Source organism: Thamnophis sirtalis, unplaced genomic scaffold, assembly GCF_051295495.1.
Source record: "Thamnophis sirtalis isolate CommonGarterSnake01/CBP01778 unplaced genomic scaffold, rThaSir2_p1.2 scaffold_18, whole genome shotgun sequence".
Lineage (NCBI taxonomy): Eukaryota > Metazoa > Chordata > Lepidosauria > Squamata > Natricidae > Thamnophis > Thamnophis sirtalis.
The window spans coordinates 2,646,709-2,773,206 of record NW_028261398.1 but is presented as its reverse complement, the minus strand read 5'-3'; the positions used below and the strand labels follow the sequence as shown (position 1 = coordinate 2,773,206).

The following is a 126,498-nucleotide window of genomic DNA, read 5'->3' as shown; positions in this document are numbered from 1 at the left end:
CCCAAAAATTTTTGCAATTGCTTTCGAGTTTTGGGCGCGTCCCATTCAGTGACCGCCTTCACCTTTTCAGGGTCCATTTCAATGCCATCAGGGGAGATGCGGTAGCCCAGATAGTCAATTTTAGTTTGGTGAAACTCACACTTAGACAATTTGGCATAAAGGTCAGCGGCACGGAGTTTTTTCAAAACAGTGCGCACCAGATTGACGTGGTGGTCGTAACTGCGGGTATAAATGAGGATATCGTCCAGGTATACGATAACGCCCTTGTACAGATGATCGTGTAAGATCTCATTAATAAATTGCATGAACACAGCAGGAGCCCCCTGGAGGCCAAAAGGCATAACCTGGAACTGGAAACAACCAAGAGGGCAGTTGAAAGCAGTCTTCCATTCGTCCCCTTCCTTAATGCGTACCCTATAGTAAGCTTCTCGCAGGTCCAATTTTGTGAAGATGCGGCCCTTCCCTAGTTGTGCCACCAAGTCTTTCATCAATGGGAGTGGGTAGAGGTTCTGAGTAGAGACAGCGTTAAGGTTTCTAAAGTCACAGCATAAGCGGAGAGAACCATCTTTCTTTTCACGAAACAGTACAGGGGCAGCCACTTTGGGTCGGGCCGGTTCAATGAAACCACGTTTCAAATTTTTGTCAATGAAAGAACGCATCTCCTCCATTTCCCTGGGCGACATGGAGTAAATCCGGGGTTTAGGGAGCTTAACCCCGGGTAAAATGTCTAAGGAGCAATCAGTAGGCCTGTGGGGGGGCAGAATGTCCGAAGATTGTTCGCTGAAGACTTCTTGTCAAGCACCACTCCATTACATAATTAGGAAAGAAGACTAAGAGACTCCATGGGTTGGAAATCAAAAGTACTTTTACTCTCTTATACCTGCCCTGGAGGAGTGCTGAAGGGAGAATGTTAAATCTGGCTCTGAAGAAAGCTATTCTTTGTTTTGGGGAGATCAGGTCACTAAGATATCTTGCCGATTCCCACACACCCTGTTTGATTCTGTCCCTACTGTGGACAGGCAACCTATTTATTCTTCTTGGAACTCCATGTCCCCCATTCTATTGATTACTACTTGCTTTGCTTGATCAAAGCCTAGGGACATTAAGAATAATGGTGAGAGCCCATAAGAGCCTAGCTTGTGATCAATTGCCTGTTTCCAGGGGGAGGGGAAATTGTCAGTCAACACTAGTGGGGACAGTCCCTCTGGAAAGAAATGCATTTTAAGCCAATGAATGATCATCATCTTCCAGGCTCTTACCTGAATTTGAGGCATGCCTTAAATGCCTTAAACAAGTTTCTTAAATTAAGAAACATCTGCATTATGTTTGTGTATGACGGTTTTAGAGATTTTCTTTTCTACACTTTGCTAACATCTGACTGTGATTTATTTTTGCCAAAGACTGAAGGAATGTAGTTAAGATGAACTGCTTGACAACAGATTCAAGTTAATGCAAAATTCGTTTTGCATTTCAAATTGTACCGGAGTCCTTCGGGATTGGGTGGCATATAAATGTGGTTAATAAATAAATAAAGAATCTGAGTAGGAAATGGGGGTGCATTTTTTCTTCTGTTCCTTTTCCCCATTTTTTCTCTTCTTCTTATCCCTTTTGCCTGCGAAGGGAGGGACACGGCAACATCCAATCTCTTCTTACGCACATGGACACAAAGTGCTACAAGGCAGAGCAACGTGCTAGTAACTAATCAGGGAGAGACCATATCTAGAACTAAGAAAGATTTCCTGATTGTGAGACTAATTCATCAGTGAGAGGATTGTCTCCAGGAGCATCTGTGGTTGCTTCGTCACCTGGGAGTTTTAAAGAGGAAGCCGAACAACATTTCTTACATAAGGGGATTCGACCCACAGACATTTCTGGTCCCATTCAACCCTGATATTCTGTTTTTGGTTGTGTGTGTGGGTTTGTACACTTCAAGTGATTTTCCTTTGGAAATATATCCTACATGCTGCATTGGAGGGCACTCTTGTCCAAGGAACAAGCCTATGAGATTTTATTTACAGCATTTATTTACTCCCTGCTACTGGAGAGGGTCAATTGCGGTATACTCTGCATGCTTCCTTCCCTTTCCTGGGAGTCAAACGGGGGGGGAGTTTTAGTTTAGTTTAGTTTTAGTTTTATTATTATTTATAATAAATATACGGGGAGTCAAACGGGAGGAACGTTTATACAGAACCAATTTGGTCTCATGTTTTTGGCCACAGGCGACTGAGCTGGAGAACTGTGAATTCCAATCCTGCAGCTTTGGCCATGATGGCCGGCTGGGTGATTTGGGGCTAGTTATTTCCCCCCCTTCTGCCCTAGGAGGGGGCATCGGGAAGCCACGTCTGTATCTGTTGCCAAAGCACAACTGTTGGCCCCGCCTAGGCCATTGTGTGCAGCATCCTTTCCCTAGTTACAGGGTTACAGCAGGGGAGAAACCCCAACTTTCCTTTTTCAGGAGAATGTGATCGAAGTTCCCTTCCTCTTTTCTGCTTTGGAGCAAAAGTCCTGTATGGGGAAGTGGGGTGGGGTGGTGGTGGGGGCAATCTTTTGTCTTCCCAGCTCTCCTCTTGTTTTCTGGCTATGCTGCCCACAAAGGTGATTGCAGATCATCTGCCTGAGACAACTGGCATCCCAGGCAAGGCTCACTGATGGCCAGAGAAGCCTCTCTGCTTTTATCTCTTAAAATTCTGAAAATCCTAATCAGGGTGAAAGGGGTGTGTATGTGTCTGTGTGGAGAAAGTAAAATTTTGGCACTCTATGATAGAGCCTCCATGGACAAGTATAGTCTATCTGACTCTGTGTCAGGCCTGCAGCGGTTCCTTTAAGAATCTTTGGCCTGCACACACTCTCATTAAGGGGGGGGGGGATTTAGCAAGGGGTGGAATGTGTTGTTTTCAAAATAAAAAAAATCCCTTCCTAGAAGCTCAAGGTCATCTTTTGTCTCCCAAACCTTTGCACCTGACCGGAAGCAGCTGGGTGTAGATGCCAGCGTGGAAGAAGAAGATTGGACCAAGTGATGGACTGTGGATGTGGGGACAAGATCATGAACTTTTAACTGGGTGGGATCCTGATGTAACTCCCAGAATTGGAATCCCACAGCACGATGCCAACATGCCTGTCTTATTAAATTGGAACTTTAAGGATCATTTTGCCTTGGACTCTGATTTAATTCTGCATGATACTTGGAACGCTGACACTCTGGACTAATGATCTTTTTTTCTCTCCCTTCAACCGTTAGTTGTGAAAGCAATCCAGAAAATGTTGAATACGTTTGTCATTTGGCTTTCCCACATTGTAGGACCTTATTTTAGGTATTGTCCAGAATATGGAAGGTATTAAATCTTTTTGCTTAAGAGTTATTAATTTAAATATTAAGCAATGGTGGGTCCCAGTCCTGCCTTTGGCTACATGACTGTATGGGCGCATGCTCTGTTGTTATGCTGATCTCTTCTGATTCATTTTTGTAAGAAAAGAGGAATTCTGCATAGCTGCTTCCTTTTGCGTTGCATGGATTATACACTTCCACCTGTCAAGATTCAAGAGCCAACCAAGGCTAGTTACCGTCAACTAAGTTTGGATTTCCCCCCATCCTTAAGATGAGGACTTTGACACTGAGCCACTTAAAGGTATTTTATCAGGGAGATCATCGGATCTTCCGGTGGAATCATGGCAACATGGAGATGGACACTTTGGGCTCTGGCGAGCTCTCCCTTTGGGCCTTTGACTCCCCTGACACCTGTGGCAAACGTCTGACGTCCAGGTGTCTCATCAGATCCCGAGGCTGGAAAGAGCCCGAGACAGTTATGACAATTGATATGAAATCACATATTATCCAATTGAATATATTTGTGTACATTGTTATTATTGTACCTCATTTGTTTGACTATCACTATTATTCCTTCATTTTAAATGAGATATATTAGATATAGGGTTCATTTATATTCGTGACCCGCCAAAACCGCGCTCGACTAAGCCGCGCCCGATTAAACCGCATCGCTGACATCATCAACAGGGCAACAACAGCCAGCGCGGAGAAAGAAGGGCGCTTTAAATAGCGCTTTGAAAGCAAGCCGATTCAACTTAAGGTAAGGGTTACGTTTAGGGTTAGCTTAAGGGTTAGGTTTAGAGTTAGGTTAAGGGTTAGGGTTAGGGTTAGGGTTAGGGGGGTTAGGTTTAGGGGTTAATTTTAGGTTTAGGGTTTACAGCGTGCTTCTGTCTCCGCGCTGTTGTCGCCCTGTTGATGACGTCAGCTACGCGGTTTCGTCGAGCGCGCTTTAGTCGAACGCGGTTTTGTGGTGGAACCATTTATATTATAACAATTCATTACATCATCTTAAATCTAGCCAATAATAATATATTTTATGTTATATTCTGTATCATTTTATTATTCTTGTATTGATAACATTCTCTAATGTCTTTCATTTCCATGTTTTTTTTTAATCTAACCACTGATAAAATAAATCCCATATCCTGTAAAATTGTTTAGCTTCTTGTTCTCTAAATGTCAAATGTCAATTCACTCATTTCAGCACATTCCATTATTTTGTGAATAACTTCCTCCTGTGTTGGTATTTTCTCATTTTTCCAATTTTTAGCAAATACAATTCTAGCTGCTGTTAACACATTTACAATCAAATATTTCAATTCTCTATTGTATGTTTCCGGTATAATTCCCAATAAAAAGATCTCTGGTTTAAAGTCTTTATATTTTATATCATTTTTTCCAACCAAGTGTGGATTTTAGTCCAATATCTTTTAGCTTCTAAACAAGTTCACCACATATGACCCTGGTATCTGATGACATTTCCAACACTTTTCAGATTTATTCTTGAACATTCTCGTCGGGGACAGGTGCCACCTGTAAAACATCTTATACAAATTTTCTTTATATGCTGTTGACATTGTCATTTTATAATTTTGAGACCACAATTTCTGCCAATTCTCTAAGTCAATCCCATGTCCAAAGTTTTCCCCCCAAGCAATCAAAGATTCTTTAACTTGTTCTTCTTCTAGCTTAACCTCTAATAAGTATCCATATAGTTTTTTAATTACCTTTTCACCAGTACGTAGCAAAATTTTATCTAATCAGTCATTTTATCATGGAAACCTTCCCTTTTAAGATCTTTATCGTAGTCTAGAATGTATTTGCGCATATGAAAACCAGTTCATCTTTATACCTTGCTGTTCCAGTTCTTGCATCGATTTAAGTTCACCCTTTGCATTCAATATTTCACCAGATCTAATTGTTTGTTCCTTTTTGCATGTTATTGGATATGAAAATGCTTCAATAGTTGATAACCAGACTGGATTTTTTAAGTAATGTTGCCTTTTAATCTTCTCCCAATTTAACAACAAAGCCTCCCATATATAAGGTCTTCTGAAATACCCCTGCATTTTAGTTCCCTTGTATCATAAGAAAGCTTGCCATCCCAACAACAAATCATGTCCTCCTACAGTCAATAATCTAGAATTTCTTAACGTTATCCACTCCTTAACCCACATCAGGCTGGTTGCCTGGTAGAATAACTCCCAGTTAGGTAAGCCAAATCCTCCTCTTGTTCTAGCATCTTGTAACAACTCTAATTTTATTCTTGCTTTCTTTCCTTGCCAAATATACTTCAACACTATTTTGTTTAAATCGTCAAAATAATCTTTCCCTAGTCTAATTGGAAAAGCAGGCAGGTAATCTTCAACGTAAATCCATTCATTTAGCGACTGTCAGTAGTTATGTCGCTGAAATGCAACTGTTAGTAGTTATGTCACTGAAATGCATGGCTTACAACCAGTCCTCGCACTTATGATGGTTGCTGTATTTCCCCCGTGGTCAGGTGATCAAAATCTGGGCACTTGGGCAACCAGCAAGATTACTTGTTTATTTGATACGGCAAGCGCTTAGGATGGCCGCAGCAGCATCCCAGGGACGGGTCTGTCGTTGGGATGGCCGTTTAGGACCTTCCCACAAGCCACGTCAAAGGGGGGGGGAGCTGGATTTGCTCAACGACCATGTGATTCACTTAACAACGGCAGTCATTTGCATCAACTCACTGTGCAACCACCTTGCTCAGCCACAGAGATTTGGGCCCTGATTGTGGTCCTCATCTGAGGGTTTGCGTTCCTCTCTTCTATGAAGAATCAGGGAGCCGTTTTCGCCACAAACATGGCAGGATATGAGCCCCTGGGAGGGAAGACCACCTTGAGACGGTTTCCTTTGCCTCAGAAGACCTGAGCTGGTTTTTTCCTGCCCTGCTCATCTCCCTCGCACAGCCCGGACTCTCGGATGGAGGGAGGAGGTCTGGAGGGGCCTGGAATTCAAGGAACGTTGGTCTGCTTAGCCAGGAAACTAACATGCTTTTATCTGGGATTGAGAGAAGAAACCTGGCCGGATTGTGGCCTGTTTGGTTCTGCAGTGTAGCTGGATGGCTGGTCGGTCCCTGATTTCAGCTACGCTCCTTTTATCCCTACTTGGACGTTACTGATTTTTAAAAGGCCCACAAAGTGTATTCCCGAGAGGCGAAATGGGTAATTGGAAGGATGGTTGTGCACACAGGATTTGGGGGTCCCAGGATCTCTCTTCCAGATGCAAACGGTCTGTTTTGGGGTGGGGTCCCCTCCTTTCTGCCCTGAGCTGCAAATCTTCTCCTTGATTGGTCTTTGATTTGGGGACCCAAAGTGGGCACATTTCCTCCCATATCAAACACAGAAAATCCGCCCGCCCCCCTCCTCACCTGTTCCCGGGGAGCAGGGAAGGAGGTCCTTCCATCATGCCCATCCCAACAGGGTGGGGGCTGGAGTTTCCTCCGGGAGACGCTGCCTGGAAGAACATCTGGCAGCCAGCCAATGTGGCCTGAGGCGGGTGAAGAATTAGCGAGGCGCCTGCCGTGTCTTCCCGGGGACGAGCCCCTCGTACGGAGGAGGAGGAGGAGGAGGAGGATAGCCCCTCTCTGTCCTTCTGCTGGGCGCCATTATATGCCATTGTTATTATCCCTGCGGTCTATCACTTCATTCTCTGTTCCACATTTTGTTTTTCATCCATTTTGCAACCTTGTTCTTTTCTTTCTCTCCCAAACAGTTTCCAAGTCCCCCACCTTTTCTTCCCAAGGGCCACTTTCCACACGTTCTCTGTTGGGAGAACTGGCTGGGATGCAAACTCCAGTGAGAACTAAAATAATTAATTTATACAATACAATAGCAGAGTTGGAAGGGACCTTGGAGGTCTTCTAGTCCAACCCCCTGCCTAGGCAGGAAACCCTATACCTTTTCAGACAAATGGCTATCCAACATCTTCTTAAAGACTTCCAGTGTTGGGGCATTCACAACTTCTGTTCCACTGATTAATTGTTCCAACTGTCAATGTATTATAATACGTTTTAATTTCAAACTCCTGCTTTTTCTCCCTGCAGTGATTCAGATTTCTCTCCTTTCCTTCCATGCCTGGTTTCCCCCACGATCCCTTTGTGGGTCTATCACGAAATAGTCTTCTCTCCACCTTCTCTTATTACCAGAACCAAGCAGGCCGATCCTCATTCCTTGCCATAAGAACAAGGTGCAGTGGTGATGGCACCAGGTGAGTTCTAGTCCTGCCTTGGCCGTGAAAGCCGGCTGGGTGACATTGGGCTGATCACCAGGAGAGGTGAGTTCTAATCCCACTTATGGCATGAAAGCCAGCTGGGCCCTTTCTCGCAGGCCGGTCCACCTCACAGGGTTGTTTTTCTGAGGAAAATAAAATAGGAAGGAGTGCTTCTGCCTTCAGTTACTTGTAAAATAATAAAGGTGGGATTAAAATAAATGAACCGAATTGTTTGAAAAGGTCAGAGCTGCTTCTGATTCCACCCATCAGGCAGCCTCTCATTCTTAGCTCTCCAGATGTCACCATTACTTTTCCCTTACTCTCTTGTAATCCACTCGTCCTCCATCCCTTTCTCCTGGATTGGATTCATTCAGGGGGGTGGACAATTCCCCCCAAACGCACCCCTGGTTCTTCCTTTACCACATCGGAGGCCTTCACAACACACAACCAGGACCCATGGATGCCCACCTTCACACAGAATAACGGAGGAGGAAGAAGGGACTTTGGAGGTCTTCCAGTCCAACTGCAGGGAATGATAGATTCAAAAATAAAAGCCTCTGACCCTGGGGGATTAGCTGGGGGTTGCATCATCCAGACAGGAGAAAGTTGCAGGAGGAAACTGCCAGGCCCCACATGAAAAGAGGGTGATGGGCTGGCGGCTGAAGCAAAGGCATGGCACACACTTGAAAGGAAAGCAGGAAGACTGGGTGTTTCTGCACTGCCAGCCGCCCTCCGAGCTCTTTTGACAGTGATTGAGTGCTCTGGAAATCAAGGGGCGATGCAGAGATCCGCCAACAGGGAAGCTGCCCAAAGATTTGCCAGTGGGTTGGATTTTGCCTCAATCTGAGATATGAGGAGGATTAGATTTAGGGATCAAAGGCAGCCTTTTTCTCATTACTGAATGTCTGTCTGACCTCAACGTCCCTTGGACAATCCAGGTGATTTTTGGCCATTTCAGGGAGCTCATAATATGGGACTTCTGGAGCAACTAAAAGCAATATTGCAGGAACAAAAGATTTGAGATGATTGGTGAAACTTGTTAATAGTCCATTTCTGTTAGAGGAGTGTGGAGGTGGCGTTTCTGTGTTGTGTCCAAGACTTGGGAGAGGACTAAGACCCTCTAATAACAATAAAGAAAAAGACCTTATTATTATTTCTTATTTTACTTTCAAAAAGGCATTTGGAAAAAATGGAGCTCGTGGGCTTGTGAAAGCTCCCTAAAATAATGATAATGATTGGTTTCCCTGGAGAAAGTATGAAAGGGAATATTTGTAGGTGGATTTTTATGCAAGCAGTTTGAATGGAGGATAAATCTGTAAGTATGCCGATGTGTCAATGCTTGTGTGTGTAGAGTCCCTATCCCCGACTGTGAAAGGGGTTAAATGTTTTGATTCCCTTTCTTACAAAGAAACCCAGTGCTCCTCTGGTTAAACTGGAGGACTCGGAGACTGGTCTGCCATCCCCTACTTACTAATGGAATGGGATACTCCAGACATAGAGACCCCAGGGAAGGGGGGAGGCTGAGGAACAACGTAATCCGCGAGTGACTCTTGTGGAATCCAATCTCATTCAAAACTAAAACCAGAGATGCTGCAGGCTCACTCGGAGAAAATATAGTGGCAGGAGGAGGAAATAGATGCGGTCGAGGGCTCGTTTTCACCCCATTTTCTACTTCCGACCTTTATAATTGGAAGCAACAAAACCCCAGTTATAGGGAAGACCCAGAGAAAATGCACTCTCTGTGCTTATCTACTATAAGGAGGCATAGCCCCACTTGGGCAGACATTCAGACATTGACGGATATCCTTTTAACACCAGAGAAACAGACTGCTGGGGGGGGGGGGGAGAAAGGCAGTGGAGGGGCAGTTAAAAAAACGGAGAAGAATGAGAATGACAGCCGGTGGGAATGCCCCCCCCCCCCTCACGGAGCCAGAATGGGATCTGGGTGATGATGGGGACAACACGAGGCTACTGAATTCTCAATCTTATATGGAATCCAAAAATGGAGTTCCCTAAATTAAGACTCTGGTAAAAGTGTATGAAATAAGGCAAAAGAAAGACGGGAGTCCTGAGGACTTTTCTTGAAAGGATATACCAGGATTTTAGCTAATACCCTGATTTAGATCCTGAAGCTTCAGATAATCAGGAAACAATGAACATGATTTTTATAGGGAAGTCAGCAGAGGACATTAGAAGAAAAGTTACGGAAAGTAGGAGGAGGTCCATGGAAAGGCATTTCAGACTTGGCTGAGATAGCCTCCTGGAGGGTAGGAAGAAATGAGAAAGAAATCCAGAAGGCTGGCAGAAATGCTGTCTTCCTAGCAGATGCCCTTAGGCAGGAAAAGGTGGGAGGAAGGGGGACAAAGGAGAGGAGAGGAGTGGGAGTTTAGGGAACCCGAAAGCAGTCTGGGCATGGAAGAGGAAAGGTGGGACCTTACCAGTGTGCTACATGCGGAAAAGAAGGATATTGGAGGAGTGGATGCCTGGTGGCTATAGCCATGCGAGCAGAAAAAGAAGGGGGAAGAGGCCAGGGGCAGGGAGCTGTGGCTCCCCCAACCCACCTATGCGGAAGTCCCAATTGGGGGATCTAAACATGAGATGTAAACAGATACAGGAGCCAGAAGATCTGTTCTTAACAGATGTATTGTTCCTCGGACTACCGAGGATGAGATACCTTTTGGGGGGGCTTCAGGAAAGGCCTATATAATGTGCCTGAAACAACAAAAGCCCAAATTGCACAGCAGGAGGTGAAAACTTAGGGGTTGGCATCTCTACAGGACAGCAAAGACCCTTAGCCTAAAGAGGGAAGCAATCTATGAAAGCCCTCTGTTAATAGAAAACAATTGGGATTCTTGGGGAAGGCTGGTTTTGGTAGAGTTTGGATTCTTAATTTTTGATTTATTGTCAAGCCCCTTTATGAGGCTGTCAAAGGGGATGGGAAAATATTTGAATGGACTGGAGAACGCCAACACGCATTCACACAAATAAAGTGTGAGCTTGTGAGAGCACTGGGGCTTCCCGACCCCACTAGAGCTTTCACCCTCTTCGCACATGAGTGGGAAGGCATTGCTGCAGGAGTTCTCACCCGGAAACTAGGCTCATGGCAAAGGCCTGGGGCATATTATAGTAAGCAAATAGATGTGGGGGGGGGCATTGGGAGGGCCTGGATGTCTGAGGGCAGCAACTGCCCTGCTGGTTGAGGAAGCCCAAAAGTTAACACCGGGAGAACATCTAATAGTCAAAGTCCCACATGGGGTTCAGGAGATTATGGAAGCGAAGGGGGCCTTTTGGATGACTGGGGGCCGCCAAGCCAAGTATCCGACTATCCTGCTTGACTCCCCAGCCATTCAATTAGAGGTGTGCGATACCCTCAATCCAGCTACACTCTTGCCCCAGGTGGATACTGAATTGCATCAGGATTGCGTACAGGTGGTGGAGTCTGTATATGCCAGTAGACCCAATCTTAGTGCTCAGCCTCTCCCAAATGCTGACAGTGAATGGTTTACAGATGGTGGTAGCTTTATGATGGAAGGTCTGAGAAAGGCGGGATACGCAGTGGTCTCACTGTGGGAAGTTATGGAAGCTGAATCACTACCAGTAAAGACTTCTGCTCAGCTGGCTGAGCTGGTAGCTTTAACTAGAGCCTTACAGCTGGCTGTAGGACTAACAGTAAATATTTACACAGATAGCAAACGTTTCTTTGGAATCTTGCACACCCATGGAGCTTTATGGAAGGAAAGAGGATTGTTAAATGCAAAGGGGTCAACTATTAAGTATGGTCCACAAATTTTAGAATTGTTGGAAGCAGTCTGGCAGCCAAAAGAAGTAGCAGTCATACATGTCAAGGGGCATTCTAAGGAAGACACCCTTTACGCGAAAGGGAACCGGGCTGCAGATAGGGCTGCTAAGGAAGCTGCCCTACGATGCTCAGATGGAACAGCTACCCGAATTCCCATGTCTCCGTCCATACCCCCCTTCCCCGGCCTCTTATACACCCGGGCACAGGGCATGGGCCAGGTTTATCGGAGGCAAGGAGGGGAACGATGGGTGGCGGGTAGAGAGCAAAGTTATTCTACCAGATGCACCTCTAAGGATTCCTTTAAAACAAAATTCGTTATCTGCAGGACTACATCACCCAGGGCATCCGTTTCAGCCTGCAGACTGGACGCTTGTAAAGACGCGGGGACCAACAACCTCCTTGGATCAGCAGTGGAAGGGACCCTTTCAAGGGCTTCAGACCACCCATACAGCCCTAAAAGTGGAAGGCCGGGCATCTTGGATTGATCACTTCCAGAGTGAAGAAATACCCACGATCTGCCCGTCCGGATCCCTGGACTGCGCAGCCTGTGACTTTCTCAGTAGCAGAACTGGGACTGAAGTTATTGTTCTGGAACCAAAAGCCTCCGGAACCATAGTTGTGTGAGAGGAGAACTGCCATCTCCCGTAGGTGTTTTCTCAATTAGAACATTTCCCCAGGTGTTTGTAGCTACCCACACAAGGATTAGGAGTTACCCAATTATTACCACTAGCTGATTGGTGCGTCTGTGTGCATGAAGGCTAAGATATTAAGACAAATAAACTTAACAACCTTTGGGATGAGACCACATGATTTTGTTATGTATCTGTGCTCTTCCCATATAGGTGGGTACCTATGTTATGCCCACTTTACCTGAAAGGAAGACTGGAAACCACAGGAATCTTGAACAACTCAGAAAGTACCTGAAGAATACCAACCCCTTTCTTTGCTCCGTGGGCTCTGGTCCCTCAATAATGCTTTGTATCATATACAAGCGGTGGAGGAAATCCTAGCCAAGGAGACTGGGGAGGTTTTATTGCTGCAGCAAAAGAACAAGAAGCCATTTGGACAATGACAGTTCAGAATAGAATGGCTCTAGATATGATATTGGCATCCTAAGGAGATGGGTGAGCACTACTTGGACAACAATGCTGTGTGCAGATTCTGGAGAAATCCTGGAATTCCACAGCTGAACTACACACATCACAAAGAGAGCTGCAACCCCCCCCCTCCCCCATGGAGGAATGGAAAGAGAAGTGGCATTGACTGACAGGAGGGTTGCCTGATTTCACTGGTTAAGGACCTAATAATGACCCTGGCAGGCAAAGTCATTGTTCTCTGAATCACCTGTTGTGCATTACAATGCCTTCTGCTTTGCCTCCCCACCTGTAAGTAAACCAGGAGGTCTCCCAGTGCAGGGATATTGCTGTTGGGTGAACCTTGGAAAAGGAGATCATTTTCAGATTCAAAGGGGGGGGGATGATGGGCTGGGTGCTAAAGCAAGGTCATAGCACACACTTGAAAGTAAAGCAGGAAGACTGTAATTGGGGTCTGGGGCTCTGTCTGTCTCACAAGAACAAAGGATGCTTATCAACAGGAAATATGCATGTGTAAAGCTTGCAGCAATTATGGGTAGCTAGAAAGTTGATAAAAGTAAGGAGAATTAGACAACTTGCAGAGCTCAGCTAAAAGTTAGGAATCGAGATGGCCGGCAGCCAATGAAAGGCCTGTTAGAGAACTCCTGGGGCCTTCGTTAGCCAAGGCTTAGGAATGGCACAGCTAGAGACCAATAGAACAAATGGTAGAATTATTGCTAAAGTGTTTTTTAGAGGATATTTCTTATTATTTCACCTTGTCCCGCCTTCTCCTTTAGTGAAAATGTATAAAGCTTTCTTAATCCTTTGTTCTTGGCCTTTTGACCAGGAACGTTTTTCCTTGGAGTCCTCCAATAAAAAGCAATCAGAAAACCTGCCCCTCCTGTCTGGGTCCACCATTGGCTTCCACACCAGGCTCAGACCCCAATTGGGGAGAAGACAAGCGTGTCTTTAAACAGCAACTGCGTGGATACATTTTCTTCCTGGATATCTGAATTTGGAATTCATGCCCAAAAGGAGACCGTCTCCAGTTAAAGAGGAGCTAAGGAGGAGAATCTCCTGCTAGTGAATTTCCTCATAGAAATCAATATCTCATTGTTGGGGGGAAAAAGAATCAGGAAATCATTCAGCGTTGATATTCTCCAAGTTGGATTCTTTCTGGGTCTTCAGCTGCTGGAGCCCTCAACATTTGGAAGATGGGCAAAAGAGCGTCATGTCCTTGGGGATTCAGCATCATGAAGCCACGCAGGATTTTCATATCTTACTCTCCAAACTCAGGCACTAAGTTTGGTGTGGAGCCGAAAAGAACTTGATTGCCTGAATTGGGGAGAGTTTGAGAGAAGCAAAGGGGAGCCCAACTGCCAATGACTCTGGGTGGCTTACAAGAGAGGACAATAAAACGGGGAAGAAGATGGGCAAAACACTGTATGAAAATCCAAAGCTCCCAATGGCTCAACGAAGAGCCAACCCAGGGGTGGAGGGCTATGTCGCAGGGCACAGTGGCACAGGCAGCAGCCGCAACAGGAGTCCCTTCCAAAGAGGGAGAGGGTGTAGGAGGAAAAACACACACACACACAAACACACACGGTTTCCAAGGGCTCAAAAAGGTTGAAAACTGCAACCAGGAAGGGGGCAGTATTGGAGGGGATTTCCCCCCACTGCTGCAGTTTTTGGAAAGGAGGAGCAGGTGGATGTGGGGAGGGAGGGGCTGGTAAGGCAGCTAAAGTGGGGAGGGGCTGGCTGACTACCATGCTTAATGTCTCTGGGGTGTATAGGGCACTGCACACCAAGACAACTAGACACAAGAACAGGTTTCCCCCACCTGCCATCACTCTGCTCAACAACAAATTCCCACACCTCCTCCTAAGACTGCATTACTATCTTCTTCTTACTCTTCTCGGTAACTGTCTCTCCCCACTTATGACTATGTTGCTTTTATCTTTACAATTTAGATGGTTCTGTTTCTTTCTTAGTATGATTTGATTGCTTATTAGTAACTTACGACTATCACCGAGTGTTGTATGTTGATAGATGCCTTTTATTTTACTTCAGGTACACTGTGAGAGGCGATGCACCAAAGACAAATTCCTTGCGTGTCCAATCACACTTGGCCAATAAAGAATTCCCTTCTGCTCTGTCCTATTAACGGAGGACATTTCTTGGGTGAGAAGTGAAGGGAAAGAAAATCCAGTTGCCTCCTGAAAAAGCACCTTCGGGATGAGATCTGCTGCTTGAGCAGAGGGTTGGGCTAGAAGACCTCTAAGGTCCCTTGCAGCTTGCTTGTTCTTATTGTGTCAGCTGAGAAGGGAACTTCCTCCATCGGTTTAAGCCTCACTGGGCTCCAGCATCAGATTAGCTGAGGTCTTCAGTGCAAAACGAGGAGAGCATTAAAAGAGTGGAAAACTCTGTGGCCCCTTCAGCTTTCGCTCGCCTGGCTGCACCCCCAGACCTCCCAACCCACCTTGCCTAGGGGAGGACCCCGGAGGGAGGGAACGGCTGCAGTCCCAGGAGGGACCCTCGGCCTCCCCCTGTCTGAATGCGGGGATTGGGCGGAGGATTTTCTCCTGAATGGATCCTTTGATGTTTATAAAGGTCGCCCCTCCGACTGAAGCTCTTTCCACACTCCAGACATTTATGAGGTTTTTCTCCTGTGTGGATCTTTTGATGTCTATAAAGGCTGCTCCCCTCACTGAAGCTCTTTCCACACTCCAGACATTTATGAGGTTCTTCTCCTGTGTGGATCCTTTGATGTGCATAAAGGCTGCTCCTCCGACTGAAGCTCTTTCCACACTCCAGACATTTATGAGGTTTTTCTCCTGTGTGGATCCTTTGATGTGCATAAAGGCTGCTCCTCTGAATGAAGCTCTTTCCACACTGCAGACATTTATGAGGTTTTTCTCCTGTGTGGATCCTTTGATGTCTATAAAGGCTGTTCCTCTCACTGAAGCTCTTTCCACACTCCAGACATTTATGAGGTTTTTTTCCTGTGTGGATCCTTTGATGTGCATAAAGGCTGCTCCTCTCACTGAAGCTCTTTCCACACTCCAGACATTTATGAGGTTTTTCTCCTGTGTGGATCCTTTGATGTGCATAAAGGTGGCTCCTCTGACTGAAGCTCTTTCCACACTCCAGACATTTATGAGGTTTTTCTCCTGTGTGGATCCTTTGATGTGCAGAAAGGCTGCTACTCTGACTGAAGCTCTTTCCACACTCCAGACATTTATGAGGTTTTTCTCCTGTGTGGATCCTTTGATGTCTATAAAGGTTGCTCCTCTCACTGAAGCTCTTTCCACACTCCAGACATTTATGAGGTTTTTCTCCTGTGTGGATCATTTCATGTGTATAAAGGTCGCTCCTCAGACGGAAGCTCTTTCCACACTCCAGACATTTATGAGGTTTTTCTCCTGTGTGGATCCTTTGATGTGCATAAAGGTTGCCCCTCTCACTGAAGCTCTTTCCACACTCCAGACATTTATGAGGTTTTTCTCCTGTGTGGATCCTTTGATGTGCATAAAGGTTGCCCCTCTCAGTGAAGCTCTTTCCACACTCCAGACACTTATGAGGTTTTTCTCCTGTGTGGATCATTTCATGTTTATAAAGGTCGCTCCTCTCACTGAAGCTCTTTCCACACTCCAAACATTTATGAGGTTTTTCTCCTGTGTGGATCCTTTGATGTCTATAAAGGTCGCTCCTCTGACTGAAGCTCTTTCCACACTCCAAACATTTATGAGGTTTTTCTCCTAAATGGACCTTTAGGTGCTTTCGAAGATACTTATTTCCCTTGAAGAATTTTTCACATTCCGGGCACTGATATTTCTCTTCTTCCTCCTGGATCCTTAGGGGATTTGGGGGTCTTCCGAAGGACCCTCCGCCCTCCAGGTCCGTCTCGGCGTCTCCCCCCGTTTCCTCCTCCTCGCATCGCCCTCCAGGCAACCGCCTTTCCTGGGCTCCCGCTGGGCTCATCCCTCCTGCAGCTCCGGAGCCCCCCGGCCTTTCCCCGCCGTCTCCCGGGGCTGCTCCGCGGGGCCCGCTCTCCTCCTCCTCTCTGGCGGCGCTTCCTTCCTTCCCTCCCCCGCCGGGCTCCTCCGTCCTCCTGCAGGGGAGAAAGAGAGGCGGGTCACGGCGGCGTCCCCCTCACCGCAGGAGAGGCCCAGGCCGAGGCCTCCCCTCCCGAGGACCCGAAGGAGACCCTCACAGGCTGCCACTCTGTCCCAGCAGCCTCTACTTACTTCCGGTTTCTCCGCCTCCGAAGGGAACCGCTCCTTCCGTCAGCTCTCTGGTTCCGAAAGCGAAGGCGCTCCATTTCCCAGCCCCTCCTTCCTGCGAAGCCCCGCCTCCTCCTCTCCAGGCACCGACTCCTTGTCGTTCCCCCGAAGGAGAGAAAGGGACCCGCTATAACAGTTCGGTTCTCAGCCTTCCTGATGCCGTTCGACACGGTTCCTCCTGCGGCGGTGACCCCCAAGCGCCAAATTGGGCTCCAGCCTTCCCTTCGCCGCCACGTTCCTTTCCTTTATTTCATTCTCCGCGCCTGGTTCTCCGCCTCAGCAACGGTCCCTCTTGGCCTCCGTAGCTCCGCCCACCGATCGCCGTCGCTGGGAGGGAGCTACTATCCCAGCGTCCTCTGCGCTTGCGCGTCTGTCCCCACTCCGGCCCCTCCTTCCGCCCCGCCCCCCGCCCACAGCCAGCCGCACGGAGAGGCGGAGGGAGGGCGGAGCTTCGGTGGGAGGAGCCGTGGTGGCCCCGCCCCTCCCGCCGCCCCTCCCCTTCGGGCGGCTCCTTTGGGCGCGGGAGGCTCCTGGCGGGGGCGGCGGAGCTTCGCCCGGGGAGCTGAAGGGGAGGCTCCGAAGGGAAGGCCCGCCTCCTCCCTTCCCCGGCTTCTCCTGCCAGGGAGACGCAGCAGCACGCAGGCTCCGAAGACTTCCAGGCTCCCCTCGGGGGTCTCGGGCGACCCCTGGGAAAAGGCCCTTCCACCCCCAGGAGGAGAACCGCCGGGCCAGGAGCCAAGCAGCCGAAGGGATCCCGGGAAGGGACGGAGCTCAGCCCGAGGGGATCCCGGGAGGCCATTGGGAGACGAGGAGGGACGGGGGGATCCACTGGAAAGCCAGGGATCCCAAGGGGGGGGGAAGAAGCGGATCCCAGGAGGGGATCCCCCCCACCCTTTCCTGCAGGGGGGGAAAGGACCCCTCCTCCTCCTCCCTTTGGGGCTGAGCAGGGGGGAGACCAGCCGCGGGGGGAGCTCTGGGCCCCCTGGAGAAGGAGCTGGAGAGGCTCCTGCAGTTGCTCTGCTTCGGTGGCTCCTCTGGACTGGATCCCCTAGACCGGATCCCCTGCGGCTGAGGAGGCCCTCTGGCCACAGGGACCCCCAACCCTGCAGCGGAGGAGACCCCGAAGCCCCCCATGGCACAAGAGCCGCTGGACGTCCCAGCCGAGGAGACCAAAAAGGCCCCCCAGCTCCGGACAAAGCCTGGCTACCACCAAACGGGCCGGAGAATGCGGGGTGGGAACAGGGGGCGCAAATAAACTCTGTACATGCTCAGGGGCTGCAGTGGCCTGTTTTGCCCCAAGGCCGGTTGAGGATCCTGGGAATGGTCATCCCATGCCAAGCGTGTCCCGTGAGTGGCTGCTGCCAGCTGGCCTCTAATTGAAATGGGCCCAATTGGCTATGGAAGGGACAGGAGACCACAAAGAGATCTCCCCTCTGCCTGGAAGAAGCAAAGGCGAACCGCTTCCACATTTGGGCTTCATAAATCAGAAATACACTTTCTAAGGTGGGAAACGTGGCCCCACGTGGCTCTGTCTAAAACTGCCCCCTTGGCTGGGGACCCATCAGCAAAGCCCTTTAAAATATCCCAGTAACGTTCTGGTTGGTCAGGTGACCGACCCTCTTTATGACCGTCCCTAGTTATGACCTTGATGGCAAGCTCCATTACGATATTTCCCCTCCCGAATGATGAATGTATGTTGTTTACTATTTTATTATATGTCTTATCTTAATGTTTGTATTCCCCCTCCCCGATTTTATGTGAGCCGCCCTGAGTCCCCTCAGGGAAAAGGGCGGCCTACAAATATTAATAAAATCCAAATCCAAATATTTATGTATATGTACTTGAATAATTCTTTAACATGCAATGCACAAATAAAGTGCAAATGTATAATGTTCCCTGGCCATAATTTCTTGGAAAGCCTAAAGGAGAAATCTGAAAAAGGGGCAAAGGTAAAAGAGGATAGAAAAAAATATTTTGTTGGTCACTTTGTTGACTATGGAAAACTCAAGAGCAAAACCAAGAAATTCAATCATTAAATGATACCTAAAGGAGAGTTTTCTGAAATAAAGGCCTCGGAGTCATTACATCTGTAAATCAGAGTCTCCCCCCCCCCCTCATTTGCACCCAGAAACAACCTGGAGACGAACACAGTGTGCCTAGAATTGGGCTTACACGACTCAAGTGGCTCCTGTTCACCAACCCACACACAAACAAACACACTAAGAAAGAAGGGAAGGAAGAAAGGAAGGAAAGAAGGAAAGAAATTAAGAAAGAATTCAAAAAAGCATATTGGTTGTAAGGTCTGCTTTTTTTATAAATATTTTCTTTTTTCAATTACAAAAAGAAACATTCCACCTTTCCTTCTGCCGTGGGTCGTCTGGGTACCAACATCTTTTGGCAAATTCTTTCACATTCATATTAACATTATTTCCCTAAGTTTATTATTACAATATATTGAACATTTAAATGTTATAAAACTCTCCAGGTTCGTTTTTTTAGTGCAGTCGTAACTGTGAACAGTTGTTACCAAAGTGGCCATAAGTTGTGGATTGCCTGTGTGGAAGGTTCTGCTTCCTCCTCCGTGTTTCACATCTGGAGCAGAAGCTCAGTCAGGAGAAATTCTTAAACCAGAGAGTTGGAATCATAGAATTGTAGGGCTGGAAGGGACCTTGGAGGTCTTCTAGTCCATCCGCCTGCTCAAGCATGTCATAGAATCATAGAATTGTAGGGCTGGACGGGACATTGGAGGTCTTCTAGTCCACCCCCATGCCCGTGCCCAAGATCATAGAATCAGAATTGTAGGGCTGGAAGGCACCCTGGAGGTCTTCTAGTCCACCCCATGCCCAAGATCATAGAATCATAGAATCTAGGGCTGGAAGGGACCTTGGAGCTCTTCTAGTCCATCTGCCTGCTCAAGCTTGTCATAGAATCATAGAATTGTAGGGCTGGAAGGGACCTTGGAGGTCTTCTAGTCCACCCCCAGGCCCAAGATCATAGAATCTAGGGCTGGAAGGGACCTTGGAGGTCTTCTAGTCCAGTGTTTTTCAACCTTTTTTGTACAAAGGAACACTTTTTTCATGAAAAAAATCACGAGGCACACCACCATTAGAAAATGTTAAAAAAATGTAACTCTGTGCCTATATTGACTATATATAAAGTGTTTTTCCCACGGCACACCTTACACTATGTCACGGCACACTAGTGTGCCGCGGCACAGTGGTTGAAAAACACTGTTCTAGTCCACCAATTGCCCAAGGCAGGAGTCGACATCCCAAGAGTTCCTTCTCCATGAAAACCTCCCACCTTCTGCTCCTTCCTTGCTTACCAACCTGCCTCGGGTGTCGTGTGGGTGGGTGTCGTGCCCTTCCCGTGGGCCTCCTTCCTGACCCATTCCGGCCTGTCCATCCAAGGGGATTCAGCCCACAGTTGAGTCAATGGTGCATCCTGGAATGGAAGCTTCTGAGTCCTCCCAGGAAGTCCTGCCAGATCCTTCACAGGCCAAGCCCAGGAGGCCATGGGGCGACTCCCTTGGGCAGTGGCCCCTCAAGAGCAGGAGGCCCAAGTGACCAGCAGAGTCCTCCAGAGGGGACTGAGGAGTGGGGGGGGGAGGCTTGGACTCGTCCCTCCGGCCAGACTTTGGGGTGGGTTTCCAGGTAGGCAGAAAGCTTCCTGCTAGAACAGACGTATGAAACTGTGGGGCAATTCAATGGGGGGGCTGAGCCAGATGGGGGCTGGAGGGTCCTATTTTCCTGGATCTCACCTCCCTTCAGGCTCTGGGGCACCTTGAGAGCAATCCAAACATGCCGTGTTCCATTCATGAATGCAACGGCTTCCCTTCAGAAGTTGTGGGTGGGAAGACTCAGAGGATGGAATGGATGTCCAGATGAGGCCCTGGGGATGAGAGGAAGGGTCCCATGTGGAGATGGGACCCAGGTGGGGATGGAATGGACAGGAGAGTGAGGAATATGAATGCTGATAAAACATTTTCTCTTGTCTCCATTTCTTTGCCTTGACAATTAAGAACTTTGCTCCTTTCCTGTCTCTCTCACTGCAGAGAGAGTGGAGGGAGTTGTGGGGGGGGGGTGTTTCCTACCTCGGAAAATAGTTTTAAACTGCTTTTACTTTTCTCTATGGAAATAGAGGGGGGGGTCGCTGGGAAGCTGACTCAGATAAAACTGTTTCTTACTTATGAGGAAGGGGGGGGGCTGCACATTAACACTGAGACAAAAGTTAGCACCTTAAAACCACTAACCAGGATATTAGGAACAAGAATAGCTTCCTTGAAAGAAAAACCCCAAAACCCCCAGATCTGGCACACCTTCCAAGATACCCGTGATCTGGGGTGAAAAACAGGTGAGCTGACATTGAGATATTGAACATAACAAGCGTAAGGGTTTAGTGGGGGGGCTGAAATTTTGATAACCAATCAATATTATCGGTCATTCATGGATTTTTATGGGAAGGACAAAGGATTGGAGGCGATTTTTTTTAAAAATCTTTTCTGTAAAGGAATCCCCACATACCCACCTCCTCCTTCTCATTTCTCCAAATTAATTTTGGGTACCTTTCCTGAAAAGGAATCCCCACATACTCACCTCCTCCTCCTCATTTTTCCATATTAATTTTAGGTACCTTTCCTGAAAAAGAATCCCCACATACTCACCTCCTCCTTCTCATTTCTCCAAATAATTTAGGGTACCTTTCCTGAAAAGGAATCCCCACATACTCACCTCCTACTTCTCATTTCTCAAAATTAATTTCAGGTACCTTTCCTGAAAAAGAATCCCCATAATACTCCACTCCTCCTTCTCATTTCTCAAAATTAATTTGGGTACCTTTCCTGAAAAGGAATCCCCACATACTTACCTCCCCCTTCCTATTTCTCCAAATTTATTTTGGGTACATTTCCTGAAAAGGAATCCCCACTCATCTATTTTTCCTCATTTCTTCGATTTAATTTGGATAGTTTTTCTGTAAAAGAATCCCCAAATACTCACCTATTTTTTCTCATTTGCCCAAATAAATTTGGATAGCTTTTCTGTAAAAGAATCCCCAAATACTCACCTATTTTTTCTCATTTGCCCAAATAAATTTGGATAGCTTTTCTGTAAAAGAATCCCCACATACTCGACTATTCCTTCTCATTAGTCCAAATTAATTTTAGGTACATTTCCTGAAAAGGAATCCCCACATATCCACCTCCTCCTTCTCATTAGTCCAAATTAATTTCGGGTACCTTTCCTGAAGCGGAATCGCCACATACTTACCTCCTCCTTCTAATTTCTGAAAATTAATTTCGGTGACCTTTCCTGAAAAGGAATCCCCACATACTCACCTCCTCCTTCTCATTTCTCCAAATTAATTTTAGGTACCTTTCCTGAAAAGGAATCCCCACATATTCACCTCCTCCTTCTCATTTCTCCAAATTAATTTTAGGTACCTTTCCTGAAAAGGAATCCCCACATACTCACCTCCTCTTTCTCATTTCTCCAAATAATTTTGGGTACCTTTCCTGAAAAGGAATCCCCAAATAATCACCTCCTCCTTCTCATTTCTCCAAATTAATTTCAGGTAGCTTTCCTGAAAAGGAATCCCCACATACTCACCTCCTCCTTCTCATTTCTCCAAATTAATTTCGGTGACCTTTCCTGAAAAGGAATCCCCACATACTCACCTCCTCCTTCTCATTTCTCCAAATTAATTTCAGGTAGCTTTCCTGAAAAGGAATCCCCACATACTCACCTCCTCCTTCTCATTTCTCCAAATTAATTTCGGTGACCTTTCCTGAAAAGGAATCCCCACATACTCACCTCCTCCTTCTCATTTCTCCAAATTAATTTCAGGTAGCTTTCCTGAAAAGGAATCCCCACATACTCACTCCCTCCTTCTCATTTCTCAAAATTAATTTTGGGTACCTTTCCTGAAAAGGAATCCCCAAATAATCACCTCCTCCTTCTCATTTCTCCAAATGAATTTCGGTACCTTTCCTGAAAAGGAATCCCCACATATTCACCTCCTCCTTCTCATTTCTCCAAATGAATTTCGGTACCTTTCCTGAAAAGGAATCCCCACATACTCATCTCCTCCTTCTCATTTCTCCAAATTAATTTTGGGTACCTTTCCTGAAAAGGAATCCCCAAATACTCACCTCCTCCTTCTAATTTCTGAAAATTAATTTTGGGTACCTTTCCTGAAAAGGAATCCCCAAATACTCATCTCCTCCTTCTCATTTCTCCAAATTAATTTTGGGTACCTTTCCTGAAAAGAAATCACCAAATACTCACCTGCTCCTTCTCATTTTTCGAAATTAATTTCAGGTAGCTTTCCTGAAAAGGAATCCCAACATACTCACCTCCTCCTTCTCATTTCTCCAAATAATTTTGGGTATCTTTCCTGAAAAGGAATCCCCACATACTCACCTCCTCCTTCTCATTTCTCCAAATAATTATGTGTACCTTTATTAAATGGAGTCCCCAAATACTCACCTATTCCTTTTCATTTGTTTGATTTAATTTGGGTATTTTTTCTGTAAAAGAATCCCCAAATATTCACCTATTTTTCCTCATTTGTCCAAATGAATTTCGGAAGCTTTTCTGTAAATGAATCCCCACATACTCGACTATTCCTTCTCATTTGTCCAAATTAATTTCTGTACCTTTCCTGAAAAGGAATCCCCACATACTCACCTCCTCCTTCTCATTTCTCCAAATTAATTTCAGGTACCTTTCCTGAAAAGGAATCCGCACATACTCACCTCCTCCTTCTCCTTATTCCAAATTAATTTTGGGTACCTTTCCTGAAAAGGAGTCCCCAAATACTCACCTGTTTTTTCTCATTTGTCCAAATAAATTTGGGTCCCTTCCCTGAAAAGGAATCCCCAAATACTCACCTCCTTCTTCTCATTTCTCCAAATTAATTTTGTGTTCCTTTCCTGAAAAGGAATCCCCACATACTCACCTCCTCCTTCTCATTTCTCCAAATTAATTTCAGGTACCTTTCCTGAAAAGGAATCCGCACATACTCACCTCCTCCTTCTCCTTATTCCAAATTAATTTTGGGTACCTTTCCTGAAAAGGAATCTCCACATACTCACCTCCTCCTTCTCATTTCTCCAAATAATTTTGGGTACCTTTCGTGAAATAGAATCCCCACATACTCACCTCCTCCTTCTCCTTATTCCAAATTAATTTCAGGTACCTTTCCTGAAAAGGAGTACCCAAATACTCACCTATGTGTTCTCATTTGTTCAATTTAATATGGGTAACTTTCCTGAAAAGGAATCCCCACATACTCACCTATTCCTTCTCATTTGTTCAATTTAATTTGGCTAGTTTTTCTGTAAAAGAATCCCCAAATACTCATCTCCTCCTCCTCATTTTTCGAAATTAATTTCAGGTAGCTTTCCTGAAAAGGAATCCCCACATACTCACCTCCTCCTTCTCATTTCTCCAAATAATTATGTGTACCTTTCTTAAATGGAATCCCCAAATACTCACCTATTCCTTTTCATTTGTTCGATTTAATTTGGGTAGTTTTTCTGTAAAAGAATCCCCAAATACTCACCTATTTTTTCTCATTTGTCCAAATAAATCTGGGTAGATTTTCTCTAAAAGAATCCCAAAAAACTCACCTATTTTTTCTCATTTCTCCAAATGAATTTCGGAAGCTTTTCTGTAAAAGAATCCCCACATACTCGACTATTCCTTCTCATTAGTCCAAATTAATTTCGGGTACCTTTCCTGAAAAGGAATCCCCACATACTCACCTCCTCCTTCTCATTTCTCCAAATTAATTTTTGGTACCTTTCCTGAAGCGGAATCGCCACATACTTACCTCCTCCTTCTAATTTCTGAAAATTAATTTTGGGTACCTTTCCTGAAAAGGAATCCCCACATACTCACCTCCTCCTCCTCATTTTTCCATATTAATTTTAGGTACCTTTCCTGAAGCGGAATCGCCACATACTTACCTCCTCCTTCTAATTTCTGAAAATTAATTTCGGTACCTTTCCTGAGAAGGAATCCCCACATATTCACCTCCTCCTTCTCATTTTTCCATATTAATTTTAGGTACCTTTCCTGAAAAGGAATCCCCACATACTCACCTCCTACTTCTCATTTCTCAAAATTAATTTCAGGTACCTTTCCTGAAAAAGAATCCCCATAATACTCCACTCCTCCTTCTCATTTCTCAAAATTAATTTGGGTACCTTTCCTGAAAAGGAATCCCCACATACTTACCTCCCCCTTCCTATTTCTCCAAATTTATTTTGGGTACATTTCCTGAAAAGGAATCCCCACATATTCACCTCCTCCTTCTCATTTCTCCAAATTAAATTTTGGCACTTTTCCTGAAAAGGAATCCCCACTCATCTATTTTTCCTCATTTCTTCGATTTAATTTGGATAGTTTTTCTGTAAAAGAATCCCCAAATACTCACCTATTTTTTCTCATTTGCCCAAATAAATTTGGATAGCTTTTCTGTAAAAGAATCCCCAAATACTCACCTATTTTTTCTCATTTGCCCAAATAAATTTGGATAGCTTTTCTGTAAAAGAATCCCCACATACTCGACTATTCCTTCTCATTAGTCCAAATTAATTTCTGTACCTTTCCTGAAAAGGAATCCCCACATATCCACCTCCTCCTTCTCATTAGTCCAAATTAATTTCGGGTACCTTTCCTGAAGCGGAATCGCCACATACTTACCTCCTCCTTCTAATTTCTGAAAATTAATTTCGGTGACCTTTCCTGAAAAGGAATCCCCACATACTCACCTCCTCCTTCTCATTTCTCCAAATTAATTTTAGGTACCTTTCCTGAAAAGGAATCCCCACATATTCACCTCCTCCTTCTCATTTCTCCAAATTAATTTTAGGTACCTTTCCTGAAAAGGAATCCCCACATACTCACCTCCTCTTTCTCATTTCTCCAAATAATTTTGGGTACCTTTCCTGAAAAGGAATCCCCAAATAATCACCTCCTCCTTCTCATTTCTCCAAATTAATTTCAGGTAGCTTTCCTGAAAAGGAATCCCCACATACTCACCTCCTCCTTCTCATTTCTCCAAATTAATTTTAGGTACCTTTCCTGAAAAGGAATCCCCACATATTCACCTCCTCCTTCTCATTTCTCCAAATTAATTTCAGGTAGCTTTCCTGAAAAGGAATCCCCACATACTCACTCCCTCCTTCTCATTTCTCAAAATTAATTTTGGGTACCTTTCCTGAAAAGGAATCCCCAAATAATCACCTCCTCCTTCTCATTTCTCCAAATGAATTTCGGTACCTTTCCTGAAAAGGAATCCCCACATACTCACCTCCTCCTTCTCATTTCTCCAAATTAATTTTTGGTACCTTTCCTGAAGCGGAATCGCCACATACTTACCTCCTCCTTCTAATTTCTGAAAATTAATTTTGGGTACCTTTCCTGAAAAGGAATCCCCACATACTCACCTCCTCCTCCTCATTTTTCCATATTAATTTTAGGTACCTTTCCTGAAGCGGAATCGCCACATACTTACCTCCTCCTTCTAATTTCTGAAAATTAATTTCGGTACCTTTCCTGAGAAGGAATCCCCACATATTCACCTCCTCCTTCTCATTTTTCCATATTAATTTTAGGTACCTTTCCTGAAAAGGAATCCCCACATACTCACCTCCTCCTTCTCATTTCTCCAAGTTAACTTGGGTAAATTTCCTGAAAAGGAATCACCAAATACTCACCTCCTCCTCCTCATTTTTCGAAATTAATTTCAGGTAGCTTTCCTGAAAAGGAATCCCCACATACTCACCTCCTCCTTCTCATTTCTCCAAATAATTATGTGTACCTTTCTTAAATGGAATCCCCAAATACTCACCTATTCCTTTTCATTTGTTCGATTTAATTTGGGTAGTTTTTCTGTAAAAGAATCCCCAAATACTCACTTATTTTTTCTCATTTGTCCAAATAAATTTGGATAGCTTTTCTGTAAAAGAATCCCCAAATACTCACCTATTTTTTCTCATTTGTCCAAATAAATTTGGGTAGATTTTCTCTAAAAGAATCCCAAAAAACTCACCTATTTTTTCTCATTTGTCCAAATGAATTTCGGTAGCTTTTCGGTAAAAGAATCCCCACATACTCGACTATTCCTTCTCATTTGTCCAAATTAATTTTTGTACCTTTCCTGGAAAGGAATCCCCACATACTCACCTCCTCCTTCTCATTTCTCCAAATAATTATGTGTACCTTTCTTAAATGGAATCCCCACATACTCACCTCCTCCTTCTCATTTCTCCAAATTAATTTCGGTGACCTTTCCTGAAAAGGAATCCCCACATACTCACCTCCTCCTTCTCATTTCTCCAAATAAATTTGGGTACCTTTCCTGAAAAGAAATCGCCACATACTCACCTCCTCCTTCTCATTTCTCCAAGTTAACTTGGGTAAATTTCCTGAAAAGGAATCACCAAATACTCACCTCCTCCTTCTCATTTTTCGAAATTAATTTCAGGTAGCTTTCCTGAAAAGGAATCCCAACATACTCACCTCCTCCTTCTCATTTCTCCAAATAATTATGTGTACCTTTCTTAAATGGAATCCCCAAATACTCACCTATTCCTTTTCATTTGTTCGATTTAATTTGGGTAGTTTTTCTGTAAAAGAATCCCCAAATACTCACCTATTTTTTCTCATTTGTCCAAATAAATCTGGGTAGATTTTCTCTAAAAGAATCCCAAAAAACTCACCTATTTTTTCTCATTTCTCCAAATGAATTTCGGAAGCTTTTCTGTAAAAGAATCCCCACATACTCGACTATTCCTTCTCATTAGTCCAAATTAATTTCGGGTACCTTTCCTGAAAAGGAATCCCCACATACTCACCTCCTCCTTCTCATTTCTCCAAATTAATTTTTGGTACCTTTCCTGAAGCGGAATCGCCACATACTTACCTCCTCCTTCTAATTTCTGAAAATTAATTTTGGGTACCTTTCCTGAAAAGGAATCTCCACATACTCACCTCCTCCTTCTCATTTCTCCAAATTAATTTTGGTGCCTTTCCTGAAAAGGAATCCCCACATACTCAGCTCCTCCTTCTCATTTCTCCAAATTAATTTTGGGTACCTTTCCTGAAAAGGAGTCCCCAAATACTCACCTGTTTTTTCTCATTTGTCCAAATAAATTTGGGTCCCTTCCCTGAAAAGGAATCCCCAAATACTCACCTCCTCCTTCTAATTTCTGAAAATTAATTTTGGGTACCTTTCCTGAAAAGAAATCGCCACATACTCACCTCCTCCTTCTCATTTCTCCAAGTTAACTTGGGTAAATTTCCTGAAAAGGAATCACCAAATACTCACCTCCTCCTTCTCATTTTTCGAAATTAATTTCAGGTAGCTTTCCTGAAAAGGAATCCCAACATACTCACCTCCTCCTTCTCATTTCTCCAAATAATTTTGGGTATCTTTCCTGAAAAGGAATCCCCACATACTCACCTCCTCCTTCTCATTTCTCCAAATAATTATGTGTACCTTTCTTAAATGGAATCCCCAAATACTCACCTATTCCTTTTCATTTGTTCGATTTAATTTGGGTAGTTTTTCTGTAAAAGAATCCCCAAATACTCACTTATTTTTTCTCATTTGTCCAAATAAATTTGGATAGCTTTTCTGTAAAAGAATCCCCAAATACTCACCTATTTTTTCTCATTTGTCCAAATAAATTTGGGTAGATTTTCTCTAAAAGAATCCCAAAAAACTCACCTATTTTTTCTCATTTCTCCAAATGAATTTCGGTAGCTTTTCGGTAAAAGAATCCCCACATACTCGACTATTCCTTCTCATTGGTCCAAATTAATTTTTGTACCTTTCCTGGAAAGGAATCCCCACATACTCACCTCCTCCTTCTCATTTCTCCAAATTAATTTGGGTACCTTTCCTGAAAGGGAGTCCCCAAATACTCACCTATTCCTTCTCATTTGTTTGATTTAATTTGGGTAGTTTTTCTGTAAAAGAATCCCCAAATATTCACCTATTTTTCCTCATTTGTCAAAATGAATTTCGGAAGCTTTTCTGTAAATGAATCCCCACATACTCGACTATTCCTTCTCATTTGTCCAAATTAATTTCTGTACCTTTCCTGAAAAGGAATCCCCACATACTCACCTCCTCCTTCTCATTTCTCCAAATTAATTTCAGGTACCTTTCCTGAAAAGGAATCCGCACATACTCACCTCCTCCTTCTCCTTATTCCAAATTAATTTTGGGTACCTTTCCTGAAAAATCTCCACATACTCACCTCCTCCTTCTCATTTCTTCAAATAATTTTGGGTACCTTTCGTGAAATAGAATCCCCACATACTCACCTCCTCCTTCTCCTTATTCCAAATTAATTTTGGGTACCTTTTCTGAAAAGGAATCTCCACATACTCACCTCCTCCTTCTCATTTCTCCAAATTAATTTCAGGTACCTTTCCTGAAAAGGAATCCGCACATACTCACCTCCTCCTTCTCCTTATTCCAAATTAATTTCAGGTACCTTTCCTGAAAAGGAGTACCCAAATACTCACCTATGTGTTCTCATTTGTTCAATTTAATATGGGTAACTTTCCTGAAAAGGAATCCCCACATACTCACCTATTCCTTCTCATTTGTTCAATTTAATTTGGCTAGTTTTTCTGTAAAAGAATCCCCAAATACTCACCTCCTCCTTCTCATTTTTCCAAATTAATTTCAGGTAGCTTTCCTGAAAAGGAATCCCCACATACCCACCTCCTCCTTCTTATTTCTCCAAATAATTTTGGGTACCTTTCCTGAAAAGGAATCTCCAAATACTCACCGATTCCTTCTCATTTGTTCAATTTAATTTGGGTAGCTTTTCTGTAAAAGAATCCCCAAATACTCACCTCCTCCTCCTCATTTCTCCAAATTAATTTGGGTACCTTTCCTGAAAAGGAATCCCCACATACTCACCTCCTCCTTCTCATTTCTCCAAATTAATTTTAGGTACCTTTCCTGAAGCGGAATCGCCACATACTTACCTCCCCCTTCCTATTTCTCCAAATTAATTTTGGGTACCTTTCCTGAGAAGGAATCCCCACATACTCACCTCCTCCTTCTCATTTCTCCAAATAATTATGTGTACCTTTCTTAAATGGAATCCCCACATACTCACCTCCTCCTTCTCATTTCTCCAAATTAATTTTTGGCACTTTTCCTGAAAAGGAATCCCCACATACTCAACTGTTCCTTCTCATTAGTCCAAATTAATTTGGGTACATTTCCTGAAAAGGAATCCCCACATACTCTAATATTCCTTCTCATTAGTCCAAATTAATTTGGGTACCCTTCCTGAAAAGGAATCCCCAAATACTCACCTCCTCCTTCTCATTTCTCCAAATTAATTTTGGGTACCTTTCCTGAAAAGGAGTCCCCAAATACTCATCTCCTCCTTCTAATTTTTCAATATTAATTTGGGTAGTTTTTCTGTAAAAGAATCCCCAAATACTCACCTATTTTTTCTCATTTATCCAAATAAATTTGAGTAACTTTTCTCTAAAAGTATCCCCAAATACTCACCTCCTCCTTCTCATTTCTCCAAATTAATTTTAGGTACCTTTCCTGAAAAGGAATCCCCACATACTCACTGCCTCCTTCTCATTTCTCCAAATTAATTTTAGGTACCTTTCCTGAAAAGGAATCCCCACATACTCACCTCTTCTTTCTCATTTCTCCAAATTAATTTGGGTAACTTTTCTGGAAAAGAATCCCCACATACTCACTGCCTCCTTCTCATTTGTTATAAAACTGCCATTGTTGTATTATGTTCTACAAGTCCTTACTAATTAGTGGCCAGTTTCCAGAACTGGACTTGAACTCATGGTTTCTGGGTTGCCCTCTTGAGTTTCAAACAAAATAGGCTCCCAACTGTCATCTTGGCTAGAACCTCTGTCTCTGCCCACCCAGTGGCAGTTGCCCGGGGGGCGGGGAATCACCTGTGATGTCATAACGAAGGGGGAGTGGGGGGGCCTGCAACTGTCAGGAAAGACCCTCCCCCTCCTGCACCCTCCTGTCCTAAGCCTCCATCATGGCTGCCCAAAGGTCACTCCTTCCTCTCCCTTTTGGTGGGGGGTCCAAAGCCCCCCGGGAGCAGCAGCTGCCCTCCCAGGATCCCCTGCTGGAGTCCCTGAAGGGGGGGGGCTCCTGGGTGCCCCCAGTGACCCCTCCCCTGGGCGGCTTCTGTGCTTGGAGCCTCCTCTTCGTCGCCTAGGACTGGGGCCAGTGGGGGGAGCAGAAGGAAGGGGGGCAGACAGGTGGGCCTCAGGGGGAGGGGCTGGAGGGACCCCTGGCAGGCAGAGAAGGGGGGGGTTGACACCCAGGGTCTCCCAGAAGCCCCCAGGGGGAGGAGGAACTGACCACCACCTGAGATGGATTCACACAATGCACCAAGGTGACCCCCAGCCCAGGGACCCCCCCCCCCCCCAGCTGCACCCACAGCACCTGGCCCTCCAAGGGATTTTGGAGGGGAAGCCTGCATTGCATAAAAGGAAAATATATTTATTTCTCTTTTTTGGGGTTGAAGCCCTCCCATCTTAAAGCATGCTGGCTAGGGAATTCTGGAAGTTGAAGTCCATCCATCTTAAAACGTGGTGACTGGGGAATTCTGGGAGTTGAAGTCCAGCCATCTTAAAACATGCTGACTGGGGAATTCTGGAAGTTGAAGTCCATCCATCTTAAAACATGGTGACTGGGGAATTCTGGAAGTTGAAGTCCATCCATCTTAAAACATGCTGGCTAGGGAATTCTGGAAGTTGAAGTCCATCCATCTTAAAACATGCTGGCTAGGGAATTCTGGAAGTTGAAGTCCATCCATCTTAAAACATGGTGACTGGGGAATTCTGGGAGTTGAAGTCCAGCCATCTTAAAACATGCTGACTGGGGAATTCTGGGAGTTGAAGTCCAGCCATCTTAAAACATGCCGACTGGGGAATTCTGGGAGTTGAGGTCCAGCCATCTTAAAACATGCCGACTGGGGAATTCTGGGAGTTGAGGTCCAGCCATCTTAAAACATGCTGACTAGGGAATTCTGGGAGTTGAAGTCCAGCCATCTTAAAACATGCTGACTGGGGAATTCTGGGAGTTGAGGTCCAGCCATCTTAAAGCATGCTGACTGGGGAATTCTGGGAGTTGAGGTCCAGCCATCTTAAAACATGCTGACTGGGGAATTCTGGGAGTTGAGGTCCAGCCATCTTAAAACATGCTGACTGGGGAATTCTGGAAGTTGAAGTCCAGCCATCTTAAAACATGCTGACTGGGGAATTCTGGGAGTTGAGGTCCAGCCATCTTAAAGCATGCTGACTGGGGAATTCTGGGAGTTGAGGTCCAGCCATCTTAAAACATGCTGACTGGGGAATTCTGGGAGTTGAGGTCCAGCCATCTTAAAACATGCTGACTGGGGAATTCTGGGAGTTGAAGTCCAGCCATCTTAAAACATGCCGACTGGGGAATTCTGGGAGTTGAGGTCCAGCCATCTTAAAACATGCTGACTGGGGAATTCTGGGAGTTGAAGTCCAGCCATCTTAAAACATGCTGACTGGGGAATTCTGGGAGTTGAGGTCCAGCCATCTTAAAGCATGCTGACTGGGGAATTCTGGGAGTTGAGGTCCAGCCATCTTAAAACATTCTGACTGGGGAATTCTGGGAGTTGAGGTCCAGCCATCTTAAAACATGCTGACTGGGGAATTCTGGGAGTTGAGGTCCAGCCATCTTAAAGCATGCTGACTGGGGAATTCTGGGAGTTGAAGTCCAGCCATCTTAAAACATGCTGACTGGGGAATTCTGGGAGTTGAAGTCCAGCCATCTTAAAACATGCTGACTGGGGAATTCTGGGAGTTGAGGTCCAGCCATCTTAAAACATGCCGACTGGGGAATTCTGGGAGTTGAGGTCCAGCCATCTTAAAACATTCTGACTGGGGAATTCTGGGAGTTGAACTCCAGCCATCTTAAAACATGCTGACTGGGGAATTCTGGGAGTTGAGGTCCAGCCATCTTAAAGCATGCTGACTGGGGAATTCTGGGAGTTGAGGTCCAGCCATCTTAAAACATGCTGACTGGGGAATTCTGGAAGTTGAAGTCCAGCCATCTTAAAACATGCTGGCTGGGGAATTCTGGGAGTTGAGGTCCAGCCATCTTAAAGCATGCTGACTGGGGAATTCTGGGAGTTGAAGTCCAGCCATCTTAAAACATGCTGACTGGGGAATTCTGGGAGTTGAAGTCCAGCCATCTTAAAACATGGTGACTGGGGAATTCTGGGAGTTGAGGTCCAGCCATCTTAAAACATGCTGACTGGGGAATTCTGGAAGTTGAAGTCCAGCCATCTTAAAACATGCTGACTGGGGAATTCTGGGAGTTGAAGTCCAGCCATCTTAAAGCATGCTGACTGGGGAATTCTGGGAGTTGAAGTCCAGCCATCTTAAAACATGCTGACTGGGGAATTCTGGGAGTTGAAGTCCAGCCATCTTAAAACATGCCGACTGGGGAATTCTGGGAGTTGAGGTCCAGCCATCTTAAAACATGCCGACTGGGGAATTCTGGGAGTTGAGGTCCAGCCATCTTAAAACATGCTGACTGGGGAATTCTGGGAGTTGAAGTCCAGCCATCTTAAAACATGCTGACTGGGGAATTCTGGGAGTTGAGGTCCAGCCATCTTAAAGCATGCTGACTGGGGAATTCTGGGAGTTGAGGTCCAGCCATCTTAAAACATGCTGACTGGGGAATTCTGGGAGTTGAGGTCCAGCCATCTTAAAACATGCTGACTGGGGAATTCTGGAAGTTGAAGTCCAGCCATCTTAAAGCATGCTGACTGGGGAATTCTGGGAGTTGAGGTCCAGCCATCTTAAAGCATGCTGACTGGGGAATTCTGGGAGTTGAAGTCCAGCCATCTTAAAACATGCTGACTGGGGAATTCTGGGAGTTGAGGTCCAGCCATCTTAAAGCATGCTGACTGGGGAATTCTGGGAGTTGAGGTCCAGCCATCTTAAAACATGCTGACTGGGGAATTCTGGAAGTTGAAGTCCAGCCATCTTAAAACATGCTGGCTGGGGAATTCTGGGAGTTGAGGTCCAGCCATCTTAAAGCATGCTGACTGGGGAATTCTGGGAGTTGAAGTCCAGCCATCTTAAAACATGCTGACTGGGGAATTCTAGGAGTTGAAGTCCAGCCATCTTAAAACATGGTGACTGGGGAATTCTGGGAGTTGAGGTCCAGCCATCTTAAAACATGCTGACTGGGGAATTCTGGAAGTTGAAGTCCAGCCATCTTAAAACATGCTGACTGGGGAATTCTGGGAGTTGAAGTCCAGCCATCTTAAAGCATGCTGACTGGGGAATTCTGGGAGTTGAAGTCCAGCCATCTTAAAACATGCTGACTGGGGAATTCTGGGAGTTGAAGTCCAGCCATCTTAAAACATGCCGACTGGGGAATTCTGGGAGTTGAGGTCCAGCCATCTTAAAACATGCCGACTGGGGAATTCTGGGAGTTGAGGTCCAGCCATCTTAAAACATGCTGACTGGGGAATTCTGGGAGTTGAAGTCCAGCCATCTTAAAACATGCTGACTGGGGAATTCTGGGAGTTGAGGTCCAGCCATCTTAAAGCATGCTGACTGGGGAATTCTGGGAGTTGAGGTCCAGCCATCTTAAAACATGCTGACTGGGGAATTCTGGGAGTTGAAGTCCAGCCATCTTAAAACATGCTGACTGGGGAATTCTGGGAGTTGAAGTCCAGCCATCTTAAAACATGCCGACTGGGGAATTCTGGGAGTTGAGGTCCAGCCATCTTAAAACATGCTGACTGGGGAATTCTGGGAGTTGAAGTCCAGCCATCTTAAAACATGCTGACTGGGGAATTCTGGGAGTTGAGGTCCAGCCATCTTAAAGCATGCTGACTGGGGAATTCTGGGAGTTGAGGTCCAGCCATCTTAAAGCATGCTGACTGGGGAATTCTGGGAGTTGAGGTCCAGCCATCTTAAAACATGCTGACTGGGGAATTCTGGGAGTTGAGGTCCAGCCATCTTAAAACATGCTGACTGGGGAATTATGGGAGTTGAGGTCCAGCCATCTTAAAGCATGCTGACTGGGGAATTCTGGGAGTTGAAGTCCAGCCATCTTAAAACATGCTGACTGGGGAATTCTGGGAGTTGAAGTCCAGCCATCTTAAAACATGGTGACTGGGGAATTCTGGGAGTTGAGGTCCAGCCATCTTAAAACATGCTGACTGGGGAATTCTGGAAGTTGAAGTCCAGCCATCTTAAAACATGCTGACTGGGGAATTCTGGGAGTTGAAGTCCAGCCATCTTAAAGCATGCTGACTGGGGAATTCTGGGAGTTGAAGTCCAGCCATCTTAAAACATGCTGACTGGGGAATTCTGGGAGTTGAAGTCCAGCCATCTTAAAACATGCTGACTGGGGAATTCTGGGAGTTGAGGTCCAGCCATCTTAAAACATGCCGACTGGGGAATTCTGGGAGTTGAGGTCCAGCCATCTTAAAACATGCTGACTGGGGAATTCTGGGAGTTGAAGTCCAGCCATCTTAAAACATGCTGACTGGGGAATTCTGGGAGTTGAGGTCCAGCCATCTTAAAGCATGCTGACTGGGGAATTCTGGGAGTTGAGGTCCAGCCATCTTAAAACATGCTGACTGGGGAATTCTGGAAGTTGAAGTCCAGCCATCTTAAAACATGCTGACTGGGGAATTCTGGGAGTTGAGGTCCAGCCATCTTAAAGCATGCTGACTGGGGAATTCTGGGAGTTGAGGTCCAGCCATCTTAAAACATGCTGACTGGGGAATTCTGGGAGTTGAAGTCCAGCCATCTTAAAACATGCTGACTGGGGAATTCTGGGAGTTGAAGTCCAGCCATCTTAAAACATGCCGACTGGGGAATTCTGGGAGTTGAGGTCCAGCCATCTTAAAACATGCTGACTGGGGAATTCTGGGAGTTGAAGTCCAGCCATCTTAAAACATGCTGACTGGGGAATTCTGGGAGTTGAGGTCCAGCCATCTTAAAGCATGCTGACTGGGGAATTCTGGGAGTTGAGGTCCAGCCATCTTAAAACATTCTGACTGGGGAATTCTGGGAGTTGAACTCCAGCCATCTTAAAACATGCTGACTGGGGAATTCTGGGAGTTGAGGTCCAGCCATCTTAAAACATGCTGACTGGGGAATTCTGGGAGTTGAAGTCCAGCCATCTTAAAACATGCCGACTGGGGAATTCTGGGAGTTGAGGTCCAGCCATCTTAAAACATGCTGACTGGGGAATTCTGGGAGTTGAAGTCCAGCCATCTTAAAACATGCTGACTGGGGAATTCTGGGAGTTGAGGTCCAGCCATCTTAAAGCATGCTGACTGGGGAATTCTGGGAGTTGAGGTCCAGCCATCTTAAAACATTCTGACTGGGGAATTCTGGGAGTTGAACTCCAGCCATCTTAAAACATGCTGACTGGGGAATTCTGGGAGTTGAGGTCCAGCCATCTTAAAGCATGCTGACTGGGGAATTCTGGGAGTTGAGGTCCAGCCATCTTAAAACATGCTGACTGGGGAATTCTGGAAGTTGAAGTCCAGCCATCTTAAAACATGCTGGCTGGGGAATTCTGGGAGTTGAGGTCCAGCCATCTTAAAGCATGCTGACTGGGGAATTCTGGGAGTTGAAGTCCAGCCATCTTAAAACATGCTGACTGGGGAATTCTGGGAGTTGAAGTCCAGCCATCTTAAAACATGGTGACTGGGGAATTCTGGGAGTTGAGGTCCAGCCATCTTAAAACATGCTGACTGGGGAATTCTGGAAGTTGAAGTCCAGCCATCTTAAAACATGCTGACTGGGGAATTCTGGGAGTTGAAGTCCAGCCATCTTAAAGCATGCTGACTGGGGAATTCTGGGAGTTGAAGTCCAGCCATCTTAAAACATGCTGACTGGGGAATTCTGGGAGTTGAAGTCCAGCCATCTTAAAACATGCTGACTGGGGAATTCTGGGAGTTGAGGTCCAGCCATCTTAAAACATGCCGACTGGGGAATTCTGGGAGTTGAGGTCCAGCCATCTTAAAACATGCTGACTGGGGAATTCTGGGAGTTGAAGTCCAGCCATCTTAAAACATGCTGACTGGGGAATTCTGGGAGTTGAGGTCCAGCCATCTTAAAGCATGCTGACTGGGGAATTCTGGGAGTTGAGGTCCAGCCATCTTAAAACATGCTGACTGGGGAATTCTGGAAGTTGAAGTCCAGCCATCTTAAAACATGCTGACTGGGGAATTCTGGGAGTTGAGGTCCAGCCATCTTAAAGCATGCTGACTGGGGAATTCTGGGAGTTGAGGTCCAGCCATCTTAAAACATGCTGACTGGGGAATTCTGGGAGTTGAAGTCCAGCCATCTTAAAACATGCTGACTGGGGAATTCTGGGAGTTGAAGTCCAGCCATCTTAAAACATGCCGACTGGGGAATTCTGGGAGTTGAGGTCCAGCCATCTTAAAACATGCTGACTGGGGAATTCTGGGAGTTGAAGTCCAGCCATCTTAAAACATGCTGACTGGGGAATTCTGGGAGTTGAGGTCCAGCCATCTTAAAGCATGCTGACTGGGGAATTCTGGGAGTTGAGGTCCAGCCATCTTAAAACATGCTGACTGGGGAATTCTGGGAGTTGAAGTCCAGCCATCTTAAAACATGCCGACTGGGGAATTCTGGGAGTTGAAGTTCAGCCATCTTAAAGCATGCCGGCTGGGGAATTCTAGGAGTTGAAGTCCAGCCATCTTAAAGCATGCTGGCTGGGGAATTCTGGGAGTTGAAGTCCAGCCATCTTAAAACATGGTGACTGGGGAATTCCGGGTGTTGAAGTCCAGCCATCTTAAGACATGCCGACTGGGGAATTCTGGGAGTTGAAGTCCAGCCATCTTAAACATGCCGACTGGGGAATTCTGGGAGTTGAGGTCCAGCCATCTTCAAACATGCCGACTGGGGAATTCTGGGAGTTGAAGTTCAGCCATCTTAAAGCATGCCGGCTGGGGAATTCTGGGAGTTGAAGTCCAGCCATCTTAAAACATGCCGACTGGGGAATTCTGGGATTTGAAGTCCAGCCATCTTAAAACATGCCAGCTGGGGAATTCTGGGAGTTGAGGTCCAGCCATCTTCAAACATGCCGACTGGGGAATTCTGGGAGTTGAAGTTCAGCCATCTTAAAGCATGCCGGCTGGGGAATTCTAGGAGTTGAAGTCCAGCCATCTTAAGACATGCCGACTAGGGAATTCTGGGAGTTGAAGTCCAGCCATCTTAAAGCATGCCAGCTGGGGAATTCTGGGAGTTGAAGTGCAGCCCTCTTAAAACATGCTGGCTGGGGAATTCTGGGAGTTTAAGTCCATCCCTCTTAAAGCATGCTGGCTGGGGAATTCTGGGAGTTTAAGTCCATCCCTCTTAAAGCATGCTGGCTGGGGAATTCTGGGAGTTGAAGTCCATCCCTCTTAAAACATGCTGGCTGGGGAATTCTGGGAGTTTAAGTCCATCCCTCTTAAAGCATGCTGGCTGGGGAATTCTGGGAGTTGAAGTCCATCCCTCTTAAAACATGCTGGCTGGGGAATTCTGGGAGTTTAAGTCCATCCCTCTTAAAACATGCTGACTGTGGAATTCTGGGAGTTGAAGTCCATCCCTCTTAAAACATGCTGGCTGGGGAATTCTGGGAGTTTAAGTCCATCCCTCTTAAAATGTGTAGACTGGGGAATTCTGGGAGTTGAAGTCCATCAAGTGGCCCAGCTTAAGTGGAGATGGCCTAAAGTAACTAGGACTATGATTCTGTGAGAGGAGAAAGAATCCACACTCAATGGCCCCCAACTGTTGGGTTCTCACAACCTACTTAGCCAAGTCAGGGAAAAACATAACCGCAACAGTCTCAAATAAATGGCTTTCTCTTTCAGCCCCTTCCTTTAGATGCCTTTCTATTGTATTTATAAAAAAATCTTTTTATTCCAGGATAATCCACCCGGAATCACTGGGAATGAGATGAGTGCCTTTAAAATGCAATTAATAAATTTTTAAAAATGGTGGTAAGCCGAGAGGGGTGAGCTTGTTTGAAAGCTTCTAATGTGGTGGAAACACATTTTTGTGGCAGTTTGGGGTCTGTTTACGAACAAAACCAATCCTGACAGGCAGAAAAATCAGGAAATGTGGTTAATAAATTAAGAGTTGTCATCAATTCATGAAGACTCTATGACTGGTTATTAATTAATTAATGAAGAAACTGTGATTGACCAGTAATATATCAATGAAGAAACTACAACTGGTCATTAATTAAGACATTTATGAAAGATTGTTAGTGAAATAAATACAAGGGTCACTGAAATGGCCTTCTCCAAGAGGAGGAAGAAAGGGGAGAAAGGAAGTGAGGAAGAAACAAGGAAGGAGGGAGGGAGGGAGGGAGGGAGGGAGGGAGGGAAGGAAGGAAGGAAGGAAGGAGGCAGGCAGGGAGGGAGGGAGGGAGGGAAGGAAGGAAGGAAGGAAGGAAGGAAGGAAGGAAGGAAGGAAGGAAGGAAGGAAGGAAGGAAGGAAGGAAGGAAGGAAGGATGGAATGCCGAGGTGGTGCAGTGGTTAGAGTGCAGCACTGCAGGCTACTTCAGCTGACTGCAGTTCTGCAGTTCGGCTGTTCAAATCTCACCGGCTCAGGGTTGACTCAGCCTTCCATCCTTCCGAGGTGGGTGAAATGAGAACCCGGATTGTTGTTGGGGGCAATATGCTGACTCTGTAAACCGCTTAGAGAGGGCTGAAAGCCCTATGAAGCGGTATATAAGTCTATCTGCTATTGCTATTGCTTTGGTGCCTATTTAGAGGACTAGAACTCACCATCGCCTTGGGATTGGCCCAAGGTGACCCAGCCGCCTCTTGTGATTATTCCAGGACTAGAACTCACCATGCCTATTGCAGGAAGAGAAGACACCATTTCTGGGTTATTGGTCCAAAGTCACTCAGCCCACCCTTGTGAGAACCGCAGGACAGAAACTCACCAAGCATATTGCAAGAATGGAAGTTGCTCTGCAAATACTTACCAACGCCTGGTCTTTTCCCAAAATATGAAAGTTCCTGTCCTGTTTAAAGTAGTACAAATGATCCCCATCTCCTGGTTATAGCTCCAAAATCATGAAGCTGCCTTTCCATTATATGGTTCTACAAATACTCACCATCTCCTGGCTGGTTGTCCCAAATAATGAAACTTACTTTCCTGTAAAAGACTCTGGAAATACTCACCATCTGCTGATTATTTGTCCAAGGTTCCTGTCCTGTTTAAAGTGGTAAAAATACTCACCAAAACCATGAAGCTGCCTTTCCATTATAAGGTTCTACAAATACTCAACATCTCCTGCTTCCCCCCCCCCCCAAATTAATTTAGGAACTTTTCCTGTAAAAGATTCCCCAAATATTCATCATTTCCTGCTTTTTTTCCCCAAATTAATTTGGAAAAGATTCCCTAAATACCATAATTTTTTGTCAAATTAATTTAGGCACCTTTCCTGTAAAAGAATCTCTAAATATTCACCATCTCCTGGTTATTGGTCCAAAATCATGAATCTGCCTTTCCATTATAACAGTGTTTCTCAACCTTGGCCACTTGAAGATGTCTGGACTTCAACTCCCCAGAATTCCCCAGCCAGCGAATGAAGTCCAGACATCTTCAAGTGGCCAAGGTTGAGAAACACTGCATTATAAGGTTCTACAAATACTCACCATCTCCTGCTTTTTTCCCCAAATTAATTTAGGAACTTTTCCTGTAAAAGATTCCCCAAATACTCACCATCTCCTGGTGATTGGTCCAAAATAATGAAGATAACTTCCTGTGTAAAGTTCTATAAATACCCACCATCTCCTGGTTATCATGATAAATCATGAAGCTGCCTTTCCACTATAAGTTATTCTAATGCTCAGCATCTCCTGGTTATTCTGGCTGGGGAATTCTGGGAGTTGAAGTCCATCCCTCTTAAAACATGCTGGCTGGGGAATTCTGGGAGTTTAAGTCCATCCCTCTTAAAGCATGCTGGCTGGGGAATTCTGGGAGTGGAAGTCCCATCCATCTCAAAGCACGCTGGCTGAGGAATTCTGGGAAGTCACCTGGATCCCTAAGCCTGGCTCCCCCAAAGGAGACAAAGGAATCTGCTAGAAGCCCAAAACCCAAAGGAATCGGGTGGGACAAAGGGATCCCGAGAAGGGATTCAGCTGAGCCAGAGAGAATCCCGAGAGGCGATTGGGAATCCCCAGCAGAGCGAAGGGAACAAGGAAGCCAAGGAGGGACTTGGGAATCCACTGAAAATCCGAAGATCCCAAGAGGGGGTCGAGAACCAGCTGGAAAGAAGCAGATCCCAGGAGGGGATCACACACAGACACCCTCTTCCTGCAGGGCAGTGGTGGATTTCAAATTTTTTTAGAACCTCTTCTGTAGGTGTGGCCTGCTCTGTGGGAGTGGCTTGCCAGCCATGTGACTAGGTGGGTGTGGCCAACTTGTAAAATGTGGTGAAACTCCCTTAACAACGTTCTTGCATAGCAACCAAAATGTTGGCTCAGGAACTCTGGCATTGAAGCGTGCAAGTCTTAAAGCTGTCAAGTTACAAGACCCTTGCGACTCAAGCCCTTTAGAAAAAAAGGGGTGTTCAAGCTTGACAGCTTTAAGACTTGTGGACTTCAACTCCCAGAATTCCTCCTCCAGTCCTGTTGGCTCAGGAAGTGTGCAAGTTTTAAAGCTGCCAAGTTACAAGACCCTCGCACCCCTAACCCTTTAGAGAAAAAAACCCCAGGGGTGTTCAAACTTGACAGCTTTAAGACTTGTGGACTTCAACTCCCAGAATTCCCACTCTTGCTCTTCATCTTGATGATGTGCGGACGGGCGGGTGGGAGATGGAACCGGTTCTAAACGGCAAGGTAGATTTCTCTTCTAGAGAAGAGGTTAGAACTGGCAGGAACCCACCCTTTCCTGCAGGGGGAAAAGGACCCCTCCTCCTCCCTTTAGGGCTGAGCAGGGCGGAGACCAGCCGCGGGGGGAGCTCTGGGCCCCCTGGAGAAGGAGCTGGAGAGGCTCATGCAGAGCTCTGGGCCCCCTGGAGAAGGAGCTGGAGAGGCTCATGCAGTTGCTCTGCTTCGGTGGGTCCTCCGGACTGGATCCCCTAGACCGGATCCCCTGCGGTTGAGGAGGCCATGGCCCTCTGGCCACAGGGACCCCCGACCCTGCAGCGGAGGAGACCCCACGTCCCCCCATGGCACAAGAGCCGCTGGCTGTCCCAGCCGAAAAGCCCCCGAGCCCCCCCCCAGCTCCAGGCAGAGTCCGGCTACGATGCACTTCAGCATCGGTGGTACAGAGAGTTACCACTCACCCCTTTCCTAGAATAATGCTTATTTTTTTAGGAAATCTTAAAAAGGCAGAATATTACATTTCCCTAAAGGGAGAAATGGAGAGAGATGGCCTTGGAGGGAAAAAGCAGCCCCACCTTTTCTTAATAGCCCCCCGCCGATGTCAGCACTTAGGAGATAGATGGCTCTATTCATAAGCAAATAGCCGTCACCCAAGAGTGGGAAAAGCCATTAAGCCATACTAGGAATTGCTCAAACCCCTCACAGAAAAACAGGCTCCTTCATTGCATCGTCTCAGTTGCACCCCCCCACCCCCACCTCCCACAAACTTCAACTGAACCTGGGAGTTCAGGCAACCTCTAGAGCAGTGTTTCTCAACCTTGGCAACTTGAAGATGTCCGGACTTCAACTCCCAGAATTCCCCAGCCAGCAAAGCTGGCTGAGGAACTCTGGGAGTTGAAGTCCACAGGTCTTAAAGTTGCCTTACTAAGGCTTTATAGAGTGGTATTAGGACCTCACTTGATCTTGATTGTATCATTTCTGGTGGCAAGCTGTTCCACTGGTTAATTGTCCTCACTTTTAGGAAGTTTCTCCTTAATTCCAGGTTGCTTCTCTCCTTGATGAGTTTCCATCCATTGCTTCTTGAACTGCCCTCTGGGGCTTTGGAGAATAATTTGACCCCTTCTTCTTGGTGGCAGCCCCTCAAATACTGGGAGGCTGCTATCATGTCTCCCCTAGTCCTTCTTTTCTTTACACCAGCCAGACCCAAATCCTGCAGCTGGTTTATGGTTTAATCTCCAGGCCTTTGATCCTCTCAATTGCTCTTCTCTGAACTTTTTCCAAAGTCTCAACTTTTTTTCTGTAGAATGGTGGTGACCAAAACTGGTTGCAGGATTCCAGGTGTGGCCTTACTAAAGCTTTAGAGAGTGGTATTAATCCTTCACGTGATCTTCATTCTATGCCTCTGTTTATACAACCCAGGATTGTGTTAGCTTTTTTGGCTGCTGCCACACAGGGCTGGCTCATTGGCCTTCTACTCCATACTCCCATCCCCAAACTCATAGAATTATAGGACTGGAAGGAACATTGGAGGTCTTCTAGTCCACCCCCCACCCAAGCTCACACAATCACAGAATCGTAGGGAGGGACCTTGGAGGTCTTCTAGCCCATCCCCTTCCTAATGCCATAGAATCATAAGGCTGGAAGGGACCTTGGAGGTCTTCTAGTCCACCCCCCATCCAAGCTCATAGAATCATAGGATTGTAGGGCTGGAAGGGGCGTTGGAGGACTTCTGGTGGCCAGCTGTTCCACTGGTTAATTGTCCTCACTGTCAGGAAGTTTCTCCTTAATTCCCGGTTGCTTCTCTCCCTGATTAGTTTCCATCCATTATTTCTTGTCAGCTGCTTTGGAGAAGAAGTGGGGCCCTCCTTTATGGCAGCCCCTCAAATAATGGAAGGCAGCTGGTCTTGCTTTTCACCGGACTAGACACACCCAACTCCTGGAACCCTCCTGCCCTCTTACGCATCTCCCCCTCTCCCCTTTGTAAGCAAAAGGAAAAACCCTTCCGACACACAGGTGTGATACACTGGATCGAACCCATTTTATTGTCTTCCCGTCATTTACACACACACAAAGCCCCTTCTCCGAGGTGAGGGAGAAGGAAGAGGAACTCTTGACACGCAAAGAAGAACAGACGGAGAGTTTTAGGAGGAAGGAGGGAATTTGCGCAGCCCCGGGGCTGGATCCTCACAACACACGTCATCCGGCGGGTACAATATTCTAAACTGAATTAACATTTTGTGGGTCTTGGGGGGTGTCGTTGTGTGAGCACCGCCCGCCCGGCCTCTTCGTGTGTGGTTCAATTTGCTGAGCAGACCCAGAAGGTGGGAGAATCCAGATGTTCCCCCCTGCCTGAATTGCTGCCTGGACCCAGCCACCGGACTTCGTGGACTGGGGAACGTGGTTTTGTGCATTAAGTTGTGTTGCGTTTCCGTAGTCTTTGCACTTGTAATCCCCGACTTACAACAGTTTGTTTGGTGACCGTTTGAAGTTGAGAAAAGTGACCCTCTCACACTTATGACCATTGCAGCATTCCCATGGTCACATGATCACAATTCAGACGCCTGGCAAACTAGCTCGCATTTACGACGGACACAGGGTCCCGGGAGTCTCCCTTTGTGACCTTCTGACGAGTGAAGTGGATGCGGAAGCCCAGATTCACTTCACAAACGGCATGATTCATTTAACAACTGCAGTAACTCACTTAACGACAACGGCAAGAAAGGTCGCGAGATGAGGCAGAACTCACAACAGATCTTTCACTCAGCTACAGAAATCGTGGGCTGGTTGTAAGTCGAGGACTAGCCCCAGTGGCCTCTCGGCATTGGCCAGCCCACTGGGGGCGCCTGGCGGAGGAGGGGGGAGACGGATGTGGGGTGCACGTGGCTGCACAAGGGAGGGGGTCGTTGGCGTCCGGCTGGGATGGGCTTCAGCCAAGAGGGGGGCCACGAAAGGTAGTCAACCGCTCGTCCCGCCGGATCCACCGGGAGACAAATTTCTGCGGACAGCACAGAAGTGGAAGAGAGCTGGAGAGAGAAAGGGGAGGGGGTTAGGGTCAGTTATATCCCACCCTCACCCCTGTCCAGGCTTCCCTGTTTGGGGCCTTCGCACTTAGCCCGAATTTCTCCTAATCTTTCCAAGATGGAGGAAATAGTAGTTTAACCCAATGTTTCTCAACCTTGGCAACTTGAAGATGTCCGGACTTCAACTCCCAGAATTCCCTAGCCAGAATGCTTTAAGAGCATGTTTTAAGAGGGATGGACTTCAACTCCCAGAATTCCCCAGCCACTATGTTTTAAGAGGGATGGACTTCAACTCCCAGAATTCCCCAGCCAGCATGTTTTAAGAGGGATGGACTTCAACTCCCAGAATCCAAATATCTTTCCAAGATGGAGGAAATAGTTTAACCCAGTGTTTCTCAACCTTGGCAACTTGAAGATGTCCAGATGTCCCCAGTCAGCATGTTTTAAGAGGGATGGACTTCAACTCCCAGAATTCCCCAGCCAGCAATCGGACACATTCAGCCCCACTGGGGTCTCGGGATCTGGAAGACCAGGGGAACCTCGCTGTCACACTCACAGAGCATCCATACCTGCGGAGAAGGTCAGGAGAACCGCGATCCAGCCCAGAATGTACGACCAGGAGAAACGCCAGTCAGCGTAGCGCTTGCCATAGAAATTCACAGTCACGCCAGTGTAGACGGAGAGGCCCAGCAAGGCGAAGAGTCCTGGGAACCAATGGTGAAAAGAGTCAAGTTCTACATTTAGGCAAGGAAAACGAAATGCACAGGGACAGTATAGGTCAGTGTTTCTCAACCTTGTCGACTTTAAGTCCTGTGGACTTCAACTCCCAGAATCCCCCAGCCAGCGCAGCTGCGCTGGCTGGGGGATTCTGGGAGTTGAAGTCCACAGGACTTAAAGTCGACAAGGTTGAGAAACACTGGTATCGGTGGTACCTTCCTCAATAGTAGTAACTGTGAGAGGGATCTTGGAGTCCGAGTGGAGAACCATTTAAATAGGAGCCAGCCGTGTGCAGCAGCTGCCAAAAAAGCCAACACAATTCTAGGCTGCTTCAACAGAGGGAGAGAATCAAGATCACGATGAAGTCTTAAGACCACTGTAATGACTCCTCTCCTAACTTGAGAAAGTAAAGACTCTTGAAACGGATTATTTCTAAAGGAACCTTTAATCAGGCAGGATGGAATCCATTAGAGGCAAAGCAGCATCTGAAGCCCCTTATTTAGGCCATGCAAGTGGGGTTAAACTGATAATGACCCCCTCCCCTTTGTCCGAATGCAGATTCTGGCCAATACACAAGTGTGAAGATGCTTCCTTAACTCTTCTGCCCTGGGAGTCAATAAAACACACGTTCCCATGGCTATCTCTAGTTAGACATTAAAGTAAGGTATCCCACATGGCTATGATAAACATCCCTCTAGAGATGTTGGGACCTTCAGTCTCCCGGTGACAGGAAACCAGTTGTAAAGTTGTTAAAACTCGGTTGTTTCAGATGTAGCTAATGATTTAACTCTGAGGCTCCCCTCCTCCCAATTGAATGGCAGTATCACTTTCAGGGATCTGACAACCACTTTATAAGGCCTTGGGAAGGCCACACTTGGAATATGGCATTCAGTTTTGGTCGCCACAATGTAGAAAAGATGTGGAGACTCTAGAAAGAGTGCAGAGAAGAGCAAGAAAGAGGATTAGGGGACTGGAGACTAAAACCTATGAAGAACGGTTGCAGGAACTGGGTATGTCTAGTTTAATGAAAAGAAGGACTAGGGGAGACATGATAGCAGTCTTCCAATATCTTTGCCACAAAGAAGAGGGAGTCAAGCTATTCTCCAAGGCACCTGAGGGTAGAACAAGAAGCAATAGATGGAAACTAATCAAGGAGAGAAGCAACTTAGAACTAAGGAGGAATTTCCTGGCAGTTAGAACAATTAATCAGTGGAACAGAAGTTGCCTCCAGAAGTTGTAAATACCCCAATACTGGAAGTCTTTAAGAAGATGTTGGATAGCCATTTGTCTGGAACGGTATAGGGTTTCCCGTCTAGGCAGGGGGTTGGACTAGAAGACCTCCAAGGTCCCTTCCAACTCTATTATTCTATTCTATTCTATTGAATGATATGAATTTAGGAAAAATATCAAACTAGGCTTGGAACACAGAACATAGAATAGGAGGGTTTGAAGGGACCTTGGAGGTCTTCTATCCCAACCGCTTGGTCAAGCAAGGGGCCCTTACACCATTCTGGGAACATGGCTGTCCAGCCTCTTCTTAAAAACATCCAGGGATGGAGCAACTTCTGGAGGCGATTTCTGTCCCACAGGTTCGTTGTCCTCATTGTCAGGAATTTTCTCCTTAGGTCCATCTGTAGTTTCCATCTGTTGCTGCTTCTCCTGCTCTTGTTCAAGCGTCAAGATCGTTCTGGGTCTTGAGCCTATCTTCTAAAATGATGGCTATTCCTACCATCTTGGTATCATCTGTAAATTTGATGGGCTCCCCTTGTATCCTCTCATCTAAATTCTTTGTGAAGAGTCCTGGGCCTGGGACAGAACCTTGTGGTACCCCACTGCTTACTTCCCTCCATGTAGATGTGCCTCCATTAAGGACTACATGTTGAGTGCGATTTGTCAGCCAGTTATAAATCCACCTGGTGTGATGCTGTCTCTCCCACATTTTTCTAGCTTACCAAGAAGTGGATTGTTGTCAAATGCCTTATTGAAGTCCAAGTATACTAAGTCCACAGCATTTCACTGATCCACTAATTAGTCACTTTGTAGAAGAACGAAATAAGATTTGTTTGGCATGATCTGTTTTTGACCAACCCGTACTGGCTTCTGGTAATCAGATACAGTTAGATACGGATTAACAAGAGTTGGAAGGGACCTTGTAGATCATCTGGTCCAACCCCCTGCCCAAGCAGACCCCAAAAATGGTGATTTGTGACAGATAGCAGTCCAGTCTCTTCTTGAAAGCTTCCAGTGATGAAGCTCCCACAATTTCTGAAGGCATCTTCTCTTCTATTGGTTTGGTCTCACTATCAGGAAATTCCTCCTTATTTCTAGGTTGAATCTCTCCTTGATCAGTTTCCATCCATTCTTCCTTCTCTGGCCTTCGGGGGCTTTGGAGAATAACCTGATCCCTTCCTCTCCATGGCAACCCCTCAAATATTGGAAGATGGTCCCCTGTCTCCCCTTGGTCCTTCTCTTCCCTAGACTAGCCAGGCCCAGTTCCTGCAACCGTTCATCGTAGGTTTTGGCCTCCAGTCCCATCAACATCCTGGTTGCTCTTCTCTGCACTTTTTCTAGAGTCTCAACATCCTTTTTATAGCGTGGTGACCAAAACTGGATGCAGGACTCTAGGTGTGGCCTTACTAAGGCTTTACACAGTGGTATTAGGATGTCATGTGATCTTGATTGAATCCCTCTGTTAATGCAATCCCCTTGTTCATTTCTAGGTACTTGAAAATACACAGCTTATATGGATACAGTGGTGGTTTTTGCAGCTTGAAGATAGGTGGACTTCAACTCCCAGAACCCCCCTCCCAGCCAGCCCCACCTACCTGCAATCAAGAGGGTGACCCCTGCAGCGCGGCTGCGGGAGAACCGGTTGGTGCCAGAGTAGGTCATCAGTTCCAGGATGATCCCAGCAAAGGAGGAGAGGATGGAGATGAGCATGAAGGCCCGGGTGGCATCCCAGAAAGCTGTGTGGGGAGCAAGAGCCATTGGTTCCCTGGCTTCAGGTGAAGAAAAGTCAGCACAATTAGTCCTCGCTTAACGGCCAGTCGCTTTGAACGGCCGTTCAAAGGCTAGGACGCTCCTTCCCAGAGGTGCTTGCAACCCAGAGTTCTGATCGTGACCATCTTTCTTGCCGTGGTTGTTAAATGAATCCCTGAAGTTGTTAAGGGAATCATGCAATCGTTAGGCAAATTTGCCTTCCCTCATTGACTGTGGGAAGCCAGTCAATGAGAGATTACAAATGGGGACCACGTTATCCTAGGACAGTGGTTCCCAAACTTGGCAACTTTAAGACTTGTGGACTTCAACTCCCAGAATTCTCCTGTGGTTCCCAAACTTGGCAACTTGAAGACTTGTGGACTTCAACTCCCAGAATTCTCCAGCCAGCGAAGCTCCGCTGGCTGGAGAATTCTGGGAGTTGAAGTCCACAAGTCTTAAAGTTGCCAAGTTTGGGAACCACTGTCCTAGCACAATGCAGCCATGTAGAGAAGACCCAAGGCTAGGAAGTGGGAGACGGTGAGTTCTAGTCCCGCCTTAGGCATGAAAGCCACTTTGGGCCCACACTCTCTGCTGAAAAACCACCTCACAGGGCTGTTGTGGTTGGGGAAATAGGAGGGGGAAGGCGTGCTGGATATGGTCACTGCCTTGAGTCATTGCAAAATAAAGGTGGGATACAAATTAAATTAATGAATACATGCCAATTGAGAAGTGGCCAGATTGTGACCACATAGCCGTGGAACTGGGCCATAGTTGTAAGTGCGAGGATTTGGTTGTCAGTCACTTTTTTCAGCACCGTTGTAACTTTGAAAAGTCACTAAATGAATGGTCGTAAGTCGAGGACTACCTATACAGATGCTCAGAGGATGCCTTGCACCAGGGGTGTCCAACCTTGGCAACTGAAATGTTATAGGTTATCCTGGTTGGGGAGGGGGCTGGACTAGAAGCCCTCCAAGGTCCCTTCCAGATTCTATTCTATTCTGTGTTCTCTATTAATTCCATTCTATTATACTCTATTCTCTATTAATTCTATTTTATTATACTCTAGTTTATTAATTCTACTCTACTCTATTCTATTCTATTCTGTGTTCTATTCTATTCTCTATTAATTCTATTCTACTCTTCTATATTCTATATTCTATATTCTATATTCTATATTCTATATTCTATATTCTATATTCTATATTCTGTATTCTGTATTCTGTATTCTGTATTCTGTATTCTATATTCTATATTCCATATTCCATATTCTATATTCTATTCTATATTCTATGCTGTTGTTTATTCTGTTCTATTCTATTGTACTCTATACTCTATTCTACTCTATTCTATTCTGACTAAAAGACCTCCAAGGTCCCTTCCAGCTTCTCTTCTCTTCTATTCTGTGTTCTCTATTAATTCCATTCTATTATACTCGATTCTCTATTAATTCTATTTTATTCTACTCTCTATTAATTCTATTTTATTATACTCTAGTTTATTAATTCTACTCTACTCTACTCTATTCTATTCTATTCTATTCTATTCTGTGTTCTATTCTACTCTCTATTAATTCTATTCTACTCTACTCTATTCTATATTCTATTCTATATTCTATATTCTATTCCATATTCTATTCTATATTCTATGCTGTTGTTTATTCTGTTCTATTCTATTGTACTCTATACTCTATTCTACTCTATTCTATTCTGACTAAAACACCTCCAAGGTCCCTTCCAGATTCTATTCTATTCTATTCTGTGTTCTCTATTAATTCCATTCTATTATACTCGATTCTCTATTAATTCTATTATACTCTAGTTTATTAATTCTACTCTACTCTATTCTATTCTATTCTGTGTTCTATTCTATTCTCTATTAATTCTATTCTACTCTCTATTAATTCTATTCTATATTCTATTCTATATTCTATGCTGTTGTTTATTCTGTTCTATTCTACTCTCTTCTATTCTGACTAAAAGACCTCCAAGGTCCCTTCCAGCTTCTCTTCTCTTCAGACCTGTGGACTTCAACTCCCAGAATCCCCTAGTCAGCCATGCTTGAAGACATGCTGGCTGGGGAATTCTGGGAGTTGAAGTCCACAGGTCTTACGGTGGCCATGCTTGGACATCAAAAGCAGCCCCTTTCCCAGCGCCCCAACAGTCGTGTCCTCTCACCCAGAGTGATGGTGTGCGGGTGACATTTGTTCCCCACACAGAAGCGCCAGAGCCCTTGGTTGCTGAGGCTGCCGGAGTATCGGTATTGCATCCAAAAGTCCGTGGCTGTGGCAACAATGAGGAGGACCAGCCCAGAAACGGCGCACAGCAGGGCCCCTCCCATCCAACCGAACATCCTGGACCCTGGTGGGAAGAAGAAAGGGAGAATCCTGCAAACGGGAAAATAGTCCGCCTCATCGAGACCTATTTTGTTCCTCCTCTCGACTTTGGATGGGGTGGGGGACAACCATGGTTATTTGGCTTGGCTGCTCATAAAAAGCTGGGCAAGAGGGGTCCAATTCTCCGTGTGTGGACTTCAATTCCCACAATCCCCCTCTCCTTACATCCTGGCAAACTAGCTTCGTGTTTCTCAACCTCAGACCCTTTAAGATGGGTGGACTTCAATTAGCAATAGCAATAGCCATTAGACTTATATACCGCTTCATAGGGCTTTCAGCCCCCTCTAAGCGGTTTACAGAGTCAGCATATATTTCCCCCACAGTCTGGGTCCTCATTTCACCCACCTCGGAAGGCTGAGTCAACCTTGAGCCGGTGAGATTAGAACTGCTGAACTGCAGATAGCAGTCAGCTGAAGTGGCCTGCAGTACTGCACCCTAACCACTGCGCCACCTCGGCTCTTCCCCAAATTCCCTCCTTAGATCTTGGCCAGTGTTTCTCAACCTCTGTAACTTTAAAATGTGTGTGGACCAATTCCCAGAATTCCCTCCTTAGATCTTGGCCAGCTAAGTCAGTGTTTCTCAACTCCAGCATCTTTAAAATGGGTGGACTTCAACTCCCAGAAACCCCGTTTGATCTGAGCAGCTAGCTCAAGGTTTCCCAACCTCAGTAAGATACGAAGACTTTAAGATTTAAGATTTAGTTTATTTGTATGCCGCCCTTCTCCGGGAGGGACTCAGGGCGGCGAACAACTCAAAGAGGGAAAAAGGGAACATAAAACACAATACACGTAATTATAATACACAAGAGTCATACAGCCATACAAGTCGAGAGGGGAAGGGAACTCATCAACCCCAGGCCTGCTGGCACAGCCAGGTTTTGACGGCTTTCCGGAAGGCCTGGAGAGAGGTGAGGGTCCGAATCTCCGCGGGGAGTTCATTCCAAAGGGCCGGAGCTGCTACAGAGAAGGCCCTCCCCGGGTGGTAGCCAGGTGGCATTGGCTGGTGGACGGAACCCGGAGGAGGCCGACCTTGTGCGATCTAACGGGTCTATGGGAGGTAATTGGCAGCAGGCCAGGCGGTCTCTCAAGTACCCAGGTCCAATACCATGAAGGGCTTTATAAGTGACGACTAGCACCTTGAAGCGTATCCGGAGACCGATCGGTAGCCAGTGCAGCTCGCGGAGGATAGGTGTAATGTGGGTGTACCGAGGTGCACCCACAATCGCTCGCGTGGCTGCATTCTGGACGAGTTGTAGTCTCCGAATACTCTTCAAAGGCTGCCCCATGTAGAATGTAGACTTCAACTCCCAGAGTTCTCTTCAACCTTCCAGAGATGCGGAGAATGCCAGCTAAGGAATTCTGGGAGTTGAAGTCTATTGTAAAGTTACAAAGGTGGACCCAATACTCCTTTAGACCCTGCGTAACCAGCACCCTGATTAACTATAGTTTTAATCTACCTACCACCCAATCCACAATCCAAATGATTACTGGGCATAGGGAGAAATCCCTCCCTTGTCCTTTGCTAGAACAAATTTTTATTTTTAATGAAAAGCACCAGGCCCTACAGGGATGTTAGTGATTCTCACCCCGTCCCGCGCTCATCACGCTTACAACAATAATCACATTTTTCCTCACCTTTGGGAGAACTGTATTTTCCGAATTAACGCAGGATCCCAGTCACAGATGCTCCGTCCTGCCAAAGAGAGGAATATCAAGCTACGACACTGTCTCTCAATTCTAAAAACAGAGTCCAGGTAGTTCTTGACTTAGGACCACAACTCAGCCCCAAATTTCTGTTGCTAAGTGAAACATGGGTTAAGCGTGTTTTCCCTTGTTTGGCAACCTTTCTTTCCCACCGTTGTTAAGTGAGTCACGGCCGTTGCACATTTGGCAACACGGTTGATAAGGGAATCTGGCTGCCCCCCATGGATTTGGCTGGTCCGGAGGTCGTAAAAGGGGATGATGTGACTCCGGGATGCTTCAACCGTCGTAAGTACCTGCCAGTTGCCAAGTATATGAATTGTGATCACGTGACTGTGGAGATGCGGCAACGGTTGTACCAGCGGTAAGTGTATAAAACAGTGTTTCTCAACCTTGGCGACTTTAAGTCCTGTGGACTTCAACTCCCAGAATCCCCCAGCCAGCTGTGCTGGCTGGGGGATTCTGGGAGTTGAAGTCCACAGGACTTAAAGTCGCCAAGGTTGAGAAACACTGGTATAAAACCATCAAAAGCCACTTTTTTCACTGCCTTCTATAACTTTGAATGGCCACTAAACAAACTGTTGTAAGTCAAGGACTACCTTTAATGTTGCTTTCAGACAAGATGTTAAGGTTGGTTTACTTGGGTGACATTTTTGAGCTTTAACATAACGTACAAGCACCGTCGTTGATAGTTCAACAGGTGGTGCAGAGGTCAAGAAGGGATTCGTTTCAAAGTCTAATTTAAGTGTTTTATGCGCCCAGCTGCCCTGCTAGGGCCATAAATGCCACCCAAATAAAACGTGAAAACGTAATGGATGCAGAGGAATTTACTGGACCAGCTTTAAAAAGTGGGAAAGCCCCATCGCCTAAAATAATGTTGCTCAATTTTGGCAGCTTGAAGATAGGAGAAAGGGAAAGAGGAAAGAGAAAGAAGGGGAGATGGGAAGAGAGCAAGGAAGGCAGAATAAGGAAAGAAGAGAGGGAAGAAGAAAGAAGAATGAAGAGGAATGGAAAAAGGAAGGAGGGAGGGAGGGAGGGAGGGAAAGAAGGAGATTATAATGCAGTGTTTCTCAACCTTGGTGACTTGAAGATGTCCGGACTTCAACTCCCAGAATTCTCCAGCCAGCAAAGAATCCTGGGAGCTTAAAGTCCACACATCTTCAAGTCACCAAGGTTGAGAATCAGGGGCCTGAAAGTAAGAGAACCCCCGAGCTCAGAGAGCCCCAAGGACCCCACAAATTCAACCCCACAATTTAACAAATGTTCTCTTCTATGGATAATGTTCCTGTTCTGAGCATCTCACCCCCTTAAGAAACTTCAGGGTTTTGTGCTTTAAAAAAACCAGCTTCACGTATCACTCTGTGCTTCCCAAACCTGGATAAATGATCCAAAATTGGACAAAAGTTGGATTGTTTTGGTTAATTATCCAAACCCAGTCACAACCTGGACATTTAAGGGAGGACTTTCTGATCAGCGGTTTGGGATAATGAAGGAAACTTCATTTCGGAAAACTTGATCTAAGGCAGAAAGTGGCGTGCTCGGTTTTAGCTTAGAGCAAGGGTCTCCAAACTTGGCTTCAAGCCACATGAAGACACCTTGGTGTGAGCAAAGGCTTCATGGCTTCAACACAAATCTACCTCTCTTAGTAAGCCTTAGTAAGGCCACACCTAGAATCCTGCACCCAGTTTTGGTCACAACGCTATAAAAAAGATGTGGAGACTCTGGAAAGAGTGCAGAGAAGAGCAACCAGGATGATGAGGGGACTGGAGGCTCAAACAGATGATGAACGGTTGCAGGAACTGGGCCTGCCTAGTCTAGGGAAGAGAAGGACCAGGGGAGACAGGAGAGCATCTTCTGATATTTGAAGGGCTGCTACAGAGAGGAAGAAGGCGGTCAAGCTATTCTCCAAAAGCCCCAGAAGGTCCAGAGAAGGAATAATGGATGGAAACTGACCAAGGAGAGATTCAACCTGGAAATAAGGAGGAATTTCCTGACAGGGAGAACCATCAACCCATGGAAGAGGAGTTGCCTTCAGAAGTTGTGGGACCTTCATCACTGGAAGCTTTCAAGAAGAGAGGGGACTGCCATCCCTTAGAAACAGTGTAAGGTCTCCTGCTTGGGTGGGGGTTGGACTAGATGACCTTCAAGGTCCCTTCCGACTCTGTTCATCTGAATCTATCTAAGATTATCAAAGGCTTGGAGACTAAAACATATGAAGAACGGTTGCAGGAACTGGGCCTGGCTAGTCTAGGGAAGAGAAGGACCAGGGGAGGCAGGAGAGCATCTTCCAATATTTGAGGGGCTGCCACAGAGGGGAGGAAGGGGGTCAGGCTGTTCTCCAAAACACGTGAAGGCCAGAGAAGGAAGAATGGATGGAAACTGACCAAGGAGAGATTTAACCTGAAAATAAGGACAGGGAGAACGATCAGCCCATGGAGCAGAAGTTGCCTTCAGAAGTTGTGGGAGCTTCATCCCTGGAGACCCTCAAGAAGAGACTGGACTGCCCTCCGTCAGAAATGGTGGAGGGTCTCCTGCTTGGGCGGAGGTGTTGGATTAGATGACCTCCAAGTTCCCTTCCAACTGTGGAACTCTGTCTCTGACTTACCTTCAGCAGTCGGTCCAGGGACCCACCATGATCCGAGGAAGAAGCCCGTGGCAAGTGCTCGATTCCCCCCCGATGCCTCTGGCTTTCTCTTCCATGCGCCTGTCACCCACCGCGGCCGCCGCAAGCAGCACGCAGCATCGGCCGAAAATGCTGAGGCGACGCAACTTTTATAGAGCCCCGGGCGCAGCACATTGCCTACCAGGTGACAAGGCTGACAATGGGGCAGAAGCATCTCGTACCCACCGGTTGCCAAGCATCGACTCTCTCCGGCCGGCGTTTTTGCTGATGCAGGAGGCCCAGTAAATGGAACGGTGGCCGGGATCAATGGAGCCAGCAAATCCTCTGATCCCTCAGAGAGATGACGGATCGCATTGTTCTGGGATGGCAGGTCCCATCTCTCAGCTGAGGGCTGCCGTTCCTCCCAGCCCCCCACCTCCCACGGCCCTAAAATCCAGCCCTGGAAATGCATGTCATCCTCGACTTACAACACTTCCTGGAGTGACCATTCAAAGTTACAACGGCAACCGAGGAGCGTTTTCCGCAGTTGCGACCTTTTGCAGTCACGTGAGAAAATGTTAGGTGTTTATAGATGAACAGAATTGGAAGGGGCCTTGGAGGTCATCTAGTTCACCACCACCACCCCAAGCAGGAGACCCAACACCATTTCTGACAGAGGGCAGTCCAGACTCTTCTTGAGAGCCTCCAGGGATGAAGCTCCCAACAACTTCTGAAGGCAACTTCTGCTCCATGGGTTGATGGTTCTCCCTGTCCTTATTTCCAGGTTGAATCTCTCCTTGGTCAGTTTCCATCCATTCTTCCTTCTCTGGACCTTCAGGGGCTTTGGAGAACAGCTTGACCCCCTTCCTCCTCTCTGGGGCAGCCCCTCAACTATTGGAAGATGCTCTCCTGTCTCCCCTGGTCCTTCTCTTCTCTAGATTAGCCAGGCCCAGTTCCTGCAATCCTCCATCCTCTGTTTGAGCCTCCAGTCCCCTCATCAACCTGGTTGCTCTTCTCTGCACTCTTTCCAGGGTCTCAACCTCTTTTTTATGGAGTGGGGACCAAAACTGGATGCAGGACTCCAGGTGTGGCCTTACTAAGGCTTTACAGAGGGGCATTTGTACTTTTCTTGATTGTATCCCTCTGTTAATGCAACTTAGGATTGCATCGGCTTTTTTGGCTGCTGCTGCACACGGCTGGCTCCTATTTTGCTGATTGTCCACTAAGATTCCAAGATCCATCTCTCAGTCACTGCTATTAAGCCTAGTTTCACCCAGTCTGTATATGTGCATTTTTGGTTTTTTCTTGCCAAAGTTTGGCAACTGGTTCATACTTATGACGGTCACTGTGTCCCAAGCTCACCTGATCCCCTTTTGCAACCTTCTAAGCCAAAGTGGTGCCCAAAGGGCTACAGAAGCTGTATGGGGTTGGCAAAAATGGCTAAATTGACTATTTTGATTAAAGAAAAGAATAGAATTGCTTTTCTTTAGGAAGGAAAGGGAAGCAACGAAGGAAGGAAGGAAGGAAGGAAGGGAGGGAGGGAGGGAGGGAGGGAGGAAGGAAGGAAGGAAAGGAAAGGAAAGGAAGGAAGAAGGGAACGGGAAGGAAGGAAGGAAGGAAGGAAGGAAGGAAGGAAGGAAGGAAGGAAGGAAGAAGGGAAAGGGAAGGAAAGGAAAGGAAGAAGGGAAAGGGAAAGAAAGAAAAAGGGAAAGGGAACGAAGGAAGAAGGGAAAGGGAAGGAAAGGAAGAAGGGAAAGGGAAAGAAAGAAAAAGGGAAAGGGAAGGCAGGAAGGGAAGGAAGGAAGGGAAGGAAGTTAAGGAAGAAAAATAGCAATAGTACTTAGACTTATATACCGCTTCACAGTGCTTTACAGCCCTCTTTAAGTGGTTTATAGAGTCAGTCTCTTGCCCCCAATAATCTGGGTCCTCATTTTACCCACCTTGGAAGGACGGAAGACTGAGTCAACCTTGAGCTGGTTGGGATCGAACTCCTAACTGGGGAAGAGTTTGCTTGCAATTCTGTATTTTAACCACAGGGAGGGAGGAGGGAAAAGGAAGGAAGGAAAGGAAAGAAAATAGCAATAGTGCTTAGACTTATATACCGTTTTACGGTGCTTTTACAACCTTCTCTAAGTGGTTTACAGAGTCCGCCTCTTGCCCCCAACAATCTGAGTCCTCATTTTACGGACCTGGGAAGGACGGAAGGCTGAGTCAACCTTCAGCTGGTCAGGATCGAACTGCTGGCAGTGGGCAGTGAGTAAGCCCGCCGTATGCATTCTAACCACTGCACAGCTCTAGTAAAACAGTTGTTAAGTGGATCTGGCTTCCCCATTGGCTTTTCTCATCAAAGGGAACCACCTGATCCAAACTCTCATGAATATGAGCCAGTTGCCAAACATCTGGATTCTGATCCTGGGACCGTGGGGATGCTGCAATGGTCGTAGGACACTTTTCCCAGTGCCGTTGTAACTCTAAAGGGTCACTAAATGAACTGTTTGTAAGTCGAGGACTACCAGTATTTAGTGATGACGTTCATACACATATAAATTTCATAAATAAATATCTCCCTCTTTTCCTCTCTCTATAAAATCATCTCCCAGAGCAGCCCAGGGAGAATCCAATGCAGCCTTGGATGGGTCCTGACGTTGATGGATCTTTCATCTGAGGAAGGAAGATCTCTTTCTTTCTATTCCCCACCCCCCCACCCCCCACCCCCCAGGACAAACCAGCACAGGACTCATGGCAAAAACACTCATCATTGTTATTTTAACCCAACTTGGAATCCTGCTGGAATGGCTTCCTCAGCAGCTGGAGATCAGCTGGGGCTGTTTTTACATGTTATCCGCAGGGCCATGTCCCTCCCGGATGGAAATTAAATAACACATGGGGTATTCAAGTAAGCACTGAGAAGGGAGGAAAGGAAAGGAGGGAGGAATTAAGGAAGGAGAGGAAGGAAGGGAGGGAGGGAAGGAGGAAAGGAAGGGAGGGAGAAAGGGAGGAGGAATTAAGGAAGGAGCATAAGGAAGGGAGGGAGGGAGGAATTAAGGAGAAGAAGGAAGGAGAAAAAAGAAAGGAAGGGAGGAAGGAAAGAAGAGAGGAAGGAGGAATTAAGGAAGGAGAGGAAGGAAGGAAGGGAGGAATTAAGGAGGAGAAGGAAGGAGAAGAAAGAAAGGAAGGAGAGGAAGGAAGGGAGGAAAGGAAGGGAGGGAGAAAGGGAGGAAAGGAGGAATTAAGGAAGGAGCATAAGGAAGGGAGGGAGGGAGGAATTAAGGAAAGAAAAGAAGGAAGGAGAAGAAAGAAAGGGAGGGAGGAAGGAAAGAAGAGAGGAAGGAGGGAGGAATTAAGGAAGGAGAGGAAGGAAGGGAGGGAGGGAGGAATTAAGGAGAAGAAGGAAGGAGAAGAAAGAAAGGAAGGGAGGAAGGAAGGAAGGAAGGAAAGAAGAGAGGAAGGAGGGAGGAATTAGAGTCCCCTTCGGGGAAAAGGGTGGCATATAAATGCAATAAAATTCAATTAAGGAAGGAGAGGAAAGAAGGAAGGGAGGGAGGAGGGAGAAATTAAGGAAGGAAGGAAGATGTCAGGCTTGGAAGCCATACTTTACTGTGAGCCTCAAGCCTGCCACATATTCTACTGTGGGGAACTGGGAGGGGGGCTTGTATGGGGCATGAGATCTGTGTAGTCATAACAACATTCTTTCTCAGAAAGTCAAGGTCATTTTGCCTTGGCACTTGGAGAGGACTTGCTGGGAGGAATCTTCCTGTGGGACAGTGACTGATTGGGTCACGTTATGGACATGTGGGTGCTGGGACAGGGTCTTGAACTTTCAACTGGGTGGGGAAAACCTGGAAGCTGTCAGATTCAGGTTTCCCCAGATGTGCCAACATGGTTCTTCTCATAAATTGGAACTTCGATGAATTTCTAGCCTCGGATTGTTAATTGTTTGAGGATGCTATTTGGAACCCTGACATTAGGAAGGAAGGAAGGAAGGAAGGAAGGAGGGAGGGAGGGAGGGAGGGAGGAAGGAAGGAAGGAAGGAAGGAAGGAAGGAGGGAGGGAGGGAGGGAGGGAGGGAGGGAGGGAGGGAGGGAGGGAGGGAGGGAGGGAGGGAGGAAGGAAGGAAGGAAGGAAGGAAGGAAGGAAGGAAGGAAGGAAGGAAGGAAGGAAGGAAGGACCGGCCTCCCCTGGCATTCTCGTGTTATTACACAAAAATAAAGAACAATAAACAAGTCAAACAATTTATTCAAGTGTTGCTAATCGTGGAATTCTGCATCAGAAAAATAGAACACTTTGCCTTTGGCGAACAATGTGCCAACCCCCCAATGTTGAAGGAGCCGGTCAGCCGCCACCTGGAAGATCCAGAGCAGAAAAAGAAGATTTCTGAGGGGAACCTTCCCCAGGCTCAGCCCCTTCCCAGCCTCCAGGTTCAGTCCTCCAAGTTGCGGAAGGCGTTCTGCATCTCCTCATTCAGCTGAGCGTAGCTGGCCTTGATCTTGGCCTCACCATCCTTTCCGGGATCCTGTACAGAACACAGAAGAATAGACTTGGAAGGGGTCTTGGGGAGGTCTTCCAGTCCAACCACCAAGCAGGAGACTCTCTAGAGCATTCGCTGGCTGGGGAATTCTGGGAGTTGAAGTCCAGACATCTTCAAGGGGCCAAGGTTAGAAACACTGATCTAGAGCCTAGGTCATCTCGGTCAAACGGCTATCCAGCCTCTTTTGAAAACCTCCAGTGATGGAGCAGTCACAACTCCAGGGACTCTATCTATCATCTATCCCTTTACTTCCTCCCCCCTCTCATCTATCTATCTGTCTGTCTGTCTGTCTGTCTGCCTGCCTGCCTGCCTGCCTGTCTGCCTGCCTGCCCGCCCGCCCGCCCGCCCGTCCGCTCGTCCGTCCGTCCGTCCGTCCGTCCGTCCATCTATCTATGCACTCATCAAGTATATATGCCCCTCATCTTGTGGTTCAATTAGCTTAGCTAATTATATTAGCTCCATTAGATTAGTGTTCTAGAAGTCATAGAACGTAGAATCAGAAGGCTGGAAGGGACCTTGGAGGTCCTCTAGTAGTCCACTCCCTCACTCAAGCAGGAGACCATTTACCATTTCAGAGAAATGATTGTCCAGTCTCTTCTTCAAAACCTCCAGCGCCAAAACTCTGGGAAAAAGGTTGATACCTATCTATCTATCTATCTATCTATCTATCTATCTATCTATCTATCTATCTATCTATCTATCGTCTATATGTCTGTCCATCCATCCATCCATAATCATCCATCTACCTACCTACCTACCTACCTACCTACCTACCTACCTACCATCTATCTATCTATCTATCTATCTATCTATCTATCTATCTATCTATCTATCTATCTGTCCGTCCATCCATCCATCCATCATCTATCTATCTATCTATCTATCTATCTATCTATCTATCTATCTATCTATCTATCTATCTATCTACCTACCTACCTACCTACCTACCTACCTACCTATCTATCTATCCTTGGAGGTCTTCTGGTCCATCCTGCTGACCCCCTACCATTCCAGACCAATGGCTGTCTAATCTCTTCCTGGAAGCCTCCAGTGACGGAGCCTCTACCACTTCTGGAGGTGAGCCTCTTGGTTTGGAAATTAAAAAAAGGTCTTTTTAGGGTGTTATTGAAATATCCCCGTAATTAATTCCTTCCTTAGTTCAAGGAAGGAACTTCCTCTCACCTGGAACTTCATGGAGCTGAGCTTGTACATGATGTCGCCCAGGTTCTCCCGGATGATGGCCCAGGTGATCTTGTGGTCAGACTGGGCGGTCGACTCCACAGCGTGGCGGGCCAGCTCATAAAAAGTGATCATGTTCTGCAGCATGCCCACCGTCTTGTAGAAAGGGCAGAACCTGAAGCAGCAAAGAGCCAACAGATCCTGGCTCACTCAGCCCACCCGATCCTCCCTGGGAGATCCCCCCACGGACCTCCAGCTCTCCAGGGAGGCCTGGGGAGGGGGGAATCAGATTTTTCTCTTGTACTGTTTCCCCTCAGAAAAGAGAAGGCTGAGAAAAACTCCAAGGGGGAGGGGGAGTGGGCAGACCCCCCCCCAATGGGTCGAAGATTATCTAAACACAACGAAGACAGAAATTAAATATGTTCTGGAATGTTCTTTCATTCCATTTCCAGAGGCCTTTCAGGAACAGACTATGGACCCAAACCCTTCTTTCTAGGATCAAGAGGTTTCTTCCCAAAAAATCGGCCGGTTAAATCACCTTTAAATCACCTGGTTATCACCTTTAAAGCCCTATCTGGCTTTGGGCCAGGTTATTTGAAAGAGGGCCTCTCCCCTATTACACCTACCCCCCCCCCCCACAGGACACGAAGTCAGGTCACATTACGGGTCCCCTTCGATCGGGGATGTCCTTCTGGTGAGACCACCAAAAAGGGCCTTCTCGGTGATGGCCCCTTCTCTGTGGAACATCATTACTCTGGAGGTGGCTGGCCACACCCTCTTGCTTTACTGAAGGGCCCTAAATATGGCGTTTGGTCAGTGGTTTCCCGGGGACCCCGAATGGGAACAGAGCAGCCATATGCATTTGTTTCCTAAATACACACAGGTCAGAGGTGGGTTTGGCCCGGTTCAGCCTAAACGGTAGTGATAATGTTGCCTGGGTCGCAGAACCGGCAGCAACCCAGGCTGGCCACGCCCCTAAACCGGTTCCCTGGTCTCCGTTGGCGTTGCTGGCATCTTGTTTATTACCTTTTAATGGTCTTCACGGTTACGCACAACCATTTTCAGTGAACTGTGCATGCGCAAGCAATGCGCCTACAAGTGAACAGGTACCGGTTCATGTAGGAAGCCACCCTGATACAGGTAGTCCTCAACTTACAATGGCAGTTCGTTTAGTGACCTTTCCAAGTTATAACAACCCTGAAAAGGGGGGATTATTATGACCATTTTCACACTTATGACGGTTGCAGCATCCCCGGGGTCACGGGATCAAAATTTGGAGACTTGGCAACTGGCTCCTATTTATGATGGTCACAGCTTCCCAGGGTCACGTGATCCCCTTTTGGCGACCTTCCGACAAGCAAAGTCAGTGGGGAAGCCGGATTCACTTAACAACTGTGTTACTCCCTTAACAACTGTGGTGATTCACTTAACAACTGTGGCGAGAAAGGTTGCAAAACGGGGCGTAATTCAGTTAACAAATCTCTGACAGCAACAGAAATTTGCTCGTAAGTTGAAGACTACCTATGCTAACAATGGCACACAGCCGCACGTTTTGTGGCTGGCTGCAGGGGGCAGCCCTGGGGCTGCATTGGAAGTCAAAGAGGGCCCTGGGGAGTTCACGGGGGTCCTTGAGGAGACCTGCCCTGGGGTGAGGGGTGGCCTGGGAGGTGGTGGGGAGAAGCCCCGCATTACCTGTCGTAGGAAGAGTAGCCGTTTTGCTGCAAAAAGTCATCTTTGATCAGCTTGGCTACCTCCAGGGTGATCTTGTCGCTTTCAGCAAGAGATGCCTGCACAACACAAAATGGAAGAGAAGGTGTGTATGTGTGTGTGTGTGTAAAAAGCAGCAGAAGAAAGTAATGCACAAGGGAAGGCGATAAATTTGGGCTCCCTGCTCTGCCTCAAGAAGGTTCACCTTTAGAAAAGAAGATTTGTAACTCAGGATTAAAGTGTGGGGGGTCCTTGGTGCTCTCTGAGCTTGGTGGTTTTCTTGCAGGCATTTCATGACCCAACTAGGGAACATCCTCAGTGCTGGAAGGGGAAGGGGGCTTATAGAGAGGAGCAGGGAGGGGGAAAGGGAGGGGGAGGAGGAGGAGGAGGAGGAGGAGGAGGAGGAGGAAAGGGCTGTGGGGTTCCTGGTGCTCTCTAAGCTTGGTGGTTTCCTTGCAGATGTTTTATTACCAACTAGGTAAAGTCATCAATGATAGACGGATGGAGCGGGGAGGAGGAGGAGGAGGAGGAGGAGGAGGAGGAGGAGGAGGAGGAGGAGGAGGAGGAGGAGGAGGAGGAGGAGGAGGAGGAGGAAAGGGCTGTGGGGTTCCTGGTGCTCTCTAAGCTTGGTGGTTTCCTTGCAGATGTTTTATTACCAACTAGGTAAAGTCATCAATGATAGACGGATGGAGCGGGGAGGAGGAGGAGGAGGAGGAGGAGGAGGAGGAGGAGGAGGAGGAGGAGGAGGAGGAGGAGGAGGAGGAGGAGGAGGAGGAGGAGGAGGAGGAGGAGGAGGAGGAGGAGGAGGAGGAGGAGGAGGAGGAGGAAGAAAAGGGCTATGGGTCCTGTGTGCTCTCAGAGCTTGGCAATTTTCTTGCGGACCTTTCATGCCCCAACTAGGAACAACATCAGTGTTGGTGGTGGGATGGGGTTTTCTCCTTGGAGGTTCCTGGACCCCAGTAGTGTTTTGTGTTTCTTTCTCTCCAGCTTAAGTAGGGGGTGGACTAGAAGGCCTCTAAGGCCCCTTCCAACGCTGTGCTTCTGACCACCTACCTTCCCCACCAGCTGGACGATCTCGGCCAGGTCCTCCTCCTCCTGCAGGATCTCCTTGGCCTTGGTCCTCAGGGAGATGAACTCCGGGTAGAGCCTCTCGTAGTGCTCGTCCAGCGCCCGGGTGTACTTGCTGTAGCTGATCAGCCAGTTGACGGAGGGGAAGTGCTTCCGCTGCGCCAGCTTCTTGTCCAGGCCCCAGAAGACCTGGAAGGGGGGGGCAGGAAGGGTAGTCTCTCACGCGGGATAATTTTCTTCTCTATTTATGATTTCATTTGATTATTTTGATTCATTATTTTATTCATTATTTTATTTTATTCACTATTTTATTTTATTTTATTCATTATTTTATTTTATTCATTATTTTATTTTATTCATTATTTTATTTTATTCATCATTTTGTTTTATTCATTATTTTATTCATTATTTTATTTTATTCATTATTTTATTTTATTCATTATTTTATTCATTATTTTATTTTATTTTATTCATTATTTTATTTTATTCATTATTTTATTTTATTCATCATTTTGTTTTATTCATTATTTCATTTTATTTATTATTTCATTTTATTTATTATTTCATTTTATTTATTATTTCATTTTATTTTATTATTTCATTATTTCATTTTATTCATTATTTTATTTTATTTATTATTTCATTTTATTTATTATTTTATTTTATTTATTATTTTATTTATTTCATTTCATTTCATTTATGATTCATTTCATTTTATTTATTATTTCATTTCATTTTATTTATTATTTCATTTTATTTATTATTTTATTTTTTATTATTTTATTTTTGTTTTGTTTTATATTATTTTGTTTTATTTTATTATATTACTTTATTTACTTTATTTAATATTTATTTTATTATTTATTTATTTATTATTATTTTATTTATTTTTATTTATTATTTTATTTATTATTATTTTATTTATTTTATCTTATTATTTATTTTTGAAACTTTAGATAGGAGCCCAGGTGATTAAAGTGCAAGATTGTAGGCTGACTCTGCCAACTGACAGCAGTTCGATCCTGACTGGCTCCAGGTTGACTCAGCCTTCCGTCCTTCCGAGGTGGGTCAAATGAGGACCCAGATTTTGGAGGGCCAGAGGCTGACTCTGTAAACCGCCCAGAGAGGGCAATAAAGCTTTATGAAGAGGACAACCATCAAACCAGCCACTTGATGGGCTCTGTATCCTCCTGGCTCCCAGGGCTGCTGGCAGAACCCTGTTTTTAGGGCCTTTCAAAAGAGCATCAAGATATGAGCCCAGTCTTCTCTTCGCAGGGATGATGTTCCAGAAGGAGGGAGCCACCACAGAGAAGGCCCTTCTTCTAGATCCCACCAGGAGGGCCCCCTAAAGAGAGGGGACCCATAACATCCCCTGCCTCCCCACTGGGAAAAATGGTCTTTCAAATAACCTGACCTTAAGCCACGGAGGGCGTTGAAGGTGACAACCAGACCCGGAAGCAAACCGGTTGCCAGTGCAGCTCCCGCAAGAGAGGTGACACATGTGCAAATGTAGGCTTGTGCAAAAACGTTGGTGGCCACATTTGAAGCGAGTAGAGCTTTCGGATACTTTCCAAGAGCTTGCCGTGAAATGCGCATTGCGCTAGTCAAGAGGGGAGGTGAGAGGGCGTGGGTTTGTTCGCCGTGGGATCGTTGGTCCAGGAAAGGGTTGGATGTTCCGGGGCCACTAAGAACGTGGAAGCAGTAAAGCCTGACTCACCTGGACAATCCCCAGGGTCGCGGAGGTGACCGGATCTGAGAAATCCCGCCAGGAGGGGACACCCTACAAGAAACAGGGACGGGGAAAGTTGGTCAAAGAAACCCCAAATATCTTATGATTTCTCCTCTGCGAATGGCTGAGGTTTGTTTACAAGCTTTCTCATCAGCGGCATTCAAGCTCTTGATGAGACCTGTGAGGCGAGAGCGATATCCGTGGGAAAGTTGCAGGTAAATAGGCCTAGGAGTGAGCTTGCAGGCCTCACTCAACCAAAGTTTAAACCAAGGTAATTGCAAAAATGTACCAGATATATTTCTAATGTGCTGCATTTTCTGCAACGTTTGTACTGGAAATGGATCTATTTAGAGCAGGAAGAATGAGATGGTGGGAAATGAGGAAGCGAAAGTAACAAATAGCTGAGAGTTTCAAATGTACACGGGGGTTTGCAGAGAGTGACGGACAGTAAGAAGGAAGTGAAACAATGGAATGCCTAGGCCAGTAAAAGATGAGAATGGGGTCCTTTGTCAGATAGGAACCCTTGTAGGACTTGCTCTCTGTCATTGGAACCCATTGCAATGGATCTAACATGTAGGTTTTCTTATGCAATTGCATTGCTATGTTGGCTATTCATGTTCCAACTTGCTCATGAAAGAATAAATCTCTGAGCTTAAAGTAAGATTTGTTGCTTGTGAGAGAAGGAGAGAAGAAAGGAGGGAAGGAAGGAGGGAATGAAGGAGAGAAGAAAGGAGGGAAGGAAGGAGGGAAGGAAGGAGGAAAGGAAGGAGGAAAGGAAGGAGAGAAGGAGAGAAGAAAGAAGGGAAGGAAGGGGAAGGAAGGAGGGAAGGAAGGAGGGAAGGAAGGAGAGAAGGAGAGAAGAAAGGAGGGAAGGAAGGGGAAGGAAGGAGGGAAGGAAGGAGGGAAGGAAGGAGGGAAGGAGAGAAGGAGAGAAGAAAGGAGGGAAGGAAGGGGGAAGGAAGGAGGGAAGGAAGGAGGAAAGGAAGGAGAGAAGGAGAGAAGAAAAGAGGGAAGGAAGGGGGAAGGAAGGAGGGAAGGAGAGAAGAAAGGAGGGAAGGAAGGAGGGAAGGAAGGAGGGAAGGAAGGAGAGAAGGAAGGAGGGAAGGAAGGAGGGAAGGAAGGAGGAAAGGAAGGAGAGAAGGAGAGAAGAAAGGAGGGAAGGAAGGAAGGAGAGAAGAAAGGAGGGAAGGAAGGAGGAAAGGAAGAGAGAAGGAGAAGAAAGGAGGGAAGGAAGGAGAGAAGAAAGGAGGGAAGGAAGGAGGGAAAGGAAGAGGAGAAGAAGGAAGGGAAGGAAGAGGAAAGGAGAGAAGGAAAGGAGGGAAGGAAGGAGGAAAGGAAGGAGGGAAGGAAGGAGGAAAGGAGAGAAGAAAGGAGGGAAGGAAGGAAGAAGTAGGATTGTTGTAAAATAAGATGGGTGTATGAGATGCGTAAGAAAGCAATCTCAATTATATCTCGTCAATTGTAGGGGAGAAAAATTGTTATAAATACATATTATTAACAACAGTTATGAGATTATATAATTGTGAATGTATATATGAGAAATAAAAAATTTATTTAAAAAAAAAGATTTGTTGTTCTGGTTTCCCTTTGCTTTTTATCGGCATAATTTTTATGACAGAACGTTGGTAGATTTCCCCCAGCCTGTGATGGACTTGCAAAATAAAGAGATCCACTGCTAAAAGATCTCTAATTGGCAAGAGATCTTTCTTATGCTTACGGACTGTGCCGAAATGGACAAATGAACCAAAGAAATCCAGGGAAAAGAAGAAACAGAATATTATCAGATATGGAATAAATGGATAGGACAGTGTTTCTCAACCTTGGCAACTTGAAGATGTCAGGACTTCAACTCCCAGAATTCCCCAGCCAGCATTCGCTGGCTGGGGAATTCTGGGAGTTGAAGTCCAGACATCTTCAAGTTGCCAAGGTTGAGAAACACTGGTATAGGAGGATGGAGGAAAAAAACAACACACACACACACACACACACACACACACTCACGAGAGATTAAATTAGCCAATATAGCAGATACTAGTAGATGAATAAAATAAAGAGGGTTAAAAAGGGTGACATGAAAAATGAAATATATTAGAAAGGGAAATCTCATAAGGAGAAATGTACCGATTTGTAATTGCTATCAGAAAGCACAGGAAGTTCCTGCTCGTACTGTATTGTGTAAATGTAGTGTACGTCTAAGTTTTGTGTGTGTGTGTTTTGTATGTTTGTAAATAAATAGTGTATATAAAAAATAAAAATAAATCTTTCTTATAAAGGGTGGTGTCGAGGGGGTTTCTGCACAGCCTCCCTCCAGCCAAGAAACAAGGAATCTGGCAACTTACGCTCCAACGATGCTGACGCTCCCCTCTCGCTCCGGACTGCCCAGGCACTTGACACGGCCGGCCCGTTCGTAGAAGGACGCCAAGCGGGCGCCCAGGTAGGCCGGGTACCCACTGTCTGCAAAGGGAAAAGAGAGTTTCCGTCTCTGTGGCTTGGAAAAAGTTGGTGAAAGTTGAGAAGGGAACGAAGACGCAGGAAGATCCGTTTCTTCTGAATGTGGCTCTTAACAACTTTAAGGAGGGCAGACTTCGACTCCCAGAATCCCCCACTGCATCTTGGAAAGTTAGATCAATGCTTCTCGACCTCAGCATCTTTAAGATATGTGGACTTCAACTCTCTGTCAACCGTCCGACTAGTGAACGCAAAATAAGGAAACACTCTCGGGAACTTTGAATTTCCGAAAGTAAAACTTTATTGGATACACCATTTTGGTACCGAAGAATCAAAACCAGCTCTGTTTTTGACTGCCCAAATGCTTTCTTAGTTAAGGATTAGGATTTAGGATTTATTGCATTTATATGCCGCCCTATTCCCGGAGGGACTCAGGGTGGCTCATAAATCAAGGGAGGGAATACAAACAGGGGGAAAAACAACAAACAAGCGACTACAAAAGAATTTAAAAACAATCAACAACCACACAGTTCGAGTGGGGACGGGAACTCGTCAGCCCCAGGCCTGTCGGAACAGCCAGGTTTTAAGGGCTTTGTGGAAGGCCTGAAGGGTGGTGAGGGTCCAAATCTCCACGGGGAGTTCGTTCCAGAGGGCCAGAGCAGCCACAGAGAAGGCCCTCCTCCGGGTGGTAGCCAATTGGCATTGGCCGGTAGATGGGATTCGGAGGAGGCCTACTCTGTGGGATCTAATAGGTCTGGTGGAGGTAATTGGCAGCAGGCGGTCTCTCAAGTACCCAGGTCCAATACCATGAAGGGCTTTATAAGTGACGACTAGCACCTTGAAGCGTATCCGGAGACCAATAGGCAGCCAGTGCAGCTCGCGGAGGATAGGTGTAACGTGGGTGTACCCGGGTGCACCCACAATCGCTCGCGCGGCTGCATTCTGGACAAACTGAAGTCTCCGAATGCTCTTCAGGGCCTTCCCCTTTTCCCATCCCTGAGTGCTCACATTGTCCAATTATGAGACATCTTTTTGTTATGGGAACAGTGTGTCTCTTTCTCAAGCACCTGCAGCGGTGACCTTGATAGTTGCACAGGTTCTCACGGTCCATGCACACATTTTCAGCCTTCTATTTCCCCTTTCCCTCCCCCAAGTTCATTGGCAAATTGAAAAGCGTTTAGGATGAAAGAGGCAAAGCGGTTCAACCTCCAGGTACACAGGTGGTATTCAGCAGGTTCTGACCAGTTCTGACCAGTAGCAGAAATTTTGAGTAGTTCGGAGAACTGGTAAATACTACCTCTGACTGGGCCCACCCCCATCTATTCTCTGCCTCCCCGAGTCTCAGCTGATCAGAAGGGAATGAGGATTCCACATTAACCTTCCCTTGGAGTGGGGAGGAAATGGAGATTTTACACTATCCTTCCCTTGCCATGCCCACCCTGCCATGCCCATCAAGCCACACCACAGAACCGGTAGTGAATCCCACCACTGTCCCAGTATTCCCTCTGGGGAAGGCCAGGAATTGGGCTTATCTAGTCCAGGAGCCTCCAAACTTGGCAACTTTAAGGCTTATGGACTTCATGGGGAATGAAAGTTGTCAGGTTGGAGAACCCTGGTCTAGCTTATTGAAAAGAAGGATTAGGAGTGATATGATAGCAGCCTTCCAGTATTTGAGGGGCTGCCACAAAGAAGAGGGAGTCAAACTATTCTCCAAAGCACAAGAAGGCAGGACGAGAAGCAATGGATGGACATCAAGAAGAGAAGCCACCTGGAACTAAGGAGAAGCTTTCCGACAATGAGAACAATTAATCCGTGGAATGGCTTCCCTCCAGAAGTTGTGGGTGCTCCAACACTGGAGGTTTTCAACAAGAGAACTGACAACCATTTGTCTGTGATGGTAGAGGGTCTCCTATTTGAGCACGGGTTTGGACTAGATGACCTCCAGGGTCCCTTCCAGCTTTGTTATTTTGTCCACATGTCTTCCAAATAGGCATGGCCGAGAAACACTGGTTAGGGTTAGTCAAAGAAGTGTATGAAAAATCCAACCTGCAGGCATTTCAGCCAAACGACCAGAGATCTCGCGAAGGGCTTCCGCCCAGCGGGAGGTGGAATCAGCCATCATGCTAACATGGTATCCCATGTCCCGGAAATATTCCGAGAGGGTGATTCCTGGGAAAGGAAAAAGGATGGGAAAGGATTACAGGAAGGTTTCAAAACAAATTAAAGAGGCTTTGGTAGCAATTATAGCAATTGTTAGACTTATATACCGCTTCATAGGGCTTTCAGCCCTCTCTAAGCGGTTTACAGAGTCAGCATATTGCCCCCAACAACAATCCGGCTCCTCATTTTACCCACCTCGGAGGGATGGAAGGCTGAGTCAACCTTGAGCCTGGTGGGATTTGAACAGCCGAACTGCTGAACTGCAGTCAGCTGAAGTAGCCTGCAGTGCTGCATTTAACCACTGCGCCACCTTGGCTCACCTTGTTAGTCCTTTCCTATCTTTGGATGCTGCTGTCAGATCCCTAAACGGGATACTGCCACTCAATTGGGAGGAGGGGGGGCCTTGGAGTCAATTTATTGGCAGTGCCCGTGACAACTGATGTTTTACAACTGGTTTCCTGGTGCCGAAAGGCTTGAGACCCCATCACCTTTTGGGGAATGTTTATGATGGCCGTGTGGGGTATTTTACTTTAATGTCTAACGGAAGGTAGCCATGGGAATGTATGTTTATTCGACTCTCAGGACAGTTGATAAAGGAAACACACTTGTGTATTAGCTAGAATCTGCATTCTAACAAAGAGGAGGGGTCACTATCACTTTAATTCTACTTGCATTGCCTAAAGGGATTCAGACGTTGCTTTGCCTCTAACGGCTTCCATTCTTCTTAATTAAAGGTTCCTATGAAATAGGAAGTGTGGAGTGGGGAAATGGGGGATGGCATGAGACAGCCCCTCACCCGTGTAAATTGAGGCTTCCCGAGCAGCCACAGGCATGTTGGAGGTATTGGCCACCAGCGAGGTCCTCTTCATGATGGTCTCCGTCTTCCCGTCTACTTCCATGGTGAGCTAGGAGGATGAGAGAAGAACACTGGGAAATGGAGGAGAGATTGGGGGTGGGTGGGGTGGAAGTGAAGGGAGGCCAGGCCAAAGAAAGCCTTGAGGAGTACCATGGCTTACAGCGGTCATTTTCATCTTTAAACAGGTGGACTTCAACTCCCAGAATTCCCCTGCCAGCATGCTCTGCAACTCTGGGAGGTTGAAGGGAACTCTGGGAGCTGAAGTCCACCCATTTAAAGATGCAGAGGTTGCGAAACACTGAGCTAGCTGTCCAAAATTGAAAGGGGATATTCTGGGAGTTGAGCTCCATCTCTCCTGGCTGAGGAATTCTGGGAGTTGAAGTCCACCCATATTCAAATGACTACAATTTGAGAAACACTGCTATCTAATGTGCTTATATAAAACCTTATACGCTACCCCTAAACCCCTAAACCCTAGAACGGTCACAAATAAAAATTGGGATCGGTACATTCTGATCTCCACATGCTTTGCATTTCTTTCTTAAAGACAAAAATAATTATAACAGAATAACAGCATTGGAAGGGACCTCGGAGATCTTCTTTCTTTCCCCTCTCTGTAAACCACCCGGAGTCCTCCCGGATTGGGCGGTCTATAAATAAAATTAAACTGGAAACTTCTAGTCCAATCCCCCTGCTCTGGCAGAAAACCCTATACCTGTGATGGCGCACCCTATACGCATGTGCCATAGGTGGCACGGAGATCCCTCTCTGTGCTAGCTGGTCTTCGTGGGCACCGGAGTGCCAGAAAACCACCTGAAAAATGGCCTGAAAACGGCTCAAAAAATGGCTAACAGAAAATTCCTCCTTATTTCCAGGTTGAATCTCTCCTTCCATCCATTCTTCCTTCTCTGGACCTTCAGGGGCTTTGGAGAACAGCCTGACCCCTAACTCCTCTCTGTGGCAGCCCCTCAAATATTGGAAGATGCTCTCCTGTCTCCCCTGGTCCTTCTCTTCCCTAGACTAGTCAGGCCCAGTTCCTGCAAACGTTCATAATTGTAATTGTAATTTAATAAATTTATATGCCGCCTAATCCCGTAGGACTTGAGGCGGCTTACAAATACAAGAGTAAAATAAAAAATAAAATATAGGGAAAACGAAACAGATTTAAAAGCAACACACCATACACTCAAACCTAGATGGGGGCTGGACTTCATTCATCAACTTTCAACTTTAATAGAATTTGTATGCCGCCCACTCCCTAGGGACTCTGGGCGGCTGGGTCAACAGCCCCAGGCCTGCCGGAACAGCCAGGTTTTAGGGGCTTTTCGGAAGGCCGGGAGAGTGGGAAGGGTCCGTATCTCTGCGGGTAGATCGTTCCACAGGGCCGGAGCAGCTACAGAGAAGGCCCTCCCCTGAGGGGTCGCCAGCCGGCATTGTCCGGTCGACGGCACCAGGAGGAGGCCCAGTCTGTGAGTTCTTATCGGCCGTTGGGAGGTATGTGGCAGGAGGCTACATACCCAGGTCCAAGGCCATGTAGGGCTTTAAAGGTTCATCATCTGTTTGAGCCTCCAGTCCCCTCGTCATCCTGGTTGCTCTTCTCTGCACTCTTTCCAGAGCATCAACCTCTTTTTCATAATGTGGTGACCAAAACTGGATGCAGGATTCTAGGTGTGGCCTTACTTACTAAGGCTTTAAAGGGTGGTATTAACACTTCAGGCGATCCTGATTGTATATGATTTTTTAAGTTTGCTCCACAAGAACCGATAGAAGAGCAGAACTGGGGTCCTCTGAATTCTCCCCTTTTCCTTCCATTTTGACCAAGGAAGACCTCCGCAACGAGATGCAGAAGAACAGGGGCGTCGTGCCTGGTGTCCCTGCCATCCTCACCTCGGGAAAGTCCCTGAGCACCTCCGACATCTCGTTCCCACGCTCTCCGCAGCCCACGTAGATGATGACATCACTGTTGGAGTACTTTGACAGAGACTGGGAAATGACCGTCTTCCCGCACCCGAAGGCACCTGGGATGGCCGTGGTGCCACCTTGGACACACCTGGGAGAGTAGAGCAGAAGGAGAGACACACACACACCCAATTCAGCTTTTAATGAGACCCCCAGAGGGGCTTTAGCCAACGACTGGATTCACCCGACCACTGAACCAAAAAGAACCAACCAGACCCTGGGACAAAGGAAGCCAGTTTCTCCTGCAACTGGGATTAATTGGTTCAACTGGGATCAACTCAAGTGCGAAGCGGCCCTTCCGAGACAGGAGCTGAATTTCTAAGTGCTTCCTATGCTCAGTGATGGCGAACCTTTTCGGCACCAAGTGCCAAAACCGGAACGTGCGTGGATGCACCCGAGTGCCAGATCCGGAAGCCACCACTGGTCTGGTCAGTGATTACTTGCTTAATGCATGCATCGCTTAGCGACCAAAATTCCAGTCCCAATTGTGGTTATAAATTGGGACTACCTGCATCACTTTAGAATCTCTTGCAAATTTAGCAATCGGAGTTGAAATCATCCCTCATGGAAGCCGTGTCAGGAAAAGGACCTTGAAAAGCAGGGGTCGGCAACTATGGGCCCTTAATGAGTCTGGACTTCAACTCCCAGAAGTGGCGCAGTGGTTAGGGTGCAGGACTGCAGGCCACTACAGCTGACTGTTATCTGCAGTTCAGCGGTTCTAATCTCACCGGCTCAAAGGTCGACTCAGCCTTCCATCCTTCCAAGGTGGGTGAAATGAGGACCCAGACTGTGGGGGCAAGTTGCTGACTCAATTTGCTAAAAAATTTGTAAACCGCTTAGAGAGGGCTGAAAGCCCTATGAAGCGGTATATAAGCCTAATAAATAAATAAATAATAAAAGTCCCCAGGTCGTAAAGGGGTCACAGTTGCCCACCCGTGCTGAAGGGCGATCACCAACCTTCCCTTTCTTACAAAAACGATGTCTTACGGAAAGAGCGCATCCAGAACTCTCTGGCCGGTAAGCAGTGGGTGATTGGCCGGGAGCTTCTCGGACACCGGACGGATCTGCCGGACGGGCCAGACTTGCATCATGGTCAGTTTCTCTTTGACCCCCTCGAAGTCGAGCTCCAACACCACATCCTTTGGGGAGGAAGGTCAAGGGATTAGGATTCAAATCTTGGCTCAACTCCCGAAGGAAGCTGACTTTCCTTGACTGGTTCTAGTTTTGTTCTTAGGACAGTGTTGTAGGAGGTATGTAGACTTCAACAGCCAGAATTCCTGGAGCTGAAATCCACATATTGCCAGAGTCGGAGATAGGCTTCTCCCAGGTAGATGGGCGGAATCAATCTATAGAACATAGAATCATACCATTGGAAGGCGTGACCCGTCAAAACCGCGCTCAACTAAACCGCGCTCAATTAAACCACGTCGCTGATGTCATCAACAGGGCGACAACAGCCAGCGCGGAGAAAGAAGGGCGCTTTAAATAGCGCTTTGAAAGCAAGCCGATTCAAGTTAAGGTAAGGGTTAGGTTTAGGGTTAGGTTAAGGGTTAGGGTTAGGTTTAGGGTTAGGTTTAGGGTTAGGTTAAGGGTTAGGGTTAGGTTAAGGGTTAGGTTTAGGGTTAGGGTTAGGTTTAGGGTTAGGTTTAGGGTTAGGTTAAGGGTTAGGTTTGGGGTTAGGTTTAGGGTTAGGTTAAGGGTTAGGGTTAGGGTTAGGGTTAGGTTAAGGGATAGGTTAAGGGTTAGGGTTAGGGTTAGGGTTAGGGTTAGGTTAAGGGTTAGGGTTAGGGTTAGGTTAAGGGTTAGGTTTAGGATTAGGTTTAGGGTTAGGGTTAGGGTTAGGGTTAGGGTTAGGTTTAGGGTTAGGTTAAGGGTTAGGGTTAGGGTTAGGGTTAGGGTTAGGGTTAGGGTTAGGGTTAGGGTTAGGTTAAGGGTTAGGGTTAGGTTTAGGGTTAGGTTAAGGGTTAGGTTTAGGGTTAGGTTTAGGATTAGGTTTAGGGGGGTTAGGTTTAGGTGTAGGGGTTAATTTTAGGTATAGGGTTTACAGTGTGGTTCTGTCTCCGCGCTGTTGTCGCCCTTTTGATGACATCAGTGACGCAGTTTAGTTGGGCGCGGTTCAGTCGAGAGCGGTTTTGTGGGTGAACCATTGGAAGGTCTTCTACTCCAGCCCCTTGCTCAAGCAAAACACCTTATCCCAGTGGGGGCGAACTTTTTCGCCGCCAAGGACCCAAACCAGAATGCACGCATGGATGTGTGCACCGGAGCGCTGGAAACCCCAAGGCTAGCTGGGCATGTTTGGGGTTTCCAGCACCCCGTCATGCATGAAGACCAGTTGGCTGGAGCGCATGGAAGTGCTGGAAAAAAGCCGCTGGTGACAATTTGTGTGCCCACAGAGAGGGCTTTGCGTGGCATTCTTGCCATTGGTTCGCCCTCACGGCCTCACATCATTCCAAAGAAGTGGTTGTCCAGTCTCTTAAAAACCTCCAGGGAAGAAGCGCTCGCAACTTCTGAAGGCAAGTTTTTTCCACAGGTAAATTGTTCTCACTGTCAGGAAATTTCTACTTAGTTCTAGGTTGCTTCTCTCCTTAATAAGTTTCCCTCCATTGTTCTTGGATTCCATTCCATCCATCTTTTCCTGCCCTGCTTCTCTGGGGCTTTGGAGAATAATTCTTAGTGGCAGCCCCTCAAATACTGGAAGACTGCTATCATGTCACCCCTAGTCCTTCTAGACCAGGGTCAGCAAACGCTGGCTCTGGAGCCGCATGTGGCTCTTTCCTCCCTCTGCTGCAGCTCCGTCACCGGTTGGCGCCACAATTTTGAGAGGAGCTTCCGGTGAGGGGGGGGGAGAGAAGCACAGTGTGCCAGGAGAAGACTCTATGGCAAGGGGAGGGTTTTCCAGTTGTCTCCACAATTGACAGGGCTTTGGGTTATGACAGGGAGAGGAAAAAGTACACCGTGCTAGGAGGAGACTCTATGGTGGAGGAACTGAACTGAATTGAACAGGGGGCTTCCGGTTAGGACCTTTGTGGCTCCCGGCGTTTTCTTTTCTATGGGAAATGGGTCCAAATGGCTCTTTGAGTGTTTAAGGTTGCCGACCCCTGTGTTAGGCTAAACCAGTGTTTCTCAACCTTGGCAACTTGAAGATGTCCAGACTTCAACTCCCAGAATTCCCCAGCCAGCATTCGCTGGCTGGGGAATTCTGGGAGTTGAAGTCCAGACATCTTCAAGTTACCAAGGTTGAGAAACACTGGGCTAAACATACCCAATTCCTGCAAATGTTCTTCTTACGTTTTGGCCTCCAGTCCCCTAATCCTCTTTGTTGTTCCTCTCTGCACTCTTTCCAGAGTCTCAACATCTGTTTTGTATCATGGTGACCACAATAGGGCACAGCATGCCAAGTGTGATCTGACCAGGGCGGCATAAAGCAGTCCAATCACGGCCCTGTTTTCTGGCAAATTGTGTCTCCTTCCTCTCCATCTGGGGCTGGGTCGTCACTCTGCAGAAACACCCCTTACCGAAATGTTGTAGTTCCCAGCTGGGGCAACGTGGGTGACGGTGCCACGACTCCGAGGCGGCACCATGATCAGATGTTTGATGAGGGAATTCTCATGCACCGCGCCATATATGTCCCCACCGGTTAAATGGCTCCCAACCTAAAAATTAAAGGAACGCTGCTTTAAACACCTTTTGTCAGATCCCTGAAACGGCCAACCTCATTTGGGAGGAGGGGGACCTCGGAGTTAAAGTTTCAATTAGCAATAATCACACCTCGGATAAACCTCATTGGCTACGATACTGCCACTGCGCAAAGCAGAGTTCAATTACTTTTTTTTTTTAATTATTTTATCAATTTCATATATACATTCACAATTATATGATCTCATAACTGTTATTAATAATATGTATTTATAACAATTTTTCCCTACAGTTGACAATATACTTGAAGATTGCTTTCTTACCATCCCATAGCAATAGCAATAGCAGTGAGACTTATATACCGCTTCATAGGGCTTTCAGCCCTCTCTAAGCGGTTTACAGAGTCAGCATATCGCCCCCAACAACAATCCGGGTCCTCATTTCACCCACCTCGGAAGGATGGAAGGCTGAGTCAACCTTGAGCCGGTGAGATTTGAACTGCTGAACTGCAGATAACAGTCAGCTGAAGTAGCCTGCAGTGCTGCATTTAACCACTGCGCCACCTCGGCTCTCTGCATCTTATCTTGCAATGATCCTACTTCTTCTTCCCTCCCTCCCTCTTTCCTTCCCTCGTTTCTTCTCTCCTACTCCCCTTCCTTCCCTCCCTCCTTCCCTTTCCCTCCTTCTCTCCTTCCCTCCTTCCTTCCCTCCTTCCTTCCTTCCCTCCTTTCTTCTCTCCTTCTCTCCTTCCTTTCCCCCTTCCTTTCCTCCTTGCTTCCCCCTTCCTTCTCTCCTACATTCCCTCCTTCCTTCCCTCGTTTCTTCTCTGCTGCTCTCCTTCCTTCCCTCCCTCCTTCCCCCTTCCCTCCTTCTCTCCTTCCCTCCTTCCTTCCCTCCTTCCTTCCTTCCCTTCTTTCTTCTCTCCTCTCCTTCCTTTCTCCCTTCCTTTCCTCCTTCCTTCCCCCCTTCCTTCTCTCCTACATTCCCTCCTTCCTTCCCTCATTTCTTCTCTCCTGCTCTCCTTCCTTCCCTCCTTCCTAACCTCCCTCCTTCCCCCTTCTCTCCTTCCCTCCTTCCTTCCTTCCTTCCTTCCCTCATTTCTTCTCTCCTTCCTTTCCTCCTTCCTTTCCTCCTTCCTTCCCCCGTTCCTTCTCTCCTACATTCCCTCCTTTCTTCTCTCCTTCTCTCCTTCTCAGAGTTCAATTACTAGTACCTGCAACAACTGAGATTTACAACTAGTTTCCTGTCGCAGGAAAGCTGGAGGTCCCAGCACCTCTGGAGGGATGTTTATGATGGCCATATGAGATATCTTACTTTGATGTCTAACTGGAGATAGCCGTGGGAACGGGTGTTTTATTCGACTCTCAGGGCAGAAGAGTTAAGGAAACATCTTCACACTTGTGTATTGGCCAGAATCTGCATTCGGACAACGGGGCGGGGGTCATTATCAGCTTAATCCCATTTGCTTTGCCTCTAATGGCTTTCCATTCTGCTTAATTGAAGGTTTCTTTTGAAATAATTTCAAGAGTCTTTACTTTCTTAAGTTAGGAGAGGAACCATTACACCTTTTGACACTCTGGAGCAGGAGTCTCCAACCTTGGCAACTTTAAGACTTGTGGATTTCAACTCCCAGAGTTGAAGTCCACAAGTCTTAAAGTTGCTAAGGTTGGAGATCTCCGTCTGGAGAAGCAGCTAACCATTTTTCTATGAATGAAAGAAAGTACAAATAAATAATAAATAATACTTCTTCACGTGATTTTTTTTTCCAAATTCCCATCCCTTTTCCCCCCCAGGTTCTAAGAAGCCAGTGACAGCTGGTCCTTGACTTACGACCACACTGGAGGCCAAAATTCCTGTTGTTAGGCGGTTTCGCCCCATTTCCCCACCTTTCTTGCCACAGCCGTTAAATGAATCACTGCAGCTTTAGGTTAGTAGCGCGGTTGTTAAGTTAATCTCGCTTCCCCGTTCCCTTTGCTTGTCAGAAGGTCGCAAAAGGGGAATCACTTGGCCCCGGGACGCTGCGACCGTTATAAATACGAGTCAATTGTCAAGAGCTTGAATTTTGACCGGTGGGGATGCTGTAACTGTGAAAGATGTAGCTTCAAACAGTCACTAAAGGGGCTGTTGTAAGTCGAGGACCTGTATGGTCTGGCTTGAGCAGTTCTCCTTCCCTGAAGTAGGTCTGAGCCAGGGGTGGGTTTCTCGCCCCGTTCCAACCGGTTCGGTTGGAACGGGGCTGGCGGCGTCCTCGTGCACGCGCGCGGTGCACGCATGCTTACTAGCGTCTGCGCAACGCTCCAGCTGCTCCTGGACGATCGCGCAGGCGCTGTATGCGTCCTGCGCATGTGTGGAAGCGTAGAACTCGTCAAAACCGGGTAAGGATCGCGGGCGGGCGGGCGCGCCCTTCGCCGTTCCCGGAAGTTACTTACTTCCGGGTTCGGCGACCAACCGGTTCGCAGGGACCGCCGCGAACCGGTTAAAACCCACCCCTGGTCTGAGCCCAACATGGATGGAAGACCCCAAATCCCCCTTTCCCTGCACGGCTGTTTGTCTCTTACCCGGATGTTGGAACTCGGCTTAAAATCCCACTTCAGGTCCTTGGATAAAGCGGAAATGTTGATCCCCCGGGGAATGTAGATGCTTTTGGTGAGCTCGGTGATGTCCTTCAGCGGACGCTGGATCCCATCAAAGATGGAGCCCATGATCCCAGGCCCAAGGACCACGGAGAGCGGCTTCCCCGTCCGCAGCACGGGGTCCCCTACGCAGACCCCCGCTACAGGGACGGCTCAGGAAAAAGAAGGGTGCACGGCAGGGAGAAAGGAAGAAGGATGGTCCAGTCTCTGGTAGGGAAACGAGGCCGTTTTGGGGAGGGGAAGGCCGCATCCTGGCTTCTTCCTGGCTTAAACCCTGTCTAGGGAGATTGTCTTGTCAAGCAAGAGCAGAAAGCCGAGATGCATGAGGGTTTTTCCCCAACTTTCTTGAGGTTTTGACAATTAGATTGACTTGGCTGTTATACGAACTGGTTTGAATGTACTAGACGTTGAAAGCCGAAAGGTCGTAACTTTCCCTGCCCTGAAAAAAGTCAAAACTTGGTTCTTTCTCATTGCACCTTTACCTTTTGTTATCCTTTCTTAACTTCTGCCTCTCTTTGTATTTCACCTTGTGATAAACCTTAATAAAACTCTCTTTTAAAAAAGAGGATTTCAATCTCGCTCCCGGCAAGTAACAAATGAACTCTTGGAAACCTCCAGGGATGGAGCAACTACAACAGGGGTCTCAAACTCAAGGCCCATGGGCCAAATCCAGCCCACAGGATGCTTAGCTCTGGTCGACGGGAAGCAGCAAAGGTCCAGCCTGCGGTGCCTCTGCCAGCTAAACTGGAGCTCGGGAGGCCACATGAGGCCCCCTGCACCCCGTTTTCAGCCATGGCGGCCTCCTGCAACCATCCACCACTGAAAACGGAGCTTGGGGGGGCAGGTGCGGGCTCCGTTTTTGCTGGCAGAGGGTTATCAAAACAAACTAAAAACAAAAGGAGAAATGTTTCTTCCACTTTTGCATTTGAGCATGCAAGAAGGGATGGGAAAGGAGAAGGGGGAAGAGGAAAGAGAAAGAAAAAGAAGGGAAGAGAGCGAGGAAGGGAAAATAAGAAAAGAAGGGAAGGAAGAAGGAAGGAGAATGAAGGGAGGAATAACAAGAGAAGGAAGGAAGGAAGGAGATGGGAAGGGGAAGGAAGAAAGGAGATGAGAAGGGAAAGGAAGGAGATAGGAAAGAAGGAAGGAAGGAAGGAAGGAAGGAAGGAAGGAAGGAAGGAAGGAAGGAAAGAAGGAGATGGGAAGGGGAAGGAAGAAAGGAGATGAGAAGGGAAAGGAAGGAAGGGGATGGGAAGGGGAAGGAAGAAAAGAAGGAAGGAAGGAAGGGAGATGGGAAGGGGAAGGAAGAAAGGAGATGAGAAGGAAAAGGAAGGAAGGAGATGGGAAAGAAGGAAGGAAGGAAGGAAGGAAGGAAGGAAGGAAGGAAGGAAGGAAGGGAGATGGGAAGGGGAAGGAAGAAAGGAGATGGAAAAGAAGGAAGGAAGAAAAGAAGGAAGGAAGGAAGGGAGATGAGAAGGGAAAGGAAGGAAGGAGATGGGAAAGAAGGAAGAAAAGAAGGAAGGAAGGAGATGGGAAGGGGAAGGAAGAAAGGAGATGAGAAGGGAAAGGAAGGAAGGAAGGAAGGAGATGGGAAAGAAGGAAGGAAGAAAAATAAGGAAGGAAGGAAGGAAGGAAGGAAGGAAGGAAGGAAGGAAGGAAGGAAGGACACCCTGACCTATAACTCTACCTACGGCAAGAAAGGGAGACCCCAGAAATGAAGAGTTTGCAAATTGGACAAGGGAAACGAGGCTTCCCCAGAAGGATACAGGTCTCCTCGTACACTTGGATGGTGGCCAGGTCTCCGTCCAGCCGGATTATCTCACCCACCAATTCAAAATGGCCAACGCGGACCAACTCGTACATCGCTGCGCCGGCCATCTTGCAGGCAATCACCACTGTTGGGAAATTTTTTTAAAAAGGTATTTTTAGCAGAGAAAATAAGAGGCTTGAATAAGCTGCAGAAGAGAAAATAGTCTATCGGAGACAGGATAATCCGAAGTCCATCCACTTGAAGATGGGTGGACTTGAATTCCCAGAATCCCCCAACCAGGAATTCTGGGAGTTGAAGTCCACCCATCTTCAAGTGGCCAAAGCTGAGAAACACAGAATTTAGCCAGCATCTAAATAGGGATTATCAACATTTCAGCCTCCACCTTCATCGGACTGACATTCAAAACCCAGCAATAAATTAGCAGTCGATCATAGAAATACAGACTATCCCAACCATGCTTGAGAAGTTGTGCCCAAGATTTTATTTCAAACAGTGTAAAGGCCCAAGGACTGTAGTGACATCCTTAAGGTAAAGGTTCCCCTCGCACATCTGTGCTAGTCCTAGTTCCCAACTCAAGGGGGCGCTGCTCATCTCCATTTGAAAGCCCAAGAGCCAGCGCTGTACGAAGACGTCTCCGTGGTCATGTGGCCAGCATGACTCAACGCCAAAGGCGCACGGAATGTTGTTCCCTTCCCACCAAAGGTGGTCCCTATTTTTCTACTTGCATTTTTTAACATGCTTTTGAACTGCTAGGTTGGCAGAAGCTGGGACAAGTAACAGAGCTCACTCCGTTACACAGCGCTAGGGATTCGAACTGTCGAACTGCCGACTTTTCTGATCAACAAGCTCAGCGTCTTAGCCACTGTCTCTTTTAGTGACATCCTCAATTTTCTTTAGAACAAAAACTGCGTAAATAATCTCAACTATTCTCAAACATAGCAAAGAGCATTATCCTTCTTGTATGGAGTCCTATCCACCAGGACTGTTCGTTAGATTGATATCTCATTTTAATTTCTCCCAAAACCTCTAATACGATATTCTTATACAGTATATAATTTTTTGGGATTTTAGATTTGATCTCTGCAAACTGAAGGTGGGCAGCCCAGCACCCAAACTGAAAGGGAGATTCGAAGGCCGCTAGGTGGCACTCGGGAGCCTCTGTTCCTTTATTTTGAAGAAATAATAAAAAAATTAAGAAAAGTTTTAGGTCTTTGGGGGCCCCAATTCTTACCCAGGCTCTACATCCTTGCAGTTTAGAAATACTAGTAAAAATTGTGGGAGGGGAAACATCAAAGATGTTGAGACTTTGGAAAAAGTTCAGAGAAGAGCAACTAAGATGGTTAAAGGCCTGGAGAGTCAATCATAGGAAGAGGCTGCAGGTTTTGGTTCTGGCTAGTCTAAAGAGAAAAAAAAGAATTAGGGGTGATGTGATAGCAGTATTTTGGTATTTGAGGGGCTGCCCCAAAGAAGAGGGGGTGAAATTATTCTCCAAAGCACCAGAAGGCCAGACAAGCAATAATGGAGGGAAACTGACCAAAGAGACTAGGAATTAAGGAGAAACTTCCTAACAGTGAGGACAATTAACCAGTGGAACAGCTTGCCACCAGAAGTTGTGAAGGCCCCATCACTGGAAGTTTTTAAGAAGAGACTGGACAGACATTCGTCTGAAATGGCATAGGTCTCCTGGTTGAGTAGAGGGTTGGACTAGAAGATCTTCAAGGTCCCTTCCGGCTCTATTCAAGAGCCCTGTTGAATAGGTGGTTAGAATGCAGGGCTGCAGCTAACTCACTGCTCACTCCGGGAGTTTGAACTGGAGTGGCTCAAGGTTGACTCAGCCTTCCGTCCTTCCGAGGTTGGTAAAATGGGGACCCAGATTGCTGGGGGCGAATAGGCTGACTCTGTAAACCGCTTAGAGAGGCTTGTAAAACACTGTAAAGCGGGATATAAGTCTGAGGCTATTGCTGACTGATTGATCTCCTTTCAATCACACCTTGTGAAGGACAGTAGAGCAGAAATTTGCACCAGGTCCCTGACTGGCTATTAGAAACAGTTCTTGCTCTCCTGAAGCACACCAGCTAACTGCAGGTAGTCCTCAACTTACGACCACAACTGGGACCTGAATTTTGTGTGGCTAAGCAAGGCGGTTGTTAAGTGAGTCGTGTCTAATTTTATCACCTTTTTTGTTTTGGCCACAATTGTGAAATGAATCACTGTAGTGAATCCATTTAACAGCTGAAGTGACTCGCGTAACAACTGTGGCCCCCCAAAAAAGTCGTAAAAATCAGGCATGACTCACTTAACAACCGCCTTGCTTAGCAATAGAAATGTGATCCTGAAGTGAAACTAACTTGTCTCACTGAGTTTGCTTCTTGGAGGACAGCTATAAAGGTCCCGGAGCTGGGGTCTCCAACCTTGGCAACTTTTAAGACTCGTGGACTTCAACTCCCAGAGTTCCTCAGCCAGCAAAACTTTTAAGACTCGTGGACTTCAACTCCCAGAGTTCCTCAGCCAGCCAAACTTTTAAGACTCGTGGACTTCAACTCCCAGAGTTCTTCAGCCAGCCAAACTTTTAAGACTCGTGGACTTCAACTCCCAGAGTTCCTCAGCCAGCCAAACTTTTAAGACTAGTGGACTTCAACTCCCAGAATTCCTCAGCCAGCCAAACTTTTAAGACTTGTGGACTTCAACTCCCAGAGTTGGCTGAGGAACTCTGGGAGTTGAAGTCCACGAGTCTTAAAGTTGCCAAGGTTGGAGACCCCTGTCCCAAAGGACGATCCCATGGCCCTAGAATGGTGCAACCATTGAAAATAGATGTCAGTTGCCAAGTGACCGCACTTTTGATCACATGACTGTCGGGAATGGCTCAAAATGCGAGGTCAAAAGTCACGTATTTCAATACCGCTGTAACTTTGAACGGTTGCTAAACAAATAGTTGTAAGTCGAGGACTGCCTGCAAAAATAGAGAAATAACCTTCACACAGAAGGTGTGAAGAATCGAATCATGATGACTTTAAGCCTTAGCAGGAACAAGCCGGGTAAGTTAATGGGTCGCATAGTCCACCCATTGTGGTTTATGAGCCATTGCTTATGGCTTCATGTCTTAGGTAAAACCTAGGGGTCTGCCTTTAGTCAATAGATTACGATTTCATGCTGAGTTCCCCCCAAATCCCTTCTCCCTTATTATATATTCTATCTAACCAGGCTCTAAACCAAGGAGTTTTCTATCCAAAAAGAATATTTATCTATCTATCTATCTATCTATCTATCTATCTATCTATCTATCTATCTATCTATCTATCTATCTACCTACCTACCTACCTACCTACCTACCTACCTACCTACCTACCTACCTACCTACCTACCTACTTAATCTATCTATCTATCTATCTATCTATCTATCTATCTATCTATCTATCTATCTATCTATCTATCTATCTATCTATCTATCTACCTACCTACCTACCTACCTACCTACCTACCTACCTACCTACCTACCTACTTAATCTATCTATCTATCTATCTATCTATCTATCTATCTATCTATCTATCTATCTATCTACCTACCTACCTACCTACCTACCTACCTACCTACCTACCTACCTACCTACCTATTTACTTAATCTATCTATCTATCTATCTATCTATCTATCTATCTATCTATCAATCAACAAGTATAGGGAGACAAGTATGAAAACACATGAAAACAATGGCACAAATCAATGGATGTAAATGAGCAAAACATAGCCATAAACACATAAAAAGAGCACGTATAAATGGGAGAGTAGGACAGGGACGGTAGGCACGCTGGTGCACTTATGCACGCTCCCTTTACGGACCTCTTAAGAAACGCGTAAGGTCCACAGTAGACAGCTTAAGGCAAAAGGTATGGGGGTCAGAGGAACTAACAAGGGGATCAGGTTCGACTCTATTGCTGAAATCGCCTTTCCTGCAATCCAGATGAGAAGGGATTACGTGGAGTCTGTATCTCTTGATAGCCCTTGTGCTATTGCAGTTGAAGTAAAAATTAACAGGTAGGACGTTGTGGTGGATCATCTTGTGCACTGAGCTCAGGTTGCCCTAGTTCAAGGTTATCCAGGCCTAAAATGCCAAGCCTGGCGGTAGAAAGGATTTTATGGCGAGCAGAGGAGTGGAGGACTTTCCTTGTGAAATACCTCTGGGCCCTCTCCAATGTTTTAATGTCCGAAATGCAGTGTGGGTTCCAGGCAGGTGAGCAGTTTCCAAGGATAGGTCTGGCAGAGGTTTCGTATGCCCTAGTTAGCAGCATAAGTTTGACAACTCTGAATGCCGTTTTGGCATTGTTTTTAGAGTGAACTCTGGGACTTAGGTCAAAACTAGCTCAAAAGATTTCTAATCCCTGCAGGGGGGAAAAATTAACATCCCTGTCCTGGTTTAGGAAAACCTTTGAGAAAATTCCAGCTGATAGGATGTTTTAAGTCATGCCAGAGATTGGATGAAATAGCCTCATTGCAATTTTTATGAGAAGTTAATGTAAGGTTGGTTTAACTCTGCCGCAGCGTTGAAGGACAGGATGAGAAATGCAGATGAAATAAACAGGTAATAAAAAAATGAGAACGTCAAACATAGACTCCTAGGGTTGGAAGGGACCTCAGAGGTCCTCTAGTCCAGTGTTTCTCAACCTTGGCAACTTGAAGATGTCCGGACTTCAACTCCCAGAATTCCCCAGCCAGCATTCGCTGGCTGGGGAATTCTGGGAGTTGAAGTCCGGACATCTTCAAGTTGCCAAGGTTGAGAAACACTGCTCTAGTCCTACCCGCTGCTCAAGCAGGAGACCTCATTGCATCCAGGACAAACGGATATCCAACTTCTTAAAAACTTCCAGTGATGGAGCCCCCACAGCTTCTGGAGGGAAGCTGTTCCACTGGTTAATTCTCCTCACTGTCAGGAAATTTCTCCTTCCTTCCAAGTTGGAGCTCTCCTTGATAACGTTCCTTCCAACGACAGAATATTTGCAGCTCAGTGTTGAAAGGAGGAGTCATTGGTGTTCTCTGCGCTTGGTTTTCTGGCAGATGTTTCGTTACCCAAACTAGGCAACGTAATTGACTAGCCCTGACGATGTTCCCTAGTTGGGTCGTGAAAGGTCTGAAAGAAAACCACCGAGCTCAGAGAGCATCGAGAACCCCACAGTCCTCCACCTCCTCCTCAAACCACACTCCCTTCTAGCACGGATGACGTTACCTAGTTGGGTCATGAAACATCTGCAAGAAAATAGCCAAGCTCGGGGAGAGCACCAAGGACCCCTCAAGTGTCCTTCCACTGTTTCTGGTCCTGCCCTCAGGTGCTTTTTCAGAATAGGTCAACCCTGTTCTTTGCGACAGCCCTGGAAAACAGCTATCGTGTTACTCCTAGTCCTACTCATTCCCCATTTTTCCTCTGCAGATAGATAAAAGGGGTACTTTAGCTTCTTCGCTTCTCAGCCAACCTACCAGGCCCCGAGACCCCATGGACAAACCCCAATTCGCTCTCCTTTTCCGCATCCCCGATCTTGGGCAGCTCAGAGAAATCCATCGCTCCCGTGGGTCAGTTAAAGCAGCCGGATCCCAGTTCTACGACGACCTCAAGCTCTGTATCAAAGAGGGAGAAGAACCAGCAGACATAAAATAAAACAATGAAAACATGTCTTCTTTCTTCTTTCAGTGAAGGGGCCAAACCCCCCCCCCACCCCCAAAGGACTCCTAGTTTGTGACTTGGGTGGCCAAATCTTGGAGCTTCTGAGCCTCAAAAAGGTCAGCAACATCAGAAGGTCTCCTAGTCCAATTCTTGGCCCATGGCAGGAGAAGTTATACCATCCCAGTCAAATGGTTGTCCAGTAAAAATCTGAAAACTTCCAGCCATGGAGCACTCACATCTTCTGAAGGTCTAATTTGTTGATTAGTTGTTCTGTCAAGAAATTTCTCCTTGGTTCTAAGGTTGCTCCTCTCTCCTTGATTATTTTCTACCCATTGCTTCTTGCTCCACCCTCAGGTGCCTTGGAGAATAGTTTGACTCCCTCTTCTTTGTGGCAACCCCTGAGATATTGGAAGACTGCTATCATGTCTCCCCTAGTCCTTCTTTTCATTAAACTAGACATACCCAAGACCAGCAAACCTTTCTTCATTCGTTTTAGCCTCCAGTCCCCTAATCATCTTGGCTGCTCTTCTCTGCACTCTTTCTAGACCAAACCAAGATATTGAAAGTCTAGACCAGTGTTTCTCAACGTTGGCAACTTGAAGATGTCCGGACTTCAACTCCCAGAATTCCCCAGCCAGCATTCGCTGGCTGGGGAATTCTAGGAGTTAAAGTCCGGACATCTTCAAGTTGCCAACGTTGAGAAACACTGGTTCTAGACTTTCAATATCTTTGTTAGATTGTGGTGACCAAACTGGACATCGTACATCATCTTGAGTCTTGTGAGTGCATAAGAAATGGAATTATAGGAAATAATGCCCATTAAGGTATGATTTTTCTCCAGCCCTGCTTTCCCTTCTTAAGTCAAGCTCAACTTACCATTGGGAAGGTGGAAATTGTTGTAGGAGTTGGCACCGCCCGCTCGGTGTGCGTTTTCCTTTGCAAGCAAGAAGGATGAGATGCCTGCTCTGTCTTCAGCAGGAAGCCGAGGGGTTCTGATGGAGGAGTAAACTTGGAGTAAGGGACTTGCCGATCCCTCCAAGCCAGTTCTGACCTGAATAGGCACCCAGGATCTGGAGGGCACTGGAAGAGAGAGACACAGCCAAGCTTTCTGGGCAACAGAAAACCACTCCTTGTGTGTGTAGTGTCAACAGCCTGGCCTCCTATGATGACACACTTCTTCCCCACAGCAGAAACCCTGACCTTCAAATCTTCCCCATTAAGGGAGCCTTTTGTGAAAGAGAAATAATATTTCTGCCTGCAGGTATTTCAAACAAAGGAGAGGATTCGTTCTGCAGAATGACAGCGTTAAAAGGGACCTTGGAGGTCTTCTAGTCCAACCCCCATGTAGAGCAGGAGAATTCGAGATCCTTCTGGGAAAAAAATGGCGGTTGAATTCTCTTCCCCCCAGCTTGCTGAACCCAGTTTAAAATATTAATTTATTTGGGGGCTTGCACAAGATCCTGAGCTGTAATCAAATAAGCAACTGGATTGTCATGACATGATGAAAGTGTACATATGAGAGCCATTAAATCAAGGTTAATCCTTCTAATCTTCAAAGGCTAAGATGAAAGTTTCATCTATATCTTTCAGTGTCAAGGAAAAAATCCAAGTGCAAACAAAACTGTTAAAAGTTCTTCTCTTTAAAGTTAGAATGATTCTGTTATCATAGACGTCACTGAAGGGTTTCAAAAAACAGACTGGACCACCATTTGACTAGGCTTGTATGAATCTTGGGGAGGGGTTGGACTAGATGACCTCCAAGGTGCCTTCCACCTTTGGGATTCAGTGCTTCTAAATGGCTTGAAATGTTTACAAATGTAGAGCAAAAGTTTAGGCTGCCTTTCTTTTTTTATTCTACTGCATTGAAAAAAGTCAGAAGCCAGAATATTTTTTTCATTCTTTTTATCTCTGTTTCCACCCTTCCTTCCTTCCTTCCTTCCTTCCTTCCTTCCTTCCTTCCTTCCTTCCTTCCTTCCTTCCTTCCTTCCTTCCTTCCTTCCTTTCTTCTTTCTTCCTTTCTTTCTTTCTTTCTTTCTTTCTTCCTTTCTTCCTTTCTTTCTTCTTTCTTTCTTCTTTCTTCCTTTCTTTCTTCTTTCTTTCTTTCTTTCTCTCTCTCTCTCTCTTTCTTTCTTTTAACTTTCTCTGTTCGTATTTGTATTTTATTCTACAACACACTTTACTAAAACATGACAGGGGAGGTGGAAGTAACCCTAAGGCAGTGTTTCTCAACCTTGGTGACTTTAAGTCCTGTGAACTTCAACTCCCAGAATCCCCCAGCCAGCGCAGCTGCGCTGGCTGGGGGATTCTGGGAGTTGAAGTCCACAGGACTTAAAGTCACCAAGGTTGAGAAACACTGCCCTAAGGGATGATTTCGGCCAGAAGCAGCTTTTTCTGGTATTGTAAGGCAGGAGAGTGTCAAATTTGGCAGGGAATGTCTGTTCAAGGTGACTCTTAAACCTCCACTGTTTATGGAGGCTGTATTAGAGTAAACAAACAGAAATCCAGTTTTTTTTTACTTACAAATGGGATGTTATTTTATTTTATTCTTTGTGATACCTGCTGTCCTGAAGCCATTTTAGTCACAGGATGAAAGAAAGAAACCTGATTTCTGAGCCTTGGATATTTTTGCATTTGCCTATTTTATAAAAACATGGAAAAATAATAAATAAGGAGCAGATTAGGCTACAAACCAGGAGAGATATGAGATATTCGCTTTGCAACGACCCAGGATTTTATTGGCATTTCACCATCTGGAAGAGACAAGGAGAGGAAGTTTTAATATTTCGCATTCTGAAACCTTTATTATTTGTTTAATGTAAATCTACCAAGAGGATCACACTAAAACCCATCAGTCAACAACAGTATCTCCCACTTCTGCTTTACTTTCAGTGTTTCAAAGCTTGCCAACTCTAAGGTGGGTGGACTTCAGCTCCCAGAATTCCCCAGTCAGCATGATTTAATTGTCTGGATTTCAATTCCCAGAATTCCGCAGTCAGCATGATTTAATTGTACGGATATCAATTCCCAGAATTCCGCAGTCAGCATGATTTAATTGTACGGATATCAATTCCCAGAATTCCCCAGTCAGCATGATTTAATTGTCTGGATATCAATTCCCAGAATTCCCCAGTCAGCATGATTTAATTGTCTGGATTTCAATTCCCAGAATTCCCCAGTCAGCATGATTTAATTGTACGGATATCAATTGCCAGAATTCCCCAGTCAGCATGATTTAATTGTCTGGATTTCAATTCCTAGAATTCCCCAGTCAGCATGATTTAATTGTCTGGATTTCAATTCCCAGAATTCCACAGTCAGCATGATTTAATTGTACGGATATCAATTCCCAGAATTCCACAGTCAGCATGATTTAATTGTCTGGATTTTAATTCCCAGAATTCCCCCGTCAGCATGATTTAATTGTCTGGATTTCAATTCCCAGAATTCCCCAGTCAGCATGATTTAATTGTCTGGCTTTCAATTCCCAGAATTCCCCAGTCAGCATGATTTAATTGTAGGGATATCAATTCCCAGAATTCCCCAGTCAGCATGATTTAATTGTACGGATATCAATTCCCAGAATTCCCCAGTCAGCATGATTTAATTGTATGGATTTTAATTCCCAGAATTCCCCAGTCAGCATGATTTAATTGTCTGGCTTTCAATTCCCAGAATTCCCCAGTCAGCATGATTTAATTGTCTGGATTTCAACTCCCAGAATTCCCCAGCCAACTTGTTTTAAGATGGGTGGACTTCAGCTCCCAGAATTCCCCAGCCGACCATGTCAGCTGGGGAATTCTGGGAGTTGAAGTCCACCCGTCTCAAAGCTGCTGAAGCTGAACATCACTGCTGTCATTTATGTCTCAAAGCAAAAATATGAGGGGAGGGGGGAAAAAAGTACTCCCCACATGCTCAGAGACCAAGGACCCCCTCTCAGCTCCTCCATACCAACAACTAGAACAGTGTTTCTCAACCTTGGCAACTTGAAGATGTCCGGACTCCAACTCCCAGAATTCCCCAGCCAGCGAATCTTCAAGTTGCCAAGGTTGAGAAACACTGACATAGATGGTAAATCATAGATAACAGAGGGAGAGAGAGGTGTTAGAGATGATACATAAGAGTAGATAGGAGATGGATGGATGATAGATAGATAGATAATGGATGGATAGACAGATAGATAATGGGTGGATGGATGTAGATAGAGGATAGATAGATAGATAGATAGATAGATAGATAGATAGATAGATAGATAGATAGATGATAGATAGATAGATGATAGATAGGTAGGTAGGTAGGTAGGTAGGTAGGTAGGTAGGTAGGTAGATAGATAGATGATAGATAGATAGATAGATAGATAGATAGATAGATAGATAGATAGATAGATAGATGATAGATAGGTAGGTAGGTAGGTAGGTAGGTAGGTAGGTAGGTAGGTAGGTAGGTAGGTAGGTAGATGATAGATAGATAGATAGATAGATAGATAGATAGATAGATAGATAGATAGATAGATAGATAGATAGATAGATAGATAGATAAATACATAGATCAGTGTTTCTCAACCTTGGCAACTTGAAGATGTCTGGACTTCAACTCCCATAATTCCCCAGCCAGCATTCGCTGGGGAATTCTGGGAGTTGGGTCCGGACATCTTCAAGTTGTCAAGGTTGAGAAACACTGAACTAGAAGAACAACACATTTTGCACAAAAGCTCCCTGAGCAGGGCCTGTTTTCCATGGGGTGGGGGGGGGTGGGGGGTAGAGAGAGAAGGGTTCCAATTAAACCCTTGGCACTTCCAGTAAAAATAAAAATAAAAAAAGAGGCTTGCAAAAACAGGGCATATGCTGCCTTGGAAGGCTCCAGTCTGAAAAGCCACTCTGCACATGCCCAGAGGCTCCCAGATCATCAAAAGAAATGATGCTCTAACCCCCCCCCCTCCAAATCCCACTCCATCAACTTGGCTCCTTTTTGCCAGTTATCTGCCAAGTGTCTCTGCAGTGGCAATTAAAGCAGCTGTGCCCCTTGTTCTGCAACTCCCATGCTCCACAGCCCCTGTGCCTAGGAGGGTGTGAGGTCCACGGCCCTGAAAGCAAAGATTTGGGGCAGAAAGTAGAGCCCCCCCCCCAATCCGTGCTGCCTGCCTGCCCACCCAAGCCAGGCCTCCATGGCCTGCCTCCTCCTTGCCTGGGCTGGCTGCGGTTGCCTAGCAACCAGGCTCTGCACCACTGCCAGGCTCCCCATGGCAAGGTAGGCCCCAGGGCACAGCTTGCAAAGGTGAGCAATCCCACTTCCAGGGATGATGCCTCCTCCTCCTGCAGGAGGGGAGGGGAGGGAGGGACGGGGGACGGGGGGGCTGAGCGTGCAAAGCAGCAAGCGTGCATGCACGGAGGGGGGGGGCTTTGCACACTAGTCACTGGGGCAGACCCAGCCCCCCCCCCCTGTGCCCTGAGCAAGAATTTATTTTCCTGAGGTTTTTCTCCCCCTCTCTCTAATGCAACATTTTTCTATCGCTGATGCCTGTTTTTTTTCTTTCTTTATTTTTTAGCTAGGAAACATGATTGTTGGAATCAATAAGTTAGATTTTTTTTCCTGGCAATGTTCCCAAAACACAGCCACGGCTTTTATTTGGCTTGCCAGTTCTGCAAATTAGCTATTGCAGCCTGCTTCATCCCTTGTGTTAATTAAGATATCATTCGTTCAAATTACTGGTTTAATATGGATACAGAGATCCTATATTTTTTTTGGGGGGGGACGAAATAAAGCACTGATTTTTTTGGGGGGGGAGCAAATTTGAAAGAGACTTGTAAGGTGTGTGTGTGTGTGTGTGTGTGTTTGTGGGGAGAATCGGCTCGTCACAAGAGTCCATCACAACAGAAACCCAATATTTTTACTGTTGCCTTTGTTATATTTGTGTTAACTTTATTTATTTATCAGCACAAATACTACACGTATGTATGTATATATGTATATGTATATATGTATATGTGTATATGTATATGTGTATATGTATATGTATATATGTATATGTGTATATGTATATGTGTATATGTGTATATGTATATGTGTGTATGTGTATGTGTATGTGTATATGTATATGTATATGTATATGTATATGTATATGTATATGTATATGTATATGTATATGTATATGTATATGTATATGTATATGTATATACATACATATACATGTATATATGTAGTGGATGTTTACAAATGGGTTAGCAAATAGTGAGAAAACCTTTTTGTATTTTAACTTTTTTATTCTTTGAAATTAAATACAAATCTTAGAAAAGAAAGCTGTATCCGAATAAAAATATCTGAAATTGAACAGTGCAGGTTAAAAAGAAGGTACGTTATATTTTTCACATGAAGGTGAAAGGTGCATTGTAAAAAATGTGAATCTTTACAATGTAAAATTTATATTGTGAAAGATTGTGTGTTGTACAGCAGTGGTTCCCAAACTTGGCAACTTTAAGACTTGTGGACTTCAACTCCCAGAATTCTCCAGCCAGCAGAATTCTGGGAGTTGAAGTCCACAAGTCTTAAAGTTGCCAAGTTTGGGAACCACTGCTGTACAGTATCTGCAGGGTAAAAATTGAATGGCAAAAGTTTATTTTTGAAAAAGAAATCAACCTGAAGAACAGCTTTCTGAAGGAGAAAGCTCTCCTTTATAACAAAGGATCATCCTAACCAAGATGTGAGAATTCAGCCAATTACAGTTTAGTCCACAAACCATGGTTTAAAACAAGACGTCTCTCTTTTTATTAGAATTTATTAGAGGTTCTCCTGCCATGTTAATCCTCCATACTTTAACGCTTTATCCAGGGCTGCCCACATTTCAGTGTGAATTTTTCCCGCCAGGCTTGGGCAGGGGATGGGCTAGATTCTAAAAAAGGAATATACTTTGGTCCTTGAAGCGCTTTTCCTGTTATTTGGACATTATATATATATACGTACATACATACGTACGGTATGTATATATGCATGTATGCATGTATGCATGTATGTATGTATGTATGTATGTATGTATGTATGTATGTGTGTGTATATATATATATATATATATATATATATATATATATATATATATATATATATATATATATATATATATATATATATATATATATATATATATATATATATATATATATATGTCTGTAGTCCATAATATAGTGATGATTTTAAAAAAAATTAGTTGAGCACATGGAATCTTTTTTCTTTTAGTATATTTTGGAGGTGGGGGCCCACTTTGTTATTTAAGATAGTATCTCCTTTTATATATGGTAGTGAAGATACCTAATACTCCCACCCCCTATTTTCCCCACGACAACCTTGTGAGGTGGGGGGGCTTAGATAGAGTGAATGGGCTTAATACTGTATTCTTTTTACATTGCTATCCTCTGGCTTATTTAATTTTGCCCTTGCTCTTTTTATCTTTGACCTTGATTAATTCAGCTGTTTATTCCTTAAAATCTACATACAAAATGGAAGGTGGGATATGATTCAGGTGTTGAATTGGGAAGGTGGATTTAAAAAGTATGTTTGTATTCCCCCATTTTCGCTCCCTCACCCCTGCACGCACTCAGCGGGCCACGGTAAAATTATCAAAGGCTGACTGGTCTGCAGCGATAAAAAGGTTGGGGACCACTGGGCTAGAAGACCTCCAAGGTCTCTTTCAACTCTTATTATTCTAATCTATGTCCTATCCCAGTGTTTCCCAAACTTTTGACATATGTGTACCCCTTCTATAATTTTCGTAATGCTGAGTACCCCTCATAAAAAACATACGCTTTAATAAAAATCAAAATATATTTCTTTTTTCTTTTTTGGGGACATACGCAAAATAAACGAAAGTTACATTATAAAGAACATTTATTTGATTCCATGAGAAGGATGAAATTGTTTATGTTGAGATGACAGATCATCATAATTTGGTTCCCTGGTTGTTAATTTTAATCTGAGATGCGGCTCCACATCCAATAGTCTCTTCCTTTTTGTCGACTTAATGTCTAAAAATGCAGAAAAAGCAACTTCGCATAAATATGAAGTTGGAAAAGGCAAGATGTATTTCAGGACTTTTTCTGTTAAAACCGGATACAACACGTACCCCCACCAAACTCTTCCCGTACCCCTGGGGATACGCGTACCGCGGTTCCACCACAAAACCACGGTGGAATAAAGCGCGCTCGACGAAAGCGCATACGTGACGTCATCACAGCGCGACGAAAACATCGTGCTGTGAGCAGTAAATTTAAAATTAAAGCGAAAACCTTACCCTAACCCCCCCAAACCTAACTCTAAACTTAACCCTTAACCTAACCCTAAACCTAACCCTAACCCTAACGCTTAACGTAACCCTAACCCTTAACCTAACCCTAACCCTAACCCTAAACCTAACCCTTACCTTTATGTGAATCGGCTTGCTTTAATTTTATTTTAATTTTAATTTTATTTATTTTTAATTTTTTTCATCGCGCTGCTGATGACGTCACGTACGCGCTTTCGTCGGGCGCACTTTATTCTACCGCGGTTTTGACGGGTCACGGCGTACCGCACTTTGGGAAACACTGTCCTATCCCAAAGCTTGCTATTCTTCTAATGAAGTTTGTTGTTGTGCTCCAATGTGATGACACCCATTTTCCATCTCATCCTCTCCAGCTTTGATCCGGCCTGTCCCAACTCAAGACCAGCATGTTCGCCTCGGGTGGAAGCCGCTGGGAATGGGAGCCGGTGGTCCGCAATGACCTCTTGGCTCGGGGTTTCCATTCCTGCAACGTCGTGCAAGGAAAGTTCCTGATCTTTGGAGGGCTGAAGACTCAGGACACCCAGGAGCCCCCCCTGGGAGACGTGGTGGCCTTTGACCCAGCCGTCCAGACGGTGCGCACGCTTGCTCCGGAACACGGCTACCGCCGCAGTCACCACCAGGCGGTGGTGCTGGGCGACCACTTGCTGTGTGTGGTGGGTGGGTGGGATGGATCTCGCAGGGTCTCGGATGTCTGCAGCTTCGATGTGGAGCAGAAGCAGTGGGAAGGCTGGGCAGCCAGGACATCCGAGACCCCCGTGGGGCTGAGCAGCCATACTTGCACCAAGCTGACGGAGCATGAATTGCTAGTGGTGGGCCGGGAGGGCGGCCTGCGGACCCAGCGGCGTTACGCCAGCATCTTCACGTTGCACCTTCAGCCCAGCAGCAAGACCTACTGGTAAGGTCCCACTCAGTGCCCGGCGTGGTCAATGGAGACGTACGGCCATGCCAGGGGTGTCAAACTCCTGATTTTATTGAGAGCCACATCAGGGTTGTGCTTAACCTCGGGGGGGATGGGATGGGCATGGCCAGCTCGTGTCGGGGCCACCTATGATGACCAAGTGGTAAGGCAGGATTTCCCTGAGACCCTCCTTCACTCTCATTATAACAGTGTTTCTCAACCTTGGCAACTTGAAGTTGCCAAGGTTGAGAAACACTGCATTATAATCTCCTTCTTTCCCTCCCTCCCTCCTTCCTTTTTCCATTCCTCTTCATTCTTCTTTCTTCTTCCCTCTCTTCTTTCCTTATTTTGCCTTCCTCGCTCTCTTCCCATCTCCCCTTCTTTCTCTTTCCTCTTTCCCTTTCTCCTATCCTGTCCCTTCTTGCAGGCTCAAATCCAAAAGGGGGAAACATTCCTCCTTTTCTTTTGTTTTTCAGTTCGTTTTGCTAGCCCTCTGCCAGTGAAAATGGAGCCCAGGGGGCCCATGCGCTGGCAGAGGCACCACAGGACGGTCCTTTGCTGTTTCCAGGGGATTTGGCCTTGAGTTTGACACCCCTGATCTATGACAGTGTTTCTCAACTACAGCCAGTGAAAGATGTGCGGATTTCAACTCCCAGCATCCCCAGGAATTGAATTGAATTGAATGCATTTATATGCCGCCCTTTTCCCCGAAGGGGACTCAGGGCGGCTCACAATCCAAGTCAGGGAAGGGGGTACAGATAAGGGATAAAAAAGATGAACAGAACAATACACAATTTAAAAGCACACAACAACCATACCATTCGAGAGGGGGGGCAAAAGCTCTTTAGCCCCAACCCTGTCGGAACAGCCAGGTTTTAAAGGCTTTGCGGAAGGCCTGGAGGGTGGTGAGGGTTCGAATCTCCACGGGGAGCTCGTTCCAGAGGGTCGGAGTAGCCACAGAGAAGGCCCTCCTCCGGGTAGTCGCCAGTCGGCATTGGCCGGCAGATGGAATTCGGAGGAGGCCTAATCTGTGGGATCTGATCGGTCTATTGGAGGTAATTGGCAGCAGGCGGTCTCTCAAGTACCCAGGTCCAATACCATGAAGGGCTTTATAAGTGACGACTAGCGCCTTGAAGCATATCTGGAGACCAATAGGCAGCCAGTGCAGCTCGCGGATGATAAGTGTTACGTGGGTGAACCGAGGTGCAGAAGTGTGCTAGAGTATCATGGTTAACAAACCATCACATCAATGTTTCCTTAACGGGCTAAACCAGTGATGGCGAACCTATGGCACGTGTGCCACAGGGACAGTGGTGGGTTCCAGATCCTGTTCCTACCGGGATGGGTGCAGGTAGCGGGGCATGCGTTGTAGCTGCAAATGATGCTTTCGCAATCCCTCCGCAACACTCCAGCTGCTCAGCAAAGCATCACGCAGGCCGCCGAAAGCGCCAAAAGCTTTAAAACGCGGTAAGGAAGTCGGTCAGCTGGGCCCTCTGGAGCACCGTATCGGAACGGTACCCGGTGCTACGGGCAGGCTCCGGTACGCCCGTACCAGGGCGTGCAGCCTGCAACCCACCTCTGCACAGGTGGCACACGGAGCCCTCTCTGCGGGCACATGAGCCGTCATCCCCCATGCATGCGCGCAGGCCTCCTGCTGATTTTTGGGTCTCTGCTGCACATGCGCGAGGAGCAAGGTGTATGCAGGAGACACGCACGGGGGGAGAGGGGTGTCACACACCCATGTACAGGGGAAGGCCATCACTGTGCTAAACTAAATGTTCCTTTTGCTTTATCAAAGGGCAACTGGGCTTGTTTTGCTTCTCATCCAAGAAGCTTTCTTCCATTTTTCTTCTTCTTCTTCCGCTTCACTTCAAAACCGAAGAAGCTTCTCCGATGAGAAGCGAAACGACTTCAGGGAAAAACCATGGAAGTGCAGTGGCCTTTTGAAAAAGCACCTTTGGGGGCAACCAGGACCTGTGGGTATCTCCACAGACGTGGTAAACCAAAGCAAGCCACTGCAGACGGGGCACCTGTAAAGACATGGTGCGTTTTGTAAACTGAGCACAAGCTGAGGGTCCAGGTAGATAAGGCATACAAAACCCAAAGGCGATTATAGAACTCTAGACCAGTGGTTCCCAAACTTGGCAACTTTAAGACTTGTGGACTTCAACTCCCAGAATTCTCCAGCCAGACGGTTCATTTTTGAACCCAAGCTGTCCCGGAGAGACAGTAAAAGGTTGGGGGAGATCCAGTGACCCCAGAGACGTTCGCAAAGTCTCTGGGGGCTTGGAATTTAGCCTCCATTGCCAGCTCCTTCTGGATTAGCTGAAGCTAACCGAAACTGCAGGTTGCCCCTAAGAATGGTGGAAGTGTTTTCAACTGGTAAGCTCCCAGCGTGTCCTTACTTGCAAATATCTTCTGCGTCACAACATGGCGTCTGTACCTGCTTCAAGTGATTCGTTTCAAGTCCACAAGTCTTAAAGTTGCCAAGTTTGGGAACCACTGCAGATAATACATTTGCATTTTGAATTGTTTAAGTGACACTTACTTTGTGTCAAAGCTTATTCTCAGCAGAACCAACAATGATATTTTAAAAGCAGGCAGAAGAAACTGATGCATTGAAAATCAAAGTCTTTGCTTTCTCCTTTTCTTCTTCCTCCTCTTTCCCTTTTCTTCCTCTTCTTCCTCCTCCTTTTTTCCTTTTCTTTCTCTTCTCCCTGTTCTATCTCTTCTTCTTCCTCCTCCTCCTCCTCTCCCTTCTCCTCCTCCCCTTCCTCCTCCAAGGTACAAAGAAGAGGAATCCCGGACAGCCTCCCGAGCCGGCCACTCTGCCATGCTGCTAGAGGATTATGGCCCGCAGGGAAAGAGCAGCGGCTACAAACTCTTGGTCTTTGGAGGGCGCGATTCTGCGGACTGCGATGTGGCCGGACATTGGGGCAAAGGAAAGGTCCACGTGAGTCAGAGGCCAGTCCGTGGACTACAGACTGGTAGCCCCAAACTGGACACAGAATAACAAGAGCTGGAAGGGTCCTTGGAGGTCTTCTAGTCCAACCCCCTGCTCAAGCAGAAGGCTCCATGTCTTTCCAGACAAAGACTGTGGAAGCCAAGACCCCGGTGGAAATGGTTCCCACCCCTTAGGGTCAGCCTAGGCCAGTGGTTCCCAAACTTGGCAACTTTAAGACTTGTGGACTTCAACTCCCAGAATTCTGCTGGAGAATTCTGGGAGTTGAAGTCCACAAGTCTTAAAGTTGCCAAGTTTGGGAACCACCGGCCTAGGCTAAAGTCTCGGGGGTCCCTTCTGTCCCTTGCAACCTTTCCTGTCCTCCTTGTGGGCCCCAAAATTATACAGTAATTCAGAAAGCAGGAGGGGGTGCACTAAACTGCTTGATGAGAAGATGGGCTAAATTATGAGAGGGGTATGAACCAGGGAACTTGCTGGACATGTGCCTCTCCCCCCCCTACCCCGTCAAAATCTTGCTAGCAAGGAGGAAATCCATAGGGTTGCTCCAAAATTCGTAAGATCAAGGATGGTCAGCAATGCTAACCCTGGCTCTCAATCTTGGCCACCAGAAGATAGCAATAGCAATAGCAGTTAAGACTTATATACCGCTTCATAGGGCTTTCAGCCCTCTCTAAGCGGTTTACAGAGTCAGCATATTGCCCCCAACAATCAGATAGATAGATAGATAGATAGATAGATAGATAGATAGATAGATAGATAGATAGATAGATAGATAGATAGATAGATAGGAAAGAGATGGAGATAGATAGATAGATAGATAGATAGATAGATAGATAGATAGATAGATAGATAGATAGATAGATAGATAGATAGCAATAGCAGTTCGATTTATCTACCGCTTCATAGGGCTTTTAGCCCTCTCTAAGCGGTTTACAGAGTCAGCATATCGCCCCCACAGTCTGGGTCCTCATTTTACCCACCTCGGAAGGATGGAAGGCTGAGTCAACCTTGAGCCGGTGAGATTTGAACCGCCGAACTGCAGATGGCAGTCAGCTGAAGTGGCCTGCAGTACTGCACCCTAACCACTGCGCCACCTCGGCTCTTCGATTCGATGGACTTTGATTCCCAGAATTCCCCAGCCAGCAGCTGCATGTAGGCACAATAAGGTTAAATTAGTTCAGAAGGTGGAGCATCCTTAAGATCTGGCCAAGCCGAACTGTCTCTGCCTTTTCTTCCGCAGGTAGAATCTACCCAGGCTCCGGAGCTGACTGAGCAGCTTGCTCACTTAGTGGCCACTGAAAAGGGGTCCCAGCAGGCCCCCAAGGGCCTAAGGCACCATTCCTGCACGGTGGTTGGGCCCTTCGCGGTCATCTTTGGGGGAGAGTCCCTGACGAGGGGCCGAGACGCCATCTGCAACGAGCTTTACATCTACGACGCCAGTAAGAGTTCTTAACAAAATCTCTTCTCTTCCTCTGACCCTGGGCCTCCACTATCGGCCACTTTACGACTTCTGGACTTTAAATGCTGGCTGGGGAATCCTGGGCATTGAAGTCCACAAGTCTTAAAGTGCTCTAACCTGAGCCACTGATAGAACACAAGTAGGTCTTCTCAGTTTTCTGCCACGCAACGTGTCCTATCCACCCTTACCACCCAACGTGTCCTATCCACCCTTACCACCCTTACCAGGAATTGGAATTCCTAAGACAGTGTTTCTCAACCTTGGCGACTTTAAGTCCACAGGACTTAAAGTCGCCAAGGTTGAGAAACACTGTCCTAAAAGCTCACTTCAACTCAGGGAATTGCAATTAACAGCCTGGCCATCCGAGATTGGAACCTGGCCTTTGAAGGTGGTCCTCAACTTACGGTAATTGCACAATGATCATGTTTCCACGAAAATATGACCTACCCCCCGCCAGTGGTCGGTTTCAAAATTTTTTAGAACCTCTTCTGTAGGTGTGGCTTGCTTTGTGGGAGTGGCTTTCCAGCCATGTGACCGAGTGGGAGCGGCTTGGCAGTCATGTGACTGGGTGGGCGTGGCCAACTTGTAAAACGTGGTGAAACTCACTTAACAACACTCTTGCTTAGCAACCAAAATGTTGGCTCAGGAACTCTGGCATTGAAGCACGCAAATCTTAAAGCTGTCAAGTTACAAGACCCTTGCACGCCCTTTAGAAAAAAATCCCCAGGGGTGTTCAAACTTGACAGCTTTAAGACTTGTGGACTTCAACTCCCAGAATTCCTCCTCCAGTCATGTTGGCTCAGGAACTCTGGCATTTGAAGCACGCAAGTCTTAAAGCTGTCAAGTTACAAGACCCTGGCCCCCCTAACCCTTTAGAAAAAAAAAACCAGGGGTGTTCAAAGTTGACAGCTTTAAGACTGGTGGACTTCAACTCCCCGAATTCCTCCTCTCGCTCTTCATCTTGATGATGGGGAGGGAGCTGGAACCGGTTCTAAATGGCACTGTGGATTTGTGGAACCTCTTCTAGAGAAGAGGTTAAAACTGGCAGGAATCCACCCTGCCTACATCAAAAGTAAGCCCCAGCTTGATTTTTTACACGTGTGCCCAATATAAGCCCTAGTTAAGACCCCACTCACTACACAGGTAAAAATTAAGCTAATTAATGGGGGGGTGGAGCTGCCCTACTTCTTATCTTTGGACAGTTGCGGCCAGGCCCCCCACACCCTAGTGGTGGGTTCCAGATCCCGTTCCAACCGGTACAGTTGGAACAGGCCCGGTGTCATCCAAATGGACGCGCGCTCACATGTGCAGTGCGGACGTGTGCCGTAGCTGCCAGCGACACTTCTACAAGCCTCTGCGATGCTCCAGCTGCTCAGCGGAGCGTCACGCGGGCGCTGTACATGCCATGCCCCTGCACGGAAGCGCCAAAGGCTTTAAAGAACAGGTAAGGAGCGAGGACAGGTGGACGAGCCCTCCGGAGCACTGTACTGGAACAGTACTCGGTGTTCCGGGCAGGCTCCGGTACACCCGTACCGGGGCGTACCGCCTGCAACCCACCACTACCACGCGCCGACAACTGCCTCGCCAGCGCATTTCTTCTGCAGCCGGCAAGGTTTTCCTGAAGGCAATAAGAGGGGTCCTGAGATTGGTTGCAGAGGCCTTCAGGAAAAGCCTTGCCAGCTGCAGACGTAGTTCCTGAAGGCCTCTGACAGCGAGAAGGGGGCCGGAGGCAATGGGCACAAGGGAGGTGAGTCCGTGGGAAAACTGCCTTGAATCGTGTCGGTGTAGGGACCCTGCGAAGGCCAGCCCAAAGTCCCTTTTTTCTGGGCTAATTATGGACACTTGCTAAGCCAGTGTTTCTCGGTTCCACCACAAAACCGCGGTAGAATAAAGCGCGCTCGACGAAAGCGCGTACGTGACGTCATCACAGCACGACGAAAACAGCACGCTGTGAGCGGTAAACTTAAAATTAACGCGTAAATCTAAACCTAACTCCCCCAAACCTAACCCTAAACCTAACCCTAAGCCTAACCCTTAACCTAACCCTAAACCTAACCCTTAACCTAATGCTAAACCTAACCCTTAACCTAACCCTTAACCTAACCCTTAACCTAACCCTAAACCTAACCCTAACCCTAACCCTTAACCTAACCCTAACCCTAAACCTAACCCTTACCTTTATGTGAATCGGCTTGCTTTAATTTAATTTTAATTTTAATTTAATTTATTTTTAATTTTATTTGTCGCGTTGCTGATGACGTCAGGTACGCGCTTTAATCGGGCGCGCTTTAGTGGACCGCGGTTTTGACGGGTCACGGTGTTTCTCAACCTTGGAGACTTGAAGTCCTGTGGGCTTCAACTCCCAGAATTCCCCAGCCAGCACAGCTGCCCTGGCTGGGGGATTCTGGGAGTTGAAGTCCACAGGACTTCCAAGTCTCCAAGGTTGAGAAACACTGTGCTAAGCGAACGTCCGTTAAGCATTTAGGAGTCTCCGTTTCGCTCTTGCAGGGGCGTCGCCAGCCAACTGGTTCCGCTTTCCTTCTTCGACCCATGCGCAGAAGAGATGCGGCCACCGAACGTGCCTCTGGAATGACAAACTCTACCTGGTGGGTGGGTTTGGGGCCGATGGGAAGACCCCTTGCCCAGAGATCTGCAGCTTAAGGATATCGCCATGAAAGCCGGGATTTTGCTCACCAGCTGGGACCACCAAATGCTTCTTCCACCACTCCCGAAGTATCTTTCTTCTTGGCTCTGGAGAGTTGGCCCGCTCGGATGGCGTAAACGCACCCACGCATGTCATAAAGACGTCTCTTTGGGCAGACAAATATCTTGACGCAAACCAAAAATGCCAGCAAGAAGTCTCCTCCTTAAATAACTGAGGTGTGTCCCCAGTTTATGAATAAAGTTTTGCCCAATTGACAAATAAAAGTTTTGACTTTCTCCCATTGTTGTAACCTTTCCCAAGCCTGGTTTTGATCCAATCTTTTCAAACAAAAATCTAATAAAGTGGAACGAGGGTGGGAGGTTCGTTCTCTGGGCTTTTGAGTTGGTTTCCGAACGTTTTCGTTACCAGGCGAGGTAACATCTTCAGCGGAGTTTAGGGGACGTCAGTTTCGGTGTTCGTCTGAAAACTAATGAGACTTTTGAAAACCAACCCACAAGCTCGGCGTGTCAACCCTGAAGCTGACCTGGGTGAAGCCATCTCGGAGCTTCAGTCCGCTTTGCTGCTGCTTCGGCTGCCATTGAAACGTGGAGGGAGGGGCATGGTATTTGGGAGGGGACTCATTGTTGTGCTGGAGGAAGATTCTAGATTTTGGACTGTCCACCTTACTGCGCATGTGGAGGAGGAGTGTTTCCCGCCAGGGCCAACGGCACCGGCATTCCATCCTGGTGATGCCTTTCGACGTTATCTCACACCTGACACTTGGGAGAATTATGATCGGACTGTGCACGGGATGCCAAGGAGAGGGGAATGAATTATACAATATACTATTCGCTTTCGCGCCTAAATAATCAGTCTTCGCTTTGCTTCGCTTCTGTTCATTTATAATTAGTAAAAGTACACTTGATTTCTACCAATGGAGTCCTGTGGTTTTCTTTCCTGATTTTTAAATGAAGAAGGGCTGACAGGCCACACTGGAGCAAGGGAAGGGGGATTAGAGATAGCTGGGTAGTCAAAACAAAATACTTTTCTCTTGGGAACCAAGGTCATTCTCACACCTGGCCAGAGGAAGGAGTGATGCCACCAGACACTGCAGTGATTGGGCCATGTGACTAGGGCAGTGTTTCTCAACCTTGGCAACTTGAAGATGTCTGGACTTCAAGTCCCAGAATTCCCCAGCCAGCGAATGCATGAGCCAAGGTGGCGCAGTGGTTAAATGCAGCACTGCAGGCTACTGCTAGATCAGCAGTTCAGCGGTTCAAATCCCACCGGCTCAGGGTTGACTCAGCCTTCCATCCTTCCGAGGTGGGTAAAATGAGGACCCAGATTGTTGGGGGCAATATGCTGACTCTCTGTAAACCGCTTAGAGAGGGCTGAAAGGCCTATGAAGCGGTATATAAGTCTACTGCTAAGTCTACTGCTATTCGCTGGCTGGGGAATTCTGGGAGTTGAAGTCCGGACATCTTCAAGTTGCCAAGGTTGAGAAACACTGTTCTAATGTATGAATTAAAGCAAATATATTTTCACATGAATGCAGGTTTTGTAGAAAGGGGGCTTTTCAGAGAGGGGATGAAAAGATTTCTCCCAGGGGCAGAGATTGATTCTTGTATTTTAACAAAATTAGACCATGTTGCTGCTGCATTTTGAGTGGGAGGTCTTGGTCAACTTCCCAGGTTGTGACAAAAGAGGGGGGGGAAAGGCTTCTGGTGAAGAGGCTGAAGTGTTACTAGAGTTAAAAGTCACCTTGCTCACTTTAAAAATCTGCTACCTGACAAACCAAGCATGTTTTTTTTTTCATAAAGGACGGAATAAATGCCGCCCATTATCGTATTTTTTAGAGTTTAAGACGCACCTTTCCTTCCCAAGAGACTGAAAATCTGGGTGCGTCTTATACACCGAATATAGCATTTTTGGCCTCCCGAAACCCCAGCTCCTGAGCATCCTGGGTTTTTTGCAAAAATTGACATGCAGAGGGTTTGGGAGGCCTGCAAAGTGCGGCTGGGGAGGGAAAAAGCGAGCAAAAAACAGACCGTTGCGTCCTCATTTTTGTCCCCCGCTCCCCAGCCCAAAGGAGCACTCTACAAGCCTCCCAAAGCCTATGCATGCCCTGTTTTTGGAGGGGGGGAAAAAAGGCCTGTAGAGGGTTTGGGAGGCGCGTAGAGTACAAAAACTTTCTTTTTAAATTTACCTCTTCAAAATCTTAGTGCGCCTTATAAGTCCGAAAAATACAGTAATTCAAAATTACAAAATGAAACAATCCTAAATATTTCTCACAATTCGTTCTGTGGTGGGATCTGTCTTAGAGAGGATCTGGGGCATGGCTTTCCCAAACCAACACCCACGACGTTCACAGGACAGCAATTGCCATATTTTCCCAGCGAGGGCACTTCCCGTGTGAGAAAATGAAGCTCCAAAAGACACTGCCCAGAACGTCACCTTGGCAATTGTCCTCATTTCTCCATTGTTAAATAAGTCAAGGAACCAAACTGTGCTTTAGCTGGAATGGCCTCAAATAGGCTGCTTTAAGATGGGTGGAGTTCAAGTCCCAGAATTCCCCTGCCAGCCATGCCCATTTTCTGTCTTTCAATCTTTACAACGGGGAGACGGCAGAGAAAGGGATCACGGGAGAGTAAGCAGGTACGCTATGGGGACAGACATCAAAAGGGAAGTGTTATCACCAGGGAATTGCTGGCTGGGGAATTCTATGAGTTGTAAAGTCCACTTATCTTAACGTTCACCCTGCCCCGGACACAGACAAGCCCCCGTGCCATAAAGATAACTCTACACGTGCATGTTTGCCTCCATTTCACAACAAACCAACATTTATTTAACAAAACACAAGAGGAGATGACCCTATAACATCCAGATAACGGTGGGGGTCTCTTGAGAGCCAAAGCTGCAACGGTGGGCGGAGGGAGGGTGGGGTCAAGTCCTTCCATACAAGTCCACTCTTCTCTTTAAGAAACCAGGACCCCGGCGGAACTGGATTTGGCAGCAGCCCCCTCTGGGCTCTCTTTGGCAGGTGGCTTCTGCTCTTCCTCGCCCATCAGGCGGATGTTGTGCTTCTCGCGGAACTCGTTCAGCTCCCGGCCTTTGGTCTGCAGCTGCTGGCTCAGGGTCTCAATGATCTTGTTGATCTGCAGGGGGACAAAGAGGGAAGAGGCGGCAAGAGCCAGCCAATGGGGCGCCTGGATGTTCAAATCTTGCCTGAGCCGCGAAATCTGGCTGGATGACCATGGGGCTGGTCATTCTCTCTCAGCCCAGTTTTCACTTCACCTCACAGGGTTGTTATTATTGTAGGGAAAATAGGAGGAGGAAGAATTAGATATGTTCGCCACCTTCGATTCTCTCTTAAAAATAATAAGGAAGGAAAGTAGAAAGAAAGGAAGGAAGGGAGAGAGAGAGAAGAGGAAAAAGAAAGAAAGAAAAAGGGAGGAAGGGGGAAGGAAGAAAAGGGAGGAATGGAAGGAAGGAAGAGAAGAAGGGAAGGAAGGAGAATAAAGGGAAGGCAGAAAAGAAAAAGGAAGAGGGGAAGCAGGAAGGAAGGGAGGAAGAAAGGAGAGTAAAGAAAAGAAAGGAAGGAAGGAGAATAAAGGAAAGGAGGGAGGGAGGAAGTCTCTTTTCTCACTTTCCTTGAAGAGGCAGGCGTGTGATTTGGGTGGATCTAAGCTCATAAAAATAATTCCCTGCAGTTAACGGAATTATGTCCAATGTAGCGGCGGTGAAAAGCAAAGCAGGCTGGGGAATCCTGGGAGTTGAAGTCCGCCAGGCTTAAAGTTGCCAAGATCGGAGACCCCTGGACTGGAGCGATCCAAGTCACAATTGTGGCAAAAAATACCCCATCATCAAATGGTGCACGACTCACTTAACAACCACCTTGCTTAGCAATGGAAATTTTAGGTTCCCTTGTGGTCGTAAGTCGGAGACAACCGGTGTCATATGATATACGTGGGTACGTGCATAATTTTGTATTGATTTATTTAGTCATGGTTAGGTAGGGTATATTGGAGGTGGAGACCCTTTGAGAGCTGTTATGCAACGCAATTCGATTTTAAGGCATGCCAATTAGGGGACATTCAAAGTGACAATGAAGCCGTTCTAAATCGTCATTAAAGGTGCCAAATCCACCTTTGCTCCCTCACTGGGAGTGGGAGAGGCTGACCAGTGTCCGAAAAGCATGATTTATTTATGGTTTTCTTTTTCGGCTGTCCATCTTGCTGTCAGGTAACTCTTGGCTTACCTGCTCCTTGTTATTTTCCAGGGCTGGGAGGACCTCCTTAACGGTGCGCTCCACCAACACCCCTCCTACCATGCGGAAGCACTTCCTGCTGGGGTCCACATCTCTGAGGGTCTCGATAACCAACCTGCAGAGGAGACGGACATTCCAAGCTCATTCCAGCAGCTCCGGGCAAGGCCAAAACCAGGGAAGAAGCTAGAACAGTGTTTCTCAACCTGGCTGGGGAATTCTGGGAGTTGGAGTCCAGACATCTTCAAGTTGACAAGGTTGAGAAACACTGAGCTAGAATAACCTGCAAATCAGTTTGCAAGACTTCCGCCTTGAAGCCTCACTGCAGCCCAGATTTTGAACACAGGTAGTCCTCGACTTACAACCGTTCGCTTAGTGACCATTCGGAGCTACTGAAGAGTGCCTTGACTGTTTTTCATACGTGGGCATCCCTGTGGTCACGAGAGCAAAACTGAGACGCTGGGCAACTAACTCATATTTATGACGGTTACAGTGTCCTCGGGTCACGGGATCTCCTTTTGCGACGGCCTGATAAGCAGAGTCCATTTCGAAGTCAAATTCACTTAACAACCGTGTCGCTAAGCTAACAAGTGCAGTGATTCCCTTAACAGGTGGGGCAAGAAAGGTCGTAAATGGGGCGAAGCTCTCTTAGCTGTCAAGCTTAGCAACTGGAATTTGGGCCTCAATTGTGGTTGTAAGTCGAGGACTACCTGTACCAGGGGGATCTAGGCTGCCCTAATTGAATTCCAACCAAGGCAGAAAAACATCCGGCTTTTATCTGCCAAGAGCCAAGAAAATCCCCGCTTTCCCTCTGTGGCCACGACATACTTGTGTTCGTTCAGCTCCATCTCCAGCTCAGCCGCCTTCGAAGCCAGGCCTCTCTGCTCCTGGCGGAGACGGTTGAATCCTGCTACCACCTGGAAGGAGAGAAGATCAACTCCGATCACCTTCCCAGTCCAATTATGTGTGTCAGACCTGCCCCCCGTTTGATCCCTTAGGGCAGGGGTCAGCAAACTGCGGCTCTGGAGCCGCATGTGGCTCTTTCCTCCCTCTGCTGCGGCTCCGTCACCGGTCGGCGCCACAATTTTGAGAGGAGCTTCCAGTGGGGGGAAGGAGGGGGGGAGAGAAGCACAGTGAGCCAGGAGAAGACTCTATGGCAAGGGGAGGGTTTTCCAGTTGTCTCCACAATTGATAGGGCTTTCGGTTATGACAGGTAGAGGAAAAAGTACACTCTATGGTGGGGGAACCGAACTGAATTGAACAGGGGGTTCCGGTTAGGACCTTTGTGGCTCCCGGCGTTTTCTTTTCTGTGGGAAATGGGTCCAAATGGCTCTTTGAGTGTTTAAGTTTGCCGACCCCTGCCTTAGGGAAGTAAAACTCTCAACTCCATCTGAAGCGAAAAGGCACTGACTAAAGGAATACTGGATGCAGGAGAGTCAGGGGGAATCTGAAATTCCTGCGTGGCAATGCAGAACTGAAGCAACGGTTTCCCCTAGCCCTCCCCCCGCCCATTGTGGTCCGTGGTGTAGCCAATCCATCATCAATGTGATGTTATGAGAAACCCTTTGGAGGCGTTTGGGCTGGTGAAATTCCACACCCAGGGCAAACGTCCTTGAGGATGCTCCAACCGGATTCAAGGCTGTTCTGTTCTTCATCAACTGTCAATTCCCCAACTCCCAATTTCCCATGATAAACGTATACGGCAGTGGTTCCCAAACTTGGCAACTTTAAGACTTGTGGACTTCAACTCCCAGAGTCTTAAAGTTGCCACGTTTGGGAACCACTGGTATACGGCAACCTGACCATTTGTTCCCCCTCTTGTTCCTTCCTGCACTGATGACAGTAGGGACAATGTGTTGCAGTAGCTTTCATTTATTAAATGTATATCCCATCTGTGTCACTTTCCAGAATGAATCTGGATGGCTGAGCATGGCCACTTTCATCAGAAGCCCGTTGGGAGTACGGGGTGCGTAACGTTTTAGGACTGTCTTTGATTAATGATTCGAGTGCCCTGAATTAACACAATCTTCTCCATGTGGAATATGGATTCTCCTAAGAACCTGTCCAAACCAGCCAGAAACAAGGTCTGGGTGAAGATTTGAGCTCTGGTAACTTGGAAACTCAGCATAATGTAGGAAACGCACCTCCTGAAGATGAAATCAAGCCCAGACCCAAGTCTGCATTCTTTTAAGTTCACTTCATATTAGCTCTTTGACACCAACTGCCAGGGGAGGCATCAGTTACTGAGTTTAAACATGCTTGGGATAAGCACATGTCCACCATATGTCCACCATTCCGCAAAGCCACCAAGTCCTGGCTGCTCCAGCAGGCCGGGGGGGCTTGTGAAACATCCAGCCCCACGGAAATTGTGAATGTTGCGTCTTTTTAAAGTGTTGTCTTTGTCTATTTATCCCCCTTCCCTTGTCTGTTGTGAGCCGCCCGGAGTCCAGAATTACAAGACAAAGAAATGAAATGAAATATGACATTGAGAAATAAAATGAATAACATTAAAAATAACAAATTAAAAATAAGACAAAAAACCCTCCATAGACTCAATAGAAGACTAGATCTTGGTTTTCTATACAGGTTGTCCTTGACTTACGACCATGAATGAGGCCAACGTTTATGTCATTAAGCGAGACAGCGAAGTGAACGCTGCCCCAGTTTACCACCTTTCTTGCCATAGTTGCTAAGTGAATGATTGATTGATTGATTTAATTGATTTATTACATTTATATGCTGCCCTTTTCCCCCGAAGGGGACTTGCCGTTGTTAAGTTAGTCGCACGGTTGTTGAGCGACTCTGGCTTCCTCATTGACTTCACTCGTCAGAAGGTCGCAAAAGGGGACCACGTGACCCAGGGAGACATTGCGACCGTCATAAATATGTCAGTTGCCAAATGTCCAGATTTGGGTCACGTGGCCGGGGGGAGGGGCTGCAACGGTCGTAAGTGTGAAAAATGATCATAAGCCCCTTTTTTTCAGCGCCGTTGTAACTTGGAATCTAAGGGGAATGGTTGTAAGTCGAGGACTACCTGTATTTCCATGACCCTCCTCCCTCCCCCCCCCCTTGAATTCAGGGCCCAGTTTAAACCTTCCAGGCCCAGATTTGAGTTCTAAGCCGCCCAGAGTCATGGACGGAGAGAGGCAGCCGAAGAGAATTAATAGTGAATAAAAAATAAAATCAAAATGAATAATAAAGGCTCCTAAGAGCCTCGGGGGAGGCCTGGTGGGGGCCGAGCAAACGGGCTCAGGGCGCTCTGCACATGCTCAGCGGAGAGAAGCGGCACCGTCGCCCGTGGCAACCGCATCCAACCGCCGCCTCATGCTCGGTTGGGCGCTCTGCACATGCCCAGAAGCCCGCCGACCGGCTCGCTCCCGGCCCGCCCCACGCGGTACCTGCTCGGGAGTCAAAGGCTTCGCCGCCCCGCCGCCGCCGCCGGCAGGACCCGCCGGAGTCGCCGCCACCGGCCCACCCTTGCTCTTGCTCTCCTCCGCCATCTTCGCCCTCCTCCCTCCGGGCAGGGAGAATGACCACTTCCGGTTGCCTGGGGAGTCTTCGAAGGGGGCCGGAAGTAGCCGCTGGCGCCGTTTCGTCCGCCATCTTTGCTACGGGAATCTTCCTCTCCTCGCTTCTTTTCCTAGGAAATATGACAGCATCCATATTGAAAACCAAAATTTCTGCAACAGAGAGCGAAGGTGACCCCGGAGACGTGAAAATAAGTTGAGCTCGGGCGGTTTATTTCAGCCTGGTACCTTCTTGAAGCGTTCATCTTTGTTAAGGGCGAGGCTGACACTTCCCAGGAGGCTGTTCGCCGCTACCACGTGACCGGCCCGCGAGGGGGAAAACGGCGAAAATGTGAACGTTATTCAAATCAGGACGAGAGGAAGCGGAAATGGAGCGGCCGGTTTAGCGCCGGAGCGGCCATCTTTGTTAGGGGCCCAGCTGGGATGGACTGACCTGGAACGGAAGGACCTGCCGCTGGCGTGGAAGCTCCCCGGGGCGCGCGTGGGCCGGAGGCAGGAGCGGAATGTGGGGTGCTGGAGCTGCAGGGCTGGGAGGGAGGCGGGCTGTAAGGTTGGAGGGCATGTCACGGCGTGGAGTGTGACTAACTCGGGGTAGCAAGTTGTGCAAATGCCAGGCTTTTCAGCTTGGCCCCTTTAAGAGGGCTGGACTTCAACTCCCAGGATTCCTCAGCCAGCAAAGAATTCTGGGAGTTGCAGTCCACCCATCTTAAACCATTGTTAGCTGAGGGGATTCTGGGAGTTGTAGTCTACCCATCTTAAAAGTGTTAGCTGAAGGATTCTGGGAGCTGTAGTCCAATCTTAAGCCATTGTTAGCTGAGGGATTCTGGGAGTTGTAGTCTACCCATCTTAATAGTGTTAGCTGAAGGATTCTGGGAGTTGTAGTCCAATCTTAAACCATTGTTAGCTGAGGGATTCTGGGAGTTGTAGTACACCCATCTTAAACCATTGTTAGCTGAGGGGATTCTGGGAGTTGTAGTCTACCCATCTTAAAAGTGTTAGCTGAAGGATTCTGGGAGCTGTAGTCCAATCTTAAGCCATTGTTAGCTGAGGGATTCTGGGAGTTGTAATCTACCCATCTTAATAGTGTTAGCTGAAGGATTCTGGGAGTTGTAGTCCAATCTTAAACCATTGTTAGCTGAGGGATTCTGGGAGTTGAAGTCCATCCTTAAAGCATGCTGGCTGGTTGGGGAATTCTGGGAGTCGTAGTCCACCCATCATCAAGGGCCCAAGCTTGAAACACAGCACTAGTTCTTCAGCTGGGTTCAAAGAGTTGTGTGAAGATGCCAATGAGTCACACTGTAGGAACAGAGCAGTGGTGGGATTCAGCCTGTTCGCACCTATTCGGGAGAACCGGTTGTTAACTTTCTAAGCAGTTCGGAGAACCGGTTGTTGGAAGAAATCTTTTGGTTTTCCCCCACTTTGCAGGGCTAATCCTGTAAGGAAGGCAGGAAGGAAACATTCTAGTGGTGTTTCTAGCCTCATCTTTATTGCCCGGCCTCTCCGGTTCACCCTTATCACCATTGTAACAACTAAGGTGAAGTGCCCATCGACCTGAGTGACGTTGACTTGGCCACGCCCAAATGACCACCGAGCCCCGCCTACCCAGCTGGACATTAGGGCTGGACATTGAATCCCACCACTGGAACAGAGTTAATCTATGGGGCAGGGGTGGTTGAGAAGAGGGGACAATGAAAGACAGCGAGATGGTTTATCTATGTCAGTGGTTCCCAAACTTGGCAACTTTAAGACTTGTGGACTTCAACTCCCAGAATTCTCCAGCCAGCTGCTGGCTGGAGAATTCTGGGAGTTGAAGTCCACAAGTCTTAAAGTTGCCAAGTTTGGGAATCACTGATCTATGTATCTGTTGATGGCTGATTTGTCCAAGTAGCAAAGAAGCAAATTCCCGAGATCGCCAAGGACTTCACGGTTCACTCCTGAGCTACAAATATTCTCTTCTGTATATAAACCCTTCTCCTTTTCCAGATTCTCCTAGAACAGTGTTTCTCAACCTTGGCCACTTGAAGATGTCCGGACTTCAACTCCCAGAATTCCCCAGCCAGCAAATGCTGGCTGGGGAATTCTGGGAGTTGAAGTCCGGACATCTTCAAGTTGACAAGGTTGAGAAACACTGTCCTAGACACTGAATTGTTTATACGCGAATGCTGGCTGGGGAATTCTGGGAGTTGAAGTCCGGACATCTTCAAGTGGCCAAGGTTGAGAAACACTGTCCTAGAAGCTTAGAAACAAAACACCCTTTTTCCTTTGAACTGTTCTAGGTTGAGAGGGGTGGTCCAGAAAACCTTGCAGATCCTGTGCAGTGCTGGAAAACAGTTCGGGGGGATCCAGGGACAGGGACCTGGCCACAGGTAAGGCGCCTCCGGGCTGCTTTTGCACGTGACGCCCTCGGGAGCAGTAAGACGTTAAATGCAACGTGAATTTTTTCTTCCTCATCCAGGGGGCTGAGGATTTCTGCATAGGTTTCCTCTGATCTCCCTATTTTCTCTCTCCAGCTTCCCAGCCATGTCCTCGGGGGCCCAAGGCCCAAAGCCCCTCATCGCGGTCTGCCAGGTGACGTCGACCCCGGACCAAGAACACAACTGGGCGGCATGTTCGCAGCTGGTCCGAGAGGCAACTCGGCGGGACGCCTGCGTCGTCTTCCTCCCGGAAGCCTTCGACTTCATTGGCAGCCGTACGGAAGAGACCCTGCGCCTGGCGGAGCCCTTGGAGGGGGATTATCTCCAGCGCTATCTCAGCCTGGCCAGGTGGGACACGCAGGGGGCCAGAATAGCTGATTCTCAAAGAGGTTGGATCCCTATGGGAGCGCCTAGCGACACGCAGCTAAGAGGAATCATAAAAAACGGTCCCAGAACAAATCAAGTTTGGCCTAGCGGTTAAGGCGCCAGGCTAGAAACCAGGAGATGGCGAGTTCTAGTCCTGCCTTAGCCATGAAATAGCAGTAGACTTAGCAATAGCAGTAGACTTATATACCGCTTCATAGGGCTTTCAGCCCTCTCTAAGCGGTTTACAGAGAGTCAGCATATTGCCCCCAACAATCTGGGTCCTCATTTTACCCACCTCGGAAGGATGGAAGGCTGAGTCAACCCTGAGCCGGTGAGATTTGAACCGCTGAACTGCTGATCTAGCAGTAGCCTGCAGTGCTGCATTTAACCACTGCGCCACCTCGGCTCTAAATGAAAGCCAGCTGGGTGACTTTGGGCCAATCACCAGGAGGTGGTGAGTCCTAATCCCACTTTAGGTACGAAACCTAGTTGGGTGACTTTAGGCCACTGAGTGCCGAAACGGGAGCACACGCGTCCATGTGCCGAAAAGCGGAAGACCATCTTCCTGCCGTGCGCATGCAAACCAGGCAGCTGCTCTTCTGGTTTTCGGTGCTCCTGCGCGCATGAAAACCAGCTGGCCAGAACCCGGAAGAGCAACAGGTGACGGCTCACGTATCCGGAGAGAAGGCTCTGCGTGCCACTTCCGGCGTCCGTGCCATAGTTTGCCATCCCGGCTTTAGGCCATTCATTCTCTCTCTGCTCCACCCACTCCCAGGGTTGTGATTGTGGGGGGAATAGGAGAAGGAAGGCCTGCTAGGTAAGGTTTGCCATCTTGAGTTATTTATAAAAATAATAAAAGGCAAGATAAAACATCTTAAAAATGTGTTTATCTACCGAGATGGTGTTTCTCATCGCAACTTTTAAGAGGTGTGGACTTTAAGAGGTGTGGATAAGAGCCGAGGTGGCGCAGTGGTTAAATGCAGCACTGCAGGCTACTTCAGCTGACTGCAGTTCGGCTGTTCAAATCTCACCGGCTCAGGGTCGACTCAGCCTTCCATCCTTCCGAGGTGGGTAAAATGAGGACCCGGATTGTCGTTGGGGGCAATATGCTGACTCTGTCAACCGCTTAGAGAGGGCTGAAAGCCCTATGAAGCGGTATATAAGTCTAACTGCTATTGCTATTCATCTCCCAGAATTCCCCAGCCCCAGCATGGTTGACTGGGCAATTCTGGGAGTTGGTCCACCCCTCCTGTTCCTAAAGCTGAGAAACCCCAACCGAAGACTCTTTCAGAAGCAAAAGGTGTTACTTCGTGTAGCACAGTGTTTCTCAACCTTGGCAACTTGAAGATGTCCGGACTTCAACTCCCAGAATTCCCCAGAGTTGAAGTCTGGACATCTTCAAGTTGCCAAGGTTGAGAAACACTGATCTATGTATGTATCTATCTATCTATCTATCTATCTATCTATCTATCTATCTATCTATCTATCTATCTATCTATCTATCTATCTATCTACCTACCTACCTACCTACCTACCTACCTACCTATCTATCCTCTATCTATCCATCCATCCATTATCTACCCATCCACTATCTACATCCATCCACCCATTATCTGTCTATCCACCCATTATCTATCTATGTATCTATCATCCATCCATCTCCTATCTACTCTTATGTATCATCTCTAACACCTCTCTCTCTCTCTGTTATCTATCATTTACCATCTATGTCAGTGTTTCTCAACCTTGGCAACTTGAAGATGTCCGGACTTCAACTCTCAGAATTCCCCAGCCAGCGAATGCTGGCTGGGGAATTCTGGGAGTTGAAGTCCTGGACATCTTCAAGTTGTCAAGGTTGAGAAACACTGGCTGTAGCAGATTCAGAGAGTGGCTCCATCTTCTGTGGGGAGGAGGAGGAGACCTTCAGCCAGGTAAATCCAGGTGGGAACAAACCTTTGCCTCTCTCCGGACAGGGAATGTGGCGTATGGTTGTCCCTCGGAGGTTTCCACGAGAAGGGCAAAGACTGGGAAAGCACACGACGGATCTACAACTGCCACCTTCTTGTGGATCCCAAAGGTAACGAAACGTCCTTAAATTAGGTGGAGGTCTCTCCTTGCCCACCCCCCACCCCCCAATATTCCTGCACCAATAGAGCACAGCCACAAGGGCCCAGAGTCAGATTGGACTAAAACAGACGAGAAAGAGTTGCAGGAAGTGGGCGTGGCTGGTCTAATCAAGGACCAAGGAAGACAGGATAGCAGCCTTCCAAAATTGAGAGAGAGAGAGAGGAGACAGCGGGTTGGACTAGATGACCTCCAAGATCCCTTCCAGCTGTCATTCTGTTATTATTCTGTTATTCAGAAGTTTTGGAAGTTTCATCCCTGGAGGCTTTCAAGAAGAGACTGGACTGCCCTCTGTCAAAAATGATGTAGGGGCTCCTGCTTGTGCAGAGAGGGTTGGACTAGATGACCTACAAGGTCCCTTCCAACTCTGTTAATCTGTCAGAAATGGTATGTAGGGTCTCCTGCTTGGGCAGGTGAGGGGGGTGGTTGGAGTAGATGACCTTTAAGGTCCCTCCCAACTCCCTTATTCTATTATACAGAAGTTGTGGGAGCTTCATCCCTGGAGGCTTTCAAGAAGAGACTGGATTGCCCTCTGTCAGAAATAGTGGAGGGGCTCCTGCTTGGCTGCGGGGTTGGACTAGATGGCCTTTAAGGTCCTTTCCAACTCCATTATTCTATTATGCAGAAGTTATGGGAGCTTCATCCCTGGAGGCTTTCAAGAAGAGACTGGATTGCCCTCTGTCAGAAATGGAGTAGGGTCTCCTGCTTGGACTGAGGGGGGGGGGTTGGACTAGATGACCTCCAAGGTCCCTTCCAACTCTGTTCATCTGTACCAGGATTGCCCATACTTCCTTAAAAAAATTCTTTGCAGTGGGGATAGTTGGGGGGGGGAAGCATTTAAATTCGACTTCACACATCGAACTAAGACATAAAGTGTGGCGATGAACTACATTTTTTTTAAACTTTTGTCTTATGTGTTTCTTTTAATGTTGTACGCCGCCCTGAGCCCCTTGGCAGAAGGGCGGCATATAAATCGAATAAACCTAAACCTTGGCTGTGTTTACACAACTTGTTAAGTCAAAACAAAGCATCCAGGATGGCTGAGTTTACACTGTTATTTTTCAACCAACAGCTGGTTTGTTTTCCCTGCAATTTTAGTTTGTTGTGGGACAACAGAGTGTAATCTGTAAACGTTGAGTTAGGACTCCGGGCGATGGAAAAGCAGCAGTTGGAAAGTTTACGTCCTACAGGAAAGCCTTTGGATGAATCTAAAATTAAATTAAACTTAAGAGCCTGAGATACATTGCTGATATTACATTTTGAAAGGGAGGAAAACGTTGCCCTGGAACCAGAAAAGGCAAGAGAGTTTGTGAAAGATATTTTTGGGAGAAGGGAAGATTTGTAGGTCAGGATGGAATGAGGCCGTTGTTGGGGGGTCCTCAGAGTGAAGTTGTTTTTTTGGGGTAACATCATCAGTGCTGCAAGAAATCAACCAAGCTCACAGAGCACCAAGGACTCCACAAATATAGAAAGCCATGCATTAACAGAGCAACAGGATGGGAAGGGACCTTGTAGGTCATCTAGTCCAACCCCCTGCCCAAGCAGGAGATCTTATACCATTCTGGACAAATGGTGGTCCGGTCTCTTCTTGAAAACCTCCAGTGATGGAGCTCCCACAACCTCTGGAGCAGTGTTTCTCAACCTTGGCAACTTGAAGATGTCCGGATTTCAACTCCCAGAATTCCCCAGCCAGCATTCGCTGGCTGGGGAATTCTAAGAGTTGAAGTCCAGACATCTTCAAGTTGCCAAGGTTGAGAAACACTGACATAGATGGTAAATCATAGATAACAGAGAGAGAGAGAGGTGTTAGAGATGATACATAAGAGTAGATAGGAGATGGATGGATAATAGATAGATAGATAGATAGATAGATAGATAGATAGATAGATAGATAGATAGATAATGGGTGGATAGACAGATAGATAATGGGTGGATGGATGTAGATAGTGGATGGATAGATAATGGATAGATGGATGGATAGATAGATAGATAGATAGATAGATAGATAGATAGATAGATAGATAGATAGATAATACATAGATCAGTGTTTCTCAACCTTGGCAACTTGAAGATGCCCGGACTTCAACTCCCAGAATTCCCCAGCCAGCATTCGCTGACATAGATGGTAAATCATAGATAACAGAGAGAGAGAGAGGTGTTAGAGATGATACATAAGAGTAGATAGGAGATGGATGGATGATAGATAGATAGATAGATAGATAGATAGATAGATAGATAGATAGATAGATAGATAGATAGATAGATAGATAGATAGATAATGGGTGGATAGACAGATAGATAATGGGTGGATGGATGTAGATAGTGGATGGATAGATAATGGATAGATGGATGGATAGATAGATAGATAGATAGATAGATAGATAGATAGATAGATAGATAGATAGATAATACATAGATCAGTGTTTCTCAACCTTGGCAACTTGAAGATGCCCGGACTTCAACTCCCAGAATTCCCCAGCCAGCATTCGCTGACATAGATGGTAAATCATAGATAACAGAGAGAGAGAGAGGTGTTAGAGATGATACATAAGAGTAGATAGGAGATGGATGGATGATAGATAGATAGATAGATAGATAGATAGATAGATAGATAGATAGATAGATAGATAGATAATGGGTGGATAGACAGATAGATAATGGGTGGATGGATGTAGATAGTGGATGGATAGATAATGGATAGATGGATGGATGGATAGATAGATAGATAGATAGATAGATAGATAGATAATACATAGATCAGTGTTTCTCAACCTTGGCAACTTGAAGATGCCCGGACTTCAACTCCCAGAATTCCCCAGCCAGCATTCGCTGACATAGATGGTAAATCATAGATAACAGAGAGAGAGAGAGGTGTTAGAGATGATACATAAGAGTAGATAGGAGATGGATGGATGATAGATAGATAGATAATGGGTGGATAGACAGATAGATAATGGGTGGATGGATGTAGATAGTGGATGGATAGATAATGAATAGATGGATGGATAGATAGAGGATAGATAGATTAGGTAGATAGGTAGGTAGGTAGGTAGGTAGTGGGTGGATGGATGGATAGAGGATAGATAGATAGATAGATAGATAGATAGATAGATAGATAGATAGATAGATAGATAGATAGATAGATAGATAATACATAGATCAGTGTTTCTCAACCTTGGCAACTTGAAGATGTCCGGACTTCAACCCAGCGAATGCTGGCTGGGGAATTCTGGGAGTTGAAGTCCGGACATCTTCAAGTTGCCAAGGTTGAGAAACACTGCTCTGGAGGGAAACCGTTCCATTGATTAATTGTTCTCGAGGCCAGCAAATGTCTCAATTCCAGGTTGCTTCGCTCCTTGATTAGTTTCCATCCATTACTTCTGCTTTCGGGTGCTTTGGAGAACAGGTGAGAATTCTTTGGGGCAGCCGCTCAAATATTGGAAGACGCTATCTTGTCACTCCTAGTAGTTCTGTTAAAAAAAATAAACCAACGGAGGACTTCCCACCCTTTGTTCAAAAATATTGAAAATGAAAATGAAATAAAACATATATTGAACGAAAAATATTAGATCTTGGGTCATCCATTCCAGGTGACGGGCAAAATATTCTTTTCATTCATTCTGACAAAAGGGTTTTTTTTCGTGAAGTTTGGAAAATTCCTTTATGAAAAGATCCCGATAAATTGCTGAGCTTGGAAAATGGGGGTCTTAATTTACAGGTAGGAAAAAAATATCCTGAAAGTAAGAAAAAAATTAGACATTGGGAATTATTTTTTGAAAGCATAATGTAGTCCTCGACTTACAACCATAATCGAGCCCAAAATTTCCGTGGTTAAGAGAGACACTTAAGTGAGTTTTGCCCCGATTTTACGACCTTCCTCGCCACCATTGTTAAGTGAATCATGCAGATGTTACATCAGTAACCCAGCTGTTAGTGAATCTGGCTTCCCCATTGACTTCGGTTGTCGGACGGTTGCAAAAGGGGATCACATAGCCCTGGGACACCGCAAGCGTCATAAATACGAGTCAGTTTTGCCAAGTGTCTGGATTTTGATCACATGAGCAGCTAAGTGTGAGCAATGTTTTCTTTTAGTACCGTTGTTTGAAGGGCCACTAAACAAGCCGTCGTCGTAAGACGAGGACTAACCTGTGGCTGGCATGAAGATTACATGCACGGGATTGTAATTTCGTAGATTTTATTCCCAGTCTCTTTATCTGCTTCTAATCCGCCGGGTCCTTCCTTCCTCCCTTGGCGAGGCCGGTCTCAGGGTCTGTGGTGGCCACCTATCGGAAGATCCACCTCTTTGACGTGGAGCTGGAAGGGAGGGTCTCCCTGAAGGAAAGCGCCTTCACCAACCCCGGCTCAGAGATGGTGCCGCCTGTGCCCACCCCAGCTGGAAAGGTAGGCGGTTTGGAACGGGTGATGTCCTTCAGCAGCCAAGCAGAGGGAGGACTGGGAGTCAGAGTCAGGAATAAGGCAACCTGAGAGCTCCCAGGGGGAAGAGGGAAGGGGGCTGGCAGGGAGGGGGGGTAGAGCCTGCCTCCCCCCAGATGGAGAGTCAACAGCCCCCAGGTCTGGAGGTGGCTGATGAGGAAGAGGAGGAAGAGCTGAGTCCAGTGCCTGACGCGCGAATGCACAGAAGGCAGAGGAGAGGAGAGCAGGGGAAATATATGGGCCGGTCCTTGGGCCGGAAGAGCCACTGCTGCTGGAGAAGCCCCACCCGAGCTCTGGGGATCAAAGGCAGAGGGCGGAGATGAATAGATGGGGCAGAGGAGAGGAGAGCAGGGGAAATCTATGGCCCGGTCCTTGGGACGGAAGAGCCACCGCTCCTAGCGACGCCCCACTCGAGCTCTGGGGATCAAAGGCAGAGGGTGGAGATAAATAAAGGGGGCAGAGTAGAGGAGAGCAGAGGAAATCTATGGGCCGGTCCTTGGGACGGAAGAGCCACTGCTACTAGCGAAGCCCCACCCGAGCTCTGGGGATCAAAGGCAGGGGGCAGAGATGAATAGATGGGGCAGAGGAGAGGAGAGCAGGGGAAATATATGGGCCGGTCCTTGGGACGGAAGAGCCACCGCTCCTAGCGACGCCCCACCCGAGCTCTGGGGATCAAAGGCAGAGGGCGGAGATGAATAGATGGGGCAGAGGAGAGGAGAGCAGGGGAAATCTATGGGCCGGTCCTTGGGACGGAAGAGCCACCGCTCCTAGCGAAGCCCCACCCGAGCTCTGGGGATCAAAGGCAGAGGGCGGAGATGAATAGATGGGGCAGAGGAGAGGAGAGCAGGGGAAATCTATGGGCCGGTCCTTGGGACGGAAGAGCCACCGCTCCTAGCGAAGCCCCACCCGAGCTCTGGGGATCAAAGGCAGAGGGCAGAGATGAATAGATGGGGCAGAGAACTATTCCTCTCCCGGACGGACGGACTTCTTAGCCTGCGGTGAGAGAGAAACCTTCTGCCGGGGCTCCTCATGAAGGAACCTTTGAGTTCACTTTAGAGGGTTGGTCGTTGTTTGGGGAGCTGGGTCGCAACAACGGTGCTCTGTGGCCTCCACTGGCCTCAGCCCAGAGAGGCAGCTAACCCTCCCTTCACCTGTGCAATTCATTCCCATGTGCAGGTAAGTCCTCAGGACCACAATTGAGCCCAGGATTCCTGTCGCTGAGTCAATTGCTCGTTAAGTGAGCTTTGCCTCACTTTATGACCTTTTCTTGCCCCAGTTGTTAAGTGAGTCACCGCAGTTCTTAAATTAGTAACACCGCTGTTAAGTGAATCAGGCTTTCTCCCTTGACTTTGCTGTCAGAAGGTTTCCAAAGGGTATCTCGACTCTCTCTTTCTCTCTCCCTCACACACACACACACACACACACACACAAACACACACATACCAGGGACAGTGCAACCGTCATAAGTGCGAGTCAGTTGCCAAGTGTCTAAATTTTGATGACTATGGGAATGCTGCAGCGGTTGTAAGTTCCAACAGTCTTTTTGTTTTTAAATGCTTTAAAAAAAATCCAAACCATCACTAAATGAACCGTTGCAAATTGAGGACTATACCTATAACTTTTTTGTGCTGTAAATTGTTTTTTTGTCTCCCCCCCCCCTTTTGAACTGTGAGCCGCCCTGAGTCCCCCCAGGGAAAAGGGCGGCATACAAATAAAATGATTTCAATTTCAATTTCAATTTCTTTGTGTGGTGCTTCATCCTCGACTATTTCTAGATTTTTAACTTTTAAATCCTCCTATATATTTTAACGTTTGATGGCCCCTCCACCCAGATTCCCTCTCTGAGGGAGATGGGCACTTCCAAAATATGAACAATAAATAAAAATACAAGTACATGACACAAAATTCGGACCCTGGAAAACTAACTAGCAAGGCCACACCTAGAATACTGCAATCACACTTTTAAAAAAGAGGTTGGGAGTTTGGAAAGAGGGCAGAGAAGAGCAGCCAGGATGATGGGGGACTGGAGGCTCAAACAGACGATGGAGGGTTGCAGGAACTGGGCCTGGCTGGTCTAGGGAAGAGAAGGACCAGGGGGGGCAGGAGAGCATCTTCCAATAGTTGCCCCAGAGAGGAGGAAGGGGGTCAAGCTGTTCTCCAAAGCCCCTGAAGGTCCAGAGAAGGAAGAATGGATGGAAGGAGAGATTCAACCTGGAAATAAGGACAGGGAGAACAATCAACCCGTGGAAGAGGAGTTGCCTTTGGAAGTTGTGGGAGCTTCATTCCTGGAGGCTTTCAAGAAGAGACTGGGCTGCCCTCCGTCAGAAATGGTGTAGGGTCTCCTGCTTGAGCGGAGGGGTTGGACTAGATGACCTACAGGGTCCCTTCCAACTCTGTTTGTCTGCATCTGTTATTTACAGGGGTTGGAGCATCCTGGGCTCCCATGATTCCCATTCGTAACCTTCCTTGAGGCATTCTGATATGCAGAGTCAATGGGAGGCGGTGGGGGGGGGAGATGGATTTGCTTAACGGCCATGGGAAAAAAGGTCGTAAAATCAGGCATGATTCACTTAGTGCAGTGGTTCCCAAACTTGGCAACTTTAAGACTTGTGGACTTCAACTCCCAGAATTCTCCAGCCAGCTCTGCCAAGTTTGGGAACCACAGGAGAATTCTGGGAGTTGAAGTCCACAAGTCTTAAAGTTGCCAAGTTTGGGAACCACTGACTTAGTGGCAGGGGTTCCAATCCCAACTGTGGTCGTAAGTCAAAGACCAGCCGTGCTACTTCACATGTACTCAGTTCTTAGCAGCCGGAGGTCCTGGGTGTTTCTCACCAGGCCTTCCCCGTCTTTCTTTCCCAGGTGGGCCTGGCCATCTGCTATGACCTCCGTTTCCCGGAAATGTCGCTGGCCCTGGCCCAGGCGGGGGCCGAGATCCTCACCTACCCGTCAGCCTTCACCGTGACAACCGGCGCCGCCCACTGGGAGGTAAGTCCCTCGGCCTTTACTACAGGTAGTCCTCGACTTACAACAGTTCACCTAATGACCATTCTAAATTAGAACAGCCCTGAAAGAAGGGGGCATTTTTCACACTTACGACCGTCCCCAGGGTCACGTGATCAAACCTCAGACACTTGGCAAGTGACTCGTGTTTATGACGGTCACAGGGATCCCGCTTTGCGACCTTCTGACAAGCAACGAGGAAGCCTTAACAATTGTGTTATTAACTTAACTACTGAATAGCTCACTTAATAACTGTGGCAAGAAAGGTCGTGAAATGGGGCAGCATTCACTTCATGAACGTCTCACTTAGCGACAGAAGTTTGGGGCTCAGTTGTGGTCGTATGTCGAGGACTGCCTGTGTTACGTTCACAGCTTCCTTCTCTCCCTCTCTTCCTTCTTGTTGTCAGTGGAACAGCTGGCCACCAGAAATTATGGGCACTCCCATCACTGGGTGTTTTTAAGAAGACTCTAAACCAGTGTTTCTCAACCTTGGCCAACTTGAAGTCCACCGGACTTCAAGCTGGCCAAGGTTGAGAAACACTGCTCTAAACAGCAACCTATCTGACAGGTATAGATTGCCCTGCTTGAGTAGGGGGCTGGACTAGTAGACCTTGTACTCAGGACCTAATACCACTCCACAAACCCTTAGTAAGGCCACACCTGGAGTCCTGCACCCAGTTTTGGACACCAGACTATAAAAAGGATGTTGAGACTCTGGAAAGAGTGCAGAGAAGAGCAGCCAGGAGGATGAGGGGACCGGAGGGTAAAACATAACAATGAACGGTTGCAGGAACTGGGCCTGGCTGGTCTAGGGAAGAGAAGGACCAGGGGAGGCAGGAGAGCATCTTCCAATAGTTGAGGGGCTGCCACAGAGAGGAGTTAGGGGGTCAGGCTGTTCTCCAAGACACCCGAAGGCCAGAGAAGGAAGAATGGATGGAAGGAGAGATTCAACCTGGAAATAAGGAGGAATTTCCTGACCGGGAGAACAATCAACCCATGGAAGAGAAGTTGACTTTGGAAGTTGTGGGAGCTTCATCTCTGGAGGCTTTCAAGAGGAGACTGGACTGCCCTCTGTCAAGAATGGTGTAGGGTCCCCTTCTTGGCCAGGGGTTGAACTAGTAGACCTAATCTAGAGGAAAGAAGGACCAGGGGAGACAGGAGAGTATCTTCCAATAGTTGAGGGGCTGCCCCAGAGGGGAGTTAGGGGGTCAGGCTGTTCTCCAAAGCCCCTGAAGGTCCAGAGAAGGAAGAATGGGTGGAAGGAGAGATTCAACCTGGAAATAAGGAGGAATTTCCTGACAGGGAGAAAAATCAACTCATGGAAGAGAAATTGCCTTCGGAAGTTGTGGTAGCTTCATCACTGGAGGCTTCCAAGAAGAGACTGGAGTGTCCTCTGTCAGAAACGGTGGAGGGTCTCCTGCTTGGGCTGAGGGGGGTTGGACTAGATGACCTCCAGGGTACCTTCCACCTCTGTCAATCCAACCTAAATCTAAAACCTTCAAGGTCCCTTCCAGCCGATTCACTCTCTTCTATTCTCCAGGTCCTGCTGCGAGCCCGTGCCATAGAGACCCAGTGCTATGTGGTGGCCGCAGCCCAGACGGGCCAGCACCACCCGCGCCGCACCTCCTTCGGCCACAGCATGGTGGTGGACCCCTGGGGTAGTATCGTGGCCCAGTGCCGGGAGGGGCCCGGCCTCTGCTTTGCCGAAATCGACCTGGCCTACCTGCACCGCCTACGCCAGGAGATGCCCGTCTTTGCCCACCGCCAGCCTCGCCTCTACAGCCGGGCAGCTGGCGAATGGGGCTTTGCGCCCCCTTGACGGGCTCAGCCTCCCCAAGGAGGGGGCTTGGCTGCTGCAGCTGGATTCTGCACGGTCCGGGGTCTCTGGCCCCTCCAGGAGCTGCTGTCCAGAGGGGCCGAGGGAGAGAACCAGAATGCAGGGGAGGGGGGACATTTCAACACAATCCCCTCCTGGTGGGAGCATCGGATGTTTGGGGTTCAGACTGGGGTGGGGTCCAGCCGGTCCCCTTCCCTCTAGGGGGCCTTCGCTCCTGAAATAAATTCGCTTTTCAGCCACACGGCTTCCCTCTCTTCACTTCCATCCAGCTTTTTCTAAGACTCCCCCTTTCCCTTTGATCAGCAATGTCCAACCTCGGGAAAATTGTGGACTTCAACTCCCAGAATCCCCCAGCCAGCAGAGTTGAATTCTGGGAGTTGAAGTCCACAGGTCTTCAAGCTTCTTGAAGAGCATTTGGAGACTTCAGCTCGTCCAGAACGCAGCCGCGCGAGCGATTGTGGGTGCACCCCGGTACACCCACGTTATACCTATCCTCCGCGAGCTGCACTGGTTACCGATTGGTCTCCGGATACACTTCAAAGTGCTAGTCGTCACTTATAAAGCCCTTCATGGTATTGGACCTGGGTACTTGAGAGACCGCCTGCTGCCAATTACCTCCCAAAGACCCATTAGATCCCACAGGGTCGGCCTCCTCTGGGTTCCGTCTACCAGCCAATGTCACCTGGCTACTACCCGGGGGAGGGCCTTCTCTGTGGCTGCTCCGGCCCTCTGGAACGAACTCCCCGCGGAGATTCCGACCCTCACCTCTCTCCTGGCCTTCCGAAAAGCCGTCAAAACCTGGCTGTGCTGGCAGGCCTGGGGTTGATGAGTTCCCCTCCCCTCTCGATCTGTGTGGCTGTTGGTCGTTTTTAAATGCCTGTATTTGTCGTTTTGTTGTGATTCCCTTTCCCTCCTTGGGTTTGTGCGCCGCCCTGAGTCCCGCTGGGAATAGGGCGGCATATAAATAAAATGAAACCTAAACCCCCTTTCCCTTTGATCAGCAATGTCCATCCTCGGCAACTTGTGGACTTCAACTCCCAGAATTCCCCAGCCAGCAGAGTTGAATTCTGGGAGTTGAAGTCCACAGGTCTTCAAGCTTCTGAAGTTGAGAGACGGCTGGTTTTGATCAAATACGGAGAACGTCACCTTCAGAAGTTAAGATTCTCTCTGCCAGAATAGGGCTTTCTTTTCGGCTTGTATGCATGTTTACTTTTTAAAGTTTATTTTTCACATTTTCAAACCACCCATCTCCCCCAAAGACAGACTCTGGGCAGTGTCCCCCCACCCCAAATAAAATATGCTCCCTTTTTGTGTCGTGCAGGTGTACATATACATATATACGGGCACACACAGCTTTGGAGATTCACGATTCACAGCTTAGGCTGCAGGGATGACTTCTCCATCATGGCAATACCAGGTGGTCGTAAGATCAGGCACGACTCACAACAATTGCCCTGCTTAGCAACGGAGAGTCTGGCACCAGTTGTGGTGATAGCTCAAGGGCCATCTATGTTGCAAGCACCTCATACTACAAAACGGAGAATTAGACTATGATTTAACTGTCAATACGGACTCCAGGTTCAGCTAATCTGAGAAATACTTGGAATGGGGAGGAATCCGATTGAGATTGATTTTTAAAAACTTGAATTTTCTGTATTATAGAACTTGATTTCAGCCAAGTCTGCTTGTGCACTTTACACACACTTTTATGTTGCACAAGCTGCCACCAACGATTGTCACGTTTTAACCTGGTTCAAACCCACTTCGGGTTAAAATCTGTGGCTGTAGCCACAAAGGCCAAGATTTTCCCCCTGCAAACCACAGGAAGTTGCCTATCTCTGCTCAGCTCCTGTGCTTGAGGAGACCTTCGGGGAAGGGAAACGGAGGACAGGATCTTGTAGGACTCTCGGATG

The 126,498-nt window shown here is 46.9% G+C and overlaps 6 protein-coding genes and 1 pseudogene across 10 annotated transcripts; 2 read left to right on the top strand and 5 right to left on the bottom strand.

The window, feature by feature from the left end:
* Nucleotides 1-13,314: 13,314 nt before the first annotated feature.
* LOC148042348 (uncharacterized) lies at nucleotides 13,315-17,034 on the bottom strand. The gene is made up of 2 exons (XM_087702998.1): nucleotides 16,687-17,034; nucleotides 13,315-16,550 (listed from the first exon to the last, which is right to left on the bottom strand). Exons 1-2 carry the CDS (start codon nucleotides 16,758-16,760, stop codon nucleotides 14,924-14,926), a joined length of 1,701 nt encoding a protein of 566 aa, XP_087559124.1. The 5' UTR covers nucleotides 16,761-17,034; the 3' UTR covers nucleotides 13,315-14,923.
* A 26,601-nt stretch (nucleotides 17,035-43,635) lies between these two features.
* LOC148042347 (lens fiber membrane intrinsic protein-like) lies at nucleotides 43,636-55,170 on the bottom strand. Of its 2 annotated transcripts, none has more exons than XM_087702950.1 (6): nucleotides 55,035-55,170; nucleotides 52,364-52,421; nucleotides 50,512-50,694; nucleotides 48,184-48,357; nucleotides 45,211-45,345; nucleotides 43,636-44,644 (listed from the first exon to the last, which is right to left on the bottom strand). In XM_087702950.1, the coding sequence occupies exons 3-6, from the start codon at nucleotides 50,684-50,686 to the stop codon at nucleotides 44,577-44,579; spliced, it is 552 nt and encodes a 183-aa protein (XP_087559076.1). In that variant the 5' UTR covers nucleotides 50,687-50,694; nucleotides 52,364-52,421; nucleotides 55,035-55,170; the 3' UTR covers nucleotides 43,636-44,576. The 2 variants fall into 2 exon arrangements, with proteins under 2 accessions (XP_087559076.1, XP_087559077.1); XM_087702951.1 differs by having other exon boundaries at nucleotides 48,184-48,324.
* Nucleotides 55,171-59,411: 4,241 nt separating this feature from the next.
* LOC106553626 (V-type proton ATPase catalytic subunit A) lies at nucleotides 59,412-87,497 on the bottom strand. Its single transcript, XM_087702949.1, is given in 16 exon segments — nucleotides 59,412-59,544; nucleotides 60,742-60,913; nucleotides 62,431-62,525; nucleotides 63,499-63,702; nucleotides 65,231-65,277; nucleotides 65,280-65,293; nucleotides 67,582-67,696; nucleotides 69,737-69,859; nucleotides 70,647-70,755; nucleotides 72,594-72,756; nucleotides 73,653-73,804; nucleotides 76,181-76,318; nucleotides 78,860-79,074; nucleotides 80,698-80,826; nucleotides 86,168-86,305; nucleotides 87,228-87,497. Coding segments are annotated over 15 exon segments (1,851 nt in total). The 5' UTR covers nucleotides 86,250-86,305; nucleotides 87,228-87,497; the 3' UTR covers nucleotides 59,412-59,451.
* On the bottom strand, nucleotides 76,349-76,478 carry LOC148042346 (U4 spliceosomal RNA; annotated as a pseudogene).
* Nucleotides 87,498-95,013: 7,516 nt separating the features above from the next.
* Nucleotides 95,014-103,478, top strand: KLHDC9 (kelch domain containing 9). The gene is made up of 4 exons (XM_014072125.2): nucleotides 95,014-95,551; nucleotides 98,339-98,507; nucleotides 99,757-99,955; nucleotides 102,484-103,478. The coding sequence occupies exons 1-4, from the start codon at nucleotides 95,043-95,045 to the stop codon at nucleotides 102,648-102,650; spliced, it is 1,044 nt and encodes a 347-aa protein (XP_013927600.1). The 5' UTR covers nucleotides 95,014-95,042; the 3' UTR covers nucleotides 102,651-103,478.
* A 1,959-nt stretch (nucleotides 103,479-105,437) lies between these two features.
* PFDN2 (prefoldin subunit 2) lies at nucleotides 105,438-110,436 on the bottom strand. The gene is made up of 4 exons (XM_014072176.2): nucleotides 110,282-110,436; nucleotides 107,712-107,800; nucleotides 106,878-107,001; nucleotides 105,438-105,774 (listed from the first exon to the last, which is right to left on the bottom strand). The coding sequence occupies exons 1-4, from the start codon at nucleotides 110,381-110,383 to the stop codon at nucleotides 105,595-105,597; spliced, it is 495 nt and encodes a 164-aa protein (XP_013927651.2). The 5' UTR covers nucleotides 110,384-110,436; the 3' UTR covers nucleotides 105,438-105,594.
* Nucleotides 110,437-110,756: 320 nt separating this feature from the next.
* On the top strand, nucleotides 110,757-124,824 carry NIT1 (nitrilase 1). Of its 4 annotated transcripts, none has more exons than XM_087703013.1 (7): nucleotides 110,757-110,902; nucleotides 112,687-112,776; nucleotides 112,921-113,172; nucleotides 115,164-115,267; nucleotides 119,582-119,715; nucleotides 122,608-122,733; nucleotides 124,289-124,824. In XM_087703013.1, exons 3-7 carry the CDS (start codon nucleotides 112,931-112,933, stop codon nucleotides 124,565-124,567), a joined length of 885 nt encoding a protein of 294 aa, XP_087559139.1. In that variant the 5' UTR covers nucleotides 110,757-110,902; nucleotides 112,687-112,776; nucleotides 112,921-112,930; the 3' UTR covers nucleotides 124,568-124,824. The 4 variants fall into 4 exon arrangements, with proteins under 4 accessions (XP_087559139.1, XP_013927663.2, XP_087559137.1 ...); XM_014072188.2 differs by having other exon boundaries at nucleotides 110,794-110,920; XM_087703011.1 differs by having other exon boundaries at nucleotides 110,798-110,915.
* The last annotated feature ends 1,674 nt before the right edge of the window (nucleotides 124,825-126,498 follow it).

Bases quoted from the DNA above. Each gene is read 5' to 3' on its own strand.
- LOC148042348 (XM_087702998.1), bottom strand. From the start codon at position 16,760: ATGGAGCGCCTTCGCTTTCGGAACCAGAGAGCTGACGGAAGGAGCGGT. The intron at 16,551-16,686 runs GTAAGTAGAGGC...TCTCCCCTGCAG, and splicing joins CGGAGGCGGAGAAACCGGAA to GAGGACGGAGGAGCCCGGCG.
- LOC148042347 (XM_087702950.1), bottom strand. From the start codon at position 50,686: ATGTTCGGTTGGATGGGAGGGGCCCTGCTGTGCGCCGTTTCTGGGCTG. The intron at 48,358-50,511 runs GTGAGAGGACAC...CTTCACCTGAAG, and splicing joins CCCGCACACCATCACTCTGG to CCAGGGAACCAATGGCTCTT. The intron at 45,346-48,183 runs GTAGGTGGGGCT...ATTGGTTCCCAG, and splicing joins GGTCACCCTCTTGATTGCAG to GACTCTTCGCCTTGCTGGGC.
- KLHDC9 (XM_014072125.2), top strand. From the start codon at position 95,043: ATGTTCGCCTCGGGTGGAAGCCGCTGGGAATGGGAGCCGGTGGTCCGC. The intron at 95,552-98,338 runs GTAAGGTCCCAC...TCCTCCTCCAAG, and splicing joins CCCAGCAGCAAGACCTACTG to GTACAAAGAAGAGGAATCCC. The intron at 98,508-99,756 runs GTGAGTCAGAGG...TTTCTTCCGCAG, and splicing joins GGGGCAAAGGAAAGGTCCAC to GTAGAATCTACCCAGGCTCC.
- PFDN2 (XM_014072176.2), bottom strand. From the start codon at position 110,383: ATGGCGGAGGAGAGCAAGAGCAAGGGTGGGCCGGTGGCGGCGACTCCG. The intron at 107,002-107,711 runs GTATGTCGTGGC...TCTCCTCTGCAG, and splicing joins ATGGAGCTGAACGAACACAA to GTTGGTTATCGAGACCCTCA. The intron at 105,775-106,877 runs GTAAGCCAAGAG...GTCCCCCTGCAG, and splicing joins TGGAAAATAACAAGGAGCAG to ATCAACAAGATCATTGAGAC.
- NIT1 (XM_087703011.1), top strand. The intron at 113,173-115,163 runs GTGGGACACGCA...CTCTCCGGACAG, and splicing joins CGCTATCTCAGCCTGGCCAG to GGAATGTGGCGTATGGTTGT. The intron at 115,268-119,581 runs GTAACGAAACGT...GGCCGGTCTCAG, and splicing joins CCTTCTTGTGGATCCCAAAG to GGTCTGTGGTGGCCACCTAT.